At 40.2% G+C, this 109,609-nt stretch overlaps 1 protein-coding gene and 1 pseudogene across 4 annotated transcripts; one reads left to right on the top strand and one right to left on the bottom strand.

Annotated features, from left to right (window-relative positions):
• Window positions 1-10,505: 10,505 nt before the first annotated feature.
• Window positions 10,506-10,684, bottom strand: LOC113882657 (annotated as a pseudogene).
• Window positions 10,685-34,861: 24,177 nt separating this feature from the next.
• CD84 (CD84 molecule) lies at window positions 34,862-78,556 on the top strand. 4 transcript variants are annotated; one of them, XM_027528459.1, is made up of 8 exons: window positions 34,869-35,164; window positions 52,486-52,827; window positions 70,772-71,023; window positions 71,421-71,540; window positions 72,380-72,412; window positions 74,419-74,516; window positions 75,421-75,483; window positions 77,140-78,556. In XM_027528459.1, exons 1-8 carry the CDS (start codon window positions 35,083-35,085, stop codon window positions 77,203-77,205), a joined length of 1,056 nt encoding a protein of 351 aa, XP_027384260.1. In that variant the 5' UTR covers window positions 34,869-35,082; the 3' UTR covers window positions 77,206-78,556. The 4 variants fall into 4 exon arrangements, with proteins under 4 accessions (XP_027384286.1, XP_027384268.1, XP_027384260.1 ...); XM_027528485.1 differs by lacking the exon at window positions 52,486-52,827 and having other exon boundaries at window positions 34,862-35,164; XM_027528467.1 differs by lacking the exon at window positions 71,421-71,540 and having other exon boundaries at window positions 34,868-35,164.
• The last annotated feature ends 31,053 nt before the right edge of the window (window positions 78,557-109,609 follow it).

Consider the following 109,609-nt stretch of genomic DNA (forward strand, 5'->3'; position numbering starts at 1 on the left):
CCCCTTCTTAATATCTTCTGCTTCTGTTAGGTCCATACCATTTCTGTCCTTTATCGAGCCCATCTTTGCATGAAATGTTCCCTTGGTATCTCTAATTTTCTTGAAGAGGTCTCTAGTCTTTCCCATTCTGTTGTTTTCCTCTATTTCTTTGCACTGATCGGTGAGGAGGGCTTTCTTATCTCTCGTTGCTATTCTTTGGAACTCTGCATTCAAATGGGAATATCTTTCCTGTTCTCCTTTGCTTTTTGCTTCTCTTCTTTTCACAGCTATTTGTAAGGCCTCCTCAGACAGTCATTTTGCTTTATTTTCCATGGGGATGGTCTTGATCCCTGTCTGCTGTACAATGTCACGAACCTCATTCCATAGTTCATCAGGCATTCTATCTATCAGATCTAGGCCCTTAAATCTATTTCTCGCTTCCACTGTATAATCATAAGGGATTTGATTTAGGTCATACCTGAATGGTCTAGTGGTTTTCCCTGCTTTCTTCAATTTAAGTCTGAATTTGGCAATAAGGAGTTCACATGCTGTGATTCATGGGGTCGCAAAGAATTGGACATGACTGAGCGACTGAACTGAACTGATGGCACACCCAAGACAGTCAACTGACTCTTTCCAGCTCCCTGAACAACTCCATTTTTCTATCTGATGAGTTAAATCCTTCCCGTGATGCAAAGCCAATGCTCTCACAGTGAAAAAGGAAATGACTTTCTACTTGGGGTATACTTTCTACAATCTCCAGTGAGCAAGGCACTCACTTCACTGGACAAATTACACAAGCCTTAACAAAAACCTCACAAACTTATTAAAATTATCTGTCATTATCATCCTCAATCATGAGGCAAGGTCAACAAAATTAATGGAAAGAAACAGACTTGAGCAGAACAAAAATTAATTACATAGGATTGAATGAACTAAAAAATACAATTATAACTTGTATGACATTTTGTCTGACATATTACTGGCTTGATCTTTGTTTTTCAGATTTAAAGGAACATTTGCCCTTAAGCTGATTATGATTTATAACACCTTGGTAAATTATACCTTGTAAATAGAATTAAAATGTTTCTCTTTCCTCCCTACCTGATCCCCCCAGAAATTAGAAACTCTCAGGTGCCAGAAGCCTTATCAGTGAGTAAGGAAGGTCACCTCCTAACAAGTTCAAGAATCTCAAAGGAATTCTCTGGTGGCCTAGTGGTTAGGATTCAGTGCCATCACTGCTCTGGCCCAGCTTTGATCCTTGGTTGGGAACTGAGATCCTGCAAACTGGGATTATACATAGTACAATTATATATATATATATATATATGTGTGTGTGTGTGTGTGTGTGTGTGTGTGTCTGTGTGTCTGTGTGTCTGTGTGTCTGTGTGTATATCTGAAGATATTTTGAGGACCTTGAGAAGAGAAGAATTCACCCAAATCTATAGATACTACAGGCAGAATCTGTTACAAGCCATTGGTGTGGCTTGACTGACCTTGACACTCCTTTTAAAAGTTCATTCTGAGAGGCTTTTAAAAGCTCAGTGTGAGATTCCTTATGAGTTTCAGCACAGCCAATTTTTTCAAAGTCTATGTGATCAGATAACCAGATTTATTTTGCAAACAAACTAATATTAACTTGGCTATGTTTGGTAAAAATTAGGGTAATTTTAGAGAAAAAAATGATTGTGCTTCAATATAAAATTCTGCTGCTGCTACTGATGCTGTTTAATCACTGAGTCATGTCCAACTCTTTGTGACCCCATGGACTGCAGCCCACCAGGCTCCTCTGTACATGGGAATTTCCAGGCAAGAATACTGGAATGGGATGCCATTTCCTTCTCCAAAGGATCTTCCCGACCCAGGGACTAAACCCATGTCTCCTGCTTGGCAGGGGGTTCTTTACCACTGAGCCACGTGGGAAGCCCATGTTAAATTCTAGTTTTGCTCATTGAGATCTGTATTTACTGTCTAAACCTCATTTCCCAAGTAGCTATTTTTACTATGTTACATAGTTGTAAAGCTTAATTAATTGAGTTATTAAAAAGATATTCTAAATTTGTTTCTGAAACTGATCACTGTAATCTATTTTGGGGTGAAGATCAGATGCCCCCTGATCTATAATCAGGGGATTATGCATACTGGAAGAAGCATAATTTAAAGGATTGTCTCCAACCTAGATGAAAGATGACATCAGGTACCCTTAAGCACATCATGCACTAAGAAACTGAAGGAAATTAACTCTTAAACTTATATTTCCTACTTACGAAGGGCCACTACATTGGGCTGGTCTGTAGAAAGGACTGCTGTCCCCAAACAATATTAATATCAGGATGAGAAGACAACAGCAGTGATATGCAACTGACCCAGACAGGCCTTAAGATCTGACATACAAATCTAAGTGAATTGTTTACCAAATGTTTTTCTCCCTATCAACACTGAAAGTTACTGTTTCAGTCATTTCAGTAACGACTATATGTTGTCACATAATGGAAGTCTAGAAAAAATTCCAAGTAAGAACTGATTAATAGCTATCATTTACTGAGTTGTATATAGAATAATGACCCTCCAAAGATAATTATATTATAATCCCAGAATTTGTGAACGTGTGAGGTTACATGGTTAAGGGAAATTAAGATCACAGATGGAATTAAGGTTGTTCCTCATCTGACTTTTTTAAAAATTGATGTTATATGTATTTTATGACAATTTTAAACATTTAAAAATACTTTCAAATGACATACAATAAATTTCACATATTAAAACTATATAATAGATTTTACTTTTGGCATATGCATACAATTGTGACATCATCATCACAACAAACACAATGAACATATTTATCATCTCCAATATATTCAGTGTGTAATCCTGTGCTTCCCCTAGCCCCAACTCCTACTCTCAGCCAACGACTGATTTTGTAATTACTAGTGATTAATGTATGTTTTCTAGAATTATATATATATAGAATCAGTATGTAAAAAAAGAAAAGAAAGTTATTGTTTTACTTTTAAACCACACTGTTGCCCTCAGGAGTTACTATGATAGAAATAAAATTCTCTAATGAAGTTTTACAGAGTATTACCACTATGATGTGTAATACTGCTGGCTAAAATTTATTGTTGAAAGCACAAGTACAATGCTCATGTGACAATTGAGTATGACTGATAAAATGTATAGCCTATAAAATGTTTCCCCATTGACATACCTCTGAGCCTGTTTGCAATATCTGATTAGTTTTCCCCCAACATGGATAACTAGACAAATAGAAAGGAGGTCTAAAATAGAGGACATGATCTAACCCTGTGGCAGGCAGCTGAACTACCCCAGCATCAAGGGACAGATATTCTGATCATCAGTGATTTCTACTGAAAGATTCAGAATCAAAAGGGTAAAATGACGAAAGAAATTTTTACATATTGAGGTATGTAGGGTCATTCTGGCTTTAGGCTAACCAAAATGGCCTGTTTGTGGCCTGTTAAACATGCATTGTACATCTGCTTTAACCATTAAGAAAAAAATGCATTTAAAAAATCAGAATGGAATAACTATGGTTCAAACATCCAAAATAGAGCTCGGTAGCCATTGTGGATATGAGTTCAGACACATTCCTACATTACCAAGAACTTGAGTTTTCTAAACTTTATTAGACTTAAGTATATCACCAGCTCTTCTCAAAACAATGTCTGCTAACAACTGCCAGCTGCAACCTTATGGTCTCAAGGTCTCCTTATCACTATAAAACCTTTCCCCACTTTAGAAATGGTAGTGGCAAATGGGACTACTACCAGGTTTCCTTGATGAATCAGAGGGTAAAGAATCTGTCTGCAATGCAGAAGACCCAGGTTTGATCTCTGGATCAAGAGGATCCCCTGGAAAAAGGAATAGCTACACATTCCAGTATTCTTGCCTGGAGAATCTCATGGACAGAGGAGCCTGGCAGGCTACAGTCCATGGGGTTGCAAAGAGTCAGACATGACTGAGTGACTAATACACTAGAAATAGTAGTGGTGAATGATCTTATGCTACAGTCTCCCAGAAAAAGTCACTAAATTCTTCAGTCATAGTAGCATTAGCTATTTAAATTAGTCTAAATTCTATTTTGACCAAAAAAGGGGAGAAATATATAGTGGCCAATAGCTCTTATTATATAAAATTAATACCCCTGGAAAAGTTAAAACCCAAATATACAATAATTCAAAAGGCTACTTGATTACTGAATTACATAAAGAGGAAACACTCCAAAACTTATTTTCCTGAACACCATCTAAAATAGGAGAACTCTTTTGAGAAGTACTGCAAAAACATATTTTGATCATTCTCCTCATTGTAATATGTGTACTAATTTTCAAATGTTTATCCAGTGCTACAACAAAACAATCAAAAAGAGAAGTAATGCTTTCATAATGCAAAATATTGATGCTAAGCTTGGAATTAGAAACTATTCCCAACTCTGTGTACATTTCCCAAATTAGTTAGGCCTATGCCCCCATTTCAGCAGAAAGTAGCCAGAATGGTCATCACCTCATTCCCTCAAAGAGTTAGGGAAATTGAAACAGAAAAAGAAACTAAAAGTGAGCTCCTCTGTTGAGTTTATGATTAACCTCTCAATCCAAAATGGTATTCCCTCTCTTGTTCTACACATATTCACCCTCAAGACTGAAGAGTGTTAAAGAAAAGGGGAGAATTGTAACTGAGCAAGACCTTGTGGGGCCTTCCCAGAATGGACCACTCCCATATTCTCTGCCTGCCTTTTGTCTATAGAAAAACTTTAGTCAAAGAGTAAATTTAATAAGATAAATGAGAAAAGGAAGAAATAAAGGAAAACAGTTTGGTTCAGTAACATAGGATAAAGAGAATACAGAGAAATTAAAGAACAAAATTTAAAATAGCATACTTTTCTTATCAGTTCAGTTCAGTTCAGTTCAGTCGCTCAGTCGTGTCCGACTCTTTGCGACCCCATGAATCACAGCACACCAGGTCTCCCTGTCCATCACCAACTCCCGGAGTTCACTTTTCTTATATGCAAGCCTAAATCCTAAATAAAATAAAATAAAATAAAATAATAATGGAGTCTATGGCTAGCTAAGTTATTTACATAAGAGAGTAAGTAAAGACATTTGCAAATATTTATGGACTCAGACTATATACTTCCTGAGTACACTTAATTTACTCAATGGCATACTCTAACAAAATCAGATATGCAGATGACACCACCCTTATGGCAGAAAGTGAAGACAAACTAAAAAGCCTCTTGATGAAAGCGAAAGAGGAGAGTGAAAAGTTGACTTAAAGCTCAACATTCAGAAAACAAAGATCATGGCATCCAGTCCCATCACTTCATGGCAAATAGATGGCGAAACAGTGGAAACAGTATCAGACTTTATTTTGGGGGGGCTACAAAATCCCTGCAGATGGTGACTGCAGCCATGAAATTAAAAGACACTTACTCCTTGGAAGGAAAGTTATGACCAACCTAGATAGCATATTCAAAAGCAGAGACATTACTTAGCCAACAAAGGTCCGTCTAGTCAAGGCTATGGTTTTTCCAGTGGTCATGTATGGATGCAAGAGTTGGACTGTGAAGAAAGCTGAGCGCCGAAGAATTGATGCTTTTGAACTGTGGTGTTGGAGAAGACTCCTGAGAGTCCCTTGGACTGCAAGGAGATCCAACCAGTCTATTCTAAAGGAGATCAGCCCTGGGTGTTCCTTGGAAGGAATGATGCTAAAGCTGAAACTCCAGTACTTTGGCCACCTCATGCGAAGAATTGACTCATTGGAAAAGACTCTGATGCTGGGAGGGATTGGGGGGTAGAAGGAAAAGGGGACAACAGAGGATGAGATGGCTGGATGGCATCACCAACTTGATGGACATGAGTTTGAGTGAACTCCGGGAGTTGGTGATGGACAGGGAGGCCTGGCATGCTGCAATTCATGAGGTTGCGAAGAGTCAGATGCGACTGAGCAACTGAACTGAACTGAACTGAAAACAACAAATGACCTGATTTAAAAGTGGGCAGAAGTCATAAATAGACATTTTCCCAAAGATACACAGATGGCCAACAAACACATTAAAAGATGTTTAATTCACTAATCATCAAAGAAATGCCAATCAAGACCACAATGAGATATCATCTCACACCTGTCAGAACTGCTATTATCAAAAAGTCTACAAATGACAAATATTAGTGATGATGTGGGAAAAAGGGAACCCTGGTACCCTTTTGATGGGAATGTAAATTAATACAGTCACTATGGAAAACAGTATGGATTTTCCTCAAAAACCAAACTACAGCCAACATATGATCCCACAATTCCACTTCTGGGTATATATCTGAAAAAAAAATGCTAGTTTGAAAAGATGTCTGCACCTCAATGTTATTAACAGCATGATTTACAATAGCTAAGATATGGAAGCAACCTAAGTGTTCATCAGCAAATAAATTGTTTTAAAAAGATGTAGTGTAACCGAGGAAACCAGAATTGAAAGAGACATGTGTACCCCCAATGTTCACTGCAGCACTGTTTACAATAGCTAGGACATGGAAGCAACCTAGATGTCCATCAGCAGACGAATGGATAAGAAAGCTGTTGTACATACACACAATGGACTATTATTCAGCTATTAAAAAGAATGCATTTGAATCAGTTCTAATGAGGCGGATGAAACTGAAGCCTATTATGCAGAGTGAAGTAAGTCAGAAAGAAAAACACCAATACAGTATATTAATGCATATATATGGAATTTAGAAAGATGGTAATGATGACCCTATATGTGAAACAACAAAAGAGACACAGATGTAAAGAACAGACTTTGGACTCTGTGGGAGAAGGTGAGAGTGGGATGATTTGAGAGAACAGCATTGAAACATGTATATTACAATATGTGAAATGGATCACCAGTCCAGGTTTGATGCATGAGACAAGGTGCTCAGAGCTGGTGCACTGGGATGACCCTGAGGGATGGGAGGGGAAGGGAAGTGGGAGAGGGGTTCAGGATGGGGAACACATGTACACCCATAGCTGATTCATGTCAATGTATGGCAAAAACCATTACAATATTGTATAGCAATTAGCCTCCAAATAAAATAAATAAATTAATTAAAAAAAAAAGATGTAGTGTGTATATATATAAGTCACTTCAGTCATGTCCGACTCTGTGCGACCCCATAGACAGCAGCCCACCAGGTTCCCCCGTCCCTGGAATTCTCCAGACAAGAACACTGGAGTGGTTTGCCATTTCCTTCTCCAATGCATGAAAGTGAAAAGTGAAAGTGAAGTCGCTCAGTAGTGTCTCACTCCTAGCGACCCCGTGGACTGCAGCCTACCAGGCTCTTCTGTCCATGGAATTTGCCAGGCAAGAGTACTGGAGTGGGGTGCCATTGCCTTCTCCCATATATATATACACACACATATATATGTGTGCATGTGTGTGTAATGAAATACTACTCAGACATAAAAAAATATAAAGTTTTGCTATTTGTAACAATATGGATGGACTTGGAGGATATTATACTAAGTAAAATAAGACAAAGAAAGGTAGACACTGGAGATTAAGTATTTGTGGAATCCAAAAATAAAACAAATGAATACAACAAAACAGATTTCCTGGCATAGAGAATAGACTGGTTGGTTACCAGAAGGGAGAGAGAATTGTGGAGAAACAGGATGCGGCATGGATTGAGAAGTACAAATGTATAAAAACAGACAGGCTACAGGGATGTATTGTACAGCACAGGGAAATATAATCATTATTTTTTGGTGACTTTCAGTGGAATATAATCTATAAAAGTGTTGAGTTGCTATGATGTACACCTGAAACTAGTATGATGTTGTAAATTAACTACACTTCAATTTAAAAAATAGAGCAAAATAAATGTTTCCAAAAAGAGGGGGAAGCTATGGAATTCAAGATATACTAGTGACCAAAGAAAACAATAGGAGTAAATTCCCAAACTGTTGAGAATAAAAATTTTAACATAAGTATTACTAGGAGATAATTAATAAAGCAGGAAATGATTTTAAAAACTAATAAAGAAATAAAACTCCAGCTTATTTCAACAAAATGAAGAGATTGAGAGAGATAAATGCTAATATTTAATCTTGCTCAGAGTTAGGAATATCAACACTAATTAATTCTCATTAATTAATAGAAAAATGGAGATTTTATAACTGATAGAAAATAATAACTGATAGAAAAATATAGATTTTATATTTATTAAATGTTTTTGTGAAACCATTAATAGAATAGATTATTTTTGAGATTTAGCCCAGTCTGTTAAGGCATTATAACATATTGATGAAAGAAAGAACTTAGCAGTAAGAAAACTGACTTCTAGGTAACCAGTTTGTGAATATAAGGCTAGATAGCTCAACAAGATAGAAATCAGAATAAATCACTGCAGTGAGCAGGACAAGAGACACCATTAAGAGATTGTTTAGTTGGCCAAGTTAACTGGAATGAAAAGAAATATAACCATCTTTCTGGCAATTTCCACTTGCATTTCAAGCAATGTTTGATTTAAGAATGTAAATGTTGTATCATTAGGTGACTAAAATTTTATGATAACTATGTCTTTTAAGTAGATTGCATATGTTTTTCTCATCATGCTTTTTCTGGTTCAAACCACACAGTACAATGTGCTTACTGCACAAAGCTCACATTAAAAATGAAATTTAGAAATTATGTTGGAGGCTTGGTGACACCCAGTGTCTTGACAATTTATTATAAATTTGAGGACTTAGAACTAAATGACGTACCATTTTCCAAGGAGAGGTGAAACTAATTACTTAAAAAGTCTACTAGTAATATTGAGAGTATGACAGGTGAGGATATTCAGTCAAATTTGCATACTTAAAAATGGAAAACTGTACATTGAGTTTCAGGTACAATAGTTGCTTTCTACTAGAGAAGATAGATGTTGGAGACTCCAAAAGTTCTTTGCTTAAATGTCTGGAAACAAATTTTCACACATGTATACACAGCAAAAGGGCATCCCAGGTGGCTCAGTGGTAAAGAATCTGCTTGTAATGCAGAAGATGTAGATTTGATCCCTAAGTTAGAAAGATACCCTGGAGAAGGAAATCCATTCCAGTATTCTTACATGGCAAATCCCATGGACAGAGAAGCCTGCGGGGCTATAGTCCATAATGTCACAAAGTTGAACACAACTGCAGTGAGTTAGCACACAAACACACACACACATCTCTGATGAACACAGATGCAAAATTCCTCAACAAAATATTAGCAAACCAATTGAACAATACATTAAAAAGATCATATGCCGTGACCAGGTAGGATTTACCTCTGCAATGCAAGAATAACTTAACATCTGCAAATCAATCGGTGTGATGCATCACATTAATAGAGTAAAAATAATATGATTGTTTCAGTAGATGCAAAAATTTTTGAAAAAAATTATCATTAATTAATCATAAAAGTTCTCTAAAAATAGGCATAAAGGAAATTACCTTAACATTATACAGATCATATATGACAAGCCTACAGCTAGTGTCATACTCAACAGTGAAAACATGAGTTCCTCTAAAGTCAGGAACAAGCCACTGCCCCCACTTGTATTCAGCATAGTAGTGGAAGTCATAGTACTAGCCAGAGTAATTAGACAAGAAAAAGAACTAAAACGCATTACAATTGAAAAGGAAGAAGTAAAATTCTCTCTGCAGATGATATAATATTACATATAGAAAACCACAAACCCTTCACACACACACAAAAAAAAACCAGCTAGAAATAATAGATTCAGTAAAAATGCAAGGTATAAAACCAATATACAAAAATCACTTGTTTTTATATACATTAATAATGAGCCATAAGAAATTAAGAAAATAATCTTATTTACAATTGAATCAAAAGAATAAAATATTAATATCTAGGGATAAATGTAATGAAGGAGGTGAAAGTTCTGTACACAAAAACCATAATACAGTGATGAAATAACTGCATTCATGTATATCTTAGAGAAAGCAGTGATACCTCCTTTCTTGAGGTCAGTTATTAAGGATTCTGAGTGACTGAGTGACTGAACTGAACTGAACTGAAACATTCAACATTTCAGTTCAGTTCAGTCACTCAGTCGTGTCCAACTCTGCAACCCCATGAATCACAGCACACCAGGCATCCCTGTCCATCACCAACTCCCGGAGTTTACCCAAACTCATGTCCATCAAGTTGGTGATGCCATCCAGCCATCTCATCCTCTGTCGTCCCCTTCTCCTCCTGCCCCTAATCCCTCCCAGCATCACGGTCGTTTCCAATGAGTCAACTCTTCGCATGAGGTGGCCAAAGTATTGGAGTTTCAGTTCTATTTAACATCAAAAAGTATGCTGTAAATGTCTTCAAATTTCCTGGAAGTAAAACGAACAGATCAGGAATGCTGCTATTTCTTTTTTTTTTTTTTTGAAGTTTTTAAAGCTTTTCTTTTATATACAAAGAGCTAGTACTGTTTCTGCATAAGGCTAATGTGCTGCATAATGTTGATGTGTTCCTTCCATTTAAGGAAGTTCGGTTAGTACAACTTAATGAAGCCGATGTTCTTAGCATGCGGCTGGAAACACTGGCCGCACGTATTGTGGCGTATTTCCGAATCAGACCATGCTGGTTCGAGCAGACCCAGCAAGAGTGAGAACTCTGGCCAAATTTTCTCAGGTGGCTCCTGTACAGCTGTTGGTGACCCATGTGGCTTTCTCGGCTGCAACGAGATAAAAGGTGTTATTTCTTATCAATGCATACAACCTATACAACTGGTAGGACACATCTGAACTAAATTTAAATGTTCCATCACATGTCCGGTACTCATATCTAACCAAATCATCCAAGCCAGATTCTGTGCCAAATACCGATATTCTACATCATGTTCTCCACTATCAAATAGAAAAACTTTCCACCATTTTCAAGAACATACTCGTCAGGAATCGTGATTTGACAGAGCTAAGGAAAGCTTCATTTTTCTTTTGTCTCCAACTTCTAATATTGCATGATACATTTGATAAAGATGGCATTAGAGAACAAGCAGTTGTGCCTAAAGTAGCTAAACAATTGAGAAATAATTCTCTCAAAGAGTGTTGTAAATTACTAAACACCTCTTTTATATTTGCTATAACTTGATAAACTTTTAGTTTTAAGGGGGATTGGGGATGACTGAGCTCATGGAAGGATTTTTCAATTTTAGTTTTTGACACAGCTTTTCTCAGGACTGTATCGTAACCATCACATTGATTATGAAGAACTAGACTATGGTAGGATCTATGTGTTTGTAATTTTTACTTGTTTGATATAATCAGAGTATTTTATCATATGTATTCAGAGAAACGTATATATTAATTTTAAAATATGATACAATGTTCAAAAAGAAAAAGAAAAAAAAAACCCTACTGGGCTTTTGAGTGGGATTATGTTGAATCTATAGATCAATCTGGGGAGAAGTAGCACTTTTTAAAAATGTATTTATTTTTAATTAAACCAAATTGCTTTACAGTGTTATATTGGCTTCTGCCAAACATAATCATGAATCATATGTCCCCTCCCTCTTGAACCTACATCCCACCTCCCTCCTCATCCCACTCCTCTAGGTTGTTACAGAGCACTGGTTTGAGTTCCTGGAGTCATACAGCAGATTTCAGTGAGCTATCTATTTTACATATGGTGATACTGTTTCCATGTTACTCTTTTCATACATCCCACGCTATCCTTGCTCTCCCCCCTCCTCCCATCACTGTGTCCACAAGTCTGTCCTCTATATCTGTGTGTCCATTGCTACTGTGAAAATAATTTCCTTTAGTACTGTCTTTCTAGATTCCATATGTATGCGTTGGAAGTGGAAGTGAAGTCGCTTAGTCGTGTCCAACTCTTTGCGACACCATGGACTGTAGCCCACCAGGCTCCTCCATCCATGGGATTCTCCATGGGATTCTCAAGAATACTGGAGTGAGTTGCCACTTCCTTCTCCATGGGATCTTCCTGACCCAGGGATCGAACCCATGTCTTCTGCATTACAGGCAGACGCTTTAACCTCTGAGCCACCAGGGAAGCCATGGTGTATGCGTTAATATACAATATCTGTTTTTCTCTTTCTGACTTACTTCACTCTGTAAAATAGGCTCCAGGTTCATCCACCTCATTAGAACTAACTGAAATATGTTCCTTTTTATGGCTGAGTATTATTCTGTTTGTGTATCTGTACCACAGCTTCTTTATCCATTCATCTGTCAATGGACATCTAGGTTGCTTCCATATTCTAACTATTTTAAAATGCCAGAATGAATATTGGGGTACATGTGTCTTTTTCAATTTTGGTTTCCTAAGGGTATATGCCTAATAGTGGGATTGCTGGGTCATATAGTGGTTTTATTCCTAGTTTTTAAAGGAATCTCCATACTGTCTTCCATAGTGGCTGTATCAATTTACATTCCCACCAACAGCGAAAGATGGTTTCCTTTTTTCCACACCTTCTCCAAAAGTAATTGTTTGTAGATTTTTTGATGATGGTCATTCTGACTGGTATGAGGTGGTATCTCACTGTAGCTTTTTCTTATTTATTTTTTTATTGAAGCATAATTGCTTTACAGAACTTCATTGTTTTCTGTAAAACCTCAACATGGATCAGCCATCAGTTCAGTTCAGTCACTCAGTCCTGTCTGACTGTTTGCAACCTCATGAACCACAGCATGCCAGGCCTCCCTGTCTATCACCACTTCCTAGAGTTCACCCAAACCTATGTCCATTGAGTTGGTGATGCCATCCAACCATCTCATCCTCTGTCGTCCCCTTCTCCTCCTGCCCTCAATCTTTCCCAGCGTCAGGGTATTTTCAAATGAGCTAGCTCTTCACATCAAGTGGCCAAAGTATTGGAGTTCCAGCTTCAACATCAGTCCCACCAATGAACACCCAGGACTGATCTCCTTTAGGATGGACAGATTGGATCTCCTTGCAGTCCAAGGGACTCTCAAGAGTCTTCTCTAACACTACAATTCAAAAGCATCAATTCTTCGGCTCTCAGTTCTCTTTATAGTCCAACTCTCACGTCCATACATGACCACTGGAATCAGCCATACGTATACATATATCCCCTCCCTTTTGAACCTTTCTCCCATCTCCTGCCCCATCACACTCCTCTAGGTTTATACAGAGCTCTGTTTGAGTTTCATGAGTCATACAGCAAATTCCCATTGGCTATCTATTTTACATATGGTAATGTAAGTTTCCATGTTACTCTTTCCATGCATCAAACCCTCTCCTCCCCTCTCCCCATGTCCGTAAGTCTATTCTCTATGTCTATTTCTCCATTGCTGCCCTGTAAATAAATTTTTCAGAACCATCTTTCTAGATTCTGTATATGTTCATTAGAATACCATATTTATCTTTCTCTTTCTGACTCACTTCACTCTGTATAATAGATTCGAGGTTCATCCACCTCATAACTGACTCAAATGTGTTCTTTTTTATGGCTGAGTAATATTTCATTGTGTATATATACCAAACTTCTTTATCCTTTCATCTGTTGATGGGCATCTAGTTGCTTCCATATTCTAGCTATTGTAAATAGTGCTGCAGTGAAAGATGGGACACGTGTGTCTTTCAACCCTGGATTCCTCAGGGCATATGCCTAGGAGTGGGATTGCTTGGTCATGTGGTGGTTTTATTCCTAGTTTTTTAAGTAATCTCCATACTGTCTCCCATAGTGGCTGGATCAATTTACATTCCCACCAATAGTGCAAGAGCTTTCCCTTTTCTCCACACCCTCTCCAGCATTTATTGTTTGTAGACTTTTTGGTGATGGTCATTCTGACAGGTGTGAGGTGATATCTCATTGGGGTTTTGATTTGCATTTCTCTAATAATGAATGATGGTGAGCATCTTTTCATCTGTTTTTTAGCCATCTGCATGTTTTCTTTAGAGAAATGTCTGTTTAGGTCTTTTCCCCACTTTTTGACTGGATTATTTGTTTTCGTGGTATTGAGTTGTATGAGATGCTTGTATATTTTGGAAATTAATCCTTTGTCAGTTTTTTCATTTGCTATTGCTTTCTCCCATTCCAAGGGTTGTCTTTTCACCTTGCTTATAGTTTGCTTTGCTGTGCAAAAGCTTTTAAGTTTAATCAGGTCCTGCTTGTTTACTTTTGTTTTTATTTCCATTAGTCTAAGAGGTGGGTCTTGTCATCAAGTGTTCTGCCAGTTTTCCTCTAAGAGTTTTATAGTTTCTGGTCTTATATTTAGGTCTTTAATCCATTTCGAGTTTATCTCTGTGTATGGTGTTAGAAGTGTTCTCATTTCATTCTTTTACATGTAGCTGTCCAGTTTTCCCAGCACCATTTATTGAAGCTTCTGTCTTTGTCTCATTGTATATTCTTGCCTTCTTTGTCAAAAATAAGGTACCCATAGGTGTATGGGTTTATTTCTGGGCTTTCTGTCTTGTTTCATTGGCCTATATTTCTGTTTTTGTGCCAGTACCATACTGTCTTGATGACTGGAGCTTTGTAGTATAATCTGAAGTCAGGAAGGTTGATTCCTTCAGCTCCATCCTCCTTTCTCAAGACTGCTTTGGATGTTCAGGGTCTTTTGTGTTTCCATATGAATTGTGAAATTTTTTGTTCTAGTTCTGTAGAAAAATGCCACTGGTAATTTGATAGCGATCACATTGAATTGGTAGATTGTGTTTGGTTCAGTTCAGTTCAGTTCAGTCACTCAGTCATGTCCGACTCTTTGCAACACCATGAACTGCAGCACGCCAGGCCTCCCTGTCCTTTACCAACTCCCAGAGTTTACTCAAACTCATGCCCATTGAGTCAGTGATACTGTCCAACTATCTCATCCTCTGTTGTTCCCTTCTGCTGCTGCCTTCAGTCTTTCCCAGCATCAGGGTCTTTTCAAATGAGTCAGCTCTTCACATCAGGTGGCCAAGTATTGGAGTTTCAGCTTCAACATCAGTCCTTCCAATGAATATTCAGGACTTATTTCCTTTAGGATGGACTAGTTGAATCTCCTTGCTGTCCAAGGGACTCTCAAGAGTCTTCTCCAACACCACAGTTCAAAGGCATTTTCACAATATTGATTCTTCCTGCCCAGGAACATGGAATACCTCTCCATCTGTTTATGTCATCTTTGATTTCTTTCATCAGTGTCTTATAATTTTCTGTGTACAGTTCTTTGGTCTCTGTAGGTAAGTTTATTCCTAGATATTTAGTTTTTTTGTTGTTGCAATGGTGAATGGGATTGATTCCTTAATTTATCTTTCTGATTTTTCATTGTTAGTGTATAGAAATGCAAGTGATTTTTGTGTCTTGATTTTGTATCATGAACTTTGCTGAATTCACTGATTAGCTCTAGTACTTTTCTGATACTATCTTTAGGGTTTTTATGTACAATATCATGTCATCTGCAAACAGTGAGAGCTTTACTTCTTTTCTGATCTTGATTCCTTTTTATTCTCTGATTGCTGTAGCTAGGACTTCCAGAACTATGTTGAATAATAGTGGTGAAAGTGGACACACTTGTCTTGTTCCTGATCTTAGGGGGAATGCTTCAGTTTCTTATCATTGAGAATAACGTTTTTTGCAGGTTTATCATATATGGCCTTTACTATGTTGAGGTAGGTTCCTTCTATGCCTATTTTTTGAAGAGTTTTAATCATAAATGGGTGCTGAATTTTGTCAAAGGTTTTTTCTGCATCTATTGAGATGATCATATGGTTTTATCTTTCAATTTGTTAATATGGTATATCACATTGATTGATTCATATATGTTGAAGAATCCTTGCATTCCTGGAATAAACCCAACTTAATCATAGTGTATGAGCTTTTTGATGTGTTGCTGAATTCTGTTTGCTAAAATTTTGTTGAGGGTTTTTGCATCTATGTTCATCAGTAATATTAGCCTGTAGTTTTCTTTTTTGTGTGTTGTCTTTGTCTCATTTTGGTATCAGGGTGATGGTGGCCTCATAGAATGAGTTTGGAAGGTTTCCTTCCTCTGCAATTTTTTAAAAGAATTTTAGAAGGATAAGCATTAGCTCTTCTCTAAATGTTTAATAGAATTATCCTGTGAAGCCATCTGGCCCTGGGCTTTTGTTTTTTGGGGGAGACTTTTGATCACAGCTTCAATTTCAGTGCTTGTAATTGGGTTGTTAATAATTTCTATTTCTTCCTGGTTCAGTCTTAGAAGATTGAACTTTTCTAAGAATCTGTCCATTTCTTCTAGGTTATCCATTTTATTGCCATATAGTTGTTCATAATAGTCTCTTACAATCATTTGTATTTCTGCTTTGTCTGTTGTAACCTCTCCTTTTTCATTTGTAATTTCGTTGATTTGATTCTTCTGTCTTTTTTTCTTAATGGGTCTGGATAAAGGTTTGTCAATTTTATCTTCTCAAAGAACCAGCTTTTAGTTTTGTTAATCTTTACTATTGTGTCTTTCATTTCTTTTTCATTTATTTTTGTTCAGATCTTTATGATTTCTTTCCTTCTCCTAATTTTTTGTTCTTTTTCCAGTTGTTTAAGGTATAAAGTTAGGCTGTCTATTGCATGTTTTTCTTGTTCATTGAGGTAGGCTTGTATTGCTATAAACTTCCCTCTCAGAACTGCTTTTGCTGCATCCCATAGGTTTTGAGTTTTCATTGTCACTTGTTTCTAGAAATTTTTTGATTTCCCTTTTGATTTCTTCAGTAACCTGTTGGTTATTTTGAAATATATTGTTTAATCTCCATGTGTTTGTGTTTCTTATAGTTTTTTTTTTCTTGTAATTAATATCTATTCTCATAGCATTGTGGTTGGAGAAGATGCTTGATATGATTTCAATTTTCTTAAATTCACTGAGGTTTGATTTGTGACCCAAGATGTGGTCTATCCTGGAGAATGTTCCATGTGCATTTGAGAAGGTGTATTCTTCTGCATTTGGATGGAATGTCCTGAAGATATCAATGAGATCCATCTCATCTAATGTATCATTTAAAACTTGTGTTTCCTTATTAATTTTCTGTTTTGATGATCTGTCCATTGGTGTGAGTGGAGTATTAAAGCCTTCTACTGTTATTGTGTAACTGTCAATTTCTTCTTTTATGTCTGTTAGTGTTTGTCTTATGTATTGAGGTGCCCCTATGTTGGGTGCATGGATATTTACAATTGTTATGTCCTACTAACAGGTCCAGTCCTACTAACACTCCCATCTTTCCCCCTTGTTCCTTCATCCTCCCGAGTTTTCCATGGGTCTATAATTCTTTTCCACTGGTCAGGTTCTCCTGTCTGCTCTCAGCTGGTGTTCTGCATGCACTTCTGTGTCTGAAGGTGTGTTCCTGATGTATCCGTAGAGAGAGATGTATTCCACGTCCACCTACTCCTCTGCCATCCTGTTCCCCCAATGAGTGATGTCAAGCATCTTTTCATGTGTTTATTAGTCATCTGTATGTCTTCTTTGGATAAATATCTGTCTAGGTCTTTTTCTCACTTTTTTATTGGGTTGTTTGTTTTTCTGATATTTGAGTTACATGAGCTGCTTGTATATTTTGGAAATCAATCCTTTGTCAGTTGTTTCATTTGTTATTATTTTCTCCCATTCTGAGAGCTATCTTTTCACCTTGTTTGTATTTTCCTTTGCTGTGCAAAAGCTTTTAAGTTTAATTAGGTCCCACCTGTTTATTTTTGTTTTTATTTCCATCACTCTAGGAAGTGGGTCATAGAGGATCTTGCTGTGATTTATGTCATGGAGTGTTCTCCCTAGGTTTTCCTCTAAGAGTTTCATAGATTCTGGCCTTATATTTAGGTCTTTAATCCATTTGGAGTTTATCTTTGTATGCTGTTAGGAAGTGTTCTAGTTTTATTCTTTTACATGTAACTTTCCAGTTTTCCCAGCACCACTTATTGAAGAGGCTTTCTTTGCCCCATTGTGTATTCCTCCCACCTTTGTCAAAAATAAGGCACCCAGAGGTGTGTGGGTTTATCTCTGGACTTTCTATCTTGTTCCATTGGCCTATATTTCTGTTTTTGTGCCAGTACCATACTTTCTTGATGACTGTAGCTTTGTAGTATAGTCTGAAGTCAGGAAGGTTGATTTCTCCAGTTCCATTCTTCTTTCTCAAGATTGTTTTGGCTCTTTGGGGTCTTTTGTGTTTCCATATGAATTGTGAGGTTTTTTATTCAGTTCTGTGAAAAATGTCACTGGTACTTTGATAAGGATTTTATTGAACCTGTAGGTTGCATTTGATGGTATAGTCATTTTCACAATATTGATTCTTTCAACTCAGGAACATGGAATATCTCTCCATCTGTTTGTGTTGTCTTCAATTCCTTTCATCAGGGTCTTTTAGTTTTCTGTATATACACTTTTTCTCCTTAGGTAGGTTTATTCCTCAATATTTTATTCTTTTTGCTGCCATGGTAAATGGGATTGACTCCTTAGTTTCTCTTTATGATTTTTAATTGTTAGTATATAGGAATGGAAGTATTTCTGTGTATTGATTTTGTAAAGATACCCTAGTATCTTTAGGGTTTTCTATATATAGTATCATGTCAGCTGCAAACAGTGAGTGTTTTGCTTCTTCTTTTCCAGTCTGGATTCCTTTTATTTCTTTTTCTTTTTTGATTGCCATAGCTAGGACTTCAAAAACTATGTTGAATTATAGTGATGAGAGTGGGCTTCCTTGTCTTGTTCCTGTTTTTAGAGGGAATGCTTTCAATTTTTCAACACTGAGAATAATGCTTGCTGTGGGTTTATTATATACAGCCTTTACTATGTTGAGATAGGTCCCTTCTATGCAGGTTTTTGAAGAGTTTTTTATCATAAATGGTTGCTGAATTTTGTCAAAAGTCTTTTTCTGCATCTATTGAGATTACCATATGTTTTTATCTTTCAATTTGTTAATAAACTGTATCACATTGATTGATTTGCATATATTGAAAAATCTTTCCATCCCTGGGATAATCCTGGGTTGGTCATGGTGTATGATCCTTTTAATATGTTTTTGAATTCTGTTTGCTAGAATTTTGTTGAGGATTTTTGCATCTATTTTAATCAGTGATATTGGCCTGTAATTTACCTTTTTTGTGTTGTCTTTGCCCAGTTTTGGTATCAGGGTGATGATGGCCTCATAGAAAGAGTTTGGAAGTGTTCCTTCCTCTGCAATTTTAGGAAAACACTTTAAAAGGATAGGCATTATCTCTTCTCTAAATGTTTGATAGAATTCATCTGTGAAGCCAGCCGGCCTTGGGTTTTGTTTTAAGGGAGATTTTTAATCAACGTTTCAATTTAAGTGCTTGTAATTGACTTGTTTCGGAGAAGGCAATGGCACCCCACTCCAGTACACTTGCCTGGAAAATCGCATGGAAGGAGGAGCCTGGTAGGCTGCAGTCCATGGGGTCGCTAAGAGTCGGGCACGACTGAGCGACTTCACTTTCACTTTTCACTTTTCACTTTCATGCATTGGAGAAGGAAATGGCAACCCACTCCAGTGTTCTTGCCTGGAGAATCCCAGGGACAGGGGATCCTGGTGGGCTGCTATTTATGGGATCACACAGAGTCGGACACAACTGAAGTGACTTAGCAGCAGCAGCAGCAGCAATTGACTTGTTTATAGTTTCTATTTCTTCTTGGTTCAGTCTTAGAAAATTGAGCTTTTCTAAGAATCTGTCCATTTCTTATAGGTTGTCCATTTTATTAGCATATAGTTGCTGATAATAGTTTCTTATGATCCTTTGTATTTCTGAATTGTCTGTTGTAACCTCTCCTTTTTCATTTCTAATTTTGTTGATTTGATTCTTCTCTCTTTTTTTCTTGACGAATCTGGATAAATGCTTGTCAATTTTATCTTCTTAAAGAACCAGTTTTTAGTTTTATTAGTCTGTATTATTATTTCTTTCAATCCCAAAGAAAGGCAATGCCAAACAATATTCAAACTACCGCACAATTACACTCATCTCACATGCTAGCAATATAATGCTCAAAAGTCTCCAAGCCAGGTTTCAACAGTCCGTGAACCATGAGCTTCCAGATGTTCAAGCTGGATTTAGAAAAGGCAGAGGAACCAGAGATCAAATTGCCAACATCCGTTGGATCATAGAAAAAGAAAGAGAGTTCCAGAAAAACATCTACTTCTTTATTGACTATGCCAAAGCCTTTGACAGTCTGGATTACAACAAACTGTGGAAAGTCCTTCAAGACATGGGAATACCAGACCACCTGACCTGCCTTCTGAGAAATCTGTGTGCAGGTCAGGAAGCAACAGTTAGACCTGGACATGGAACAACAGACTGGTTCCAAATAGGAAAAGGAGTACGTCAAGGCTGGATATTGTCACCCTGCTTATTTAACTTATATGCAGAGTACATCATGCCAAATGCCGGGATGAATGAAGCACAAGCTGCAATCAAGATTGCCGGGAGAAATATCAATAACCTCAGACACGCAAATGTCACCACCCTTATGGCAGAAACAGAGTAGGAACTAAAGAGTCTCTTGATGAAAGTGAAAGAGGAGAGTGAGAAAGCTGGGTTAAAACTCAACATTCAGAAAACCAAGATCATGGCATCCTGTCCCATCATTTCTTGGTAAATAGATGGGGAAACAATGGAAACAGTGACAGACGTTTTTTTTTTTTTTTTTTTTTTTGGCTCCAAAATCACTGCAGAAGTGACTGCAGCCTTGAAATTAAAAGACCCTTTCTTTTTGGAAGAAAAGCTTTGACCAACCTAGATAGCATATTGAAAAGCAGAGACATTACTTTGCCAACTAAGGTCCATCTAGTCAAAGCTATGGTTTTTCCAGTAGTCATGTATGGTGTAAGGGTTGGACTATAAAGAAAGCTGAGTGCCAAAGAATTGATGCTTTTGAACTGTGGTGCTGGAGAAGACTCTTGAGAGCCCCTTGGACTGCAAGGATTTCCTAAAGAAAATCAGTCCTGAATATTCATTGGAAAGACTGATGCTGAAGCTGAAACTCCAAAATTTTGGCCACCTGATGCAAAGAGCTGACTCATTTGAAGACCCTGATGCTGGGAAAGATTGAAGGTGGGAGGAGAAGGGGACACCAGAGGATGAGATAGTTGCATGGCATCACCTGCTCGATAGACATGAGTTTGAGCAAGCTTCAAGAGTTGGTGATGCAGGGAGGCCTGGCATGCTGCAGTCCATGGGGTCACAAAGAGTCAGACATGACTGAGTGACTGTACTGAACTGATTATTTCTTATTTCTTTTCATTTATTTCTACTCTGATCTTAATTACTCCTTTACTTCTGCTAACTTTCAGGTTTTGTTCTTCTTCTTTTCCAGTTGTTTTAGGTATAAATTATCCTGTCTATTCTATGTTTTTCTTGTTTCTTGAGGTAGTATTGTATTGTTATAAACTTCCCTCTTAGAACTGCTTTTGCTGCATCCCTTAGGTATTGAATTGTCATGTTTTAATTGTCATTTGTTTCTAGGAATTTTTTGATTTCCCTTTTGATTTTTCAATAACCTGTTCATTATTTAGAAATGTATTATTTAATCTCCATATGCTTGTGGGTTTTTTTTTTTTACAGTTTTTTTTGTTTTTTTGTTTTTTCCTGTAACTGATATCTAGTCTCATAGTGCTGTGGTCAGAAAAGATGCTTGGTATGATTTCGATTTTCGTAGATTTAGTGAGATTTGATCTGTGACCCAAGATGTGGTCTATTTTGGAGAATGTTCATGTGCAGTTGAGAAAAAGTGCATTCTTCTTCATTTGGATGCAATGTCCTGACGATATAAATGAGATTCATCTGGTCTAATATGTCATTTATGTCTTGTGTTTCCTTATTAATTTGCTGCTTTAAATAACTGGCCATTGGTGTAAGTGGGGTGTTAAAGTCCCCTACTATTATTGTGTTACTGTCAGTTTCCCCCTTTTTATGTCTGTTAGTGTTTGCTTTATATATTGAGGTGCTCCTATGTTGGATGCATAACTATTTACAATTGTATGTCTTCCTCTTGGATTTGTCCCTTGATCATTATATAGTGTCCTTCCTGTCTCTTGTAATCTTTATTTTAAGGTCTATTTTGTCTGATATGAGGATTGCTACTCCAGCTTTCTTTTGATTTCCATTAGCATGGAATATCTTTTTCCACCCTCTCACTTTCAGTCAGTATGTGTCTCTAGTTATGAAATAGGTCGTGTGGACAGCATATATACGGGTCTTTTTTTTGTTTCCATTCAGCCAGTCTGTGTCTTTTGGTTGGAGCATTTAATCCATTTACATTTAAAGTAATTATTGATATATATGTTCCTATTGCCATTTTCTTAATTGTTTGGGGTTTGTTTTTGTAGGTCTTTTTCTTCTTTTGTGTTTCCTGTCTATGTAAGTCCCATTAACATTTGTTGTAAAGCTGGTTTTGCAGTACTAAATTCTCTTAACTTTTGCTTGTTGTAAAGCTTTTGACTTCTCCATCAATTCTGAATTAGATCCTTGCCAGGTAATGTAATCTTGGATGTAGGTTTTTCCCTTTTAGTGCTTTAAATATATCCTGCTATTTCCTTCTGGCCTGCAGAGTTTCTGCTGAAAGATCAGCCATTAATCATATGGTTTCCCTTGTATGTTACTTGTTGCTTTTTCCTTGTTGCTTTTTGTTCTTTCTTTGTGTTTAATCTTTGTTAGTTTGATTAGTATGTGCCTTGGCATGTTTCTACTTGGTTCTATCTTGTATGAGGCTCTCTGAGCTTTTTGGACTTGATTGACTATTTCCTTTCCTGTGTTGGGGAAATTTTCAACTATAATCTCTTCAAACATTTTCTCATACCCTTTGTTTTTCTCTTCGTCTTCTGGAACCCCTATAATTAGAATGTTGGTGCACTTAATATTGTTCAAGAAGTCTCTGAGACTATCCTCAGCTCTTTGCATTCCTTTTCCTTTATATTGCTCTTCAGCAGTTATTTCCATCATTCTGTCGGAGAAGGCAATGGCACCCCACTCCAGTACTCTTGCCTGGAAAATCCCATGGACGGAGGAGCCTGGAAGGCTGCAGTCTATGGGGTCGCTGAGGGTCTGACACGACTGAGCGACTTCACTTTCACTTTTCACTTTCATGCATTGGAGATGGAAATGGCAACCCACTCCAGTGTTCTTGCCTGGAGAATCCCAGGGACAGCAGAGTCTGGTGGGCTCTGCCTGGTGGGTAGCACAGAGTCAGACACGACTGAAGCGACTTAGCAGCAGCAGCAGTCTTCCAGATCACTTATCCGTTCTTCTGTCTCAGATATTTTGCTATTGATTTCTTCTCAAGTATTTTTAATTTCAGTAACTGTGCTTTTTTTCACCATTTGTTTATTCTTTATTTCTTCTAAGTCTTTGTTAAATGTGTTAATTGATTCTTGCATTTTCTCCATTCTATTTTCAAGGTTTTGGATAATTTTTACTATCATTATCCTGAATTATTTTTCTGTTAGGTTGTCTATTTCCTCTTTGTTTATTTGGACTTACATGTTTCTAGGTTGTTCCTTCATCTTCACAATATTTCTCTGTCTTTTCAATTTTTTTAACTTATTGTGTTTGAGGTCTTCTTTTTTCAAGGCTTCGAGGTCAAATTCCTTCTTCCTTTTGGTTTCTGCCCGCATGGGTAAGGTTTGTGCAGTAGTTCGTGTGGGCTTCGTGTAGGGTGTGGCTTGTGCTTGCATTCTGGTGGAAGGAGGTGAGCTTTTTTTGTCCCCTCTGATGGGCAGGGCTGTGTGAGGTGGTAATACTGTCTGCTGATGATTGGGTTTGTTTCTGTCTTGTTTGTTTGGATTAGGCATTCTGCACTGGGTGCTGCCAGCAGTTGGGTGATGCAGGGTCTTGTATACAAGTGGATGCCTTTGTGGGAGTTCTCACTAATTAATACTCCCTAGGGTTAGGGGTTCTCTGGCAGTATAGGGTCTTGGAGTCCGCACCCCCATTCCAAAGGCTCATGGCCCGATCTCTAGCTGGGGAGTGGAGCTTGCACAGGTAATTTGTTATGGCCTTAAAGAGGATTAAAACAAACACACAAAAACAAAAAACAAAAGATTCATCTCATACAAATGGCAAATACAAAATCAGGCAAACAATAACAAAAATAACGGAATATGCACACACACAAACACCTATAAACAAAACCAAAAGAGTCCAAAAAAAAAAAAAAGAAGTACAGTAGATTTCCCAGTGAGCAAAGGAAACAAAAAAATACCAACCAGTTAAAAACAAAACGAACTAAAGCACAAACTGGGAAACAAAACCAAAGCAAGCTGCCAATTGTGGAACAAAGCAATGAAAATGAAACAAACAAACATGGTGAGAAAAAGAAATAAAAGGAAGAAAATAAAGAATAGAAATGCAAAGTTAAATAAAGGTAAATGAAGAAGATTTATATGTATTAAAAAGAATAACTACCATAGGAAAAGCAAACAAAAGAATAAGTGTTGAAGCAAAATAATACATTTTAAAAATTAAAATAAGGAAAACCCACAGAACCACAAAAGACCAGTGTAGAGGCAGAAGTATATAAAAGAAATAAAAATTGTGATTAAAAAAATTGTCAAAAGTTTAAATAGTTTTAATAGTACTAGTTAAGTCAACAACTATGGCAACAGAAGGAAAAAAAACTGTGAAAAAGAAAAAATACAGAAGCAACTGCAGAACAAGTCAAAATACAAGAATAATAAATGTTTTTCTTGAATTTCTGCTGTCAGCATCCTTTCCCTTGCTGTGAGTCACAGTCCACTTCACCTGCATAGGGCACCCTTCAATACTGGGCTGGTCTCTGTAGACTCTAATCTGGTCCTCGTCCTGTGTGTTCTAGCCTCCAATGTCCACAGTTGTCAGAACTAGTGCATTTTCTTTTGTGGGAACTCTTATTGTCCTTTTATATATTCTAGGCAGACAGAGAGTCTGCTTAGTTGATCATGTGGATTTAATCTGAAGCTTGTACAGCTGGTGGGAAGGTTTTAGGTCCTCTTCCTTAGACACACAGCCCCTGGGTTTCAACTGTGGTTTTATCTCCACCTCTCCATATAAGATATCCATAGGGGTTTGCTTCTGAGGCTTCCCTGGAATACTTGGGTCTGCCCTAATGAGGACCAAGTGTGGAGATGGCACAGCTGTTTGGATTGCAGGGAAACTGGCAGCATCAGGTACTCAGGGGAGCTGGCAGCTAGGGCAGCAGGAAATATGGTGTTCTTAGGGTTTTTTCTGCTGCTGCTGCTAAGTCACGGAGAAGGCAATGGCACCCCACTCCAGGGTTTTTTCTAGCCTCTGACAACTCTGTCCCAGTGGGGTTTGAGGATGGAGGTGGCACAGTTTCTTGGATCACAGGGACCCTGACAGTGTCAGCTACACAAGGGTGCTTGCAGCTATTGTCACAGAAGATATGACACTATTAGGGCTTGTTTTAGCCCCTGGCAACTCTGCCCCAGTGAAAATTGAGTGTGAATGTGACACAGCTGTTTGGATCGTGGGGACCCTAGTGTGATGGGACACCAACTGCCTCAGTCACAGGAGATATGGCCCTTTAAGTGTCTTTCTAGCCTCTGGAAACTGGTGATCAGAAGACCTCTTTGGCTGGTCCTTCTCTGTTGCTTGGCATGTCAGGAGCTTAAAAGGCCAGTCTCTCTGGGGTCTTTCTCTATTGTTCAGCTGTCAGTGCTGGTGTGTGGGGAGAGAGAGAGCAATGGTGATGGCTGCACACCCTACGTGTGACTCAACAGTATCACCTTGCCTCCATGGTTGCCTGGTTTTCTTCCACAGGCATTTCCCATGGTGATCTCCCTCATGTCCCCTCTGGCTGTATCCCTGCCATCAAAAGCATGGGACTGCACTCCAATCCCTATGCTTCAGCTCCCAGCTATTGTGCTTTCTACGGGACTCGCATCCCTGTCTGGGGTACGTATGGCTACAGTAAGGATTGTCTGTGTGATTCTCATTCCATTTAGACTGTCACAGATCAGCTGCTTCACTCTCAGCCTCAAATGTTTCTCCTCTGTCCCAAACAATTGCCTTGATGTGGAGATTAGAGCCCTGCTTCAGTTCCCCCACCCACCAAGGCAAGGTCCAATCCTGCTTACTCTCCTCTTTTTCCCCCTACTTCCTTCATCCTACTGAATTTTGCTTGGTTCTATGTATTCTTTTCCGGGGGTCAGGTACTCCTGCCTGCTCTCAGTTGGTGTTCTTCAAGATCTTCTGTGTCTGAAGGTGAATTTGTGATGTATCCATGGAGAGAGATGTATTCCACATCTACCTACTGCTCTGCCATCTTGAGAACTAACATCTTAACAATATTGAATATTCCAACACATCAATAGGCATTCCTTCCCATTTACTTCTAGTCTCCAGTGCCTTTGTCAGATTTATCCTTACACTTTCATCAGATTTATTTGTAAATATTTCATGTTTTTGATCCCCTCTTTTCTTCAGTTTGACGAGTTTTTATTATTTTGACATTCACTGACCCTTTCTTTGACAGTGTCTATTCTGATATTTATTAAGTCCATCAAATTAACTTCTGTTTCACATATTATATTTTTTTACATTTTAGAATTCCCAGTTAGTTCTTCATTTGAATTTTCATTTCTCTCTAGAATGAGCCCATCTTTTCAAATTTTCAACAACTTGTCCTATAAATTCTTAAAAATATTTACAATTGTTGTTTTAGTCTTTATCTATTTCCAAAAACTGCTCATCTGTAGTTTGTTTCTATTAACTGAGCTTTCTCTTAATTATGTATCGTGTTTTCTTGCTTCTTAACAATTCTTATAACTTTGATTGCATTCTAATAGTTGTATAAAAATGGTATATTTTTAAGTATAATACTTTTTGTTTTGTTTTACTTTGTTTTCATGGAAATGCAATCCCTTCACTCTGCCTGGCATTTTGAGTGAGACTCTGATTATTAATATTTTCCTTAGAATTAAATTGAACTGGGATAGTGTCGTTGCTTTAGTTAGATTGAGTTTGCTTAAAATCAGCCTAATCCCCAACATCCTTCCCCATCCCTGCCTCTTAGATCGTATCAATATTTGAAGTGGAAAGGGGTTGGGCTGTAGTTTTATTATTTTTGGTTCACTTTTATATTAAAATTCCAGCTATATATGTCATACAATCTGCCTTTGTTTTCCAGATCCTGTCAATGCCACTTTCCCAGAAAAATTCTGGAGGGCATGGGAATTTTTGGACCAAAAAAAAAAAAAGTTTTAGCATTGGGACTTTTCCAGCTTCCATCCTAGCCTGCCAACCCACAGGGCCACCTGATTTTATCTAATTTGTCCTTCTTCTCAAAGTTTCTGTCTATAGCAGTCTTTCTCTTCTATTGGTCTGTACCCCAGACCAGCTTCCTGTCCCAGATCTCAAGCTATTTGGCACTCTGCTCAACTGCAAATGGCACAACAAGAGGTTTCTCAAAAGCTAGAATCTTTTTTCCCAAAGGAATCAGTCTTTTTTATTTTACTTCAGTGTTTTAGGGCATAATAAAAAGTAAGGTTTATGGCACCCCACTCCAGTACTCTTGCCTGGAAAATCCCATGGACAGAGGAGCCTGGTAGGCTGCAGTCCATGGGGTCGCTAAGAGTTGGACACGACTGAGTGACTTCACTTTGACTTTCCACTTTCATGCATTGGAGAAGGAAATGGCAACCCACTCCAGTATTCTTGCCTGGAGAATCCCAGGGATGGGGAAGCCTGGTGGGCGGCCGTCTATGGGGTCACACAGAGTCAGACAGGACTGAAGCGACTTAGCAGCAGCAGCAGCAGCAGCAAACATGTTGAAATTAGTTTCAAGGCAGTAGAAATTGTCACATGGTGGAAAGAGTAATCAAATAATTGTCACTGTTCCATTATCTAGTGAATTATCCTTCCCTTTTCTTTGTTCCAGGTAATCAAGAGGAGGTACTGGAAGAAAAAGCAATACGTAAGTATATGACTGCCTTTTGAAGAAAAAGCAATAATAATAATAATACTGGGGTTGATAGTTGAGTTGCCATACAGTGTAGTGACTAATACATCCTTGACATAATCCTTTTCCTATTTGGAACCAGTCTGTTGTTCCATGTTCAGTTCTAACTGTTGCTTCCTGACCTGCATATAGATTCTCAAGAAGCAGGTCAGGTGGTCTGGTATTCCCATCTCTTGAAGAATTTCCCCCAGTTTATTGTGATCCACATAGTCAAAGGCTTTGGCATAGTCAATAAAGCAGACATAGATGTTTTTCTGGAACTCTCTTGCTTTTTCGATGATCCAGCGGATGTTGGTAATTTGATCTCTGGTTCCTCGGCCTTCCCTAAAACCACCTTGAATATCTGGAAGTTCATGGTTCACGTACTGCTGAAGCCTGGCTTGGAGAATTTTGAGCATCACTTTACTAGCGTGTGTGGTAGTTTGAGCATTCTTTGGCATTGCCTTTCTTTGGGATTGGAATGAAAACTGACCTTTTCCAGTCCTGTGGCCACTGCTGAGTTTTCCAAATTTGCTGGCATATTGAGTGCAGCACTTTCACAGCATCATCTTTCAGGATTTGAAATAGCTCAACTGGAATTCCATCACTTCCACTAGCTTTGTTCGTAGTGATGCTTTCTCAGGCCCACTTGACTTCACATTCCAGGATGTCTGGCTCTAGGTGAGTGATCATACCATCGTGATTATCTGGGTTGTGAAGATCTTTTTTGTACAGTCACCATGCTTATTTAACTTATATGTAGAGTACATCATGAGAAACGTTGGTCTGGAAGAAGCACAAGCTGGAATCAAGATTGCCAGAAGAAATATTAATAACCTCAGATATGCAGATGACACCACCCTTATGGCAGAAAGTGAAGAGGAAATAAAAAGCCTCTTGATGAAAGGAAAAGAGGAGCATGAAAAAGCTGGCTTAAAGCTCAACATTCAGAAAATGAAGATCATGGCATCCGGTCCCATCACTTCATGGGAAATAGATGGGGAAACAGTGGAAACAGTGTCAGATTTTATTTTTCTGGGCTCCAAAATCACTGCAGATGGTGACTGCAGCCATGAAATTAAAAGACACTTACTCCTTGGAAGGAAAGTTATGACCAACCTAGATAGCATATTGAAAAGCAGAGACATTACTTTGTCAACAAAGGTTCATCTAGTCAAGGCTATGGTTTTTCCAGTGGTCATGTATGGATGTGAGAGTTGGACTGTGAAGAAAGCTGAGTGCCGAAGGATTGACGCTTTTGAACTGTGGTGTTGGAAAAGACTCTTGAGAGTCCCTTGGACTGCAAGGAGATCCAACCAGTCCATTCTAAAGGAGATCAGTCCTGTGATTTCTATGGAAGGAATGATGCTAAAGCTGAAACTCCAGTACTTTGGCCACCTCATGCAAAGAGTTGACTCATTGGAAAAGACTCTGACGCTGGGAGGGATCAAGGGCAGGAGGAGAAGGGGAGGACAGAGGATGAGCTGGCTGGATGGCATCACTGACTCGATGGACGTGAGTTTGAGTGAACTCTGGGAGTTGGTGATGGACAGGGAGGCCTGGCATGCTGCGATTCATGGGGTCACAAAGAGTTGGACACGACTGAGCGACTGAACTGAACTGAACTGAACTGAAAATTCTTTGCCTGTATTTTAACAAGAAGATAAAAATATGCTCTTAAGATAAATATTGTTATAGAATTTAAGAAGCCTGAAAGAAGAAAAAGTGCACTGTGAGCTGAAATCAGAAAAGGCAGGTCTCTTACTGATCCTTCACTCTTGGAATCTCATTAACTATCAGATGAAACTTGATGACTGCCAGCCATTCAACATTTTCCCCATTCTAGGCTGTTTAATTGCTCAAAACCACCACATACAGATTAGTCTGAAATGTACTTATTGTTCCTGCTGGAGGTGTTTTAAAAATCAACAAAAGCTAGTATCTTCTTTTTTCAATTTATTTATTTTTAATTGAGGAATAATTGCTTTACAGTATTATGTTGGTTTCTGCCAAACATCAATATGAATCAGCCATAGGTATAATATGTCCCTTCCTTCTTGAAATTCCCACCCACCTCCCTCCCATCCCACCCCTCTAAATTGTTACAGAGCCTTGGTTTGAGTTCCCTGAGTCATGTAGCAAATTCCCATTAGCTATCTATTTTATATACGGTAATGTCTGTTTCCATGTTATTCTATCCATATCTCCCATCCTCTCCTTCCTTCTCACCACCACCTCCGTGTTCATAAGTCTGTTCTCTGTGTCTGTGTATCCACTGCTGTCCTGCAAATAATTTCATCAGTATCATCTTTCTAGATTCCATATATATATATGAAAGAAATGGCAACCCACTCCAGTATTCTTGCCTGGAGAATTCCGTGGACAGAGGAGTCTGGCAGGTTATAGTCCATGGAGTCACAGAGTTGAACATGACTGAGTGACTATCACTACATTATATATATATATATATACATACACACATTAGTATACAATATTTGTTTTTCTCTTTCTGACTTACTTCACTCTGTATATAGGCTCTAGGTTCACCCACCTCATTAGAACTGACTGAACTGTTTCTTTTTTATGACTGAGAATTATTCATTGTATATATGTACCACAGCTTCTGTATCCATTCATCTGTTGATGGACATCTAGGTTGCTTCCATGTCCTAGCTCTTATCAATGGTGCTGCAATGAACACTGGTGTACACGTGTCTTTTTGGTTCAGTTTGGTTTCCTCAGGGTTTATGCCTAGCAGTGAGATTGTTGGGTCATATGGTGGTTTGTTTTTAGGTTTTAAAAGAATCTCCATACTATCTTCCATAGTGGCTGTATCAATTTACATTCCTACTAACAGTGCAAGAAGATTTCCTTTTCTCCACACCCTCTCCAGCTTTTATTGTTTGTAGATTTTTTTTTGATGATGGCCATTCTGACTGGTGTGAGGTGGTATCTCATTATAGTTTTGGTTTGCCTTTCTCTAATTAAGACATTAAAGAAAGAAATTGAAGACAACATAAACAGATGGAGAGATATTCCATATTCCTTGGTTGGAAGACTCAATATTGTGAAAATGACTATATCATCAAATGCAATTCACAGATTCAATGCAATCCCTATCAAGTTACCAGTGACATTTTCCACAGAACTAGAATTTAAAATTTCACAATTGATATGGAACCACAAAAGACCCCAAACATCCAAAGCAGTCTTGAGAAAGAAGAATGGAGCTGGAGGAATCAACCTTCCTGACTTCAGGCTCGACTACAAAGCTGCAGTCATCAAGAAAGTATGGTACTGGCACAAAAACAGAAGTATAGACCAATGCAACAAGATAAACAGTCCAGAGATAAACCCATACACCTATGGGCACCTTATTTTTGACAAAGGGGGCAAGAATATACAACAGGACAAAGACAGTCACTTCAATAAGTGGTGCTGGAAAAACTGAACAGCTTCGTGTAAGAGTGAAATTAGAACATTTCCTAACACCACAAAGATAAACTCAGAATGGATTATATATCTAAATGTAAGGCCAGAAACAATAAAACTCTTAGAGGAAAGCATAGGGAGAACACTCAATGACATAAATCACAGCAAGATCCTCTATGACCCACCTCCTAGAGTGATGGAAATAAAAACAAAAATAAACAAGTGGGGCCTAATTAAACTTAAAAGCTTTTGTACAGCAAAGGAAACTATAAACAATGTGAAAAGACAACCTTCAGAATGGGAGAAAATAATGGCAAATGAAACAACTGACAAAGGGTTAATTTTCAAAATATAAAAGCACCAGCTCATACAAGTCAATACCAGAAAAACAAACAACCCAATCAAAAGTGGGGAAAAGGCCTAAACAGACTTTTCTGCAAAGAAGACATACAGATAGCTAATAAACACATGAAAAGATCCTCAACAAAAGCTGCTGCTGCTAAGTCGCTTCAGGCAAGAACACTGGAGTGGGTTGCCATTTCCTTCTCCAATGCATGAAAGTGAAAAGTGAAAGCGAAGTCGCTCAGTCGTGTCCGACTCTTAGCGACCCCATGGACTGCAGCCTACTAGGGTCCTCTGTCCATGGGATTTTCCAGGTAAGAGTACTGGAGTGGGTTGCCATTGCCTTCTCTGCAACAAAAGCTAGTTCCTTCTTAATTAAAAAAAAGAAAAATACACTGCTTGTTTGACAGCTTAAGGCTGAAATACGGAGAAAAGACATTTGTCCAAGCATAAGAGGAGATAAGTCCTTGAATAAAACACCAGCACGGGCTTACCTGGTGGCAGTAAAGAATCCGCCTGCAATGCAGGAGCTGCAGGAGACACGAGTTGGATCCCTGGGTTGGGAAGATCCCTTGGAGGAGGGCATGACAACCCATTCCAGTATTCTTGCCTGGAGAATCCCATGGACAAAGGTGCCTGTCAGGCTACAGTCCATAGGGTCACAAAGAGTCAAACATGAGTGAAGCTTCTTAGCATGCACATGCAAGATACCAATACAGAAGTTCTAAAGACATACATATGAGACCAAGCAAGAGTTTTAAATGCAAGAGAAGAAGGAACATTCCTTCAGGGAATAAAGAAGGAATATAGAAGATACAAAGTTAGGTTTTTAGCAGCTCTTGGCAACTTCATAGTCTTTCTCCCTTCTCTGTACAACTAACACAAGATAGATGTGTGGTTGTGCAAATGTACTAATTACATATTTCAGGGAGATATGCTTGTTAAAACTGTGAAAGTAATATGGGTTAATTTTGTGAAAGGACATAATTTGGAAAATTTTATATTAATCAGTCTTTGGTCCGAGCTTCCCAATTCACTATATCTCAAAAAGGCACTCAACTGTTCAACACTGAATAAGTATATATGGGAAATGATGAGAAGGATTGCTCAGTGAATGACTCCAAATGCTCAGAATCCCTAGAAATGAGCTAGCTGGTTGAGGAGTCCTGTTAGTGGAAAAGGCTACATACAATCTTACTTCTCCAGGTCTCAGGGCCTATTTCCTCAGTTTCCCCAGCACTCCACTGGCTTCCCAGGTGGTGCTAATGGTAAAGAATCTGTCTGCCACTGCAGAGGACATAAAAGGGACTCGGGTTCAATTTCTGTGTCGGAAAGATCCCCTGGAGAAGGAAATGACAACCCACTCCAATATCCTTGCCTGGAAAATTCCATGGGCAGAGGAGCCTTATGGGCTCAGTCCATGGGGCCGCAAAGAGTTGGACAAAACTGAGCAACTGGACTACCACCACCACCCACCTCTCCCCAGAATAGCTGGGTCCAAGTTCAAACTGCTTGGTATCTGGTCCTAAATTTTACTCCCATTACCACTCTCCCTCACCTCCAACCCAGACAAAGCCCTTGTTATACTTCTAACAGGGACTGGGGAGGCTTCATAAAAGAATGGTCCTGAGTCATGTCTAGTTCAATCACAATTATACCAATTATATTATATATTATATACACTATATATATGCATATCAGATCAGATGAGATCACTCAGTCGTGTCCGACTCTTTGCGACCCCATGAATCGCAGCACGCCAGGCCTCCCTGTCCATCATCAACTACCGGAGTTCACTGAGACTCACGTCCATCAAGTCAGTGATGCCATCCAGCCAGCTCATCCTCTGTCGTCCCCTTCTCCTCCTGCCCCCAATCCTTCCCAGCATCAGAGTCTTTTCCAATGAGTCAACTCTTTGCATAAAGTGGCCAAAGTACTGGAGTTTCAGCTTTAGCATCATTCCTTCCAAAGAAACCCCAGGGCTGATCTCCTTCAGAATGGACTGGTTGGATCTCCTTGCAGCCCAAGGGACTCTCAAGAGTCTTCTCCAACACCACAGTTCAAAAGCATCAATCCTTCGGTGCTCAGCTTTCTTCACAGTCCAACTCTCACATCCATACATGACCACAGGAAAAACCATAGCCTTGACTAGACGAACCTTTGTTGACAAAGTAATGTCTCTGCTTTTCAATATGCTACCTAGGTTGGTCATAACTTTCCTTCCAAGGAGTAAGCGTCTTTTAATTTCATGGCTGCAGTTACCATCTGCAGTGATTTTGGAGCCCAGAAAAATAAAGTCTGACATTGTTTCCACTGTTTCCCCATCTATTTCCCATGAAGTGATGGGACCGGATGCCATGATCTTCATTTTCTGAATGTTGAGCTTTAAGCCAACTTTTTACTCTCCTCTTTCACCTTCATCAAGAGGCTTTTTATTTCCTCTTCACTTTCTGCCATAAGGGTGGTGTCATCTGCATATCTGAGGTTATTGATATTTCTCCCAGCAATCTTGATTCCAGCTTGTGTTTCTTCCAGTCCAGCGTTTCTCATGATGTACTCTGCATATAAGTTAAATAAACAGGGTGACAATATACAGCCTTGATGTACTCCTTTTCCTATTTGGAACCAGTCTATACAGTAATACAATACACTACAATTTATAACAATTTTATAATTATATATAGCCATATTATATCTGATAAGATACATTATCAGATAATATCTGATATCTGATAATATCTATATTTTATATATAGCTGTATATGTTATTAAACTTATATATATATAACTATATATTATTATCAGATAATACCTGTATATCTGATATATACATTATATTATTATTACATATATGATTATAATGATCATATAGTACAAATAATTATACAGTTATATACAATTGTATAATAGAATTCTACATGATTATTATTGCATATGCTAATATTAATAATTTTGCAATATTAGTTGCTATCACTTATAAAGCTCTTACAGTGTTAACACATTCTTCCCATTGCCTGATCCATATCACCTTTCTCCTAATTATGCTAACTTGCTCTTCAGATCTGGCTCAGCTTGGTCATCAGTTCCTTCAGGAAGCCTCCCTGACACTGTCCTAGCCTGGCTTAGATGTCTCTGCTGCCCTCCTAGTTCCTCTTATTTTCTCTTTTGAAATACATATCACACTACACTGCCTGCTGGTGTTGATTTCCATAACAAGAATATGAGCTCCATGAAAGGAGAGAGATCAAATCGCTTTGTGGCTCTTTATACTGCCTGTGCCAACAATAGTGTCTGGCACATAGTAGGCATTCAATAAATATTTATTGCTAAGCACTTTATACAACAGGAAAAAGAACTAGTCTGTCCATCATGAGTTAACTCAACTTCCTTTGCTTTGTGGCTATAAAAAGGCAACAGAAGTGAAGCTGATTCTCCACTGAAAGAATGCCATGCTGTGTGCAGAAGTTTATAGTGAAAAAGATGGCTCATCACCACCTATGGATCTTGCTCTTTTGCCTACAAACCTGTGAGTTCTGCCCCTTGCTGATATCCTCCTAATTTTCTATTAAGTTTTGGAAATTGCCCTTAAGGAGGCTATTGAAATGTCCTTTTGGCCTGCTTTAATAGAAACACCCTGGGTCTCCAAAGGGATCCTCCTGACTGGGAAGAGACTTAAGATCCAAACCTATCTGGTTTTCAGCTTTATAGTTTATATATCTGAATTTTATCTGTACTCAGCCTCTAAACATCTGAGAAAAACTCTTCTGCTCAGAAGCATCAGCTCATGGTAGACCTGCCCAGAAAACCAACAAAGGAATAGATAGTCCAAAACTTTGAAAAACTTAGAAGCAATTTTTTGGGGCTTTAGAATGTGTTATATAAATTTTAACAGAGATATGACTTAATTATTTCTTGCTCCAGCAGATTAGAGTGATGCATGGCTATAATTATCATTATAAAAACTTCATCTCTTTAAGTTCCCTTTATTTTCAAAGCACATTCAAAGCTATTACTCTGCTTCTGTCCTCCAAAAACTCTAAAATTAATGGAGAAGAGAGTATTATCCATGTTTTAGAAACAAATTAGTTCTCAAAAAAGAAATGGAGAAGTTGAACTAAAAATCCTGTTTTTGTTACATAAGGCTTAACAGTAAAGTATAATGGTCACATGAATATTGCTTGTTGTTAGTACAAAGGACACTATGTAACATTAACATAGCTTTGGGAGTGTTTTGTCATTGCATATATTATCTCACTGAATCCGAACAATTGCCTTGTTTATGTAAAAAGTATCATTTCTAAAAATACTTATAGTGTCTCTTACCAGCTTTGGAAATGCACTAGCAAATTCCTGGCATGAGTTAGAACACAGAGAATCTAGTGGGTTAGGATTTCTAGAAAAGGTACAATTGGTGCACTGTGGTATCTCTGATTCCCCTGACCGCTTAAAGCTATGGCTCCTTCATGTGAGCTTCCTTGAGATTGTATCCACTGGGCAGGTCAAATTTTTAGAGCCTGTGCTAGTCACCCTTTAACAGACAAGTAGAAAATGCAAGTAGATGGGGGAAAATATTGGATAGAACCTAAGTGGAAATCTAGGGATGTCCCCAGTCTTTCAAAGAAGGGCTGGACAGGGAAGCATTTGATACCACTTAACTAGCAAAGCATTCACGATTTTTATGTACATACTCTTATGTGATACATACTAAGATCATTGAAATAAGCAAGATAGATGTTCTTAATTTCATTATGCAAAAAAAAAAAAAGTAGAATCTAAGACTTGAGTTAAACAATTCACCTAAAATTTCACAGCCTGAAATTGGTAGAGCTGAAAATGAACATTTGTTGTGTTAATCCCAGGGCTATAGTTCTTTCTGCTCCACATTTTTCTGACCTTTCACTCACAGTTTTCAAGTCCCTGATGCTCTTCAAAGGGCTACTGTACACTACATGAGAGGCAGCTCTAAGGTACACTTGCCTCATCTACTAAAATGGAAATCAAAGTTATTGAATTAGCTAGCAATGAATCATTCATCCATTAGCTTTAGAACTTTGGGAAAGTTATATAAAATCCACCTGTTGTCAGAAAGGGGAATATTTCTCTCTTCTGCCTCTTGAGTTCTGTGGCTGGACTAATAATAAAACTGACATAACAACAAAATTTTGTAAAGCAATTATCCTTCAATTAAAAAATAAATTTAAAAAAATGATATGGGATAGACTGCAGGAGAAAATAAACATTTTTTTTCAACTTTTTATTTTATATTGGCGTATAGGTGATTAGGGGCTTCCCTGGAGGCTCGGTGGTAAAAGAGTCAGCCTGACAATGCAGGCGTCACCAGAGACACTGTTTCGATCCCTGAATGGGAAGATCCCCTGGAGTAGGAAATGACAACCCTTTCTTGCCTGGAAAATTCTGTGGACAGAGGAGCCTGGCAGGCTGCAGTCCAGGGGGTTGCAAAGAGTCAGACATGACTGAGCATGTGTGCACGCATGCACACATGCACACACACACACACAGAGCCAATTAACAATGTTGTGATAGTTTCAGGTGAACAGCAAAGGGACCCAGCCACATGTATACATGTATCCATTCTTCCCCAAACCCCCTTCCCATCCAGGCTGCCCCATAACATCCCTGGGCTATACAGTAGGTCTTCGTTGGCTATCCATTTTAAATACAGCAGTGTGTACATGTCCATCCAAAACTCCCTAACTATCCTGTCCCCTCCATCCTTCTCTCCTGGCAGCCATAAGTTCATTCTCTAAGTTTGTGAGACTGAGTAACAAATTTTAATTTTTGTTTATTTTAATTTTAATTTTAATTAATTTAATTAAATTTTAAATTTAATTTTAATTTTAATTAATTTAATTAAATTTTAATTTAATTTTAAAATTTTTAAATTTTAATTTTATTTTAAATTTTAAATTTAATTTTAATTTTTATTTTAAATAATTTAAATAATTTTATTTTATTTTATATTTATTTTAAATTATTTTTTAAATTATTTTTTAAATATTTTTAAATATTTAATATTTAAAATTTAAATATTTAAATATTTAAATTAAATTAAATATTTAAATATTTAATATTTTTTAAATATTTAAATTTTTAAATTTAATTTAAATTTAATTTAATTTTTTTTAATTTAAATTAATTTAAAAATTTAAATTTTAATTTTAAATAAAAAATTAAATAAAAAAATTTAAATTTAAATTTAATTTAATTTAATAAATTTAATAAATTTAAATAATTTAATAAATTTAAAATAAATTTAATAAATTTAAAATATTATTTTTTAAATATTTTAAATTTAAAATAAATTATATTTATTTTAAATAATTTAAATAATTTAATAATTTAAATAAATTTTAATTTTATTTTAAATTTTAAATTTAATTTTAATTTTTAAATTTTAATTTAATTTTAAAATTTTAAATTTAATTTTAATTTTAATTAATTTAATTAAATTTTAATTTTCTATGAGGTCTCATAGAAATGGAAACTAAGAAGTGGCCAAAACAAACAGCTTTTACTTTTTAGACAAAGAAACAATAAATTTGTGAAGAATCAACAGGACAAAGAAACTCAGGCTTTTGGTGATCAGTTAGTGAAGAGTGTAAACAGACTTGGGGCTTGAAGTGGTAGATTAAAATAACAAGATTTGTTTATATAAGCTTCTTGCCCCCAGATTCCCTGTCTTTGTTGATAAGGATGTCCTTATACCTCCAGATGCTGTGAGGTTTATTTTCTGCTTTCAGGGGGATAGAGAAGAATCAGAGTTTTTCTTTTGCACTGTCTTCTTCTCAATCAACTTTTATTCAAAATAATCAATATGGAAAGTCTCCTGGTGGCCAAGTGGTTATGATTCTGGGCTTTCACTGCTGTGGCCTAGGTTCAATCTCTGGTCTGAGAACTGAGATTCCCACAAATGATGCCGACAAAAAAAAAAAAAAGAAAAAAATCATATGTCATAGTGGCATATTTGGGGGCAATCCATCCTGGGCTGGGTTGGGTTCAGCCAACCCAACACTGTTATTTAGACTTCAAAATGGGAGAACTCTTAGTACAATAAGATTTTTGAGAATCAAAGTGATAACCCAGGTATGACAGTTGGCACAGTATTTGAATATAGTAGGTGCTTACCAAATACTAGCTAATGCTGTTGTTTTTCACACCTGCTTTTCATATGGTTTTAGGAAAGAGCCAGGGCTTTCTTACACAGAGATCTTGGCCAAGATTCCTCTGTTTAGGATGATCCAAGGAACATGAGCCGGTGAAAAGATGGTATGAATTTGAACTTAGGTGTGGGCTTTTGAAGTTCCCAAAGAGAAAACCAGGGATGAAATATTCCCTTTGTCAAGGACCCATTAATGAGAGGTGGGAGTTTGTTTTTATAGCAGAAAAACCAGCAGTACTTTCATGTACCATTTGGCTTTGTTGAATGGATATGTTTGCCTCTTAAAGATTATTCTACCAACATTTCCTGAGTGCAAAAGTGTACCCCATATCTCTCTTGCTGCTATTCCTGACAAAGATGGTCCCTGCTATTTAGCATTGAGCTTAGATGTCAACACTGACTGTACTTACTTCCCTGGAATGAATTCTGAACAATTTAAGCAGCTGAGATGCAATGGGAAAAGGGAATTAAAAAATCCCCTTTTCCGCTGGAAAGCACTGAAATAAGAGGAGTCTGAGTGTGCAAGCTCATGACCATTCCATGTTGGAAAAGTTTTCTTGAAGAGCCAAGACTCACAGTCTTATGTTTGTGATCTCAGCTTCCTCATCATGACCTGTGAATACTGTGACTCTGACTGTCCTTCCAAGTATTCTACTAGCCGCCAACCATTTGGGATAAAAAACAAGAGCCCACTGCTTTTGCTCCATACTCACTTCCTTCTACATATTCTCTCTCACACTCCTTTAATTCTTCCTTTTCTCCATACCTTTCTTGTTTCTCTTTCTTCAATCACTCCCCTTGCTGCCTTCTCCTCTCTTATCAACGATAGTAATAATTAACCACTTATGGATCAGTCACTACATATCTGTCATTACTCTAAGTAGTCTGCATATGTTATTTTGTCTAATCCTCATAACACCCTTTGAGATGGGTACTATTAATATTACAGAAGAAAACAGAAGTCATTTAGCCAAAAAGTGGAGGAAGTAGGATTTGAACTCCTGTCTACAGACTTAACCACTGAGACAGTGATGCCTTCACCACTTTGATGCTGAAATAGAATAGTATATTATCTCTGAGGCTGATGGTTATCACACTTTGGGATTTATCATGAGTGGTGTTTATTCAGCAGAGACTGGGCCTATCTGTACCCACCTACAGAGGAGGTTGGAGGCTGGTGGGCAGGCCTTTGCCAGTAACAGAAGTTTAGGCAGGCCAGCAAGGTAGAATATCCAAAGAAATAACCATCTCGAGACGTGGATCAAGTACCATTCACATGAGCATGGTTATAGAATGATTTGAATTTGCTTTTTCAAAACAAGCAAAGATCCAGTGTCAACAAGATCTCAATGTTCTGCTGAATGTAGAGCACAGTCATGAGGCATTCCAGCAGCTGACACAAGAAATAGGGGAGAGAGTTGGAGATAAGATTTCATGCCTGGAGAAGAGTCCTGGCAAGTGTCAATTTGCCATTAGTCCAAAGTCCTATTAGAGAGGGGCCTTCAGCTTCCCTCATAGCTTAGTTTGTAAAGAATCCACCTGCAATGCAGGAGACCCCAGTTTGAGTCCTGGATCAGGAAGCTCCACTGGAGAAGGGATAGGCTACCCACTCCAGTATTCTTGGGCTTCCCTGGTGGCTCAGCTGGTAAAGAATCCATCTGCAATGTGGGAGACCTGGGTTTGATCCCTGGGTTGAGAAGACCCCCTGGAGAAGGGAAAGGCTACCCACTCCAGTATTCTGGCCTGGAGAATTCCATGGACAGTATAGTTCACGGGGTTGCAAAGAGTCGGACACAACTGAGTGACTTTCACCTTCAAGATAAAGACAAAGCCTCTGTTGTAGAAAGAGATTTGAGCAGACTATTGCCATAGACCTTCCAGAAGGGCTTAAAAACAAAAGCCCAATTACAGAAATGGAAGAATATATTATGTATGGAGAAAAGTAGATATCAGGACATTAGCTTTAAATTCCAGTCTCCAAGAGATGCTTGAGGCTGCATCCTTATAACAACGTGAGACTCCAGTAGAGGGGGTAGTGACCCCCTCATCAACCCAGTATGCCAGAGCAGCCCTGGAGATCAGTGTGTGACCCCAGAGCAGCCAGAGTGCTTCCACAACAGGAGCCCAAAGGTCAATGCCAGGTCACTTGGGCTACTCGAATAATTCCCAAATCAGACTTTTGTTCTCTTGAACTTAAGAGAAGGATGAATCTGTAAGTTTGGGGGTAACTAGACTCAGCTATGTGGAAGTTAGAAAAGAAAGAGGTCTGAGCAGTCAGTTGGGTGACTGATGTTAGTGGAGGTACATACCCACTACACCTTTTCCTTCACTATACTCCATTTTTTATTATATGCTTAGAGTGCTGTTGTTATCGTTCAGTCACTAAGTTGTTTCTGACTCTGTGATCCCAAGGACTGCCGCACACCAGGCTTCCCTGTCCTTCACTGTCTCCCAGAGTTTGCTCAGATTCATGTCCATAGAGTGCTAAGTAATGATAAAATGATGAGTGACAGGATCTCATCTTTGAGAATCTATGTGTGTGTGTGTGTGTGTATTTATTTTGCAGAATAGGATTCATGTCACCCTAAATCTCAATAAAGATTATATAAAGTAAAGAAAAAAACAAGCCAGCAGAAAATAGTATACTATTGGAAGGACTGACGTTGAAGCTGAAACTCCAATACTTTGGCCACCTGATGCGAAGAGCTAACTCATTGGAAAAGACCATGATGCTGGGAAGGATTGAGGGAAGGAGGAGAAGGGGACAACAGAGAATGAGGTGGTTGGATGGCATCATCGACTAGATGGACATGGGTTTGGGTGGACTCCAGGAGTTGGTGATGAACAGGGAGGCCTGGCGTGCTGCAGTTCATGGGATCCCAAAGAGTCAGACATGACTGAGAGACTGAACTGAACTGAACTGTATGGAGGTGGTAGGTTCCTTGTTTTAAAACCCTCATAAGCAAGGAATTTCCATTTTCATGGAGAAAGACACAAAGCTTCTTGCAGCTAACCCTTTGCTTCCTCTTTGTCCTTCTTTCCCTGCACTCAGAATAACCAGTTACAACCATCTCTCTTCTGGGTGCTGCTGCCTCTGGTAACTCTTTTCCAGACCTGCCATACTCAGGGAAGCAGTGGATGGGAGGAGACAAGGCAAAAGTTAGCTATGACTGAAGAAATATCAAGAAATGCTGATTTGAAGGGTCCTAAAGAAGCAAGGGGGGTTGGGTAGCTATTAAGCAACAATACACCCTTCCTTATTTCCACTCATATGAAAACCTTCATGCTGGCCTTTTGTAACATCTCCATAATACTCCAGTTCTCCTTTTTTCCATAAGAGTTGTCTAGGGGTATTATTTTAATCTCTGCAACAATGTTTTCTTATTTTACATAACAAGCACTTATGGTGCCTAGTATATGCCAAGTACTTTTCTAATAGGTTTACAAATAATAACTCATTTAATATAACACTTCTATGAAGTGCTCCTGTTAGTCTATTTAGAAGCTGATAAAACCAAGGCACAGAGAGGTTAACTTTCCCAAGGCCTCATGGCTGGAACCTGGCAGGAGCAGGATTCAAGCTCAGGCAGTCTGGCTTTTCATTACTAAGTCATAGTGTCTGACACAGGGGCAGAAAGAGGGTGCCCCTCAGGGCAACTCTCCCTTTGGGGTCTCTAGTTTCTTCTCTATTGCTGTATATATCTGAGAGCGGTGTCATGTCATCTAATTTTCATACTTCCTCAAAAGTAGTAGAGAAATTTTATTTCATTTACCAATAGAATCCTGTGGTTTAGCAGGTAATTGGCTTAGTCATGGTCATTTAGCTAATTGGCAATAGAACCTTGGCTCAGTCTTGTTTATTGATCTTTTACTCACCATGCTATGATTCCCTAGCCTGTGGACATATGCAAATTTTTGTTAACAATATGAGAATATTGGAGTGGAAAGAATTTACTGTTAGCCAACTGCTCTTTCTTATTAATCAGTTTATACTCTGAACCTTCCTTACCAAGAGCCAGAGACATGTAGAGTTATTTCTTGTCCTCACTGTTTCTCTTACTCTAAGTTTTCTATCTTGCTTTTTATTGCTAGAAAAAGGGAAAGTGAGTCAGTTGCCAAAAAAGTATTTATTCTTTTAACAAATATTTAATAATCATCCACTAATTGTAAGGGAAGTACTAGTGACCGAAACAGAAAAAGACTGCATGGCCATTATATTCTCATGGGGGTGAAAGGTGGGGAAGACAATAAGTAAATATGCACATGCAATGCTTTAGTAGTCATAACTGCTGTGAAGAAAAATAAATAAGGCAAGGCAATAGAGAGTGATGGGAAAGAGACGGCTACTTAAACATGGTGAGGCTTTCTCTGAAGATGACATTGGAACAGAGTTTCACAGTGAAGGAGTGCTGGAAAGGGTGTTGTAAAAAAAGGACTGCTACTGCTGCTAAGTCACTTCAGTCGTGTCCGACTCTGTGCGACCCCATAGACGGCAGCCCACCAGGATCTCCGGTCCCTGGGATTCTCCAGGCAAGAACACTGGAGTGGGTTGCCATTTCCTTCTCCAATGCATGAAAGTGAAAAGTGAAAATGAAGTCGCTCAGTCGTGTCCGACTCTTAGCAACCCCATGGACTGCAGCCTACCAGGCAGCAAGTATTTAATAGAAAAAGTTCTAAGGTGTTCTTAGCCAGTTTGAAGAATGAGAAAGTCAGTGTGGTTAGAGTGCGCAGTGGAGAGAAGGATATGAGATCAGGTGGGAGGAGATAGGATCTAAGAGACTAGGGAGGAGTCCCTTGAAACCCCAAATGTACACTGTCTTTGTTTTTAATAGACTCTCTTACTCCTTGGATGGAAAGTTATGACCAACCTAGATAGCATATTGAAAAGCAGAGATATTACTTTGCCAACAAAGGTCTGTCTAGTCAAGGCTATGGTTTTTCCAATGGTCATGTATGGATGTGAGAGTTGGACTGTGAAGAAAGCTGAGCGCCAAAGAATTGATGCTTTTGAACTGTGGTGTTGGAGAAGACTCTTGAGAGTCCCTTGGACTGCAAGGAGATCCAACCAGTCCATCCTAAAGGAGATCAGTCCTGGGTGTTCATTGGAAGGACTGATGCTGAAGCTGAAACTCCAATACTTTGGCCACCTCATGTGAAGAGTTGACTCATTGGAAAAGACCCTGATGCTGGGAGGGATTGGGGGCAGGAGGAGAAGGGGACGACAGAGGATGAGATGGCTGGATGGCATCACCGACTTGATGGATATGAGTTTGGGTGAACTCTGGGAGTTGGTGATGAACAGGGAGGCCTGGCATGCTGCGATTCATGGGGTTGCAAAGAGTCAGACATGACTGAGGGACTGAACTGAACGGAACTGAAGGAGAACTATGAAGTTTAGGTCTAAATGCCCTCTCTGTTGCCATCAGTAATTGTTATTTTGTAATCTCTTTGGGTTTTACCCAACTTCTAGTAAATTTACTTCTCAGTAAATTTCCCTTACTCAGGTCTGAAGAATTTCCCTCTGGCCAGTTAACCTCCTCCTACCCCATCAATATTTCTAACCCAGATAAAGTTTCTAAGTCTTTATTTTTTCCAAACACATTTCTTATTCTCATATTCTCTATTTCCTTCTTTCAATCAGTGGTTTTGGGCAGCTACTTTATCATGAAATGTATATTTGTAAAGTTCACCCATTCACATGGGTTCATCCAGGGAAACAGGAGTTATCATCTAAAACACAAAAGATATATAAGGCTGAGAAAGATGTCCAGCTTCCCTTCCAGGAGGGGAAACCCAGCTCCAGTGAATAGACTGTCCATGGTGTTGTCTGTTCAAGCTGGGGTCATCCTGACCCTCCGGTTACCTCTTCACCATAGCTATCTAGAGGTCATGGGGAACCAATTTTTCCATCCAAGCCCACATCACGGAGTTCAAGCCTTTTCTTGCCTTTGCTTCTCTTCTAGAAGTATTGCGTTTCTCCCACCCTATCCTGCTGTGGTCTGGCTATGAGAATCAGGAAATCACACTCATTCAGTTCAGTCATTCAGTCACGTCTGACTCTTTGCAACCCGATGGACTGCAGCATGCCAGGCTTCCCTGTCCATCACCAACTCCTGGAGCTTGTTCAGACTTATGTCCATCAAGTCAGTGATGCCATCCAACCATCTTATCTTCTGTTGTCCCCTTCTCCTCCTGCCTTCACAATCTTTCCCAGCATCAGAGTCTTTTCCAAAGAGTCAGTTTGCATCAGGTGGCCAAAGTATTGGAGTTTCAGCTTCAGCATCAGTCCTTCCAATGAATATTCAGGACTGATTTCCTTTAGGACTGATGGGTTGGATTCCCTTGCAGTCCAAGGGACTCTCAAGAGTCTTCTCCAGCACCACAGTTCAAAAGCATCAATTCTTTGGCACTCAGCTTTCTTTATAGTCCAGCTCTCATATCACGTACATAGCTTTGACTTATATGGACCTTAGTTGGCAAAGTAATGTCTCTGTTTTTTAATATGCTGTCTAGGTTGGTCATAGCTTTTCTTCCAAGGAGCAAGCATCTTTTAATTTTATGGCTGCAGTCACCATCTGCAGTGATTTTGGAGCCCAAGAAAATATAGTATCTCACTGTTTCCATTGTTTCCCCATCTATTTGCCATGAAGTGATGGGACCAGATGCAATGATCTTAGTTTTTTGAATGTAGAGTGTTAAGCCACATTTTTCACTCTCCTCTTTCACTTTCATCAAAAGGCTCTTTAGTTCTTTGCTTTCTTCACACTCATTATGAGATATTATAAATACGAGTCATCTCTTTTTCACTGGGCCCCAAGCCTGTTCACGAGTCCCTTCATCCCCTCAGTCAAACTGTTAACTTCCTGGCGGTGTTCCCTAGAGCAGCATTTCCTCAAAAATTTTACATTCATCAAAATAATGATAGCAACTATCATTTTTATGTGCCAGGAATTTGTGCTTAGTGTTCTTTCTTCATAATTGCATTTAATAATTACCTATATTTTAAAGGTAAGGAACCTAAGAATCAGAGAATTTCAATAGTTTCCCACCAAATAACATATCTAGGCTCAAATATCCCTAGATTCAAGACCTGTGCCCCTAACTTTACACTTCTTAAGTAGTCCCTCTCCTGCCTCCTCTTGCTTCCCACATTACTGAAGATATGAAGGCCATCAAGCATGACTCAGTTCAGTTCAGTCGCTCAGTCGTGTCCGACTCTTTGCGACCCCATGAATCGCAACACGCCAGGCCTCCCTATCCATCACCATCTCCCGGAGTTCACTCAAATTCACGTCCATCGAGTCGGTAATGCCATCCAGCCATCTCATCCTCTGTTGTCCCCTTCTCCTCCTGCCCTTAATCCCTCCCAGCATCAGAGTCTTTTCCAATGAGTCAACTCTTCACGTGAGGTGGCCAAAGTACTGGAGTTTCAGCTTTAGCATCATTCCTTCCAAAGAACACCCAGGACTGATCTCCTTTAGAATGGACTGGTTGGATGTCCTTGCAGTCCCAGGTGACTAGTTAGCATTTTATCTTCTCTGTTCCAAAATGTCCACTACATATTAAGCAACATCTATGTGTCCTCCCAACAATTTCATGAGGTAGGTATTACTATATCCTATCTTGTAGCTAAGTAAGATAAGGGCCTCAGTAACTATCAGGAATAGAACACAGGCCCATTGGACTCAAACTGTGTGCTTCTTCCATCTTGCCAAGCAAACTTTCTCCTATCCTCACTCCCAACAAGACCTCAAAATATCAATATCCTTTCACACATCCTTTCCTTTTTTCCTTCCACTTCAGATGAAGGCATGACCCTCCTCTGACTGAAAACATATACCTTTCTCTGCACACCATTTCCCTTCCATTTTTTGTTCCACACAAGTCTTAGTGGCCTGTGTATATTTCACTGTGCTTGGTGCTTGGGATTTTAAGACAAGATCCCAGGATTCAAGTGGCTCAATGTCCAGAAACAGACATGTGGGCTCATGACTACCACCCAGAGTGGCAAGTCCTATGAGAGAGAAACAAAGAACTCCATGCGTAGGGACATCCATCCCAGATCAGGGACATCTCTATCTTCTTTTTCTCCATACCACACTTCCCCCTTCAGTATCATCTATTTTAAAATAAAATAAAATAAATCGGTTTTGTTTGGCTCTCTAGCTAGCTATTTGTTATATTTTATAACCTTTCTTTCACTATGAAGCTTCTCCACTTCTTTACCACTTTTTCTATCCTCAATCCACTACACTCTGGCCTCCATTTGAATCATCCTAACTTGAACTACATTCTCAAAGGCCATCAGTAACCTCCTAATGGACAAATCTAGGGGTCATTTTCAGCCTTTAACTCACTTGAAGACTCTGGATCACTAGACGTCAGTGACAGTTACCTTCTTGAGATTCTTCCTCCTCCTGGGTTTCATGATTTTGTCTGCTATTGGTGCCCCTCTTGCCACCGTATCGCTTGATCTATTCAGTTTCTTTTGATAATGCCTCTTCTGTAACTGTAAGCACTTATCACAAAGTTCAGCCTTGGACTTCAGCCTACTCTTCCTGAGTGACCCTCTCCTTCAATCACCTCCTCTCCATAGATGATTCCTAAACCACTTGGATTTCAGTTTGATGGCAAGTGACAGAGACTCAAAAATAAGAATTCCTTAAAGAAGAAAGAAATTTATTTCTTGTTAGTGTAAAATGACTGGAGTTGGCAGTTCAGTTGGTAGAATAGTTCACAAGGTCATCAGGGATCCACACTTTTTGAGTCTTCCTGCTCCATGATTCTCAGTACTTGGCTTCCTCTTCTTGATCCAAAATGTCCAAGATCCACTGTCATGGCATTCCAGCCTATAACAAGCAAGGAAGAGATGAAGAAAGCAAACGCCGTCTTCTTAACGACATAAAAGTCAATACAATACTTGCACTTTCGTCCCATGGACCTGAACTTAGTCACATGACCAAACTGAGATTGCAGAAAGTTGGGCGATATAATCTTTATTCGCCCTAATATTTATTAGCAAGGTGACCATACACCTTGCTAAAAATTAGGGATTATATTACTAAGAATGAAGTAGAAAACAAATATTGGAAAACAACCAGCAGATTCTGCCACAGCCCCCAAACAATACTTTGAATACATTTTTACTTTTCTTATCTTCCATTCTTCTAACTTCTTATTTAGTGGTGCACCATCATCTCACATTCAGTGTTTCTGACATTAAACTTGTCTTCTCCTTTTGACTTCTTCCAAGCATAAACTTAATCAAATTCCAGTAGCTATTAGTTTTCCACTCTCATGAACTAGACACCCAATATACTGTTGAATTTTATGACATGCCTCTTCATTCCTTGCCTTTCTTTGTCCTATCTCTCAAATTTATCCCTTCCTTTCCATTCCCATTACCCCTCGATTCATGCCCAGATGGCTAACAGTAGCCTCTGAAATGGTCTTTCAAGCCCAGCTTTTCTTTCCTCTTATTCCTTCTACAAATTATTACCATATGACCCTAACCCTAAAGCATTATTAGCCTTCGTTCTCAAAAACTTTAATAGCTTCCCCCTGCCTATGGTGTAGACTTCAAACTCAGGTCTGTCCTAAATCTAAACCTAAATTTACATTTCTAGCCTGATTGCTCTCTACTTTGTTAAGCAAATCTATACTTATTCAACCTGCATCACACATTCTTCTCTTTCTAAACCTTTATTCAGAACCTGAAGACCTGAGACACTAATTCTTTCCCTTTCTATCTAGTAACATTCTTTTCACTCTTCAAGGTCCTCTTCAAATTCTGTTTCCTCCAAGAAGTTTTTTCTAACCACTGCAGATCAAAGTGATCTATCCTTCTTCAAATTCCTATTGTAATTACTGTCTCTACCATTCATTTGAATTTATCATTTACCAGATCATATTGCAAAGGTGAGTTATGAGTGTGTATATGTGTGTGTGTCTTATTTCCCTAACCATATATGAAATTTTTAAAAGGGACAGAGAACTTGTCTTGGTCATAGACTTGCATAGTGCTTTTCGTAGTAAGTCCTTAAGATATTTTTGTGCCACAAATTCTCTCTGAAATTAAGTTTTCTTAAAGTTGCCTCCAACATTAATATAGTGTTCGAGTCCCCCCAGCACCTAGAAAAATAAATATTAACATTGGCTGATATGGAGATTCTTAAAACACCAAAGTCTTTAAGAGAAGAATAGAGGGGCCACCAAGTGCAGTGGTACTGAAAACTGTCCCTCTGTGCTTTTCCTGAATTGGCCCTTAATAATGGTTCTTCATACATTCTTCAGTATGATCTTGGTGTTACCAAGGTCATCATAGAAATGGACTAGGGAAGTCCTAAAGGGCATATCCTAATTGTTAAGATGAGGATGAGAATGAGAATCATTATCATTAATAACCTCAGAAATAACTAGCATTTGGGGAGTTGGTGATGGACAGGGAGGCCTGGCGTGCTGCAATTCATGGGATCGCAAAGAGTCGGACACGACTGAGCGACTGATCTGATATGATCTGATCTGATTTTGCCTTGATGGTCAACAAAGAGTTTCCACTCATATATGATTTTTCTGATCACTAATTAGATAAGCAAATTTTATAGTTACTATTGCCATTCTGTAGATGAAGAAACTGAGACTCAGAAAAGCCTCGTGACTTAATTAAGGTTGACCAGCTCATATGTAGAAGTAGCAGCTATGGCTGCTCATAGCACCTATGACTTCATCCTCCCTATCTTTTCTTTGCCTGCTGTCGTTTTGTGGGTGCCTCATACCTCCGTTGGGTGTTCAAAGGTACATATTATGCTTGTGCAAGCCCTACACTTTTTCTCAGAAAGCCCAGGAGTCTTACCAGCAGCACCACAGCACAAAATAGTAAAAGGACTTCCTCTAGCTTAGCTCTCTGACACCCTGACTGTTTGATACCCAAGCACCACTTCCTGAATGACTCGCAAGAGGAGACAAGATATACTTCAAAAAGCAACACCACCCACCAACCATTCTGTGGCTGCACAACTGCCCTCCTACTAAGATCTCAGCCTTAGTAAACTGCCCACCATTTCCTGGGATTTGATGAGAAAACCCACCAGAATTATGAGTCTATGGAACCCCCACCTTTTCCATCTTCTCACACTGAACCTGAATTCAAAGAGTGAAATGGAAATTAGGCACAAGGACTTGATATTAAAAAAAAGAAAAAAACCTTGTGAGATCTGGCACCAGGGCCAGTTGTACACTTTGTGGAACCCAGTAGAATATGAAAATATAGGGTCTTTTTACAAGTAATATTAAGAAGTTCATGACAACACAACAGCATTAAATCAAATTCAGGTCCTTCTGAGCTCAAGTCTCTGTACCCTGCACAGGTCACATGTCCAGTTGGGGACATTCAAGGATTCAGGCTGGGACACTCCAAGTGCCGTTCTACCAGATCTCATCAACACAGTGGCAGAGCTTATCTGGGGAGAATTAACCTTCAAGGAATGGATTTTGGCTAACTCTGACTCCTGCCACCAAAGACAAGCTTAGTCTCGCTTTCTGTTCCCCCAGTAGTTTGGTTGCTATTGTTTTACTGTTTAGTACTCATCATATTGTATTACTGTCTGCATGCATGCACATGCATCTTATTCTCTGGGCTCTGAGTTCCTCAGAGCTGCCACCATGTCCTATTCATCCCTGAGTGGCACTTGTTTAGTCATGTCCCACTCTTTTGTGATCTGGTGGACTGTAGCCCGCCAGGCTCCTCTGTCCATGAGATTTCCCAGGCAAGAATACTGGAGTGGCTTGCCATTTCTTTCTCCAGGGCATCTTCCCAATCCAGGCCGATTCTTTACCACTGAGCCACCTGGGAAGCCCTAGCACTTAATAAATGTTTGTAGATAAGGGTCCTTAGTCTCCTTCTTCTCCCCACCCCAGGACCTTGTTACATCTCCATCTCTACTTAGCCCACCCCAACTAAGTCACCAGTCCTTGCCTGGGATATTCCTTCTAAGGGAAAATGTTGGATGTTCTGAAAGGAAAGAGGTTTATGTGAGCAGTCCCTGGCTTGTCCAGAAAGTACTGGGCTAGAGTGCAAGGGTGGTCATAGTGAGACAGCATCATCAGTTTAAGAAATCCCTTTGCTTTTCTGACGCATCACAATGACTTGTATTCTCAGTGACCTTTATTCTTATCCTCTTTATGCCAAGCCCTGAATAAACTTTAGAGTCAGGCTGAACCCACTTAAGTGAAAAGTTTTGCCCTGCTCTTTGGGGCTTATATGCAGTCAGTACTCATCAGAATGGCCCTGTTAGTGTTTATGGCTGAAGCTCTTCTTGATTGGTCAGTGCTTGTGTCTATTTGTTATTAAATGTTTTGAATATCATGCATGCTGGCTCAAAACACCCTCTCATACCATATAGCTCAGTGAGAATAACAGAGTAATGAAAGAATAGAAGAAAAGGGAGAAAATAACACCTTATAATTATATTGCTATTCATTTTACAAACTATGTATTAAATCAGTTTATGTTCATAAGGTAATGGAGAAGAGAACAAAATAAACTTTTAATTTTTTTTCTATGTTAGATTTTCATCCTTCAGCTTTATACTGAATACTACAATCCCAAAATTATTCCTGGATTCCCAGAATGACTCACGTCCCTTTCCTATTCTCTCTCAAAGTACCATAACCTTTATCTTATTTGTAGTTACCTTATCAAACTTGTTCTCTTCGTTTAAGTTCCAGGGAACAGAAACCATGTCTATTTTTACTCTCCATTGTACCCCAGTCTCTTGACATCATGCTTTAAAGAGTAGAGGCTCAACAAGCATTTGTATTATAATCAAATTAATAAATACTTGCTATAAGATCTAGAACAAAGTTGTCCTTGAATAAATATGTTCATTCATTCATAAAAGTATAAATGAATAAATGAACTTTGCTTACTTCAGAAGTTGCTCCAAAAGAGCCTAGGCAACACATAACTGAATTTAATTTATTAAATCATCCCACAAATATTTGCTAAGCACCCTCTATGTGTCAGGTACTCATCTACAGACTGGAGTCATGACAGTAAGCAAAAAGAGCTCTCAAAATCACTAACTTGGGGCATATTTACTCCAGGACCTCTAAAGCACTCTCTGCCTATATCTTCTAGGAATAGAGGCATAAATGTAACTCTTTTTTTTGTAAAGACCATGGCAGCCATCACAGGCTCGTGTCCCCAGCTCTTCTACCACTTGGCAATTTGACCTTGGGAAAGAAAATATTTACTATCTCAGACCTCAGAGGTTTAAATATGGAGATTTACAGCCTTAATCTCTCAAATTCCATCTAACTCTTATTAGAGTCTAGGTGTCTAGATAAATATGTTTTAATGAATGTATGGCAAAACCAATACAATATTGTAAAGTAATTAGCCTCCAATTAAATAAATTTATAATTAAAAAATTCACTGGGAAACTTAATTTTTGAATGAGAATCTTTTAGAAAAGTTAGCCATCATAACATGTTAAATATGTTTAAAGTAAAATCAAAAAAAAGAGGAAAAAAGGTATCATCAAGAAACTGGATCAGCTGTTCCTCAGGGAGATTCAAGCCTGGAGAGAAAAAGAATTCTAAAAGGAGCAACAGTCAAATGGTTATGGTTTTGTCAAATGTTTATGGTTTTCTATTTATGTTCTCAGGTCTGGAAGCAGCTGGAAGCGACACAGACATCTTCATAGTGAATGGGATTCTGGGGGAGTCAGCTACTTTTCCCTTAAATATCCAACCATCACAGAAAGTTACCATCATTTCTTGGCATTCCAAAACATCTGTTGCTTTCGTAAAACCAGGAAACTTTGGAGAAGAACCCATAGTTACCATAACCCACCAAAATTACCATGAACGAATAAGTGTCTCAGGTCAGAACTATAACCTGGAGCTCAGAAATCTGAGGATTGAAGACTCAGGGATCTACAAAGCCGACATAAATGTAGAGACCTCTAAAGTGACGACCACCAGGTCCTACAACCTTCAAGTCTATCGTAAGTTGTAGAAAGAGAGAAGGCTTGTTTTTTTATTTTTACTTTGCAATTTGCTATGTAAAAACACCTTTATTTCTGACAGTTGGGTTCCCTAAATCTTTTCATACTTATAAGTACTTACATAAATATATTGATGCTTATGGAGAGGGTATGGCTTTGCTTGCATTTAGCAATGTACTCTTCCTGTAAACCTTGTTTTTCTTTTCTATAAAATGAAAATAATCATACTATTTACTTCCCATAGTTATTGTGAATATCAAGTAAGATAGAGTATGCAAAGTACTTTTAAAAAACCCTTTTTATTTTGAAATAATTATAGAGGCATAGAAAGGTGTAAAGAAATGTGTAGGGAGTGCCTGTGTGCATTTCACCCATCTTTTCCCAACGGTAACAGCTTACATAACTAGAGTACAATATCAAAGCCAGGAAATTGGCATTGGTAGAACCTATAGAGCTGATTTAGATTTCAGCAGTTATACAGGCACTCATTTATGTGTATATGTGAAGTTCTGTACAACTTAGTCACATTAATAGCTTCATGTAACCATTACCATAATCAACAAACTTAAGTGGACCAACGTCACAAGATTCCTTCATCCTTTACAGTCACTCATCACCACCCTCTTTCTCCTCCCAAACTCCTGGAAGACATTAATCCACTCTTAATATCTAGAATTATGCTACTTCACAAATGTTACATGGATAGAATCACGCAGTATGCATGCTTTTTTCATTCATCATAAGTTCTTTGAGTCACCCTAATTATTGCAACTATCAGTAGGTTATATATTTTTATTGCTGGATAGTATTTCATGGTATAGATGTGCTACTTTGTTTAACCATTCACCTACTGAGGGATATTTTAGTTGTTTCTAGTTCGGTGCTAAATCACTTCAGTCGTGTGTGACTATATACAACCCCATGGACTGTAGCCCACCAGGCTTCTCAGTCTGTGGGATTTTCCAGGCAAGAATACAGGAGTGGGTTGCTATTTTCTTCTCCAGGAAGCTTCCCAAACCAGGGATCAAATCTGCATCTCTCATGTCTCCTGCATTGGCATCACCTAAGAAGCTATTCTAGTTTGGGGGCAATTACAAATAAGTTGCTATGAATATTTGTGTACAAGTTTCTACATTAAATGACTTTCTGTTTCTTTAAGATAAATGCCCAAGAATGAAATCATATGCTAAATCCATTTTTCTTTTTTGTTTATTGTGATTAAATATATATAACATTTAACATGTTAATTATCTTTAAGTGTAACACTCAGTGGCATTAAATACGTTCGCATTGTTGTGCAATCATCATCACTCTTCAGAACTTTGTTTTCCCCTTTTAAATAGATTCTATTTTTTAGAGCAGTTGAAGGTTCATGAAAAAATTGAGTAAAAGTACAGGAGTTCTAGACTCCTACATTGTCTATATCTCCCACCAGAGGGATACATTCATTACAGTTAATAATGTATATTTATACATCATTACCAAAGTCCATAGTTTACATTAGGGGTTTGCTCTTAGTATTGCACATTCTATGGGTAATGGTAAAATACAATGATATTTATCCACCGTTATAGTATCATTCAGAGTAGCTTCACTGCCTTGAAAACCCTCCGTGTTCTGCTTATTCACCCCTCCACACCACCCCTGGCAACCACTGATCTTTTTACTGTCTCAATTGTTGTTGTTTAGTCACTAAGTTGTATCTGACTTTTTGCGACCCCCCATGGACTGCAGCATGCCAGGCTCCTCCATCCTTCACTGTCTCCCAGAGTTTGCTCAGATTTATGTCCATTGAGCTAGTGATGCTATCTAACCAGCTCATTCTCTGCCACCCTCTTCCCCTTTCACTTCAGTCTTTCCCTGCATCAGGGTTTTTTCAAAGAGGAAACTGTCTCCATGGTTTTGTCTTTTTCAGAATGTCTAGTTGGAATCACATAGTATGTAACCCCTTCAGGTTGGGTTCTTCCACATAATAAAATACATTTAAGTTCTCTTCATACCTTTTCATGGCTTGATAACTCTCTCCAAAACTTTTAAGTCATTTTTAGTGTTAAAAATATTGCCAAATTATTTTGCATTCCCATAAAAAATGTATGAATGATTTGGTGTCTCTAGCATTTAATGTTGTCAGTATATTTTATTTTGGCCATTCTGATGAGTGTGTAGTGATATTTCATTTTGGTTTTTAATCTTAATTTCACCAGTAGCTAATGCAAAATGCTTTTAAGAGGTCAAATATTAGTACAGTTATTATCACTAAAATTGAATTCACTGGCAGGTGTGTGGTGTGTTAAGCAGTGCTATTCAAGTTATGGTCTGTATGTGGCAGCATCTTATTGGAAATGCAAATTCTCAGGCCCCAGTCCTTACCTTTGGTGGTGAAGTCCAGGAATCTGTATTTTAACATTCTCTCTGGACTATTCCTATGTGTGCTACAGTTTGAGAAGTGCTCATCTAGAGTTGCCCCGTCCAATACGGTAGTCAGTAGCTACATGTAGCTCCTAAGTATTTGAAAGATGATGAGTACAAATCGAGATGTGCTGTAAATGTAAAATACACACTAGATTTTGAAAGGTTGCTGCTATGAGCTGTGAACGACACTGGGATTCTTGGCCTCTGGAGGAGGAAAATTTGATTCAGGGCCAGTGATGAGGCTTGATCACTCAGAGCTTTTTGTGTAATACAGTTTTATTGAAGTATAAAAGATATAGAGAAAGCTTCTGACATAGATATCAGAGAGGACAGAAAGAGTGCCCCCTTGTTGGTTTTTAGCAAGGATTTTTATACCTATTCAGATCAGATCAGATCAGTCGCTCAGTCATGTCCGACTCTTTGTGACCCCAAGAATTTCAGCACGCCAGGCCTCCCTGTCCATCATCAACTCCCAGAGTTCACTGAGACTCACGTCCATCAAGTCAGTGATGCCATCCAGCCATCTCTTCCTCTGTCGTCCCCTTCTCCTCTTGCCCCCAATCCCTCCCAGCATCTGAGTCTTTTCCAATGAGTCAACTTTTTGCATGAGGTGGCCAAAGTGCTGGAGTTTCAGCTTTAGCATCATTCCTTCCAAAGAAATCCCAGGGCTGATCGCCTTCAGAATGGACTGGTTGGATCTCCTTGCAGTCCAAGGGACTCTCAAGAGTCTTCTCCAACACCACAGTTCAAAAGCATCAATTCTTTGGCGCTCAGCCTTCTTCACAGTCCAACTCTCACATCCATACATGACCACAGGAAAAAGAATAGCCTTGACTAGACGAACCTTTGTTGGCAAAGTAATGTCTCTGCTTTTCAATATGCTATCTAGGTTGGTCATAACTTTCCTTCCAAGGAGTAAGCGTCTTTTAATTTCATGGCTGCAGTTACCATCTGCAGTGATTTTGGAGCCCAGAAAAATAAAGTCTGACACTGTTTCCACTGTTACCCCATCTAGTTCCCATGAAGTGATGGGACCGGATGCCATGATCTTCGTTTTCTGAGTGTTGAGCTTTAAGCCAACTTTTTCACTCTCCACTTTCAATTTCATCAAGAGGCTTTGTAGTTCCTCTTCACTTTCTGCCATAAGGGTGGTGTCATCTGCATATTAGGTTATTGATATTTCTCCCAGCAATCTTGATTCCAGCTTGTGCTTCTTCCAGCCCAGCATTTCTCATGATGTACTCTGCATATAAGTTAAATAAACAGGATGACAATAAACAGCCTTGACGTACTCCTTTTCCTATTTGGAACCAGTCTGTTGTTCCATGTCCAGTTCTAACTGTTGCTTCTTGACTTGCATACAGATTTCTCAGGAGGCAGGTCAGGTGGTCTGGTATTCCCATCTCTTTCAGAATTTTCCACAGTTTATTGTGATCCACACAAAGGCTTTGGCATAGTCAATAAAGCAGAAATAGATGCTTTTCTGGAACTCTCTTGCTTTTTCCATGATCCAGCAGATGTTGCCAATTTGATCTCTGGTTCCTCTGCCTTTTCTAAAACCAGCTTGAACATCAAGAAGTTCACGGTTCACATACTGCTGAAGCCTGGCTTGGAGAATTTTGAGCATTACTTTACTAACGTGTGAGATGAGTGCAATTGTGCGATAGCTTGAGCATTCTTTGGCATTGCCTTTCTTTGGGATTGGAATGAAAAGTGACCTTTTCCAGTCCTGTGGCCACTGCTGAATTTTCCAAATTTGCTGCCATACTGAGTGCAGCACTTTCACAGCATCATCTTTCAGGATTTGGAATAGCTCAACTGGAATTCTATCACCTCCACTAGCTTTGTTCATAGTGATGCTTTCTAAGGCCCACTTGACTTTACATTCCAGGATGTCTGGCTCTATGTGAGTGATCACACCATCATGATTATCTGGGTCATGATGATCTTTTTTGTACAGTTCTTCTGTGTATTCTTGCCATCTTTTCTTAATATCTTCTGCTTCTGTTAGGTCCATACCATTTCTGTCCTTTATCGAGCCCATCTTTGCATGAAATGTTCCTTTGGTATCTCTGATTTTCTTGAAGAGATCCCCAGTCTTTCCCATTCTGTTGTTTTCCTCTATTTCTTTGCATTGATCGCTGAAGAAGGCTTTCTTATCTCTTCTTGCTATTCTTTGGAACTCTGCATTCAGATGCTTATATCTTTCCTTTTCTTCTTTGCTTTTCGCTTCTCTTCTTTTCACAGCTATTTGTAAGGCCTCCCCAGACAGCCATTTTGCTTTTTTGCATTTCTTTTCCATGGGGATGGTCTTGATCCCTGTCTCCTGTACAATGTCACGAACCTCATTCCATAGTTCATCAGGCACTCTATCTATCAGATCTAGGCCCTTAAATCTATTTCTCGCTTCCACTGTATAATCATAAAGGATTTTATTTAGGTCATACCTGAATGGTCTAGTGGTTTTCCCTACTTTCTTCAATTTAAGTCTGAATTTGGCAATAAGGAGTTCATGGTCTGAGCCACAGTCAGCTCCTGGTCTTGTTTTTGCTTACTGTGTAGAGCTTCTCCATCTTTGGCTGCAAAGAATATAATCAGTCTGATTTTGGTGTTGACCATCTGGTGATGCCAATAAAATTTATACCTATTAGCAAGCTGCTAATTAGAGAAAGAAAATGCCTCAAAACTGAGAAAGTTGCACCAGGCATTTCACCCACAACATGCATTTAAGATAGCATTGGCACAAGGTGAGTTATCCTGGGTCATAAAACAATTGACATGAATCTTGAGGAAAGGCAGATTTCCAAGCAAATACATAGTTTCATTAACATAGCTTAAGAGAACATCTTCATAAGAAAAATGCATTGACTAGCTCAAGGTTTGACAAAAGTTCAGGCAACCACGTGTCGTCATGGCAACACTGAATTTTAAAAGAAACCTCCTTTTAATTTTGTATAGAGAAAGGAAAAAAACATCTGACACTTGTAGTTTGTTTCTTCCTGCCACTTAAAAGAGTGGAAAAAAAGCGTCTGTTACTTGCAGTCTATTTCCTCCGCTTGGGGACCCAAACCTTCCTGCCTGTTACTCTCTCAATTTCAAAGTCTTATTATCAAAAAAGAAACCCATAAAATATCTCATTAATTATTTTTATATTGATTCCATGTTGGATATAGTGAGTTAAATAAAATATATTATTACATCACCTGTTTATTTTCACCATTAGAAAACCTTAAATGACATAAGTGAGTAACATTTTCTCAGCACTAATTTCTAGCATAGAGAATATTTGAATCATGTCTCAAGGATTTTACCATCTCCATCTGCCCCACAGTAGAAAAACACAGAAATGTGGCTAATACAATTCAGGTATATAGTTAGTCCACTAAAATTCAAGCTCCATAAAGGCAGAGATTTGTATATGATGTGTATCACTATATCCCCAGCTCCCACCTTGCCAGGCATACAGTGGGTGCTGCAGAAGTATCTGTTGAATGAAAGAATGAGTTAAGCATAGTAGTCCCGGGTCCTAATACAAGGTCTGGTGATTATAAGTGCTCAATTAATATAGCATAATTGAAAGAACCATACCCAAGTTGGAGACTTCAGAAAATATCTGACTCATTCAAGACCTTTGCTTGTGAAAATAAAGAGGGCGTTCAATTTTTATGATATTTGTTTTCATCCCTTTATATGTTTAGTTTTACCCACTCAGTCTTTAGATGTTTTACCATCTGTAGTTAAGGCTGCTGCTGCTAAGTCGCTTCAGTCGTGTCTGACTCTGTGCAACCCCATAGATGGGAGCTCACCAGGCTCCCCCATCCCTGGGATTCTCCAGGCAAGAACACTGGAGTGGGTTGCCATGTCCTTCTCCAATGCATGAAAGTGAAAAGTGAAAGTGAAGTCACTCAGTCGTGTCCGACTCTTCACAACCCCATGGACTGCAGCCTACCAGGCTCCTCCATCCATGGGATTTTCCAGGCAAGAGTACTGGAGTGGGTTGCCATTGCCTTCTGCTGTAAAATCTTAGAGAATTCCCATACAACAAAATCTGTGCTTTTGGAATAGTAAGCTGAGAAGACAAAGAGAAAAAACTGACATTTACTGGACAGTACTTGACTGACATTCTACTAATTTTTAAAAATACATAAAGATTATACATATTTAGGCAACATACCCACAAAAGATAATACAGTGAAATGCAACTCTCCCTTCTCAGGGGCAGTCACTCTTATCAGTTTATTTTGCCTCTTCAATAGAAAATTAAAGTACATATGAGCATAAATAGAGGATGATAGATAGACAAATTGATGGATAGTAGAGTGGTCTATCTGTGTAATAACTCATTTAATCCTCTCAACCACCCTAGCTAGAGAAATTTGTTGTCCCCACATTAAAATTGAGGGAGCTGAAGCTCAGTACCACTGGATACCTTCTTCACAATTTTATAGTTAGAGAACAGTGGAGCCTGGATTCTGAAGCGGATCTCCAATGGCCTCCCCATTCTTTGACTTGGAAAGATGAAAGCCTGTCGGCCACAACTCTGATCTTCACTGCCCATCGGATTTGTGTAGGATATGTTGGGGGAGTGTGTAATTTCCTCGGTTCTGACTCACTGCAGCAAAGATTTGAAATGGTAGACCAGTGTTACAGCTCGGTTACAGCTGTTTTATTTGGCAGTCAAAGGATAGTACACCCTCAAGGTGTGAAGGTGGGCTGACCCAAAAGGAGAGAGGCTCAATCTTGGCTCCCCTTTTTAAATGTTTTGTCTCCTCCCCTTGAGCCTGCTCTATGTAAATTGGGCTAGCCAGGAAGGCTGTTTGTTTCACCTGAGGTTCTCACTCCAGTCCTCAGATTTTCTTTTGTTTCATTTTTGTGGGCTTTTCCCTTTCTTTGTCTTTTAGCCACCACCATTTTGGACCCCTTTTTCCTATTCTAACTACCTAACATTCCCCCCTCAAGAGGTGGGTGGCCCAATTCTTTGGGAATAGGGCCTCGAGGTCTCTCTGGCTACTTCCTGCTGAGCTGGGACACCAAAGGGCATTGGGCCTCCCCCTCTTGCTTATCGCAATCCTCAGAGTCCTTATAGCGGTGTCCATCTAAGGGTGAGTGATATTTCCCATGGTCAGGTATAGTTTTATACATCCTTGTTGAATTGGCACCGCATGTTGTAGCTTGTTGACTTGAGCAGAGATAAAATGGGTTAGACAATTGATAATACATGGAGCAATCATAAGCAGCATCAAATGGTGATAACAGGGATTAGTAGGGATATTAGCCAACTCCAAATCCTCCCTTGCCACAAGAAGGATTCCCAAGGAGAGATTGTAGCCACCCCAAGAATTCTCTAGCTCGTTTTTTGAGATCCCATAGGATCTGAATGTTTTTCTTGAGGACTGTGAGACTTTCTTTAACTTGGCTGGAGGTATTTACCCAGAAACAACACATTTCATTCAAGATAGCTCAAGTCCCTCCTTGTTCAGGGATCAGGAGAGCTATCTCCTATCTATTTTGGAGTATAACCCTTTCCAGGCTGTGTTGGCTCTTAAGAGCTGTCCTGAGAAATCTTATCCCCAGAAACTTAATTTTGGGGGTGTTCATTAGAATGGCACTCATTTGTGGTCCTGAACAGTTTTCTGAGATCTTCCAGGGGCTCACAGGTGTATTGAGTGTCTTCTTCTGTTTTCTTCCATGGCTTGACTCATGAGTAGTGAATCCAGGAATCATGCCCTGAAAACTTGACTGCTGTGGGGGTAGAAAGTATTACAGCGTAGGGGCCCTTCCATGTGGGCTGGAGTTGAGTCTTTGGGGACCCATCTTTCCAGACTGTAATTAGGACTTGAGTCACTGAAGCATATAGTGGTGGCTCTTTAGAATCTTTTGGGTCCTGGTTGACACCCCACAAGAATATATCTGGTTGGAATTACCCAATGACCACAGTGTAAGACTCGAGGGTCTGAGCCTCTGGATCTAGGAAGAGGTCATTGGCATAAACAAAAGTTCTCACATATAGCATCTCATAAGGACTAAGACCAACCTGTTCCTTAGGGGCAATAGAGGTGTGGAGGAGAGCTATTGGTAAAGCCTCCTTCCATCCCAGGGAGATCTCCCGGGTTATCTTTTTTATCGCTGATTTTAAGAATTGGTTGGCTCTTTCTACTTTTCCTGAAGACTGAGGCTTCCAGACACAATGGAGATAATAAGTAATGCCTAACGCTTTAGAGACCCCTTGGGTGACTTTAGAAGTAAATGATGTCCCATTGTTACTTTGTGATGACTTGGGCAGGCCAAATCTCAGAACGATTTCATGGAGCAGTTTTTTACCATCTCCTTGGCCTTCTCAGTCTGGGTGGGAAAACCTTCAATCCATCCTGTGAATGTATCTATCATGATTAGTAGGATATTTATACCCTTGAGAAACTGGCATCTGGGTGAAGTCCATCTGCCAGTCCTTTTCTGGCTAGGTCCCACACCGTTGGACAGGCTGGGCCAGCTGGGGTCTTTGAGCTTCTTGGGGATTGTTTAATTGGCAAGTGGGACAAGAGGAGGCCAATCGCCTTACAGCTGTTTGGAGGCCTGTTCCTCTGAAGGACCTTTCTAGTAACCTTTGGAGGGCGTTCTCCCCTAAATAAGTGGTGGTGTGTAAGGAGTTAACCAACTTCCATTGAAGGTTCCCAAGCAGAAAAAGGAGTCCCTCCTTTTGGAACCACCCCCATATGATCTTCCTGAAAGCCCTCACTCTTAGCTTTAAGAGTCTCACCTTCAGTATATGAAGGAATTTCTGGCAAATTAGCCCATGGAACTAAGGTGGCAACCACTACTACATCACTGTTTTTTAATGCTGCTCTCTTAGCTGCCTGATCATCTGCTTGGTTCCTTTGTGCCACTTCTGTGCTCCCTTTTTGGTGTCCTTTACAATGGGAGACTGAAACATCATCTGGCAGATGGACTGCCTCCAAGAGCCTAAGGATTTGATCACCATATTTGATTGGGGACCCTCGGGTGGTCAAGTGGCCTCTTTTCTTTCCAAATAGCAGCATGTGCATGTAGCACCAGAAAGGCATACTTGGAGTCAGTGTAAATGGCTACTCTTTTTCCTTTTCCAAGCTCTAAAGCTTGAGTCAGGGCTATAGGCTTAGCCAATTGGGCTGAAGTACCTGTTGGAAAAGGTTTAGCCTCTATGGTCTCAAAATTGGAAACTACTGCATATCCAGCTCTTCTTTTTCCATCCAAGACAAAGCTGCTTCCATCAGTGTACCAGATTTCCTCAGGATTGTTTAGATCTTCTGACAAGCCCTCTCAGGGTTTTGTCCAGTAATCCAAAGTTTCTAGGCAAGAGTGAAAGGGAGAGAGCCCTTGGGGGTAGGTAGGAGGGTAGCTCGATTAAGAACCTCATAAGGGGATATAGTCAGGCCTGGATTTTCCATCAGCACTACTTAATATCTGAGGATCCTTTGATCAGACATCCATAAATGGCCTCTCCTATTCAGGAGTTGTTTCACTAGGTGGCTGGTAAAAGTAGTTAGTTTGCCCCCAAAGTGAAAGTGAAAGTGAAGTGAAGTCACTCAGTGGTGTCCGACTCTTAGCGACCCCACAGACTGCAGCCCACCAGGCTCCTCCTTCCATGGGATTTTCCAGGCAAGAGTACTGGAGTGGGGTGCCATTGCCTTCTCCAGAGAGTTTAAAGAATCTCCTATCAGGACTGCAATAGCAGCAAGATTTAGAAGGCAGGGAGGCCAGCCTTGGGAAGTTGGGTCGAGCCTCTTGGATAAGTAAGCTACAGGCTGGGGCTCAGGTCCCAACCTTTGAGTTAACACTCCCAAGGCTATTCCTTCATTTTCTTGCATGTACAGGTGGAATGCTTTTTCTGGGTCTGCCAATCTCAAGGCTGTCCTTGAGTTAAGGCTTCTTTTAGTGTATCCTCTGCCTCCTTTTGAGGACTTCCCCACATCAATGTGGGAATTAAATCACCCCCTCCCTTCAAGCTTTCATATAAGGCCTGGGCAATTAGATCATAATTGGGTGTCCAGATTCTACAATACCCGGTTAGCCCCAGGAAATCTCATGGTTGTTTTTGAGTCGTGGGGGAGGGCAACTGGAAGATTCCTTGTACTTGATCAAAGGACAACCTCCTAGATGACCCATGTGTAATCTGAACTCCCAGGTAGGTGACCTTTGTCTCGACCATCTGTGCCTTAGCACAGACTTTATATCCCCTCTCTGCCAAAAGTTAAGAATCTGAATTGCATGTTGTTGGGCATTTTTCTCATCCGGAGAGCAGATAGTAGGTCTTCTACATATTGTAATATTTTCCCAAAGGTCCCAGAATCAGATCTAGGGGATCCCAGCTAAAAGCCTGCTCAAACAGATAGGGGCTATCTCTGAACCCCTGAGGTAATACTGTCCAAGTCGTCTGTTGGTGTTTTTCTCCTGGAGACTCCCAGTCGAAGGCAAAAAGATATTGGGATTCTTTAACCAGTGGCATGCAAAAAAATGCATCCTTAAGATCCAGGACTGTAAACTACTTGGCACTGGGCAGGATTTATCCCAAGAGTGCATAGGGATTGGGTACTGTGGGATGGAGGGGGACCACAGCTTCATTTATAATCCAGAGATCTCGAACCATTCACCAGGTCCCATCCTTTTTCTTTACAGAGAGGATTGGGGTGTTACACGGTGAACTGGTGAGGACCAATAGCCCACAGGCAAGGAATTTTATTAGCGATTGTAGTCTTTCCCAAGCTTCTCTTCTGAGAGGTATTGTTTCCAGTTTGGAAGCCAAGTGGGATCTTGGAGGACAATGATGACCAGTTCAGCTTGGTGGGCTTGTACAAGAGTTCCCTGGTCCCAAACCTGGGGGTTAATTTTGTCCTCCCATAGTTTTTGGTCCCTCCCTATTGGAGAGGGTATATTGGATTCCTCAGTAGTAACCAGAAGCTGTAGAAAAGCTTCCTGTCACAAGGGTGGTCCCCAGTTTAGTGAGTTTATCTCTTCCCAATAAAGAAGTAGGACACCCAGGGACCACCAGAAACTGGTGGGAAAATATTTGTCCATTCCAGCAACAAAGAAGTGCTTGGGTGAATCTTTTTGTAATTGTTTTTCCTGTAGCACCCAAAATGGTACAGGTTTGGGAGGAGAAGCCTCTAGAATAGGAGGTCAGGACACAGTAGGTAGCCCATGTGTCAACCAAGAAATTCTCAGACCCACCTGCCACATCCAGCTGCACCCTTGGCTCCAGCCCCGTGATGATTATCTGTGACAGGCAGGCTGGCTGGAGCGGGCCACTTCAGTCCTGTTAAACCATCGTGAGGGAAGGCTTGAAGCTTGACCTTGAGGCTTTTGGGTCCCAAGGGCAGAATGCCACCCAATGTCCCAATAGATGGCATTTGTAGCAAGCCATTTAGGAGACTTGTCATGGTTTGGACACTCTTTGGCCCAGTGTCCCACCTGTCTACAGATTAGGCATTTGCCTTGTGCCTTGTCCTTTAAGAACTCGGGGTTCGCCATAGTGCTTCCCTGGAGGACGGCCAGCATCTGGGTATGCCTTGTCTCTTTCCTTTTCTCCCTTTCCTCGGCCTTGACGTCCCTCTCTCGTTCTCTGTTATAAAAGGTGCTGGTGGCTGTCTGGACCATCCCATTTAAAGAAGCAGAAGGGTCCTTCTGCTGTAGTTGTTGTAACTTTATCCTAATATCTGATGCACATTGGGACAGGAATTTGTCCTTTAAAATCACCTGTTCCTTGTAAGAGTCGAAGTTCAGATTGGTAAACTTTTGGAGGGCCTCTTTTAGCCTTTCCAGAAAGGCAGTGGGGTTCTCACTGGACTGCTGACTTATTGCTGAGACCCAGGCATAGCTGATTACTTTTTGCTGGGCTGCTTTTAGCCCTACCTTTACACAGATCAGAAAGTAATCCCTTTCCCAGATGTGCTCAGGGTCATTATAATTTCAGTTAGGATCTGAGGAGGGGACTGCAGTTTCCCCCACTGGATATTTACTGCTTGACTTGTTGAAGCCCTGTAGCATACCCTCAGGCTTCCTTTATGACCCTAGCATACTCAGGGTCAGATAAAGTTTGACTCAATATGACCATGATGTCCTTCCACGTCAAGTCAAAGGCCAAGGTAATGTGTTGGAATGTATCTATATATTTGCCTGGGTCATCTGGATAGCTTTCCAGGTCTTGTTTTATCAGTCTTAGTTCTAAGTGGGAGAAGAACTTATGGACCCAGGTTGATCCAAATTCTCCTCCAGTTTCACTAAGGGACATACTTGAGTTGGCTTTTGTGGAGGGGGTGCTCCCAGATATGGGGGCACATTTGGATACAAGGAAAGAACACCAGGCAACTCGGGAGCCATGGGAGGTGAGCCTTCATGGGAGGCTTCCTTCTCTTAGTTGTCTATGCCTAACACCATTTGCCTAGTAGGCTCACTTTTAGGGCGTACAACAATCCCATACTTAAGACAGAGTTCCTTCATATTTTTTAGGTGGAAGAAAATTTGGACATAGGTGATCTCTGTCCATTTCCCTTATCTTTTGCAGAATAAGTCCAACTGTAGGACGGTATTGTAATTTAAACTCCCATCATCAGGCCAGTGTTCCTTATCCCCCAGAGAATACTGTGGCCACGAAGTGGCACAAAAGAATTTTAAGCAACTTTTCCTTAGAGGATCAAACAACTTTCAGTTATCAAGGATGCATCTCAAGGGCACCTGTAAGGAAGTTGATTGGTTATTTCCCATCTAAAAGACAGTGATGACAGGGAGAAAAAGAAAAAAGGAGAAGAAACTAATAGACCTTCTTCTATTTTTATGGGTGGACTTCCTTAGGGGTGAGTCTTTCTAAAGATTATCCTACCCAGTACTGTTGCAACCTGAGAGCTAAGGGTCAAGGTGCAGATCCCCAGGGAGTTTGAGGCTTGACAATCTCCTAGAGATCAACATTTCATTGTCATAGGCCCACTTTAGGTAGTAACAGAAGTAATGGCAAAGGAGAGGGTTACCTGGTCCTGTTAGGGGCATTAAGAGTATTTTAATAATAAGCTGGGTGGTGATGTTGCCTACAAGGGGGCAGGGTCCTGGTTGCAGGAGTTAGTAAGTGACTTGAGAACAAATTAATAAGAGGCAACAGATCAGGTGTTCCATAAAAGTGGAGTGGAGATTTGATGAGGGTTATGTTTGTAACCTTCTCCTTGGAGAAGGCAATGGCAACCCACTCCAGTATTCTTGCCTGGAAAATCTCATGGACGGAGGAGCCTGATAGGCTGCAGTCCATGGGGTCGCTAAGAGTCGGACATGACTGAGCGACTTCGCTTTCACTACTTTTGTAACTTTAGGGGAAGGGTGGTAAGGGTTTGGGCCCAAAAGGCCTGCAGGGTTCACTCCCAAAGTGGCAAACATTGTCCCTGGAAGCCCAATTGCTCTTGAAGGGATGCCACCAACAGATGGACCTCTAGCAGGCACTGTGGGCCTGTCACCCCCCCTAACAGGTTCACTGAGAGGCGCTGTTGATACACATGTTGTAGAAAACATGGAAGATGAAGGCCTGAATCTCTAGAGGGATTGGATATTATATAGTACTTCCCTCCCAAGGGCCAGCTATTTTCTGGTTGTCCCTCCAGAAGATTGTAGAGGCAACATGGTGGGCCTGTAAGAGCATGAAACAGGAGGGAAGGGGCCAGGGCACAACTTTTGAAAGAATGACATAGCCCAAGGGCATAGGCATAACATAAACTGATTAGAATCAAATGGGTCCAAGATGGCAGACAAGTCAAATTCAACTAGGCCTTGATCCTCAATCTGCAAGCTAAATGACACACCCAAAGGCGCCATGACAGTTCCAAGGCACTACCAAAAGACCAAGGAGTGGGTGGCTCCCCAATTGTTGGAAAGATCCTCCCACCCATTAGCATATGACATCGGCCAGCTCACAAAAACTAACCACACATTTCACGGCCAACGCATTTACCTTCTCTGATGGCACACACTCTGTGGCCTGTGCTTCTCTCTGAATCCAAACAAATCTACCCCTTACCTATCACTGTGTCTCTCACTGAATTTTTTTGCAATGAGACATCAAAAACCTGAGTTGCATTAGGTCCTGCCATATGAGTTTGAGTCCCAATCTTAGGTAAACAGTTTCAAACACAACTTTTGGAGATGGAAAGATGACGACCTGCCCAATATTTTGTAAACAGTGGCACAGATGGAGAGAGGAGCTGAAGAATGGGAGAAAAAGCAGTGGGATACTAACGCATATATATGAAATTTAGAAAGATGGTAACAATAACCCTGTGTACGAGACAGCAAAAGAGACACTGATGTATAGAACAGTCTTATGGACTCTGTGGGAGAGGGAGAGGGTGGAAAGATTTGGGAGAATGGCATTGAAGCATGTAAAATGCACGATACTGGATGTTTGGGGCTGGTGCACTGGGACGACCCAGAGGGATGGTATGGGGAGGGAGGAGGGAGGAGGGTTCAGGATGGGGAACGCATGTACACCTGTGGTGGATTCATTTTGATATTTGGCAAAACTAACACAATATTGTAAAGTTTAAAAAAAAAAAAAAAAAGCAGTGGGAAAAGCATGCCGAGGAACTCCCTTCATAGCCTGTCAGAAAAACTGCTAAATGCCTGACCTGTACCCATAGTTTTCATTGGCCTGATCCTTGGCACAAAGAAGATTAAGAACAGAATAACCCTCACCCACTTGGGCAACAGCTACTAAGGCATAGCAGATAGTGGAGCCTTCAGGACACACTGAGAAGTAGCCCCGTGCCAGAGACCCTCAACTGCACCCACTGCTGCTCACCTGTTCACAGGGGGTTCAAGGAAACAAGAAACTCGAGATTGTAAAGGAATTAAGATTTGTTAGCCATATGTCCTTCCAGCGACTGGGGCAAGGACCTCTTACCTTAACTGGAGGTCTTCTGGAATCTGAGACTGAGCTGTGTGAACTTTCTGCTGAGTTTGTTTTTGCTGTCCCTGTTTTCAGCATACTAGGCTTCTTGTCACTTCCACTGGGCTGGGTTTCCTTGGCATTCAGCTTCCACCACATGACCTTTTGCCACGTGACTGTTGTCGGGCTTCTTCTGTGCTTGGTCTCTGCCTCATGGGGCTGAGCTGAGGTTGTTTCAGCCAGGTTACATCCGAGTTATGGCACCAGATATGTCATCAGGGGAGTGTGTAATTTCCTAGATTCTGTCTTACTGCAGCAAAGATTTGAAATGGTGGACCAGTGTTATAGCCTGATTACAGCTCCGTTTTATTTGGCAAACAAAAGGTAGTACACCCTCGAAGCATGAGGGCAGGCTGACCCAAAAGGAGAGAGTCTCAATCTTGGCTCCTCTTTTTATATGTTTTGTCTCCTCCCCCTGAGCCTGCCCTATGTAAACTGGGCTAACCCAGAAAGCTGTTTGTTTCACCTGAGGTTCTCAGTCTGGTCCTCAGATTTTCTTTTGTTCTGTTTCTGTGGGCTTTTTTCTTTCTTTGTCTTTTAGCCACCACCATTTTGGACTTCTTTTTCCTATTCTAACTACCTAACAGTAACATCTCTTTGCCTGCTGAGAAAAATGAGATGGAATCCTATTTTCACCACTATCCACCACCTTAACATTCACTAAAAAAAAAAAAAAAAAACTTTCTAAAAACAAGTGAACAACAAGCAGAGATTGAAACACTGTTGTTAATCAAGTTTCTGAGGAAACACACAGTTTGGTTCCTTTTTCACCATGTATATCTGTATCTATCACTGTCACAGCTAATCAAGGTCTTTACTCCAAACTTATTTAGAAGCTTTTTTGCCAAGTCATCACTAATTCTGATCTGGAATGTTCCCCTCTAAGAGACTCTTCCTGGAAGAGGGCATGGCAACCCACTCCAGTATTCTTGCCTGGAGAGTCCCATGGACAGAGAAACCTGCTGGGCTACAGTCCACAGGGTCACAAAGAGTGTAAGCATGCACAAGAGACTCTTAGAACCAGAGTTTCTGATTAGGTTGGAATCAAAGCCTTTACAGCTCTTACTTCCCATTTTTCACATCCTCACAGGTACAAACAAATGGTTTCTGTCTCTACACTGCCAAATGTATTGCTTTTACAGACTCTATGTTAATTAGAAAGTTATGTGCCAGTTCCTTCCTCTATTCCCTCCCTTGCATGGCAGTAGTGGAGGGGCAAACCACATCATAGCAGATTTGCCAAGAATTAACTGAACTTATATACTCTGAATATGGTCCTTTTCTTATCTCCTGGCAAAGGATCTTTCCAGCTGTACTTCTTCCAGCTCCAGATCTAGTTATTGCATGAACTTACATATAATTGGTTTTTTCGTAATCCTTTACACCTAAAACTTTTATCATTTACCTTTTGGTTGTTTTAGTAAAACCATTTTTTGAAATGAACTTTTAAAGAGGTTTGAAGTTTTCATCATGGGCACTTTAAAACAAAATAAATGAAAAAAAAAAAAAGAAAAGAAAACACACATTGACCAGAAAACAGAGCCGAACAAAAATGTTTAAAGATTGTGTCATACAGTGGGGTGCTGATAAATTTTCAACCAGTTCTTAATGATGTGTGTGTCTGTATACACACACTATAAACTGTATTGACATAAAGGAGATGTGGCACACAATTGTATAAGTGATAATATACAATAGCCTTTATTGTAAATTCCATATAGCCAGTTGTTCTCACAGAATGCATTCACTGGTTTTCGCTGAGCATTTATATCCCTAGCCAACATGTGGTTGCAACTGATGAATGAACCAACATGAAAATGCATGAACACAATCAACATAAGTATTGGTTGACATTTTAATTTAAGCTTACTAATAAGAAAAAAGTGATTCAGCAAAGACACATGTATTGGAACTTCATTTGTTCATCAATGATGTGAGTAACTTCTTTGCTGAACTGGATGATGGTTCTCAAATTCTAGAAGAATATTTCTGACTTTTTGTGTGCTAGTCACAATGTAAAATCTTCAGTTTTGTTTGTTTAATCTGCTTTAGAACCCTCTCCTCCATTCCTTTCTTAAGTCTGAAGTGACAATCAGAAAAGCAATAAATCAAGCCCTAGTTTGTAGCATTTGCCAATTCCTTTGATGTAAATACTCCCACTACAGCTGATTTTAAGTCATGCAGAGTTGGGAAGACATTTTACATCATTACAAGGAATAAATATGATAGATATAAATAACTCCTAGAGCATAGATAACAGTAAATTGCGACTTCCCTATTAGTCTAATGGTTAAGACTCCGCACTTTTACCACAGGGGGCATGGGTTTGATCCCTGGCTGGGAAATTAAGATCCCTCATGGCACTGCCAAAAAAAACAAATAAAAAAGTAAATTGTCTAAAAACATTAGAAAGTGATGAGTTTTGAGGATTTATTAGCTTTGTTATTAATAAAATGTATTTCATTGTAAGTTTTTAACAACCCTCATGAAAATGTCTGAAAATTTAATAGTTGACTCCCTCAGGCTGATATAGGTCATCTCCAGCTTACCACTGGCTCATGTGTTTTCTCCTCACAGGTCGTCTTGAGAAGCCAAAAATTACTCAGAGTTTCGTGACATCTGTGAACAGCACCTGTAATGTCACACTGATGTGCTCTGTGGATAAAGAAGAAAAGAATGTGACATACAGTTGGAGTCCACGAGGGGAAGAGGGCAATGTCCTTCAAATCTTCCAGACCCCTGACAACCAAGAGGAGACTTACACGTGTACAGCGTGGAACCCTGTCAGCAACAATTCTGACTCCATCTCTGCCCAGCAGCTCTGTGCAGGTAACCAAGCATCTCTGGCCATCTCTCTTGGAGTCTCAAAATTCACTCTGACCTGCTGCAAGGCCTGAAACTGGCCCAAGTTCTCCAGAGGAAGGTGCCTTCGTTATGGCATGGCTGGACCCAAGGTGCTTCTCCTCCCAGTAAGCCCCAGAAAAGAGTCCAAAGCCTTCTGGGAGATGCCAGGCATTTCAGGGTATTCTGAGGCAGTCCCCACTCAGCTGCCTGATTCAGTTTCTGATCTTGACCTTTAATAGTGGGCAGTACAGTTTTCCTTGTAGCTTTGGCACTCCCCTGGAGGGCACCTAGTATGGATAGTGCTCTTGAATGTGGACAAGCTTGCCTAACCTCTCTGGCCCATCTCCTGAGAGTCAAGTCTCATTGAATCTTCTGTTTTCAGACATCACAATGACCCCCCATACTCGCCACACTGGACTGATGAGTGGGCTGGCTGTGCTTTCTGTGCTTATAGTCATTCTACCTTCAGTGGTTTTGTTCCTTTTGTGCAAGAAAGGAGAAGGTAGGAGATTTTCTCACAAGGTAAATGTAGAAATGTACCTTCATTTTTTCTGGTATTGAAGTCAGTTATCCAAGGTGGGGTGGAAATGTCCTTTGTTCCAGGGAATTAGTCTTTCTAGACTCCTCAGTGCCCCATCTTACCCTCTCCCAGAAAGACAGCCCTGATTACTGTATTACATTACCCTGAATGGTCTTCCAAACATGTTTCTGGGATCAGCAGGATGCCATGGGTCCAGAACTTCGGTCCAAGTTTAAGTGAGTAAGTAACTGTTAGTCGCTTGGTCGTGTTTGATTCTTTGCAATCCCAAGGACTGTAGCCTGCCAGGCTCTTCTGTCCATGAAATTCTCCAGGCAAGAATACTGGAGTGGGTTGCCATTTCCTTCTCCAGGTCTCCTGTAGGGAAAATCAGAATTGGACACCTCAAGTCAAAGAGAGCCCCTGGGTTCAAGTTTAGCACTGCCATTAACAAACTGTGCTCCATGGGGCACATGTATTTACCTCTCCAACTCAGTGTTCTCACACGTGAAATAAGATTTGGACTAAGTCTCCAAGGTCACTTCCAAGTCCACCAAAACTGTGACCTTTGAAATGTCATTGAGGGACAAGTATTAGTTGTCACTAGATCCCTTTGGGTCCCTCTGGATCATTCTGTAATTGTAACCATTCTAAACTCAGAAAACCTGATCTTGAGCCCTAGGTGAGTCCACCCTTCTATTCCTCTTAATTCTGTGTCCACTCAAAATCTTCCTTTCCCACCCATCATAATAGCAACCATGGATGTAGAGAGGTTCTACCTCTGATTCCATGTTCCTAACTCTCTTTTGGGTCTGATTCCTCAGGTTCCTTCTTGAAGAACTTCAGTAAGAACCCTGGTAAGTTCTCAACCACTAGTTTCCCTGGATGACAACTGGAAGAGATGAGTTCACAGTAGAGTGGTGAAGCCTAAGCTTGTACTTTGCAGACATCTGGGGTGAAGGTCCCAGCTTGACCATCTATCAGCTACCAATTATTTTATCACTGTCTTGGTTTTCTCAGTTGTAAAATACATGTAAAACCAGGTTGTGCAGCATATACTTACTGAACAGATTTAATGAATTACACATATAAAGGACTTGGCCAAGTGCCTGGTACATCGTGAGTACTTTGATACTATCCTTACAATTGACATACCTGGGCTTGGCACAGAAGGAGGCATCCTGGGCGAAGAGAGTCTGTAATATGAACTGTAGCTCAAATAATCTCTTGATGGGGAGAAGTCACACCACCTCCTCAGGCCATAGGTGATCTTCAGGGCTCCTCAAAGAGGCCTTTGCCCTCAATCCCTCACAGCCTTGTTGAAGGGAAGAAGTCCTATTTTTTCATCTGCAAATGAAATAAGAGAGAGCACTGAATCTGGTTCACTCACCAAGTCTGAGGCAGGGACTGCTGCTGCTAAGTCGCTTCAGTCATGTCCGACTCTGTGCGACCCCATAGACGGCAGCCCACCAGGCTCCCCCGTCCCTGGGATTCTCCAGGCAAGAACACTGGAGTGGGTTGCCATTTCCTTCTCCAGAGGCAGGGACTGGGACAGGACTAAACTCTGAAACACTTGATCCCTGTAATAATAGCACTCAGCCCAGACCTGTTGTCTGCAGATATGTTGGTGCTTTGGAATATGAAGGCCCTCAATTCTGGCTATCTGTTTTCAACTTGACCCTCAAATGTTCCACATTAGGAGCAAAGAAAAGCAGTACAAAGGGAGAAATGCATCTATTAGTCCATGAATTCTTAAAACAGACACTCAGTTGTGTCCGACTTTTTTCAATCCCATAGCCTGTAGCCACCAAGTTCTTCTGTCCATGGAATTCTTCAGGCTAGAATACTGGAATGGGCAGCCATTCCCTTCTCCAGGGGATCTTCCCAAACCAGAAACTGAACCCTGGTCTCCCCTTGTAGCTCAGCTGGTAAAGAATCTGCCTGAAATGCAGGAGATTCCAGTTGTATTCCGGGGTTGGGAAAATCCCCTGGAGAAGGGATAAGCTACCCACTCCAGTATTCTTGGGCTTCCCTGGTGGCTCAGATGGTAAAGAATCTGCTTGCAATGTGGGAGACTTAGGTTCGATCCCTGGGTTTGGAAGATCCCTTGGACGAGGGCATGGCAACCCACTCCGGTATTTTTGCCTGGAGAATTCCAAGGACACAGGAGCCTGGTAGGCTACAGTTCATGGGGTCACAAGGAGTCAGACATGACTAAGCCCAGCACAGTTCCCATATTGCAGGCAGATTATCATCTGAGTCACTAGGTGAACCCTGAATTCTTAAAAGTAGGAATTCTTAAATTCCTCTCACTGAGCTTGGCAGGTAGAGAGTTTAACAAATGTTTGAATCAATCAGTCAAGTAACAAATATGTGTGGAGTACCTCTTACATGTCTAACACTGAAGTGGTAAAAGAAAGATATGTACCAGAAGAGACCAACACAGTGTATAACTAGAGAGAATCAATCTAATTGAAAAACTAAGACCGTCACATGAAAAGACTAGCCATACAAGGCAGTCAATGCTAAATGCTGGAGATACTAAGGAAGACCCTGGGTGGAAAAGCTACCTGCAGTGCCCACACAGAGGTTGGGGAGAATCTCTTTATCCTAATGGGGACTGAAAAGAATTCCCACTGAGCTCTGGGTAAGACCTGAGCCAGGTGTCTCCTGTACTGCATGGCATCCCTAAGAAAGGGATTCAATCCCCAAGCAAGGATTCAAACATCCATCTCAAGAGGACAGGAGTCATTTAACCTCTTGGGGTGTCATTTCTTTATTTGAAAAAAGAGAACATTAAGTCATCTCTAAAAATTCATCCACATTTTCATGTACTGTGGTTCTATGCTTGTTTGTGACTCAGATGCTTCCTCAAAGAAAACAATATACACATACATCACAGTTTCAAGAAACACCCAGCCAGCAGAGTCCAGGATCTATGATGAGATCCCCCAATCCAAGGTAAGGTGGTGCTACTCACAGGTCTCCACCACCACCCCAAACAGGGGGTCATGGGTAGCAGCCACAGGCCAGAGGCTGGGGGTGCGGGATCCGACCAAGAAATACCATGTCAGGGAAATGATCCTTCGAATCTTTCTATGAGGACAAGAAAGTGGCCATGTGTCACCCCCTGGTAGCCTCCTGGACTTGAGACCTCATGCTTCTAATTGGGCCTGGCTCCATGTTAGATGTCATGACTAAGAGTAAAGCACCTTCTATAGGGGACCCATACCAGGGGAGCCTCTGATATGAGGTGAGAGCTTTTATGTGGCCACTGACCAGTAAACAAGTTGCTAAGGGGATTTCAAGTGCACAAAACGGAGAGAGGTCCACTTGAACTTGACTTCTTGGTCTGGCTGCAGCAGCAGCTTATCCTCCACAGGCTGATTCACTCTGTCCCACAGCCTGCCCTCCCACCTTCCTCTTACCTGCCTGCCCCTCCCTCACCTCCACTCGTAACCAGGCTTCCTCATGGTATCACCTTCCTCTGTGCTTCTACCAGCCTGCTCTCCTGAAGTCTCCAAGGAGAGAAAGGGAAATTGAAGTCTGCCTGGTCAATCCAGCCCTGTACTTGGACCAATAGTTCAGCTGGGTTCGTAGAGCCCATGGAAAGCTAAAATTCTGATTAAGCAAGACTCAGTCTGAACCACCAGACTGTTCTTCTTGGCTTCTGAGGTTCTTGTCCAATTGCTACCTATACCCACTCCAACTTCACCCTGATCCTCTCCACCTGGATGGAACCAAAGGTGAAGCTGGGAGAGGAGACCACTTAGTGAAAGTGAGAGCAGGGAGGGCTGATGGGCAGAGGAAGAAGTAAGAGATTTGCCTGGGCTCCCTCACTGAGGGCAAGATGGGTGTTTTACAGGTGCTCCCCACCAAGGAGGAGCCAGTGAACACAATTTACTCCATAATGCAGTACTCTGATAAGGTAAAGTCTGTCTGATTTTTATCACTGTTGTCCTGTCTGTTCCAACTTTTCTTTGGCATCTTATCTAACCAAACAGGAGTAAAATAGTTCCCTTGGGACTCTGTGCTTCTCAGGATTAATTGCTGATAGCCTTGATCTCCTTCCACACATGCACACAGCTCTGCCTCCCAGGTCCAAGGCCATTTACAAGCTGGCTTCCTTGATTTCTGTTCCCAGCCTTTCTATGAAGGAGCATCTAGGTCTCTGAACTGCAGTGTGGAAACTTCAGCCTCTAATAACATCTAGAGCCATTGCTAGCTCACAGTGTATAAATTGGAAGGCAGGTCTGCCATGCCCCAGGCAGACACAGGGCCATACCAGATGCACAGATAGGCAGGCAGAACACAGGTTGAATCCCAGTTGCCACTGGTTCCCTCAGCAGACCTTCACAGTGTGCCACCTGTACAAGCATTTGTAGTGCTCTAGTGATACTCATGTTCCCTGTGCCCCAGCATGCTTCTCTCAAATATGCAAAGAGGGAAGGTAGGTCCTGACCTTTGACAGGACTTTCAGTTTGGGGAACCTGGTTCAGTGTTGTTACTATCTGAAAGTCCTTGTTTCCACCACAATCAGGACAGCTTTGGGGTCTCTGGGTGAATCAAATTTTTTGGAAGTGTTTCTGTCTAATAGCTGAGTTAATAGGCAGGAAGCTAACCAGGAAAGATAAATTTGAACCCAGATGTCTGGGGAGAAAGGGATGATAATGATAACAAGTGACGAGTGGGAGGAAATATTGGGATGTCAAAATGGAATGCAAATGCATTCATGAATAAGAATTAAAAGCTGATTCTATGAGTCATCTGTAAGCTGGACAAGTAGGAAGGTCATAAGGGAACTCAATGCACAGGTCAGTTTCAGTTTGAATGTCAAGATAAACCAAGTGCCCTGGAGAATAAGACAGAAGGACTTTGACTTCCTCAAGGACCAAAGATGGAAGGAGAGAGAAGAAAAGGAAGAAAATGAGTGAGGAAAGAGGAGGAGGGGAAAAGGGGATGGAGAAGCAAGTGAGAAGCAGGGAGCCAGCATGTCTGCACCAGGATTAGAAGGAGAATGGGAGGAAACAGAAGAAAATACACTGGGAAGTAGTAGATTTGAAGGATTAATCAGGGACTCCTGGATTGAGACATCTCATAGTAAACTCTCTAGACAAGTTGATTGGTTATTACTAGTTTGGTTAGTATGTAATTTAAAACCTAGGACTCCATGAGCCAGTGGAAGAGTTGTCTGCAGTATTCTAAGTAACTATAGCATATGACACCAGTGAAAGTGACACCACTACATATAAGCCAAGGTGAAGTTACTGGGGTAAAGGAGAAATGAAGGCTTAACTAGGAACAAGGAAGGCAGGTCACATGAGCCTGAATGCCGCTTCAAGCCTATAATCAAAATCAATGCGGATACCTACATTCCCACTTGCTATTTTTTCTGAGTTAAGAGGGCTTCCAAATGGAGTGACTGGAACAGAGGTGAGGGACTCAGCAAAGGGCAAGATCCTGCTACCCCAGAATACCCCAGAACCAGGGAAATCTAAGGTGTCTCTCTAAAGGCTTCCTGTGGGACTGGAATTCCTGAGCAGTGCCTTTACGTCAGCATTTCCCTCTTCTCCCTTTTGTACAGATGGAGAAAACCAGCACTCAGAACAGCAAACCTCTTGGGACTTCAAGCTATGAAATTGTGATCTAGGCTCCTAGATGGAATTCTCCCCATGGAAACTGAGCTGCAACCACACATATGGCAAATGATCCAGACCTAGACTTCCTCTGCCCAGATCTTACCCAGAAATTACAGATCACCAGATTCCAACATGTAAGCAAAGAAGGAGACACTTCTTTGGTTATGCTGGGCATAACTTGTACTGAAATAGACAAATGGATCATGCCCTTTCTAAGATGGCTCACTTCCTAACAAATAACAAAGCAGATCCCTTGGCACAGTGCTTCCCATCCTTCTTCACACTGCAGCACATGTAGAAAATAATTTTTATGATACAATGGAATAAGCAATCAAGATTGCTCATGGCTGGAGGCTGAATATGACTGGATGGGATGACTCTTCCCAGCAATCCCATATGTGGAGCATCAATATTTACACACCTGTAACCTGCCATGACACACCACTTAAGAGCCTCTGTTCATACTCAATATATGGGAGAAGCCCTGGTGCATGGCCTCACCCAGTCCCCCTGTACCTTGGGCAGATAAGCCTCTCACTCAAGTGCATGACTTGATGTATAGAGTGTGGACTGCATTTCAGGCTCTGTTTGTCCCTTTGCCTGGGAACGTTTGTTCAGGGTATACCTGGCTGGACCAGCCCAACCCTATATCACTGTGTGGCATGGAAAGATGTCAGAGCTGTGGGTCTCAGCTGTGCAGACACACTCTTCCAAACGAGTGTTGGAACATGTTCTTTCTGTAGGGACTAGACTTCTGGGGCATTTTTCTTTAGACTCCACTTCAGAAACCTCATAATATTTTTTTTCTGGCTAAGTTTTCCTTCTGTATCCCTCTGTAATGGTTCATTTTGTGCGTCAGTTTGATTGGGACATGGGTTGCCCAGATATTTGGTTAAACATTATTCAGGGTGTGAGTGTGAAGCATGAGATAAGCATTTGAATTGATAGACCTTGTAAAGCAGATTAATTCTCAACACCCCCCCCCCCCATGTGGGTGGGCATCACCATATCAATTGAAAACCTGAATAGAAAAAAAGGCAGAGTAAGGGAGAATCTATTCTCTCTCAGACAGACTGTCTGAGAGCTGAGCATCTTGAGCTGAGACATTAGTCTTCTGCCTTGCATTTGGACTGGAACTTCCACCATCAGCTTTCCTGGTTCTCAGGCCTTTCAACTCAGACCTCTTTAGCTTGCTTACAGATCTCAGAATTTCTCAATCTCTGTAACCACGAGTCAATTCCTTTATAGCTATTTCCTATAATTCTGTTTCTCTACAAAACCAGGCTAAGATACACTCCAAACTGCCTGATCATCATGAAAAAGAAGGCATCTTCAATAAAGCCATTCTCCAAAAGGAACTCAGTTCAGTTCAATCGCTCAGTCATGTCCAACTCTTCAGGACCCCATGGACCACAGCACACCAGGCCTCCCTGTCTGTCATCAACTTCCAGAGTTTACTCAAACTCATCTCCACTGAGTCGGTGATGCCATCCAACCATCTCATCCTCTGTCATCCCCTTCTCCTCCTGTCCTCAATCTTTCCCAGCAGCAGAGTCTTTTCAAATGAGTCAGCTCTTTGCATCAGGTGCCCAAAGTATTGGAGCTTCAGCTTCAATATCAGTCCTTCCAATGAACACTCAGGACTGATCTTCTTTAGGATGGACTGGCTGGATCTCCTTGCAGTCCAAGAGACTTTCAAGAGTCTTCTCCAACACCACAGTTCAAAAGCATCAATTCTTTGGTTCTCAGCCTTCCTTATAGTCCAACTCTCACATCCATACATGATCACTGGAAAAACCATAGCCTTGACTAGATGGACCTTTGTTGGCAAAGTAATGTCTCTGCTTTTTAATATGCTGTCTAGGTTGGTCATAACTTTCCTTCCAAGGAGTAAGTATCTTTTAATTTCATGGCTGAAATCACCATCTGCAGTGATTTTGGAGCCCAGAAAAATAAAGTCAGCCACTGTTTCCACTGTTTCCCCATCTATTTGCCATGAAGTCATGGGACCAGATGCTGTGATCTTAGTTTTCTGAATGTTGAGCTTTAAGTCAACTTTTTCACTCTCCTCTTTCACTTTCATCAAGAGGCTCTTTAGTTCTTCTTCTAACTACTCAGCTATATTTCTGGCATTTTAGGGAAACCCAAACATCAGAACAAAAGACATTGAAGGAAGCAGTCATTCTCCAGAGGGAACTTGGGAGATGATGATACACATTATGAAACTGTGTCCACCTAGTTACTAAGGCTTAGCCCAGAGAGTGGTGGGGTTCAAGCTATGGTTAGTGATCCTCCCTCTTCCCCTAAGGGAAACTTTCAGGTAAGCATTTGAAAAAATTGTTTCCCTCATGTATTAACAAGCATAACCAGCTAAATCCTAAACCACCATGAACAATTCCAGTCTCAATAACAGAAATGAACTGTTTTTAGGCAGAATGAAGGTGTTAGTCCCCATTAATGGGCCCATAGAATCATCTATCACTATGTTGGGGGCTTCAAGATCTCCAAAGTATAAGATGCACATGATGTCTGATTTGGTCTAACTACAGCACAAACACTACAGTCAAATCCTGAACTACATGCTACAAGGGGTGGAGTGACCTAACACAGTCAGAAGAGACCTCATAGGGGAAATGAAGCTGAAGGTGGACCTCAAGGTGTAGATGGGATTTGGCAGAGAATGAAGAAGACAGACAGCCTCCAAGTGAGGAAGGCATAGAGAAAGAAAACAGCAGGACCCCAGACACACCATGCACGATCACAGTCCCTTGCCTATGTGTGGCATAGTGCTCAGCTGGAATGTATGGCCCCATCCCTTGTTCATTTATATATCCTTCAATACCCAGCTCAAATATCACCTTATCTGTGAAGCTTTCTCTAGTCAAAATAACTATGGTTCTTTTTGCACTCCTTTCCCCACCCCTATTGTCTTTCTGTCACTAAAACTCATTTCATTCTACCTTACAGTATAGATAATTGTTTGTTTCCTTATGTATTGTTCATTACTTAAAGGCAAGGCCCATGACTTCATGATCAAGAAAAGGTGATCATGAGACGTATTAGCTTTATTCGTCTTTGCATTTATCATCAGCCAACATGGTGCCTTGCACCTTGCTTTATGAGCTATAAATGCTGTTGAATAGAATTGAAAGTGATCAGCTAGCTTGAAAAAAGGGTATATATTGGAAGTACTGATGGATATAAGCCAATAAGCATAGTGGAATCAAATTACAGCAAGCACTAAATATCAACATGAAAACATCAGAGGCCATTCCCAGTACAGGGGCATTTGGAGAGAAAAGATTTTCAGAGTTAGACAGATCTTCTAAAACATCAAGTAGAGCAATGAACCAGGTATAAGGCAGTCACCCTAGGGAAGGGTATGGAAGAAGAAATAAGAGACATAGTCTCAAAGGATGTAGAAGTTTCAAAGTCACACTGAATAAGATATTTTTCCTAAAATAAAAGTACTTCTTTATGTGAGTTGAGAGATCACTCATGAACATATTCATTCGGTAACTGCTGCCCCTGCCTCTCCCTGGTGTGCTTACTGAGTCATGTTCTTAGTATTCTAATTCCCCAGTAGAAAGTAGGGGTTGGAGGAGAAAGGAAAGAAGGAAGGAAGGGGAAAGAAAGGAAGAAAGAAAGATGAAGGGAGGAAGGAAGAAATGAAAGAACTAGAACTAAGAGTTCCTTGGGTCTTCCCAGGAGAACAAACCTGGGGTGCAGCCAGTGCACAGAAATTCTTCAAGTGACTTTCGGGACTCAGGAGCACCGTGTTTGATTCTTCTCTATGAATCTTCTGATTTATGAAGGCTTAAGCTACTCACTGCATTCCCATTCAGTTCTCAGATTATCCTTCGGCAATATGAATGGGATCTTATTTTCCCCTTCACGTCTTTCCATATAAGCTATATTACGACCAGCAGGCGTATAAAATCAAACTATTCTTTCAGTGGAACAGAATCTTTACTTTTTAACTGGTAGAAAATTGCTTTACAATGTTATTTTGGTTTCTGCCATGCAGCAACATGAATCACTTGTAATTATATATATCCTTTCCCTTTTAAGCCTCCCTCCCCTGTACCCATCACACTCCTCCGGGTCATCGTAGAGCTCCAACTGGGATCCCTGTGCTATACAGCAACTTCCCACTAATTATCTCTTTTACATAGAATATACATGTCAAGGCTACTTTCTCAGTCCGTCCCACCCTCACCTTCCCCCACTATGCCCACAAGTCCATTCTCTGCTAGGTTCATCAGTACCACTTTTCTAGATTCCGTATATATGTGTTAATATAAGGTATTTGTATCAGATACTTGTATCAGACCAAGATGTGCCAGCTTTTTTTTAGTGTATTTTGAAATTGAAATCTCAGGGGCAGAGGCCTCTAGTGGAAAGCAGTGGTAAGGCAAGACATTCCCTCTCAAGTCACCATGGGCTTTTTACCAGGGAGAGAAAGTGAAAAATGCTGCAGATTTTTCTGCATGCCTCTCAGAAAAAGAGAGTGAAGCTGATTTTAAATGAAAACTTTTTAAAGCTATAGAACATTATTAACTGCACAGCCCACAAGAGAAGAGTTTTACTGGGCCACTTCTGGAAAGTGGGCATAGGAAGGAGTCTGGCTGGTCCAGGCTATGTCAACAGACAGCACTTCTCATGTTCCTCCTGGAAAACAGAAATGATCGGACTATATTTTCTTCAAGATACATTTCTTTCCTTCTATTAGGCTTTTCCCTGAATTTCCCTTGAGTTGTAAACATTTACTCTCATGTAACTTCTGACTGTAAAATGAAGCTTAAGGACATAATAGGAAGAAGTATAATCAGATCAGATCAGATCAGTCACTCAGTCGTGTCCGACTCTTGGCGACCCCATGAATCGCAGCACACCAGGCCTCCCTGTCCATCACCAACTCCCGGAGTTCACTCAGACTCACGTCCATCGAGTCAGGGATGCCATCCAGCCATCTCATCCTCTGTCGTCCCCTTCTCCTCCTGCCCCCAATCCTTCCTCCCAGCATCAGAGTCTTTTCCAATGAGTCAACTCTTGGCATGAGGTGGCCAAAGTATTGGAGTTTCAGCTTCAGCATCATTCCCTCCAAAGAAATCCCAGGGCTGATCACCTTCAGAATGGACTGGTTGGATCTCCTTGCAGTCCAAGGGACTCTGAAGAGTCTTCTCCAACACCACAGTTCAAAAGCATCAATGCTTCGGCGCTCAGCCTTCTTCACAGTCCAACTCTCACATCCATACATGACCACAGGAAAAACAATAACCTTGACTAGATGAACCTTTGTTGGCAAAGTAATGTCTCTGCTTTTGAATATGCTATCTAGGTTGGTCATAACTTTCCTTCCAAGGAGTAAGTGTCTTTTAATTTCATGGCTGCAGTCAAAGTATAATGAGTGGTCACAAATGTGGGCTCTGATGCTAGAGTACCTGGGTTTGAATCCTAGTTTCTTGTTTTAACCTCTCTGTGCCTCAATTTGCCCATCAGTAAAATTGGGATGGAGAAGGCAATGGCACCTCACTCCAGTACTCTTGCCTGGCAAATCCCATGGATGGAGGAACCTGGTGGGCTACAGTCCATGGGGTCACTAAGAGTTGGACACGACTGAGCGACTTCACTTTCACTTTTCACTTTTCACTTTCATGCATTGGAGAGGGAAATGGCAATCCACTCCAGTGTTCTTGCCTGGAGAATCCCACAGACGGGGGAGCCTGGTGGGCTGCCGTCTATGGGGTTGCACAGAGTCGGACACGACTGAAGCGACTTAGCAGCAGCAGCAAAATTGGGATAATACTGGCTCTTACTGTGTAGGATTCGTGTGAGTATTAAAAGAGGTATTCCATGCCCACACACAGTAAAGCCCTGGATCATTATAGGTCTGTTATTATAGGCCTGAACAAAGAAGGCAATGGCACCCTACTCCAGTACTCTTGCCTGGAAAATCCCATGGATGGAGGAGCCTGGTAGGCTGCAGTCCATGGGGTCACTGAGGGTCGGACAGGACTGAGCGACTTCACTTTCACTTTTCACTTTCATGCATTGGAGAAATAAATGGCAACCCACTCCAGTGTTCTTGCCTGGAGAATCCCAGGGACGGCAGAGCCTGGTGAGCTGCCATCTATGGGGTTGCACAGAGTCGGACACGACTGAAGCAACTTAGCAGCAGGCCTGAAACCATTATAAGATGCTAAAACCAAAGTTATAAAGGTCCATGCAACAGAAATATATCTGACATTGTGCTAAATTAACTTTGTATATCAAACTTTTAACTCTTAATCCTCCTAGACCAAGATCTGCTCCTATTGTTTCATTTACCACACCACATCCTAATTACCTGATAGCATACCCGTCTCCTCAACTAGTGAGAGAACAGGGGCTATGTCTGAATAATAGTGAAGGAAATAAAGAGCTACTTGAGGGCAGGGAGCCTATAATATTTAACTGGTAGCTTACTTTGTATATCAACTGCTACACTGGATGCTGTAAAGTGGAAATTAATTCTTCTAGTTTACATTAAAGCTAAGCGAATAAAAATCTTAGCAAGGATTTGAACTTAGGACTTCTTGTCACCAAGAACCATGTTGGACTCTACCATGAGAGTGAGTAGAGTCCATACTTGGACTCTACCATGCTGCCTGCTCTGGATTCCCAACACCTGACACTTTGCCTCAGGTATAGCCCACACCTGGCACTTTGTTTGACACATAATAGGTGGTCCACAAGTATTTGTTGAATGAATATGTACGTATAATGATATTTTAGAGATACTAAAACTGCTGCTGCTGCTAAGTCGCTTCAGTCGTGTCGGACTCTGTGCGACCCCATAGACGGCAGCCCACCAGGCCCCGCCTTCCCTGGGATTCTCCAGGCAAGAACACTGGAGTGGGTTGCCATTTCCTCCTCCAATGCATGAAAGTGAAAAGTGAAAGTGAAGGTGATCAGTCGTGTCTGACTCTTAGCGACCCCATGGACTGCAGCCTACCAGGCTCCTCCGTCCATGGGATTTTCCAGACCAGAGTACTGGAGTGGGGTGCCATTTGCAGCTCCAGGTAAATGTGTACACATATTAATTCTGTTGTTCTCTGGATAACCACTCAATTTCATTTGGGAAACACCTACTAAAGAAGCTTGTATAAAAACCGTGCCTGCATTTTGGGCAGAACTGGTTTCCTAGAAAACAAGGAATTCAGGTGTCAAGCATTTCCAATGAGTTGTTACAAAATGAGAGAGATACAGTGTAAATTTGCACTATTTATGCCACAAGAGAAACAGAAATGAAAGAGGTCAGAATTGGGGAGTTGTGCTATACTATTTCATGGTTAAGAAACAGCTACACACCTTGAGATTTTAATGATCTGCAGTCCAAGTGTGAGGAGCCCTCAATGGTTGTTCAAATCAGATTAAAGTGTAAATACATTTTGACAAAGACCATTAGTATAAGTCTTGAAGTTCTGATTTGAGGAAGCAGAGTAATGACTAGTACATTCTCTAGAGACTTGTAGACTTTGTGAATTTATTTAGAAGAATGCATAAACAGAACCACTCTTTCTTTGAATGATAATTACTGTCATCACTCTTGCTGGCTGATTGTCCAGTCAGTTTTGAATAGCCTTGCACAAGGTTCAGGGTTCAGATGAATCAACTCTGGGAATTCAAAGTGGTCATATCTTTGCAACTGAGAAATTTTTCTTATGAGATCATATAGTAGACAAATAATTGCATAAATTATCTGTCAAGGAATTTTTTTCAAATACATAATCGCAATGATTAATTTATAACCTATATTTCCAACTATTTACGGATCATTTCTGCATGGATGTCAGAAATCATCTTAAATTCAGTGTGCCCCAAATTGAACTCACAGATCTTTCCTCAGCCTCCCCAAGTTGCTTTCAGTCTGTTTTCCCTGTGCTAGTTAATAACCTACCAAAATCATAATAGCTGACAATTATTGAGTGCTTACTATGTACTATTTCCACCCTGATGTTTTATATATATTCACTCATTTAAAGCCAATAAGAAATATTAAAACTTATCTACCCTAAAGAAAATGCAGCCATCCCCCATTTTGCAAATTAAGAAACTGAGTCACAGAAAGGCTAAGTAATTCAGACAAGCAAATATTAAAACTTAGAAATCAATTCCTAGCCTTCCAACTCCAAGGTCTGTGTCCTGAATTGCTGTTCTTTGCTGCTCTACCCATCATCAGCTACCAAAAGCAGAGAGTTTTTTATCCTTGTCTTCTTTCTTTCCTATTTTCACCTCAACTTCCCTGCTATATCTAATCAGCTGTTAGGGTCTGTTGCCGGGAGCCAGCACGGGGAGTTCCCACCCATGACAAGGTCATGCGGGAGAGCCCTGACGGGCAAGGCAAGTCAGGGCTCAAGGGCCACCCCCTGGTCTGTCTGAGCATCTACCCCAAAACCAAAATCTGTCTGTTTTACTATTTCACGACTTTCACCAACTCTTCTGACATTAACGGGGGGCTATCCCCGACCACTTTTCTCTGTAAGAAAATCAACTTAAAACTCTAGTTAATAAGTCTCCTGGGCATAATAGGAGTGTTTCAATTCAAACCCCTCTGATGACTTTCTAGCTTGCCTGACAGGTTTGTTCGGACTCCTGCAGCTACGTTTGTGATTGCTCACAGCCTCCCAACCACGAGAGGCACGGGAAGCTTAAGATATTCTAACAATGCAGAGTTTCTCAGAGAGTTAAAATTGTTAGAATAGAACTAGTAGAGGATTTCTTTGTTGAGCTAATTCTTGCTGCCAAGTTTCCATATCCCTTACCTACTGTGTCCCTGAGAGTGTATTGATTAACATAATTGGTATATAGAAATGTAAGTAGTAGCTTTAATGTTTGTAACCTTGGACCCTTGAGTTAACTCTTTTCTTGTTATAGCCCACCACACTTTTGCCCTATAGGAATGCAACTTTATCTAATGCTTTTGGAGGGTGGTGCCTAACTTTAGAATAATCACCTTTAGAGAAAAATAAGTTTTCTGAAGAAAGGATCATAAAATGTTAACAGGCCTCCTGGCCAGAAGATGATGTAAATCACCTAAAGCTTTTGCATATAAGTTTGCAGAAAGAAAGCCTGGCTTTGATAAGGATCAAGGACTGCTGACCTTGCATGACTCTACCCACTCCCCCCACCCCATTATCCTCTATGCACAATTTAAGGTATAAAGACCACTTTGGAAAATAAAGTGTGGGCCTTGCTCATCAGGCTTGGTCTCCCCGTGTCGTTCTTTCTCTTTCCTTTTCCTTTTCAGGCTGATTCCCTGGAGCGCAGGGGCCCTCTGCGTTCACTTTCCTGCCTGGGCTTCTAAGACCCACTCGAGAAGGTGCCTAAGGTGGGGCACCTTCAGCTATTCGAGAGGGCGCCTGGGGCCTATGTGAACAGAGCAAGTCCCGTGCTGGGGCTTTATTGGCTTTCTGAGTAAACCAAGGAATATCAGCCTCTTTTCTCTCCTCTATTTTCTCAACTACAAAATTCTTTCCTTATCTCTTTATCTATCCTTTTAATCGCCGATGCCGTCCTCCCGAGGGAATCCCTGGATCCAACCGGGGCTGGACCCCAGTAGTCTGTCAGTTCCAGCTCCTTTCTATGGCTCCTCTCAACCATGTCCCCTCAATGTGTCTAATCCTCAAACACATTCTGTCTCTCCATCCCAGTCTTTCAGTTCATCCCTTTAACATTCATTACCTGGGCTGCTATCACATAAAAATCAATCTTTCTATTGTAAAACAAGGAACTTATCAATTCATTTTCCTGTGGGACCTCACCCCTTAACAATCTGACCCATCGAGAGTTTCCAGGCCCCTCTCCTGCCTCTTCTCTAGCTCCAGCCACATAGAAATATCATGGATCCATGAACATATCAAATCCTTTCCCACTCTCATGCCTTTGCCCATGCTATGTCCTCCACTTGAAATGCCTTTCTCTCCCTTCTATCTCTGACTTTTCCATATTTCAAGGATCAGACCAAGTATCCTCTCTTTGTGTAGCCTTCTAAAACCTCCCAGGCATGCTTGCTAAGTCGCTTCAGTTATGTGCAACTCTTTGCAACCCCATGGACTGTAGCCTGCCAGGCTTCTCTGTCCATGGGATTTTTCAAGGAAGAATATTGGAGTGAGTTACAACTTCCTTCTCCACTAAAACCTCCCACCCAAAGCTAAATATATAGCTTCCTGTTTACACTCCTGTAACATTTAGTACATAAGTGCATAAAAGTAACATTTATCATATTCTATGATAATTATATAGCAGTGGCATTTTCTCAACTGTGTCCCCAGGTGGCCAATAAGTTGTTTTGGCTCAGAAGACTCTTCTCTTCTTTGTGTCTGCAGTACCTAATTAACCTTGGATCCTTTAAAAAAAAAAAAAAAAAGAATTAGATTAATTAACTGATTAATACAAACGTGAAGATTATGCTCACCAGTGCCATCCTCATTAGTATAGTGGTGAGTAGCCCCATTTGTTATGTGGGAGACCGGCATTCAATTCCCCAGTGGGGAGGCAACACATTCTTTGGGGCTTCCCTGGTGGCTCAGATGGTAAAGAATCCACCTTCAATGAGGGAGACCTGGGTTTGATCCCTGGGTTGGGAAGATCCCCTGGAGGAGGGCATGACAACCCACTCCAGTATTCTTGCCTGGAGAATCCCCATGGACAGAGAAGCCTGGTGGGCTACAGCCCATGGGGTCACAAAGAGTCAGACACGACTGAGTGACTAAGCACAGCACACATGCTCACTAGCAGTAAATGCTACCTAAGTCTATTTCAGAAGCTAGATGCCATGATTGTAACAGGGTAGCTTGTCTTTTCTCCATGTCATCTTTTATTTCTTGCATTTGTAAATTTCCATTAATAAAATTATTTACACATTGTAAGTGCCTAAGAAATGAGACCACAGGCTTCATTTCAACAAGTAAACAGAAAAAGTATGTGATGATGCTTCTATTCTTTTATTATCTTTGTTTTTCACAAGAAAATAAGAGATAAGGTAAGTAGCTAAAGCAGCAAATGCTCTATTAACAATATGACAAAGGCTCTGTACAGCTGAGAACTCAGACCCTGAGGAGACATAAAGGCACCTTGGGCTGAGGGGAATTCAGAAACAGAATAGCAAAAATGAAGTCTGATGCAAGAGGCATGACCAGGATCCTGAGACAGGATGGAAAATCTAGAGACAGGGTATCAGAAACAAGAAACTGGAGTGCAGCAGAGCCATATGGTTAGAGATGGAGCAGGGAGTTCTACCTTGATCATCCTAGAAACAGAGAAATTAGGCACTTAGTCACATGTTTGGGGCCCATCTCCCTCCAGGAAAAAAGTATGTCTTATTCATCTTTCCACTAACAGCACTCATCACAGAAGCCATTGCCTCAGTTCAGTTCAGTCGCTCAGTTGTTTCCGACTCTTTGCAACCCCATGAATCGCAGCACACCAGGCCTCCCTGTCCATCACCAACTCCTGGAGTTCACTCAAACTCATGTCCATCGAGTTGGTGATGCCATCCAGCCATCTCATCCTCTGTCGTCCCCTTCTCCTCCTGCCCTCAATCCCTCCCAGCATCAGAGTCTTTTCCAAAGAGTCAACTCTTCACATGAGGTGGCCAAAGTACTGGAGTTTCAGCTTTAGCATCATTCCTTCCAAAGAACACCCAGGACTGATCTCCTTTAGAATGGACTAGTTGGGTCTCCTTGCAGTCCAAGGGACTCTCAAGAGTCTTCTCCAACACCACTTCAAAATTGATGCTTCAAAAGCATCAATTCTTCAGTGCTCAGCTTTCTTCACAGTCCAACTCTCACATCCATACATGTCCACTGGAAAAACCATAGCCTTGACTAGACGGACCTTTGTTGGCCAAGTAATGTATCTGCTTTTGAATATATTATCTAGGTTGGTCATAACTTTCCTTCCAAGGAGCAAGCGTCTTTTAATTTCATGGCTGAAATCACCATCTGCAGTGATTTTGGAGCCCCCCAAATTAAAGTCTGACACTGTTTCTACCATTTCCCCATCTATTTCCCATGAAGTGATGGGACCAGATGCCATGATCTTTGTTTTCTGAATGTTGAGTTTTAAGCCAACTTTTTTACTGTCCTCTTTCACTTTAATCAAGAGGCTTTGTAGTTCCTCTTCACTTTCTGCCATAAGGGTGGCATCATCTGCATATCTGAGGTTATTGATATTTCTCCTGGCAATCTTGATTCCAGCTTGTGCTTCTTCCAGCCCAGGGTTTCTCATGATGTACTCTGCATATAGGTTAAATAAGTAGGGTGACAATATACAGCCTTGACGTACTCTTTTTCTTATTTGGAACAAGTCTGTTGTTCCATGTCCAGTTCTAACTGTTGCTTCCTGACCTGCATATAGGTTTCACAAGAGGCAGGTGAGGTGTTCTGGTATTCCCATCTCTTTCAGAATTTTCCACAGTTTATTGTGATCCACACAGTCAAAGGCTTTGGCATAATCAATAAAGCAGAAGGAGATGTTTTTCTGGAACTCTCTTGCTTTTTCCATGATCCAGCAGATGTTGGCAATTTGATCTCTGGTTCCTCTGCCTTTTCTAAAACCAGCTTGAACTTCTGGAAGTTCACAGTTCACGTATTGCTGAAGCCTGGCTTGGAGAATGTTGAGCATTACTTTACTAGCGTGTGAGATGAGTGCAATTGTGCAGTAGTTTGAGCATTCTTTGGCATTGCCTTTCTTTGGGATTGGAATGAAAAGTGACCTTTTCCAGTCCTGTGGCCACTGCTGAGTTTTCCAAATTTGCTGGCATATTGAGTGCAGCACTTCCACAGCATCAGCTTTCAGGATTTGGAATAGCTCAACTGGAATTCTATCACCTCCACTAGCTTTGTTCGTAGTGATGCTTTCTCAGGCCCACTTGACTTCACATTCCAGGATGTCTGGCTCTAGGTGAGTGTGAGTGATCACACCATTGTGATTATCTGGGTCTTGAAGATCTGTTTTGTACAGTTCTGTGTATTCTTGCCACCTCTTCTTAATATCTTCTGCTTCTGTTAGGTCCATACCATTTCTGTCCTTTATCGAGCCCATCTTTGCATGAAACATTCCCTTGGTATCTCTAATTGTCTTGAAGAGGTCTCTAGTCTTTCCCATTCTGTTGTTTTCCTCTATTTCTTTGCATTGATCACTGAGGAAGGCTTTCTTGTCTCCTCTTGCTATTCTTTGGAACTCTGCATTCAGATGCTTATGTCTTTCCTTTTCTTCTTTGCTTTTCGCTTCTCTTCTTTTCACAGCTATTTGTACGTCCTCCCCAGACAGCCGTTTTGCTTTTTTGCATTTCTTTTCCATGGGGATGGTCTTGATCCCTGTCTCCTGTACAATGTCACGAACCTCAGTCCATAGTTCATCAGGCACTCTATCAGATCTAATCCCTTAAATCTATTTCTCACTTCTACTGTATAATCATAAGGGATTTGATTTAGGTCATACCTGAATGGTCTAGTGGTTTTTCCCTACTTTCTTCAATTTAAGTCTGAATTTGGCAATAAGGAGTTGATGATCTGAGCCACAGTCAGCTCCCGTCTTGTTTTTGCTTACTGTGTAGAGCTTCTCCATCTTTGGCTGCAAAGAATATATCAATCTGATTTCGGTGTTGACCATCTGGTGATGTCCATGTGTAGAGTCTTCTCTTGTGTTGTTGCAAGAGGGTGTTTGCTATGACCAGTGCATTCTCTTCACAAAACTCTATTAGCCTTTGCTCTGCTTCATTCTGTATTCCAAGGCCAAATTTGCCTGTTACCCCAGGTGTTTCTTGACTTCCTACTTTTGCATTCCAGTCCCCTATAATGCAAAGGACATTTTTTTGGGTGTTAGTTCTAAAAGGTCTTCAGTTCTTCAGCGTTACTGGTTGGGGCATGGACTTGGATTACTGTGACATTGAATTTTTTGCCTTGGAAACGAACAGAGATCATTCTGTCATTTTTAAGATTACATCCAAGTACTGCATTTCAGACTCTCTTGTTGACTATGATGGCTACTCCATTTCTTCTAAGGGATTCCTGCCCTCAGTAGTGATATAATGGTCATCTGAGTTAAATTCACCCATGGCAGTCCAGTTTAGTTCGCTGATTCCTAGAATGTCAACATTCACTCTTGCCATCTCCTGTTTGACCACTTCCAATTTGCCTTGATTCATGGACCTAACATTCCAGGTTCCTATGCAATATTGCTCTTTACAGCATTGGACCTTGCTTCTATCACCAGTCACATGCACAACTGGGTATTGTTTTTGCTTTGGCTCCATCCCTTCATTCTTTCTGGAGTTATTTCTCCACTGATCTCCAGTAGCATATTGGGCACCTACTGACCTGGGGAGTTCCTCTTTCAGTATCCTATTATTTTTCCTTTTCATACTGTTCATGGGGTTCTCAAGGCAAGAATACTGAAGTGGTTTGCCATTCTCTTCTCCAGTGGACCACATTCTGTCTCTCCACCATGGCCTGCCTGTCTTGGGTGGCCCCACACGGCATGGCTTAGTTTCATTAAGTTAGACCAGACTGTGGTCCATGTGATTAGATTGACTAGTTTTCTGTAATTATGGTTTCAGTGAGTCTGCCCTCTGATGCCCTTTCACTACACTTACCATCTTACTTGGGTTTCTCTTACCTTGGACGTGGGGTATCTCTTCACGGCTGCTCCAGCAAAGCACAGCCTGTCCTCCTTACCTTGGACAAGGGGTATCTACTCACCGCCACCCCTCCTGACTTTGGACGTGGAGTAGCTCTCTTGGGCCCTCCTGTGCCTGCGCAGCCACCGCTCCTTGGACGTGGGGTTGCTCCTCTCATCCACCGCCCCTGACCTCGGGCATGGGGTAGCTCCTCCTGGCTGCCCGCTCTGGCCTCGTGTGGGAGGTAGCTCCTCTCAGCCACTCCTGAACCGTCGCAGCCTGGCACTCTCAGCCACCGGCCCTTACCTCGGATGTGGGATAGCTCCTCTCGGCCGCCGCCCCTGACCTCAGACGTGGGGTCATTGCCTAAGAGAGCTTAATAAATATTTGTTGAACTGAACTCAGATTGGGACCCATATATCAACAGTAGAAAAGAAGTCTTGGAAACCACTTTCAGAGCCTGTTTCTAGGGAACTGGAGAGTAGGATTGTCTGGATCATCCACAGTGCCACCTTTTTTGATGAGGAGACTAGGTGTGGTTACCTCAGAACTGTGGGTGAAGGGCCTCAGGATGTTTTGTAAAACTTAAGTGACTTGCTAAAAGGTGATAATGTGAAATAGCAAATGGAAGCTTCTAGATATGAAACCACTTCCTTTAGTCTAACTTATCAAAGAAGCTTCACATCCTTTGCTCTGAGCAACTCTTTGCAAATATGCTTGGCCTCCCACAGATAAATCTCTTTATCGTTTTCTTGTTGGGCTGAAATTGAACCCATTTCAGGGTCCTTGTGAAGGACTCTATAAACAGATACAGATAATCTTGAGAAGATTTTAAAATTTTTCTGCAAAAACCATACAATATTGTAAAGTAAAAAAACAAAATTCGTGGTGTTTTTCTAGTGCCCTCTGAGGTTCTGGCAGATTTCATTTAATTTAATCTAAACATTAGCCTTAAGCCTCTCCCTCTGTCTGAAATGCTTTATCACTGACTCCTTACCCTCACTGCCTCTAATACACAACTTCACTTTGTTAATGCCCACTCATTCGTCAGGGCTCAGCTCAAATGTCCCTTTCTTGGGGAAGTCTTCCTAGTCCTCAGGCCATGTCTGATGCCTGTTTTTACTCTGATTGTTCTAGATCTCTTTCTACAACAGCAGTTTTTATAATTTTCTTTAAATATCTCTCCTCATGATTATTTGATTAATTTCTCTCTTTCCCCACTGGACTGTGAGCTCCATCAGGAGGCAGATCACATCTGATTTTGCTCATCATTTGTAACCACAATGTCTGATCCTGCACAAGTTACAGAGGAAGTCCTCAATGTATAATATCTTGATTAATTAGTGAAGATGCAACAGTTTTTACAGCCTTTAACTGCCTTACCTTAGCTGGAATATGACAATCCTTTGGCACATGTCTCAATGACAAAGCTATTTATTCCTAAATCGTATTTCCTTAATAAGTTTCCAACCTTTGGGTGGATACACAGTAGAAAAATACTGACTTTACTTCCTCTGCAGAAAGCATGGTTAAAGATTAGAAAACACAGAAAAGAGTTAACCTTAACAATACAGACTTAAGGCTATTATCCTTTGAAAGGTGTACTTACAAGGTTGACTCTTAGCTAGTGTATAGGAACTTGGTTTTAGGGAGATTCTTCCATTTCCTAAGAGCAATTCACTGAACTTAAAACTATACAAACAATTTGCTTTGTGCTGAACACCTGCTTTCCTTTTTGGATTCTGAAATTTTGTACATGCTAGGAAGACAGTGACTACTGATAAAAACCCTAGAAACCTAGGCTCAGGTAAACTTCCCTAGCAGCAAACATTGTGATGACACATGTACTGTCATCACATGTCACTTGAGGAATTAAGGACAGTCTATGTGACTCCACTGGGAGAAGACTTTTGCAAGCTTGTATTTTGGCTTCTCCTGGATATCATTCTATGTACCATTCCCTTTCACTGATTTTACTTTGTATCTATTCACTGTAATTACTCATAGCCATGAGTATAAACATATGCTGGATCCTACACATCCTCATAGTGAACCATTGAACGTGGAAGTGGTCATGAAAATCCCGCACTTACCTCCGTGAATGTTTTTATAATCCATCCAACTTTTCTTCTTTCATCCACTAGTAGCTACAGTAGTCAAGCCACTATCATCTCTTACCTGGACAACAGCACTTTACCTCCTGTAGTCACACTTGCCCTGATCCAACCCATTCTCTACACCAGGGGTCCCCAACCTCCAGGATCTAATGCCTGCTGATTTGAGGTGGAGATGACGTAATAATAATAGAAACAAAGTGTGCAATAAACATAAGGAGCTTGAATTATCCTGAAGCCATCCCACTCCCACCCTGACCCCCACCAACCCTACCAGTCTATGGAAAAACTGTCTTCCACAAAACTCATCCTGGGTGTCAAAAGGATTGGTCACCACTGCTCTACACCATAGCCAGAGTGATCTTTCCAAAACACAGATGTGACAATGCCATCTGGTGGCAGGCAGAACCAATAAATTGCTCTGGTATATACCTTTCCATCCACAGGAGTTCATAAGCTCAAAGTTTATAACTAGAACTTCTTTAGTCAGAGAAAAAAATGGAAAAGGTATTGTCATCTAACACCCCAAAAGGCACGGAGCCTAGAAGGTCTTGTGAACTAGTTCTACTGCCATTAATGAGATGATAATTTCTATGTAATTTTAACTGTTTTAAAGCAAAGAAAATACTGGAAAACTTCAAAATTCACTGAGCACTATTAGTATAACTTTGATTCCAAACTACTAAAGGATGATTCCCTGAAAAGAAAAATATGGAGCAGAAATCAGCAAACTGCATCCTATGGACAAATCCAGCCTATTAGGTATTCTTATATAGCTCGTAGGTTAAGAATAGTTTTTACAGCTTTTAAAAATTGGAAGAACTCAAAAGAACAATATTTGATAATATACAAAAATTTATGAAATTCAAAATTCAGTGTTAATAAAATTTTACTAGAACACTCCCAATACTCATTCATTTATTGACTGTTACTGCTCTCATGCTACAAGAGCAAAGTGGAGTAGTTGCAAAGAGACCAAATAGACCCAAGTCTAAAATAGTCACTATCTTGACCTTTACAGAAAAAAAAAAAAAAAAAAAAAAACCCTGTCATTTGTCAACTCCTTATATAAACCAGTCTTACCTGCAAATATAAATATCCAAAATCTTAATTCAAATTTTATTAAATTGAACCAAGCAAGGAATTAAAGGGGAAAAAGTACAATCAAGTAGATGTTCTCTCCAAAATGCAAAAATGGTTTATCTTTAAGAAATCTTTTTGAAATATAGTTGATTTACAATGTTGTGCCAATCTCTGCTGTACAGCAGTGATTCCGTTATACACATATGTACATTGTGTTTTTATATTCTTTCCCATCATGGTTTATCTCAGGATAGTGATTATAGTTCCTTGTGCTATACACCAGGACCTTGTTATTCATCCATTCTAAATGTAATAATTTGCAGCTATCAACCCCAAACTCCCAGTCCATCCCTCCCCCTCCCCACTTTCCGCTTTGCAACCACAAGTCTGTTCTCTATGTCTGAGTCTGTTTCTGTTTTTGTAGATGGGTTCATTTGTGCTACATTTTAGATTCCACAAGTAAGTGATATCACATGGTATATACATTTCTTTTTATGACTTATTTAGTATGATAATCTCTACTTGCATCCATGTTGCTGCAAATGGCATTATTTCATTCTTTTTATGGCTGAGTACTGTTCCATTGTATATATGTACCATGTCTTGATGCTTTCATCTGTCAATGGACATGTAAGTTATTTCCATGTTTTGGCTATTGTGAATAGTGCTTGTATTCACATGTATCTTTTTGAATTATAGTTTTGTCTTGGTATATTTCCAGGAGTGGTATGAATCATATGGTAACTCTGTTTTTACCTTTCTGAGGAACCTCCATACTGTTTTCCATAGTGGCTGTACCAGCTTACATTCCCACCAACAGTGTAAGAGGGTTCCCTTTTCTCCACACCCGCTTCAGTATTTATTTGTAGACTTTTAATGATAGCCATTCTGACTAGTGTGAGGTGGTAGCTTACTGTAGTTTTGATTGCATTTCGCTAATAATTTATAATGTTAAGTATAGTTTCACATGCCTATTGGCCATCTGTGTGTCTTCTTTGGAGAAATGTCCATTAAAGTCTTCTGCCCATTTTTCCGACTGTATTGTTTGGTTGAATTGTATGAGTTTTTTGTATATTTTATAGATTAAGCCCTTGTCTGTGGCACCATTTGCAAATATTCTCTGCCATTCCATAGATTGTCTTTTCAGATTTTTTATGGCTTGCTGTGCAAAACCTTGTAAGCTTGAGTAGGTCCCACCTGTTTATTTTTGTTTTTATTTCTATTGCCTTGGGAGATGGACATAAGAAAACACTGGTGTGATTCATGTCAGACAATGTTTTGTCTGTGCTCTCTTCTAGTCTTTAATCCATTTTGAGTTTGTTTTTGTGGATGGTGTGAGGGTGTGTTCTAACTTCATTGACTTACATGCAGCGGCCTAAATTTCCAGCTCCACTTGCTGAAGAATCTGCTTTTTTCCATTTTATATTATTGCCTCCTTTGTCTAAGATTACTTGACCATAAGTGTATGGGTTTATTTCTGGGCTTTTGATTCAGATCCATTGATCTGTATGTCTGTTTTTGTACCAATACCACCTGCTTTGATTACTGTAGCTTTTTTAGTATTGTCTGAAGTCTGGGAAAGTTATGCCTCCTACTTAGTTGTTGTTGTTGTTGTTGTTGTTTTAATGGTTCCATTATTTTGCAAAAGTTTTACTTCTCTTTTAAGTTTGAAGAATTCATTAACAAAAGAAACCACTTGAAATACACAAATAAACAATTTCAATTTTTTATAGAAGATTATTTGACTTAATCTCAATATTAAGTCTCGCTTTGGTATCAGGATGCTGGTGGCTTCATAGAATGTTTTTGGAACTGTTCCCTTCTCTTCATTTTTTTGGAAGAGATTGAGAAGAATCTATATAAGTTCTTCTGTGTATGTTAGATAGAATTTGACTCTGAGGCCCTCTGGTCTTGAATCTTTGTTTGAAGTTTTTGTTGTTTTTTTTTTTTTTTTTTTCATTAAAGATTCTGCTTCACATCTAGTGATCGGTGTGTTCAAATTATATATTTTTTATTCAGTTTTGAGGAGGTGTATGTTTCTAGACTGGGAGCTGACTGTGGCTCAAATCATGAACTCCTTATTTCTAAATTCAGACTTAAATTGAAGAAATTAGGGAAAACCACTAGACCATTCAGGCATGACCTAAATCAAATCCCTTACAATTATACAGTGGAAGTGACAAATAGATTCAAGGGATTAGATCTGATAGACAGAGTGCCTGAAGATCTATGGATGGAGGTTCATGACATGGTACAGGAGGCAGGGATCAAAACCATCTCCAAGAAAAAGAAATGCAAACAGGCAAAAATGGTTGTCTGAGGAAGCCTTACAAATAGCTGAGTAAAGAAGATAAACTAAAGGCAAAGGAGAAAAGGAAACACATACCCATTTGAATGCAGAGTTCCAAAGAATAGCAAGGAGAGATTATGAAAGCCTTCCTACGTGATCAGTGCAAAGAAATAGAGGAAAACAATAGAATGGGAAAGGCTAGAGATCTCTTCAAGAAAATTAGAGATACCAAGGGAACATTTCATGCAAATATAGGCACAATAAAGGACAGAAATGATATGGACCTAACAGAAGCAGGAGAAATTAAGAAGCGGTGTCAAGAATACACAGAACAACACACATGAAGATCTTAATGACCCAGATAACTACGATAGTGTGATCACTCAACTAGAGCCAGACGTTCTGGAATATGAAGTCAAGTGGGCCTTAGGAAGCATCACTATGAACAAAGCTATTGGAGATGGTGGAATTCCAGCTGAATTATTTCAAATCCTAAAAGACGATGCTGTGAAAGTGCTGCACTCAATATGCCAGCACATTTGGAAAACTCAGCAGAGGCCACAGGACTGGAAAAGGTCACTTTTCACCCCAATCCCAAAGAAAGGCAATGCCAAAGAATGTTCAAACTATTGCATAATTGCACTCATCTCACATGCTAGCAAAGTGATGCTCAAAATTCTCCAAGGTAGACTTCAACAGTACATGAACTGAGAACTTCCAGATGTTGTAGCTGGATTTAGAGAAGACATAGGAACCAGAGATTAAATTGCCAACATCCATTGGGTCATAGAAAAGGCAAGAAAGTTCCAGAAAAATATCTACTTCTGCTTTATGAACTATGCCAAAGCCATTGACTGTGTGGATCACAACAAACTGGAAAATTCTTCAAGAGATGGGAATACCAGACCACCTGAGAAATCTGTATGCAAATCAGGAAGCAACAGTTAGAACTGGACATGGAACAACAGACTGGTTTCAAATTGGGAAATAAGTAGGTCCAGGCTGTATATTGTCACCCTGTTTATTTAATGCATATGCAGAGTACACCACACAAAATGCTGGGCTAGATGAAGCACAAGTTTGAATCGAGACTGCCAGGAGAAATATCAATAACCTCAGATATGCAGATGACACCACCTTTATGGCAGAAAGTGAAGAAGAACTAAAAAGCCTCTTGATGAAAGTGAAAGAGGAGAGTGAAAAAGCTGACTTAAAAGTCAACATTCAAAGAACTAAGAACATGGCATCCGGTCCCATCACTTCACAGCAAATAGATGGGGAAATAATGGAAACAGTGACAGACTTTGTTTTCTTGGGCTCGGAAATCACTGCAGATAGTGACTGCAGCCATGAAATTAAAATATGCTTGCTCCTTGGAAGAAAAGCTATGACCAACTTAGACAGCATATTAAAAAGCAGAGACATTACTTTGCCAACAAATTTCTGTCTAGTCAAGGCTATGGTTTTTCCAGTAGTCATGTATGGATGTGAGAGTTGGACCATAAAGAAAGCTGAGTGCCGAAGAATTGATGCTTTTGAACTGTGGTGTTGGAGAAGACTCTTGAGAGTCCCTTGGACAGCAAAGAGATCCAACTAGTCCATCCTAAAGGAAATCAGTCCTGAATATTGATTGGAAGGCCTAATGCTGAAACTGAAGCTCCAATACTTTGGCCACCTGATGTGAAGAGCTAACTCACTGGAAAAGACCTTGATGCTGGGGAAAATTGAAGGTGGGAGGAGAAGGGGATGACAGAGGATGAGATGGCTGGATAGCATCACCGACTCGATGGACATGAGTTTGAGTAAACTCTGGGAGTTGGTGATGGACAGCGAGGCCTGGCATGCTGCAGTTCATGGGGTCGAAAAAAGTGGGACATGACTGAGTGACTCTACTGAGCTGATGTTTCTAGAAAATTGTCCATTTCTTCCAGGCTGTCAAATATTTTTGTATATAATTGTTTATAGTATTCTCTTATTTCTGTGGTTATCAGTCAGATTTGGGTTCTTTCTCTTTTCTTCTTGGTGAACCTGGCCAGGGGGTTGTCAGTTTCATTTACCCTTTCAAAGAATCAGTTCTTGGTTTTGTTGATTTTTTTCTCTCTCATTTTTAATCTCTATTGTATTTATTTCCTACACCGCCCCCCCCCCCCCCCGGTATTTATTATTTCCTTCCTTCTGCTAAGTTTAAGTTTTGCTTGTTCTTCTTTTTTCCAATTCTTCTTGGTAGTAGGTTAGGTTTTTTACATGATATTTTTCTTGTCTTTTGTTTGTTTTTGTTTTATGAAGACCTATATCACTATGAACTTCGCTCTAAGAATTGCTTTTGCTGCATCTCATAGAATTTTGTAGGTTGTGTTTTCATTGTCATTTGTCTCAAAGTATTTTTATTTACCTTTTTGATTTCATCATTAACCCATTTGTTTTTAGTAAACATCATTTAGTTTTCATATATTCATTTTTTCTCATTTCTTTTCCTGTGATTGACTTCTAGTTTCATGCCCTTGTGCTCAGAAATGCTTGAAATAATTTCTCTACTCTTAATTTGATTGAGGTTAGTTTTGTGCTCTAAGATGAGGTCAGTACTGGAGAATGTTTCATGTGAACTTGGAAAAAATGTATATTCTGGCTTTTTTTGGATGTAGTATCCTGAAAATATCAATTAAGTCTAAATGTTTTATTGTATCATTTAGGACCTCTGTTGCCTTATTGATCCTTGAAGATCTATCTTTTGATGTGAGTAGGGTGTTAAAGTCTCCTAATATTATTGTATTCCATCAGTTTCTCCCTTTATGTCTGTTAGCATTTGTATTTGCTTAGTTGCTAAGTCATGTCCAACTCTTTGTGACCCTATGGACTGTAGCTTGCCAGGCTCCTCTGTCCATGGGATTTTCTGGACAAGAATATTGGAGTGGGTAGCCATTCCCTTCTTCAGGGTATCTTCCTGACCCAGGGATCAAACCTACATCTCCCGCATTGCTAACAGATTCTTTACCAGCTGAGCCACTAGGGAAGCCCACTTCTATATTAGATGCATATATATTGATGAGTGTAAAATCTTCTTTTTGTATAGATCATTTTATAATTATGTAGTATCCTTCTTTATTTTTCTTCATAGCCTTTTCTTTAACATCTGTTTTGCCTAATATTAGTATTGCAATTCCTCCTTTCTTGTCATTTCTGTTCTCATGAAATGTCTTTTTCCAGCTCCTCACTTGAAATCCATATGTGTCCTTTGCCCTAAAGTGGGTCTCTTGCATGCAGGATTTTATGGGCTCTTATTTTTTACCCAATCTGTCACTCTACATCTTTTGATAGGAGCATTTAGTTCATTGACATTTGAGGTAGCAACCCAACCCAGTATTCTTGCCTGCAGAATTCCATGGACAGAGGAGCCTGGTGGACTATATAGTCCATTGTGTCACAAGAGTTGGACACAACTAAGTGACTAACACTTTCACTTTCACTGATACATATATATTTATTGTCATTTCAAACCTTGTTTCTCAGTTGATTCTTTGTTTCATCTTTGTTCCTTTCTCTTTTTTTCTGCTTTTCTTTTTGTGGCTTGAAAATTTTTCCTTTTATTTTATGCTTGTGGTCTCTTCATTTAGGTTTTTTGTGAATTTATTGTATATTTTACTATTTGTGATTTCCCTGTTTCTCAAGTATGTTAACCCCTTCCTATATCTGCTTGCTTTAGACTAATAATCATATAGGCTCAAGCACATTCTAAAAAAAAAGAAAGAAAAAGAATATGCATTTTGTTACTCTTCTTCCCCACATTTTATAATTTTGATGTTCCCTTTTACATCTTCATGTTTATTCTTTTCCCATTCCTTGTGTTTATCGTTGCTTTCACAAATAGTTTTTCCTCTTTTTGATCTGTATACTGGTCAATTTAAGTGATTTGTTTTTCAATTTCTCCCTTCCTATTGCCTCTTGATTCTTTTCTGTTCAGAGATGACCTTTCAGTACTTCTTTTCGAAGTACTGTTTTAGTTTTTGTTTGTCTTAGAAATTCTTTATTTCTTCTCCTATTCTAAATGATAATCTTATTAAGTAGAGTATTCTAGGTTGAAGATTTCTCTCTTTCAAGACTTGGATTATATTTTGTTAAAGAACTATTTTATTGCAGTGTTTTGTTAATACATATTAAAGGGGAGAAAAGAAATAATCATTTTGACAGATTCAAAAAAAATGTATTTGAGTAAATTTAATCCTGAATGACCAATCTTGAAAAAGAACAAAGCTGAAGGACTCACACTTTCTGATTTCAAAACTTACTACAAAGCTACAATAATCAAAATAGTGTGGCAGGGGCATAAGATAGACATAGAGACCTGTGGAATAAAACAGAGAGACCAGATATAAGCCTTCAAATATATGGACAAATGATTTTTAACAAGGATACTAAGAACATGCAATAGGGGAAGAACAGTCTTTTCAACAAATGGTGCTGGGAAAACTAGACATCTGTATGCAAAAGAATGAAGGTGAATCTTGCCTTAAACAATGTACAATAGCCAACTCAAATGTATCAAAGAGATAAATATCAAAGCTAAGAATATAAAACACTTAGAAGAAAACAAAGGGGAAAGCCTTCATAATGTTGGATTTGGCAATGATTTCTTGAATACGACACCAAAAGCATAGACACCAAAAGAAAAAAAGAAAAACAGGTAAATCAATTTTCACTTGAACTAAAAACTCTTGTACATCAAATGATACTACAGCATGGAAGCATATACACCATTTGTAAAATATATAACTAATGGGAATTTGCTATATGACTCAAGAAACTAAAATTGGGGCTCTGTAACAACCTAGAGGGATGGGAAGGGGTGGGAGGGAAGTTAAAGAGAGAGGGGACACATGTATACTTATGACTGACTCATGTTGATGTGTGCTGAGGCCAACACAATACTGTGAAGCAAATTTCCTTCAATTAAAAATAAAAAAGTAAAAAAAAAAAGATACTATTAAGTAACACAACTCCAAAATGGAAGAAAATATTTACAGATCATATATCTGGTAAGTGATTAAGATCTAAAATACATAAAGAACTCTTATAACTCAATAACGACAAAAAATTTAAGGCTTGAGTAGACAAAATACTTGAATAGACATTTCTCCAAAGAAAAATTACTAATGGCTAATAAGCACATGGAAAGATGTTCAACATCACTAATCATTAAAGAAATGCAGATCAAAACCACAATGAGCTATTACTTAACATCCATTAGGATGGTTATTATTAAAAAAAAAAAAAAAGAACAAACTTTGGCAAGGATGTGGAGAAATTGAAACTCTTGCGTATTGCTGGTGTGAATGTAGAATGGTGTAGAAAACACCATGGAAAACAGTTTAGGACAAAAGCTAAACATAGAATTATTGTATGAAAGGAAACACTTAAACAGATACACATGCTCCAATGTTCACTGTAGCATTATTCACAATACAGATTTCCCCCTGCTATCCAAAACTAGAGTGTCCCTCTGAAACCTTTTGTAAGCAGAGAGAGCATAAACCAAAGAAGCAATTGCTTTAGGAAACATCTTATTAACAGATGCACAAAATAAATCAAGATAAATCACCGACACAGTTCAAAGTTACAGCAGCTTGATGCCGATATGCCAAGTAGTTCCAGGGGAAGAAGCTTGGTGGTGTCACTCTCAATGCTCAGGGTGTATATTGCCTCTGTAAAAGTTCTTGCAAAACAAATGTTCAATACTATTTTTGCTTTTTTGCCTTTATTCACAAATGCAAAAATCATCTTTGAATTTCCTTCAGTTAGCGAAAACAGGTACTAATGTAGGTCTTTCACAGAAGCAAAGTGGATCTTTCAAAAGCAGGGGATATGAAAAATGTCCATAAGCAGATGAATAAATGAAGAAAATGTAGTATATATGTTACAGGGAAGAATGGTCTCCATGTTGGATCTGTTTGTTTTTTCCCTTTGCTTTGCTTTGTTTCCCATTGCTTTTGTTCACTAAAAGGATACTGTCCATACAGAATGACCTGTCTCAGAGAACCCTGCCCCTCTGCCTGAATCTTTGTTCAGGACCCTGTCCACCTGTGGATGGCTACAGGAAGGAAGAAATTAACACATCCCCCCAAGGCTAGCCATTCCAGGAAATATCTGTAAGATTAATGACCTTTTTAACTTTACCTCCTCACCTCTCCCACTCTCTGATCTATAAAAAACCTGGCATCCAGACCCCGATAAAATGGCTATTTTGAGACTTTAGTCTGCCCCTCTCTCAGTCAGCTGGCTTTCCAAATAAAGTTGTATTCCTTGTTTCAACATCTTGTCTTTTGATTAACTGACCTGTTGTTTGACAAGTAGAGTGAGCTTGGACTCAGTCATATATATACAAATGATGGAATATTATTCAGCCATAAAAAATAGAACAAAATTCTGATACATGCTCCAAATGGATTAATCTTAAAGACATGCTATGTAAAATTAGCCAAGCACAAAAGGGTAAGGATTGCATGATTCCTCTTATATGAGGTATCTAGGGAAAGAAAATTCATAGATATGGAACATAGATTAGAGGTTGGTAGAGGTTGAAGGACAAGGTAATCAGGGAGTCATTGCTTAATGGTTCCAAAATGTTCTGTACCCAGTTCCTATGTTGATGGGGCAGGGGTTGGGGGGAGGGTTCACACCAATAAGGAATTACCCCATACTAATAGTGAATGGCGAGCGGCCAAGAGGAGATACCCCATGTCCAAGGTCAGGAGCAGCAGCCATGAGGAGATACCCCACGTCCAAGGTCAGAGAAACCCCAATAAGATGGTAGGCCCTTGGAGAGGGCATCAGAGGGCAGAGACTGAAACTACAGTCACAGAAAAGTAAACAATCTAATCACATTGACAAAAGCCTTGTCCAACTCAATGAAACTATGAGCCATGCCACGTAGGGTACTCAAGATGGACAGGTCATGGTGGAGAGTTCTGACAAAATGAGGTCCACTGGAGAAAGGAATGGCAAACCACTTCAGTATTCTTGCCTTGAGAACCCCATGAACAGTATGAAAATGCAAAAAGTTTTGACACTGAACGATGAACTCTCCAGGTGGGTAGTGCCCAATATGTTACTGGAGAAGAGTGGAAAAATAACTCCAGAAAGAACACAGAGACAGAGCCAAAGCAAAAACAATACCCAGTTGTGGATATGACTAGTGATGGAAGCAAAGTCCAATGCTGTAAAAAGCAATATTGCATAGAAACCTGGAATGTTAGGTCCATGAATCAAGGCAAATTGGAAGCGGTCAAACAGGAGATGGCAAAAAATCGACATTTAGGAATTAGTGAACTAAAATGGACTGGGATGGGTGAATTTAACTCACCCATCTGAATTTAACTCAGATGACTGTTATATCTACTACTGTGGGCAAGAATCCCTTAGAAGAAATGGAGTAGCCATCATAGTCAACAAAAGGGTCTGAAATTCAGTTCTTGGATGCAATCTCAAAAATGACATAATGATCTCTGTTCATTTCCAAGGCAAACCATTCAATATCACAGTAATCCAAGTCTATGCCCCAACCAGTAATGCTGAAGAAGCTGAAGTTGAACAGTTCTACGAAGACCTACAAGACCTTTTAGAACTAACACCCAAAAAAGGTGTCCTTTTCATTATAGGGGACTGGAATGCAAAGTAAGAAGTCAAGAAACACCTGGAGTAACAGGCAAATTTGGCCTTGGAGTACGGAATGAAGTAGGGCTAAGGCTTATAGAGTTTTGCCAGGAGACTGCACTGGTCATAGCAAACACCCTCTTCCAACAACACGAGAGAAGACTTTACACATGGACATCACCAGATGGTCAATGTCTAAATCAGACTGATTATATTCTTTGCAGCCAAAGGTGGAGAAACTCTATACAATCAGCAAAGACAAGACTGGGACTGACTGTGGCTCAGATCATGAACTCCTTATTGCCAAATTCAGACTTAAATTGAAGAAAGTAGGGAAAAACCACTAGACCATTCAGGTATGACCTAAATCAAATCCCTTATGATTATACAGTAGAAGTGAAAAATAGATTTAAGGGACTAGATCTGATAGAGTCTTTGATGAACTATGGACAGAAGTTCATGACATTGTACAGGCAACAGGGATCAAGACTATCCCAAGAAAAAGAAAAGCAAAAAAGCAAAATGGCTGTCTGAGGAGGCCTTACAAATAGCTGTGAAAAGAAGAGAAGCAAAAAGCAAAGGAGAACAGGAAAGATATACCCATTTGAATGCAGAGTTCCAAAGAATAGCAAGAAGAGATAAGAAAGCCTTCCTCAGTGATCAGTGTAAAGAAATAGAGGAAAACAATAGAATGGGAAAGACTAGAGATCTCTTCAAGAAAATTAGATACCAAGAGAACATTTCATGCAAAGATGGGCTCGATAAAGGACAGAAATGGTATGGACCTAACAGAAGCAGAAGGTACTAAGAAGAGGTGGCAAGAATACACAGAACTGTACAAAACAGATCTTCAAGACCCAGATAATCACAATGGTGTGATCACTCACACTCACCTAGAGCCAGACATCCTGAAATGTGAAGTCAAGTGGGCCTTAGGAAGCATCACTACAAACAAAGCTAGTGGAGGTGATGGAATTCCAGTTGGGCTATTTCAAACCCTAAAAGATGATGCAGTAAAAGTGCTGCACTCAATATGCCAGCATATTTGGAAAACTCAGCAGTGACCACAGGACTGGAAAAGGTCACTTTTCACCCCAATCCCAAAGAAAAGCGATGCCAAAGGATGTTCAAACTACCACACAATCGCACTCATCTCACATGCTAGCAAAGTAATGCTCAAAATTCTCCAAGCCAGGCTTCAACAATATGTGAACCGTGAACTTCCAGAAGTTCAAGCTGGTTTTAGAAAAGGCAGAGGAACCAGAGATCAAATTACCAACATCTGCCGGATCATCGAAAAAGCAAGAGAGTTCCAGAAAAACATCTCCTTCTGCTTTATTGATTATGCCAAAGCCTTTGACTGTGTGGATCACAACATACTGTGGAAAATTCTGAAAGAGACGGGAGTACCAGACCACCTGACCTGCTTCTTGAGAAATCTGTATACAGATCAGGAAGCAGTAGTTAGAAATGAACATGGAATAACAGACTGGTTCCAAATAGGAAAAGGAGTACATCAAGGCTGTATATTGTTACCGTGCTTATTTAACTTATATGCAGAGTACATCATGAGAAAGGGTGGGCTGGATGAAGCATAAGCTGGAATCAAGATTGCTGGGAGAAATATCATAACCTCAGATACGCAGATAACACCATCCTTATGGCAGAAAGTGAAGTGGAACTAAAAAGCCTCTTGATGAAAGTGAAAGAGGAAAGTGAAAAAGTTGGCTTAAAGCTCAACATTCAGAAAACTAAGATCATGGCATCGAGTCCCATCACTTCTTGGGAAATAGATGGGGAAACAGTGTCAGACTTTATTTTGGGGGGTTCCAAAATCACTGCAGATGGTGACTGCAGCCATGAAATTAAAAGATGCTTACTCCTTGGAAGAAAAGTTATAACCAACCTAGATAGCATATTAAAAAGCAGAGACATTACTTTGCCAACAAAGGTCTGTCTAGTCAAGGCTATCGTTTTTCCAGTAGTCATGTATGGATGTGAGATTTGGACTATAAAGAAAGCTGAGCACCGAAGAATTGATGCTTTTGAACTGTGGTCTTGGAGAAGACTCTTGTGAGTCCCTTGGACTGCAGGGAGATCCAACCAGTCCATCCTAAAGTAAATCAGTCCTGAGTGTTCATTGGAAAGACTGATGATGAAGCTGAAACACCAATACTTTGGCCCCCTGATGCGAAGAGCTGACACTGGAAAAGACCCTGATGCTGGGAAAAATTGAAGGCAGGAAGAGAAGGGGACGGCAGAGGATGAGATGGTTGGATGGCATCACCAACTCAGTGGAGATGAGTTTGAGTAAACGCCAGGAGTTGGTTGGTGATGGACAGTGAGGCCTGGCATGCTGCAGTCCATGGAGTCTCAAAGAGTCGGACATGACTGAGCAACTGAACTGAACTGTACTGATAATACAGCCCAATTTGGACACTCTCTGCCTAGAAATAACATCAGGTTCCATAAGTTAGGGGTTTGTTACTGAACCAAACTTCAGTCCACTCACCTGTGCAAAGTAAACCAATCTACTGATACTAGGCTATGCTGAAAGAAAGTAGAGTGTTTTCTGTAGATGCCAAACAAGGCGTGCAGGCATCTGATGCTCAGAAAACCTGATGTCTTCATGGCTCTCAGGGACCCTTTTTAAAGGGCAGAGTGATGGAGGGGAGTCACAGGTTGTATGATCACCTCGTGCACAATTCTGACTGGTTAATGGTGAATAATAGGGTGGTGTCACAGGTGGTAACATCATAAGTCCTCAGACTCCAGGCAGTCTGGGGGCTCATTGTCTTTATCTAGTTAGCTTCTTCAGATTGGTGAGGGTTTTAGTATCTGTAAGACAACTCAGAAATGTGCGTCAGACACTGTATCTATGTCCTTCAGGGAGGAGCTCAACATTCTGTGGCTGCTTTGTGGCTGATTTACAGTTTGATTCATTACCAGTTTTCCTGGCCCCAATTTTCGTTGTTGTTGTTACTTCAAGTTCACATCAATTCAGTCAATTCTTGAGCTCATCTTTTGTGACTCAGGGGAGGCCTTGGAGAATAAAACTTTTCTACAAAAAAAGAGAGGCAGGCAGAAGACATGGGATGGGAGGTTGAGTCTGGGGAAGGCACCATAAGGTCCTGCTTGGCTACAGGTTCGGTCCCATAAGACTGCCCTCACCCACACCACCACCTCAGACGCCAGTCACAAGTGCAGGCTGTCACTTGGGCTTTTGACCTCCCAGCTACATATCAGAGGTTTGAATGAATACTTCCTCAGGCTTTGGCCACCTGATGCGAAGAGTCAGTTCATCGGAAAAGACCTTGATGCTGGAAAAACTTGAGGGCAGGAGGAGAAGGGGTTGAATGGCATCACTGACTCAATGGACATGAGTTTGGGAAAACTCCAGAAAATACTGAAGGACAGGGAAGCCTGGCATGCTCTAGTCTGTGGGGTCACAAAAACTCGGATGTGACTTAGCGACTGAACAACAAAAGTGATTTCAGAAATTGAAGATGAGGGACCAAATAGTATAACAAAAGATGTTTGCATTATTCTAATAGCTCAGGAAATTCTGAAGATTTTGAGAGCTGTGGACAAAGACCAAATATATGTAAGACAGATATATCTATCTCACATATATTCAGTCATCTGAATGATACAGTTGAATCACAATATTGAAGGTAATTAAACATTTTGGAAATGTATAATGTTGGCAGTTGCACAACATGGTTTTTATTTAATGTTACTGAACTGACAGTTAAAACAGTAAGTTTTGGATTACATAACCACAATATACAATTTAGGTGGTATCAACTTTAAAAAATGCACAACATGAGAGCTGCAAGTTAAGTTTTATTTGGTGCAAAAATGAGGACTGCAGCCCAGGAGACAGCACCTCAGATAGCTCTGATAAACTGTTCCAAAGAGGCAGGGGGAGAAGGTAGGTAGGCATGTGATTTTGGTGAAGGAGAAATACATGCACTCAAGCACATATATTCCCAGAAGGTTTCTGCTAGTCTGGTGAAACTTTCTGCTCATTGGATTTGTCAGTCCAATGAGTCAGTCCAAAATCCTGGATTGACATCAAGGAACAGTTGTCACCAGGAAGGATTTTAGTGTTTTTCTAGATATAAGGAGATACAAGAATTGGGCTCATAAAATTGATTCCTGAAAATACCTAATTGTTAGACTAAACACACTGACTGAAACCACCCACCCTGGCCAGGCACCAAAAGAACCACTTGCATGAGTTATTTTACAACAGGAGGTCTTGGTAAGGAATACAGAACTAGTAAGCCACCACCAACCAGAAGAGTTTGGCAAAGGTCAAAAGGAGATGCCATGTGTCCTACCACCTCCCAGAATCCTTCTCACTGACTTCCTTCTTGGCTGAGTAATGTGTGTGCCACCAGGATGGACCCTGGATCAGAGTGATTGGCTAGAAACAACCCAGAAACTCACCCCATCACCGTAAAACCCAAGACTGCAAGCCACATGGCAGAGCAGCCCTCTCAGGTTCCCTTACCCTCCTGCTCTCTGCCTGGGTGCCCCTTCCCAATAAAGACTCCTTCTTTGTCAGCACATGTGTCTCCTCAGACAATTCATTTCTGAGTGTTAGACAAGAA

This window comes from Bos indicus x Bos taurus, chromosome 3, assembly GCF_003369695.1.
Source record: "Bos indicus x Bos taurus breed Angus x Brahman F1 hybrid chromosome 3, Bos_hybrid_MaternalHap_v2.0, whole genome shotgun sequence".
NCBI lineage: Eukaryota > Metazoa > Chordata > Mammalia > Artiodactyla > Bovidae > Bos > Bos indicus x Bos taurus.

What these genes read in the sequence shown, in the direction of transcription:
- CD84 (XM_027528459.1), top strand. Translation starts at nt 35,083, where the DNA reads ATGCCATGCTGTGTGCAGAAGTTTATAGTGAAAAAGATGGCTCATCAC. An exon ending in CTACAACCTTCAAGTCTATC is followed by an intron (nt 52,828 to 70,771) that starts GTAAGTTGTAGA and finishes TTCTCCTCACAG; the next exon opens with GTCGTCTTGAGAAGCCAAAA. An exon ending in TGCCCAGCAGCTCTGTGCAG is followed by an intron (nt 71,024 to 71,420) that starts GTAACCAAGCAT and finishes TTCTGTTTTCAG; the next exon opens with ACATCACAATGACCCCCCAT.